Below are 141,430 nucleotides of genomic sequence, written 5' to 3' on the forward strand. Positions count from 1 at the left end.
CCATATTTCATGCATTTCACATGTCTAGACGTGAATTAAAAAATAATTTGGACAATATTTGACATATTTTGAAATTTGTCAAAAATCTGTCTTTTTTCCTGACCTTATGTGAAAACTAAGAAAATCTGAAAAGTACGAAAAAAATCAAACCAATTTTTTTTCACTTTTTTTCCCATAGTTCATGCATTTCACATGTCTAGACGTGAAATAAAAAATAATTTGGACAATATCTAACAGATTTTTAAATTTGTTAAAAAATCTGTCTCTCATCCTGACCGCGAAAACTAAGAAAATCTGAAAAGTATGAAAAAAATCAGACCAATTTTTTTTCACTTTTTTTCCCATAGTTCATGCATTTCACATGTGAAATAAAAAATAATTTGGACAATATCTGACATATTTTGAAATTTGTCAAAAATCTGTCTTTTTTCCTGACCCCGGACCTTATGTGAAAACTAAGAAAATCTGAAAAGTATGAAAAAAATCAGACCAATTTTTTTTCACTTTTTTTCCCATAGTTCATGCATTTCACATGTCTAGACGTGAAATAAAAAATAATTTGGACAATATCTAACAGATTTTTAAATTTGTTAAAAAATCTGTCTCTCATCCTGACCGCGAAAACTAAGAAAATCTGAAAAGTACGAAAAAAATCAGACCAATTTTTTTTTCACTTTTTTTCCCATAGTTCATGCATTTCACATGTCTAGACGTGAAATAAAAAATAATTTGGACAATATCTAACAGATTTTTAAATATGTTAAAAAATCTGTCTCTCATCCTGACCGCGAAAACTAAGAAAATCTGAAAAGTACGAAAAAATTCAGACCAATTTTTTTTCACTTTTTTTCCCATAGTTCATGCATTTCACATGTCTAGACGTGAATTAAAAAATAATTTGGACAATATTTGACATATTTTGAAATTTGTCAAAAATCTGTCTTTTTTCCTGACCTTATGTGAAAACTAAGAAAATCTGAAAAGTACGAAAAAAATCAAACCAATTTTTTTTCACTTTTTTTCCCATAGTTCATGCATTTCACATGTCTAGACGTGAAATAAAAAATAATTTGGACAATATCTAACAGATTTTTAAATTTGTTAAAAAATCTGTCTCTCATCCTGACCGCGAAAACTAAGAAAATCTGAAAAGTACGAAAAAATTCAGACCAATTTTTTTTCACTTTTTTTCCCATAGTTCATGCATTTCACATGTCTAGACGTGAAATAAAAAATAATTTGGACAATATCTGACATATTTTGAAATTTGTCAAAAATCTGTCTTTTTTCCTGACCGCGAAAACTAAGAAAATCTGAAAAGTACGAAAAAAATCAGACCAATTTTTTTTCACTTTTTTTCCAATAGTTCATGCATTTCACATGTCTAGACGTGAAATAAAAAATAATTTGGAGAATATCTAACAGATTTTTAAATTTGTTAAAAAATCTGTCTCTCATCCTGACCGCGAAAACTAAGAAAATCTGAAAAGTACGAAAAAATTCAGACCAATTTTTTTTCACTTTTTTTCCCATATTTCATGCATTTCACATGTCTAGACGTGAATTAAAAAATAATTTGGACAATATTTGACATATTTTGAAATTTTTCAAAAATCTGTCTTTTTTCCTGACCCCGGACCTTATGTGAAAACTAAGAAAATCTGAAAAGTACGAAAAAAATCAAACCAATTTTTTTTCACTTTTTTTCCCATAGTTCATGCATTTCACATGTCTAGACGTGAAATAAAAAATAATTTGGACAATATCTGACATATTTTGAAATTTGTGAAAAATCTGTCTTTTTTCCTGACCCCGGACCTTATGTGAAAACTAAGAAAATCTGAAAAGTATGAAAAAAATCAGACCAATTTTTTTTCACTTTTTTTCCCATAGTTCATGCATTTCACATGTGAAATAAAAAATAATTTGGACAATATCTGACATATTTTGAAATTTGTCAAAAATCTGTCTTTTTTCCTGACCCCGGACCTTATGTGAAAACTAAGAAAATCTGAAAAGTATGAAAAAAATCAGACCAATTTTTTTTCACTTTTTTCCCCATAGTTCATGCATTTCACATGTCTAGACGTGAAATAAAAAATAATTTGGACAATATCTAACAGATTTTTAAATTTGTTAAAAAATCTGTCTCTCATCCTGACCGCGAAAACTAAGAAAATCTGAAAAGTACGAAAAAAATCAGACCAATTTTTTTTTCACTTTTTTTCCCATAGTTCATGCATTTCACATGTCTAGACGTGAAATAAAAAATAATTTGGACAATATCTAACAGATTTTTAAATATGTTAAAAAATCTGTCTCTCATCCTGACCGCGAAAACTAAGAAAATCTGAAAAGTACGAAAAAAATCAGACCAATTTTTTTTCACTTTTTTTCCCCATATTTCATGCATTTCACATGTCTAGACGTGAAATAAAAAATAATTTGGACAATATCTGACATATTTTGAAATTTGTCAAAAATCTGTCTTTTTTCCTGACCCCGGACCTTATGTGAAAACTAAGAAAATCTGAAAAGTATGAAAAAAATCAGACCAATTTTTTTTCACTTTTTTTCCCATAGTTCATGCATTTCACATGTGAAATAAAAAATAATTTGGACAATATCTGACATATTTTGAAATTTGTGAAAAATCTGTCTTTTTTTCCTGACCCCGGACCTTATGTGAAAACTAAGAAAATCTGAAAAGTATGAAAAAAATCAGACCAATTTTTTTTCACTTTTTTCCCCATAGTTCATGCATTTCACATGTCTAGACGTGAAATAAAAAATAATTTGGACAATATCTAACAGATTTTTAAATTTGTTAAAAAATCTGTCTCTCATCCTGACCGCGAAAACTAAGAAAATCTGAAAAGTACGAAAAAAATCAGACCAATTTTTTTTGACTTTTTTTCCCATATTTCATGCATTTCACATGTCTAGACGTGAATTAAAAAATAATTTGGACAATATTTGACATATTTTGAAATTTGTCAAAAATCTGTCTTTTTTCCTGACCCCGGACCTTATGTGAAAACTAAGAAAATCTGAAAAGTACGAAAAAAATCAAACCAATTTTTTTTCACTTTTTTTCCCATAGTTCATGCATTTCACATGTCTAGACGTGAAATAAAAAATAATTTGGACAATATCTGACATATTTTGAAATTTGTGAAAAATCTGTCTTTTTTCCTGACCCCGGACCTTATGTGAAAACTAAGAAAATCTGAAAAGTATAAAAAAAATCAGACCAATTTTTTTTCACTTTTTTTCCCATAGTTCATGCATTTCACATGTGAAATAAAAAATAATTTGGACAATATCTGACATATTTTGAAATTTGTCAAAAATCTGTCTTTTTTCCTGACCCCGGACCTTATGTGAAAACTAAGAAAATCTGAAAAGTATGAAAAAAATCAGACCAATTTTTTTTCACTTTTTTTCCCATAGTTCATGCATTTCACATGTCTAGACGTGAAATAAAAAATAATTTGGACAATATCTAACAGATTTTTAAATTTGTTAAAAAATCTGTCTCTCATCCTGACCGCGAAAACTAAGAAAATCTGAAAAGTACGAAAAAAATCAGACCAATTTTTTTTTCACTTTTTTTCCCATAGTTCATGCATTTCACATGTCTAGACGTGAAATAAAAAATAATTTGGACAATATCTAACAGATTTTTAAATATGTTAAAAAATCTGTCTCTCATCCTGACCGCGAAAACTAAGAAAATCTGAAAAGTACGAAAAAAATCAAACCAATTTTTTTTCACATTTTTTCCCATAGTTCATGCATTTCACATGTCTAGACGTGAAATAAAAAATAATTTGGACAATATCTGACATATTTTGAAATTTGTCAAAAATCTGTCTTTTTTCCTGACCGCGAAAACTAAGAAAATCTGAAAAGTACGAAAAAAATCAGACCAATTTTTTTTCACTTTTTTTCCCCATATTTCATGCATTTCACATGTCTAGACGTGAAATAAAAAATAATTTGGACAATATCTGACATATTTTGAAATTTGTGAAAAATCTGTCTTTTTTTCCTGACCCCGGACCTTATGTGAAAACTAAGAAAATCTGAAAAGTATGAAAAAAATCAGACCAATTTTTTTTCACTTTTTTCCCCATAGTTCATGCATTTCACATGTCTAGACGTGAAATAAAAAATAATTTGGACAATATCTAACAGATTTTTAAATTTGTTAAAAAATCTGTCTCTCATCCTGACCGCGAAAACTAAGAAAATCTGAAAAGTACGAAAAAAATCAGACCAATTTTTTTTCACTTTTTTTCCCATAGTTCATGCATTTCACATGTCTAGACGTGAAATAAAAAATAATTTGGACAATATCTAACAGATTTTTAAATTTGTTAAAAAATCTGTCTCTCATCCTGACCGTGAAAACTAAGAAAATCTGAAAAGTACGAAAAAAATCAGACCAATTTTTTTTGACTTTTTTTCCCATATTTCATGCATTTCACATGTCTAGACGTGAATTAAAAAATAATTTGGACAATATTTGACATATTTTGAAATTTGTCAAAAATCTGTCTTTTTTCCTGACCCCGGACCTTATGTGAAAACTAAGAAAATCTGAAAAGTACGAAAAAAATCAAACCAATTTTTTTTCACTTTTTTTCCCATAGTTCATGCATTTCACATGTCTAGACGTGAAATAAAAAATAATTTGGACAATATCTGACATATTTTGAAATTTGTGAAAAATCTGTCTTTTTTCCTGACCCCCGGACCTTATGTGAAAACTAAGAAAATCTGAAAAGTATAAAAAAAATCAGACCAATTTTTTTTCACTTTTTTTCCCATAGTTCATGCATTTCACATGTGAAATAAAAAATAATTTGGACAATATTTGACATATTTTGAAATTTGTCAAAAATCTGTCTTTTTTCCTGACCTTATGTGAAAACTAAGAAAATCTGAAAAGTACGAAAAAAATCAAACCAATTTTTTTTCACTTTTTTTCCCCATAGTTCATGCATTTCACATGTCTAGACGTGAAATAAAAAATAATTTGGACAATATCTGACATATTTTGAAATTTGTCAAAAATCTGTCTTTTTTCCTGACCGCGAAAACTAAGAAAATCTGAAAAGTACGAAAAAAATCAGACTAATTTTTTTTCACTTTTTTTCCCATAGTTCATGCATTTCACATGTCTAGACGTGAAATAAAAAATAATTTGGAGAATATCTAACAGATTTTTAAATTTGTTAAAAAATCTGTCTCTCATCCTGACCGCGAAAACTAAGAAAATCTGAAAAGTACGAAAAAATTCAGACCAATTTTTTTTCACTTTTTTTCCCATATTTCATGCATTTCACATGTCTAGACGTGAATTAAAAAATAATTTGGACAATATTTGACATATTTTGAAATTTTTCAAAAATCTGTCTTTTTTCCTGACCCCGGACCTTATGTGAAAACTAAGAAAATCTGAAAAGTACGAAAAAAATCAAACCAATTTTTTTTCACTTTTTTTCCCATAGTTCATGCATTTCACATGTCTAGACGTGAAATAAAAAATAATTTGGACAATATCTGACATATTTTGAAATTTGTCAAAAATCTGTCTTTTTTCCTGACCGCGAAAACTAAGAAAATCTGAAAAGTAGGAAAAAAATCAGACCAATTTTTTTTCACTTTTTTTCCCATAGTTCATGCATTTCACATGTCTAGACGTGAAATAAAAAATAATTTGGACAATATCTGACATATTTTGAAATTTGTGAAAAATCTGTCTTTTTTCCTGACCCCGGACCTTATGTTTGACATTCTGTAGAAAATATTACAGATTCACGCCCCCCAGGTATTGATTCGAATGGCATTATACATGTGGATGAGTCTGAGAATGTTTTCTGCAGGGTAACATACAATACTACTACCATAGATCAAGCTGTGTCATGCAATAGCATGACTTATGCTTATAGTTCTATTCCAACGTTGATTTCTACCCAACGTATAGTAAAAAGAAAAGACAAATTTAAAACTAGAAACCTAACAAATATTCTTTCCATACCTCAGCATATTCCTCAAAAGCCAGAGGCATTTTCAGCTAACATGGGTTTACTAAATATAGGTGCACTTACTACCAAAACCTTTGCAATCAATGATTTTATTAGTGAAAAAAAATTGGATTTTCTGTTTCTTGTTGAAACCTGGCTGACTTCAGACAGCGAAGCTGTTCTTGTTGAGACTTGTCCCCCAAATTATAATTTCTTCCACTCAATTAGACAAGGCAAACGAGGTGGTGGAATTGCCTCCATTCTCTCAAACAAATATAGTTGCACACGAGTCAACTTTGGCGAATTCGCTTCCTTTGAGTATATTGCCCTCACTCTGAAGGCTGACCCAGCTGTACTTCTATTAACCTTATACCGCCCTCCTAAACTATGGACTGGCTTTCTCGACCAGTTTTCTGAACTTATGTCGCTCATCATCACTAGCTATGATCGGATAATTGTAAATGGCGACTTCAATATTCATGTCAATAAGACAACTGATGCTAAAGCCAGTAAGTTCCTTAATGTGTTGGACAGTTTAGAGCTAAAGCAGCATGTTACAGGACCCACCCACAACCTTGGCAACACCCTCGATCTAGTCATTTCCAGAGGGATAGAAGTCACAGACTTATCAGTAAATGATATAAATATGTCTGATCATCATTGTGTATCTTTTAATATTGTACTACATACTCCAAAAATTCATCCCGAAATTGCAATCAAATCGCGACTCTTGGACATTAGAGCAGAACAGCAGTTCATAGCTCTTATAGACTCCATAAATTTAGATATTTTACATCATCCCATTGATCAAATGGTAGAGGCTCTCAATCGTGAATTAGGCGCTCTGCTTGACAGAGTGGCACCCTTAAAGACTAAAAAAAGGCCCTGTAGCAAACTGACACCTTGGATGAACGAAAATATCCATGATCTAAAAAGATCATGTAGGAAAGCTGAGAGAACATGGAGAAAAACTAAGTTACAGGTTCACCGTGCCATTCTAAAAGAAAAAATTGCAAATTATAATAGAGCTATTCGGAATGAGAGGAGGAACCACTTCTCTAAGGTAATTGCTGAAAACAGTGGAAACTCTAGGGTGTTGTTCTCTACCATTGATAGGCTATTGCATCAAACACCTTTTGATACACTCAGTCAGGCATCCTCTCTAAGATGCGAAGAATTTGCAGACTTCTTCAAAAACAAAGTCATTTCTATAAGGGAGGCTATTGGTAACACAAGTAATATGTTTGATAGTACACCCAAAAACAGCCCCCCAAAATTAAGGTCCTTTAGCACTATTACTCAATCTGAGCTTGGTAAAATTATAACTCAAACCGGCTCCTCAACATGTGTTTTAGATCCAATCCCTACTACATTCCTCAAAAAAGTATATGATGGCTTAGCTCCCTTTTTTCTCAAGGTAATAAATACCTCATTAGAAACAGGTATATTTCCAACTGCTTTTAAAACCGCTGTTGTGAAACCTTTACTTAAAAAGTCAAATCTTGACCATACCAATCTGAGCAACTACAGGCCTATATCAAATCTATCGTTTTTGAGCAAAGTACTTGAAAAAGTTGTTTGTAATCAGTTAAATACCTTCCTCAACGAAAACAGTATCCTTGAAAAATTCCAATCAGGTTTTAGATCAAATCACAGCACAGAAACGGCTCTAGTAAAAATAGTCAATGATCTCAGACTAGCTACCGACTCAAACAAAGTCTCAATCCTTATTCTTCTGGATTTGAGTGCGGCATTTGACACCATTGATCATAGCATCCTAATTCACCGCCTTGCGAAGTGGGTGGGTCTCTCTGATAATGCTCTAAACTGGTTTCAAACCTACATTACTGGCAGAGATTTTTATATCAGTCTAGGAGATCATGTATCTGAAAAACATGACTTGCCTTTTGGTGTGGCCCAGGGGAGCTGCCTTGGTCCCCTGCTATTTTCTCTATATATGCTTCCATTGGGAAACGTCATAAGTCAACATAATGTAAACTTCCACAGCTACGCAGATGATACCCAATTGTATCTTTCTGTTGAGCCAACTAACCCAGATGGCCTTTGCTCCCTCACTGCATGCCTAACCTCCATTAATCAGTGGATGAGCAAAAACTTTTTGAAACTAAATGATGACAAAACAGAGGTACTTCTGGTTGGACCAAAACTAAAGCGAGATATTATTCTTAGTAATCTGGGGAACTTGGCACACCAGGTCAAACCAAAAGTAACAAGCCTCGGTGTCATCTTAGATGCAGAGTTCAGTTTTAAGCCCCATATCAGTAAAGTTACTCAGACAGCCTATTTCCACTTGAGAAACATTGCCAAAGTGCGGCCCTTTTTAACTCAACAAGATGCAGAAAAACTAATTCACGCCTTTATCACTAGCAGGTTAGACTACTGCAATGCACTTTTCACTGGTCTTCCCAAAAAACATCTAAAGAAATTGGCACTCATACAGAACTCTGCGGCTAGACTTTTAACTAAGACTAAGAAGAGAGAACACATCACCCCTGTGTTGGCTGAACTGCACTGGCTCCCTATTTCCTATAGAATTGATTTTAAGGTTATGTTAATTACTTACAAAGCTCTGAATGGCATAGCACCTTCATATATCTCTGAGCTTTTAATATCTTATCAACCACAAAGGAAACTTAGATCATCCAATTCTAATCTTTTAATCGTACCCAAAGTGCTCCACAAACAAAGTGGAGAAGCTGCGTTTATCCATTATGCCCCCAAACTATGGAACACCCTGCCTCTGTACATCAAGCAGGCGAGTTCAGTAAATATTTTTAAAAAAGATCTGAAAACATACCTGTACAGGAAAGCCTTTAGTTAACTCATCTTATCCTGTAGACTACATTTTCAGATTATTCTACATCTGCTACTATTGGAGGGCGCAGCCAGCCAGAAGCAGATGGGCTCCCCCTATTAAGTCAGGTTCTGCTCAAGGTTTCTTCCTGGAATATGGGAGTTTTTCCTTGCCACAGTTGCCATATGGCGTGCTTGTGGGGGGTAAGAGGGTTAAGGCTGCCAGTCTTATGACGTCATTTTCTATATTTTTGATATGTTGCTGAGCATATCATAAACAGCAAAGAAAAGTGATTGATAATGACTGACTGACTACTATTGTGTTACATGCTTCAAATGTAAAGCACTTTGAGCTGCATTCTGTGTATGAAAGGTGCTATACAAATAAAGCTTTATTATTATTATTATTATTATTATTATGTGAAAACTAAGAAAATCTGAAAAGTATGAAAAAAATCAGACCAATTTTTTTTCACTTTTTTTCCCATAGTTCATGCATTTCACATGTGAAATAAAAAATAATTTGGACAATATCTGACATATTTTGAAATTTGTCAAAAATCTGTCTTTTTTCCTGACCCCGGACCTTATGTGAAAACTAAGAAAATCTGAAAAGTATGAAAAAAATCAGACCAATTTTTTTTCACTTTTTTTCCCATAGTTCATGCATTTCACATGTCTAGACGTGAAATAAAAAATAATTTGGACAATATCTAACAGATTTTTAAATTTGTTAAAAAATCTGTCTCTCATCCTGACCGCGAAAACTAAGAAAATCTGAAAAGTACGAAAAAAATCAGACCAATTTTTTTCACTTTTTTTCCCATAGTTCATGCATTTCACATGTCTAGACGTGAAATAAAAAATAATTTGGACAATATCTGACATATTTTGAAATTTGTCAAAAATCTGTCTTTTTTCCTGACCGCGAAAACTAAGAAAATCTGAAAAGTACGAAAAAAATCAGACCAATTTTTTTCACTTTTTTCCCCATAGTTCATGCATTTCACATGTCTAGACGTGAAATAAAAAATAATTTGGACAATATCTGACATATTTTGAAATTTGTCAAAAATCTGTCTTTTTTCCTGACCCCGGACCTTATGTGAAAACTAAGAAAATCTGAAAAGTACGAAAAAAATCAGACTAATTTTTTTTCACTTTTTTTCCCCATATTTCATGCATTTCACATGTCTAGACGTGAATTAAAAAATAATTTGGACAATATTTGACAGATTTTTAAATTTGTTAAAAAATCTGTCTTTTTTCCTGACCCCGGACCTTATGTGAAAACTAAGAAAATCTGAAAAGTATGAAAAAAATCAGACCAATTTTTTTTCACTTTTTTTCCCATAGTTCATGCATTTCACATGTCTAGACGTGAAATAAAAAATAATTTGGACAATATCTAACAGATTTTTAAATTTGTTAAAAAATCTGTCTCTCATCCTGACCGCGAAAACTAAGAAAATCAGAAAAGTAGGAAAAAAATCAGACCAATTTTTTTTTCACTTTTTTTCCCATAGTTCATGCATTTCACATGTCTAGACGTGAAATAAAAAATAATTTGGACAATATCTAACAGATTTTTAAATTTGTTAAAAAATCTGTCTCTCATCCTGACTGCGAAAACTAAGAAAATCTGAAAAGTACGAAAAAATTCAGACCAATTTTTTTTCACTTTTTTTCCCATATTTCATGCATTTCACATGTCTAGACGTGAAATAAAAAATAATTTGGACAATATCTGACAGATTTTGAAATTTGTCAAAAATCTGTCTTTTTTCCTGACCCCGGACCTTATGTGAAAACTAAGAAAATCTGAAAAGTACGAAAAAAATCAAACCAATTTTTTTTCACTTTTTTTCCCATAGTTCATGCATTTCACATGTCTAGACGTGAAATAAAAAATAATTTGGACAATATCTGACATATTTTGAAATTTGTGAAAAATCTGTCTTTTTTCCTGACCCCGGACCTTATGTGAAAACTAAGAAAATCTGAAAAGTATGAAAAAAATCAGACCAATTTTTTTTCACTTTTTTTCCCATAGTTCATGCATTTCACATGTGAAATAAAAAATAATTTGGACAATATCTGACATATTTTGAAATTTGTCAAAAATCTGTCTTTTTTCCTGACCCCGGACCTTATGTGAAAACTAAGAAAATCTGAAAAGTATGAAAAAAATCAGACCAATTTTTTTTCACTTTTTTCCCCATAGTTCATGCATTTCACATGTCTAGACGTGAAATAAAAAATAATTTGGACAATATCTGACAGATTTTTAAATTTGTTAAAAAATCTGTCTCTCATCCTGACCGCGAAAACTAAGAAAATCTGAAAAGTACGAAAAAAATCAGACCAATTTTTTTTCACTTTTTTTCCCATAGTTCATGCATTTCACATGTCTAGACGTGAATTAAAAAATAATTTGGACAATATTTGACATATTTTGAAATTTGTGAAAAATCTGTCTTTTTTCCTGACCCCGGACCTTATGTGAAAACTAAGAAAATCTGAAAAGTACGAAAAAATCAGACCAATTTTTTTTCACTTTTTTTCCCATAGTTCATGCATTTCACATGTGAAATAAAAAATAATTTGGACAATATCTGACATATTTTGAAATTTGTCAAAAATCTGTCTTTTTTCCTGACCCCGGACCTTATGTGAAAACTAAGAAAATCTGAAAAGTACGAAAAAAATCAAACCAATTTTTTTTCACTTTTTTTCCCATAGTTCATGCATTTCACATGTCTAGACGTGAAATAAAAAATAATTTGGACAATATCTGACATATTTTGAAATTTGTCAAAAATCTGTCTTTTTTCCTGACAGCGAAAACTAAGAAAATCTGAAAAGTAGGAAAAAAATCAGACCAATTTTTTTTCACTTTTTTTCCCCATAGTTCATGCATTTCACATGTCTAGACGTGAAATAAAAAATAATTTGGACAATATCTAACAGATTTTTAAATTTGTTAAAAAATCTGTCTCTCATCCTGACTGCGAAAACTAAGAAAATCTGAAAAGTACGAAAAAAATCAGACCAATTTTTTTTCACTTTTTTTCCCATAGTTCATGCATTTCACATGTCTAGACGTGAAATAAAAAATAATTTGGACAATATCTAACAGATTTTTAAATTTGTTAAAAAATCTGTCTCTCATCCTGACCGCGAAAACTAAGAAAATCTGAAAAGTACGAAAAAATTCAGACCAATTTTTTTTCACTTTTTTCCCATATTTCATGCATTTCACATGTCTAGACGTGAAATAAAAAATAATTTGGACAATATTTGACATATTTTGAAATTTGTCAAAAATCTGTCTTTTTTCCTGACCCCGGACCTTATGTGAAAACTAAGAAAATCTGAAAAGTACGAAAAAAATCAAACCAATTTTTTTTCACTTTTTTTCCCATAGTTCATGCATTTCACATGTCTAGACGTGAAATAAAAAATAATTTGGACAATATCTGACATATTTTGAAATTTGTGAAAAATCTGTCTTTTTTCTTGACCCCGGACCTTATGTGAAAACTAAGAAAATCTGAAAAGTACGAAAAAATCAGACCAATTTTTTTTCACTTTTTTTCCCATAGTTCATGCATTTCACATGTGAAATAAAAAATAATTTGGACAATATCTGACATATTTTGAAATTTGTCAAAAATCTGTCTTTTTTCCTGACCCCGGACCTTATGTGAAAACTAAGAAAATCTGAAAAGTATGAAAAAAATCAAACCAATTTTTTTTCACTTTTTTTCCCATAGTTCATGCATTTCACATGTCTAGACGTGAAATAAAAAATAATTTGGACAATATCTGACAGATTTTTAAATTTGTTAAAAAATCTGTCTCTCATCCTGACCGCGAAAACTAAGAAAATCTGAAAAGTACGAAAAAATTCAGACCAATTTTTTTTCACTTTTTTTCCCATATTTCATGCATTTCACATGTCTAGACGTGAATTAAAAAATAATTTGGACAATATCTGACATATTTTGAAATTTGTCAAAAATCTGTCTTTTTTCCTGACCCCGGACCTTATGTGAAAACTAAGAAAATCTGAAAAGTACGAAAAAAATCAGACCAATTTTTTTTCACTTTTTTTCCCATAGTTCATGCATTTCACATGTCTAGACGTGAATTAAAAAATAATTTGGACAATATTTGACAGATTTTGAAATTTGTCAAAAATCTGTCTTTTTTCCTGATCCCGGACCTTATGTGAAAACTAAGAAAATCTGAAAAGTACGAAAAAAATCAGACCAATTTTTTTTCACTTTTTTTCCCATAGTTCATGCATTTCACATGTCTAGACGTGAAATAAAAAATAATTTGGACAATATCTAACAGATTTTTAAATTTGTTAAAAAATCTGTCTCTCATCCTGACCGCGAAAACTAAGAAAATCTGAAAAGTACGAAAAAATTCAGACCAATTTTTTTTCACTTTTTTTCGCATATTTCATGCATTTCACATGTCTAGACGTGAACTAAAAAATAATTTGGACAATATCTGACATATTTTGAAATTTGTCAAAAATCTGTCTTTTTTCCTGACCCCGGACCTCATGTGAAAACTAAGAAAATCTGAAAAGTACGAAAAAAATCAGACCAATTTTTTTTCACTTTTTTTCCCATAGTTCATGCATTTCACATGTCTAGACGTGAAATAAAAAATAATTTGGACAATATCTAACAGATTTTTAAATTTGTTAAAAAATATGTCTCTCATCCTGACCGCGAAAACTAAGAAAATCTGAAAAGTACGAAAAAAATCAGACCAATTTTTTTTCACTTTTTTTCCCATAGTTCATGCATTTCACATGTCTAGACGTGAAATAAAAAATAATTTGGACAATATCTAACAGATTTTTAAATTTGTTAAAAAATCTGTCTCTCATCCTGACCGCGAAAACTAAGAAAATCTGAAAAGAAGGAAAAAAATCAGACCAATTTTTTTTCACTTTTTTTCCCATAGTTCATGCATTTCACATGTCTAGACGTGAACTAAAAAATAATTTGGACAATATCTGACATATTTTGAAATTTGTCAAAAATCTGTCTTTTTTCCTGACCCCGGACCTCATGTGAAAACTAAGAAAATCTGAAAAGTACGAAAAAAATCAGACCAATTTTTTTTCACTTTTTTTCCCATAGTTCATGCATTTCACATGTCTAGACGTGAAATAAAAAATAATTTGGACAATATCTAACAGATTTTTAAATTTGTTAAAAAATATGTCTCTCATCCTGACCGCGAAAACTAAGAAAATCTGAAAAGTACGAAAAAAATCAGACCAATTTTTTTTCACTTTTTTTCCCATAGTTCATGCATTTCACATGTCTAGACGTGAAATAAAAAATAATTTGGACAATATCTAACAGATTTTTAAATTTGTTAAAAAATCTGTCTCTCATCCTGACCGCGAAAACTAAGAAAATCTGAAAAGAAGGAAAAAAATCAGACCAATTTTTTTTCACTTTTTTTCCCATAGTTCATGCATTTCACATGTCTAGACGTGAATTAAAAAATAATTTGGACAATATTTGACAGATTTTGAAATTTGTCAAAAATCTGTCTTTTTTCCTGACCCCGGACCTTATGTGAAAACTAAGAAAATCTGAAAAGTACGAAAAAAATCAGACCAATTTTTTTCAGTTTTTTTCCCCATAGTTCATGCATTTCACATGTCTAGACGTGAAATAAAAAATAATTTGGACAATATCTGACATATTTTGAAATTTGTCAAAAATCTGTCTTTTTTCCTGACCCCGGACCTTATGTGAAAACTAAGAAAATCTGAAAAGTATGAAAAAAAATCAGACCAATTTTTTTTCACTTTTTTTCCCATAGTTCATGCATTTCACATGTCTAGACGTGAAATAAAAAATAATTTGGACAATATCTAACAGATTTTTAAATTTGTTAAAAAATCTGTCTCTCATCCTGACCGCGAAAACTAAGAAAATCTGAAAAGTACGAAAAAAATCAGACCAATTTTTTTTTCACTTTTTTTCCCATAGTTCATGCATTTCACATGTCTAGACGTGAAATAAAAAATAATTTGGACAATATCTAACAGATTTTTAAATTTGTTAAAAAATCTGTCTCTCATCCTGACCGCGAAAACTAAGAAAATCTGAAAAGTACGAAAAAATTCAGACCAATTTTTTTTCACTTTTTTTCGCATATTTCATGCATTTCACATGTCTAGACGTGAAATAAAAAATAATTTGGACAATATCTGACAGATTTTTAAATTTGTTAAAAAATCTGTCTCTCATCCTGACCGCGAAAACTAAGAAAATCTGAAAAGTACGAAAAAATTCAGACCAATTTTTTTTCACTTTTTTTCCCATATTTCATGCATTTCACATGTCTAGACGTGAATTAAAAAATAATTTGGACAATATTTGACATATTTTGAAATTTGTCAAAAATCTGTCTTTTTTCCTGATCCCGGACCTTATGTGAAAACTAAGAAAATCTGAAAAGTACGAAAAAAATCAAACCAATTTTGTTCACTTTTTTTCCCATAGTTCATGCATTTCACATGTCTAGACGTGAACTAAAAAATAATTTGGACAATATCTGACATATTTTGAAATTTGTCAAAAATCTGTCTTTTTTCCTGACCCCGGACCTTATGTGAAAACTAAGAAAATCTGAAAAGTATGAAAAAAATCAGACCAATTTTTTTTCACTTTTTTTCCCATAGTTCATGCATTTCACATGTGAAATAAAAAACAATTTGGACAATATCTGACATATTTTGAAATTTGTCAAAAATCTGTCTTTTTTCCTGACCCCGGACCTTATGTGAAAACTAGTATGAAAAGTATGAAAAAAATCAGACCAATTTTTTTTCACTTTTTTTCCCATAGTTCATGCATTTCACATGTGAAATAAAAAAACAATTTGGACAATATCTGACATATTTTGAAATTTGTCAAAAATCTGTCTTTTTTCCTGACCCCGGACCTTATGTGAAAACTAAGAAAATCTGAAAAGTATGAAAAAAATCAGACCAATTTTTTTTCACTTTTTTTCCCATAGTTCATGCATTTCACATGTCTAGACGTGAAATAAAAAATAATTTGGACAATATCTAACAGATTTTTAAATTTGTTAAAAAATCTGTCTCTCATCCTGACCGCGAAAACTAAGAAAATCTGAAAAGAACGAAAAAAATCAGACCAATTTTTTTTCACATAGTTCATGCATTTCACATGTGAAATAAAAAATAATTTGGACAATATCTGACATATTTTGAAATTTGTCAAAAATCTGTCTTTTTTCCTGACCGCGAAAACTAAGAAAATCTGAAAAGTATGAAAAAAATCAGACCAATTTTTTTTCACTTTTTTCCCCATAGTTCATGCATTTCACATGTGAAATAAAAAATAATTTGGACAATATCTGACATATTTTGAAATTTGTCAAAAATCTGTCTTTTTTCCTGACCCCGGACCTTATGTGAAAACTAAGAAAATTTGAAAAGTATGAAAAAAATCAGACCAATTTTTTTCACTTTTTTCCCATAGTTCATGCATTTCACATGTCTAGACGTGAAATAAAAAATAATTTGGACAATATCTAACAGATTTTTAAATTTGTTAAAAAATCTGTCTCTCATCCTGACCGTGAAAACTAAGAAAATCTGAAAAGTACGAAAAAAATCAGACCAATTTTTTTTCACTTTTTTTCCCATAGTTCATGCATTTCACATGTCTAGACGTGAATTAAAAAATAATTTGGACAATATCTGACATATTTTGAAATTTGTCAAAAATCTGTCTTTTTTCCTGACCCCGGACCTTATGTGAAAACTAAGATAATCTGAAAAGTACGAAAAAATCAGACCAATTTTTTTTCACTTTTTTCCCATAGTTCATGCATTTCACATGTCTAGAAGTGAAATAAAAAATAATTTGGACAATATCTGACAGATTTTGAAATTTGTCAAAAAATCTGTCTCTCGTCCTGACCGCGAAAACTGAGAAAATCTGAAAAGTACGGAAAAAATCAGACCAATTTATTTTTTCCACTTTTTTTGCCGTAGTTCATGCATTTCACATGTCTAGATGTGAAATAAAAATAATTTGGACAATAATTGACAGATTTTTAAATTTGTTTTGTCTCTCATCCTGACCGCGAAAACTAAGACAAACTAGAAGTACGAAAAAAATCTATAATCACAGGAAGTAGGCTCATATCTCAGCAACGATTTCATATATAGAAACCAAACTTGGTGTATGGACCTATGAGCGAATCCTGAGGACTCTAGAAATCTGGGGTATTTCTGTATGTATTCTGATGTGTTCATCTGTGTTACTTTTGTGTTACTTTTGTGTGTAGTAGTTTTGTGTGTAGAGACGTGGAGAGGTGCATGCCTTTGTTTCACTCCCTAGTTTTAATCTTTAGGCGCATGTGTGGCTACACATAGGATTTACCATCAGGAAGGTCAGACTGCCATATTGCATACAGTTGTTCATGGCCTTATTGATAGCATGGACAGAATAAGATATCACCTTGTTATTCTGTTTTCAGGGCTAGTACTTTTCCATCTTCCTATTATTTTTGAGCTATGGCTGGTACCTTCCACGTTGGCATGATTTACGTAGATATGTTTTTAGTATAACAGGCTTTGTCTCAGGTTTGGACTTTGAGACGGATCGAGGAAGCGACTCGGGGAGCATCTTATGCCAAGACGCTCAACAGCAGCCCGCTTCTACTAACTACCACACCTGTTAGACTCTGTGCAGTTTTACTGTTTGAGACTTAGCCTGTGCTCGGTTAGTGAGTGTTGTACCATCTACAATAAATTCTTTTGATCACCGATCCTGATCCAGCCGTCAAGCTTTATTGACCATCTTCAATACAGACATCAGAACTAAAACACAACGCAAAACGATCGTGAATCCAACAGGACACACAATAAATTTGGTGACCTTCAACCACTAGGAGGGTGCTAGAGATACAGGAAGTAGGCTCATATATCAGCAACGCTTTCATGTATCAAAACCAAACTTGGTATATGTACTTGGGACCCCACGGTGAGGACGCACAATACATTTGGTGTACTTTGACCACTAGGGGCGCTATAACAAGACTTTCTTGTATCAACACCAAACTTGGCACGTGGACTCATGAACACATCTTGAGGACCTACAATAAATTTAGTGACGTTTGAACACTAGGGGCGCTATAATTAACAAAACTTTTTACTTATCAAAACCAAACTTGGTATGTGGACCCAGTTTCCCTCCCTCCTCAACACCAAACAAGCAAAAAGGTGGACAGTACAGACAACATAGAACACAAAAGAATAGGGGGGATGGATGATTGTCACAGGAGTTTGTTAAGTGCAGTGATTGCTGAGGGTACAAAACTTTTCTTAAAGTGCGCTTTTTTCCAGTCCAGGGCTCTGTATCTGCAGCCAGATGGGAGTAGGGTGAAGAAATGGTTCAGGGGATGGTCAGGGCTGCTTACTATGGTGCGTAAAAGGCGTCTGGTGGCTGTGTCATTTGCATCAGTGAGGCTGGGGGTGGGAAGCTGTATTATCTTGGATGCTAAGTGTGAGATTTTAATGAGTTTGTTCTTGCTGGTGACATTTAGTATGGTGAAGAAACAGGGGGAGCAGTAGAGTAGAAGGGGTTGGATGATGATTTTGTAGAGTAGCAGGAGATGGGGGGCAACATACAGTGATCTTAGTTTGCGTATTGCATACAGTCTCTGTTGTGCACGTGTCTTTTTTTTTTTTTTTTTTTTTTTTTTTTTGGCTTCTTTTTTTTTAATTTTTTTTTTTTTTTTATTTGCAAACATAATTGACATTACAGAAAATGCAACACTACGACATGCACATGAATACTACATACGACAAACAGACGTACATTACATAAACACATACTGTAACTTAACAAGACATCACATTGACTTGGCTTCCACAAACATAACACAACATAACATTAATAACAGAAAGGCTAAGGATGATTTGCGTCCAGGATGATTACAGATATGATTATCAGGGATGAAATTGATGACCGGAATGAAAAGAAGGGGGGATGGGGGGGGGTGCGGATGGTAGCTCTAAGAGTGTGAATGAGGTGGTGTTGGGATGGGGGTGGGGATGGGGGGTGAGGGGTAGTGAGTATGTGAGGATGTATGTGTGTGTGTGTGTGTGCGCATATGTATAAGGCTGGTTTGCTGTTGGGCCAGGAGGAGAGAAGCTGGAACATAGAGAGGGAGAGAGGGAGGGTTTCAGAGGAGAGGAGTTGTAATTATTCTATTAATGATAAGTATAATAATAGGAATAACTGATTGCCTGGTTGATTGCCTGACTGATTGCCAACCTGGGCACCCATTAATGGCCACAGTTCCACCCAGCCCCTGCAGTTATACTGCGACGAGCTGACAGAGGGGAGGACCTGCGTGCCACCCATCGCCCCAGGCCCCCAGCATATGCACACATCCCCCACTACCACGACCAACCACACCTCGCCCCCAGACCTTCACCCAACACGCCACTCTTGACCTAAATATGTACAGTATGTGAATGGCTAGGTTGAGGGGTCTATCTAGAGTGTAGCATTAAAAGAAGTGGGCATGCATGGTGAATATCTGTCAGGATTTCCCCATGCACACCACACTTACCCTGTGTAAGATGTATGCCTCAACAATGTGTGCATTAAAATAAGTGAGGCATGCAGATAGACACCTGATGAGGCATCTACCTGCACTCCACTCTTACCCTAGCCTGTTTTGTAGTTTTTGTTTATGTATGTCACCTAACATGTAGTGCGATTAAAAGAGAGTAAAGCGTGCTCTGTGCTTCCAGGACAAGGCGTGTGCATGAGCGTATGAGGAGGGTGCACACCGGGGGCCCAGGGCCAATAGATAACCCACAGGACCCAACCAATGCCAAAACCACACAGCGACCCGCCAGGACTGAGTCTCCCAAGCCATCCAATGGGGCCCCGGCAGAATAACGATGGGAGAGGCAGAGAGAAAGAGTGAAATTAGTAAAGTTATCAGAGAATGTAAATAAAAGGGGGAGGGAAAGAAGGGGATGCTATTTATATTACTAATAATAATAATAATAATAATAATAATAATAATAATAATAACAATAACAATAACAACTAGAAAAGCATTTCCTGAAGGAAATACAGTGCATGAAAATGCAAAAATATGATGTAAAATATCATACAGAGTAAAAACAAACTATATTGGTTGCTAGGTAGATGAGGTTTAATATAGTTGGAATGACTGAACAGTTAAATAAGTGGATAGTTTAAATGGTTAAATTATTTAGGTAGATAGTTGACGATAACTGACACTTGGAATGGCTCTAATGTTTGCAAGTAGTTATGCTAACTATGTTAACAAAGATAATAATGTTAACCAAGTATGCTAACTAGCATGCTAACAATGTTAAAATGCTAAGTATGCGAACCATGTGACTTAGCTAACTTAGCTAATCATTTTTAGCAGTTATGCTAACTATGCTAACTAGCATGCTAACATGCTAAATATGTTAACCATGTTACTTAGCTGACTTAGCTAATCATTTTAAGCAGTTTTGCTAAAAATGCTAACTAGCATGCTAACATGCTAGCATGCTAACTATGCTAACCATATGACTTAGCTAACTTAGGTAATCATTTTAAGCAGTTTTGTTAAAAATGCTAACTAGCATGCTAACATGCTAGCATGCTAACTATGCTAACCATATGACTTAGCTAACTTAGCTAATCATTTTAAGCAGTTTTGCTAAAAATGCTAACTAGCATGCTAGCATGCTAACTATGCTAACCATGTGACTTAGCTAACTTAGCTAATCATTTTTTGCAGTTTTGCTAAAAATGCTAACTAGCATGCTAACATGCTAGCATGCTAACTATGCTAACCATGTTACTTAGCTAACTTAGCTAACTAGCTACAGTGGGTAGGAATCATAGTTGATGACAAGTAACAGTTACAATGGCTGAACAGTTAAAAAGTTCAGTAGTTTAAAGGGTTGAATTGTTTAACAGTGAAATATTGTAGTGAGGACTTTTATTTTGAAACAGTTTTTGGCAGAGGAAGCAGTTGAACAGGATGTGTAGTCTTAATAGGGCCAGTTTGTATGCTTAAAGCCTGAGACTGGCAGTTGGTCCAGGTGGCCCGAACACCTGCCATAGGATTCTAATTGCTTAACGGCTCTATTGTGATGTCATCAGCCCATGTTAAGTCTATGGAGAAATTTTGACTAGTTTTTAATTAATAGTTTAAAAAGTATAAAAGTTACAAAGCTGAAAAATACATAGCACCCATGTCCCAAGTAAGACCTACGTAACATAGTTTGAATGAAGTTTCTACGTTAAACGGTTGAAGCTGCATTAAATGCGTTAGAAGAAGAAGAAGAATAAGAAGCCTAGGAAGAACAGTACAGTGCATTTTCATGCACTGTAATAATAGTTCCAGCTACCCTCCCCTGCCTAGTGTTCGATGATATGTGTATCTGTTGATGAAGTGTGTTATGATCGTGTGGAGATGGAACTCAGGCAAAGAGGGTCAGGACTGTAAGTAGGTGATAAAGGGGTACCAAGGAGAGGTTGTATCCTGAGTATTGATTAAGTTTGTAGTTGATAGGTTTTCTAATGATATATAGTCTGTTAACAAGTTTTTCCAATGAGTGATGTGAGCATTTTTCTTAGATTTCCAGTTCATGAGGATTGTTTTCTTGGCGATAGTCAGCGCTACCAGCAGTGTTTTATTGCAGGAGTTGCTTAAATTGACTGTGGATGTATCACCAAGTATGCATAAGGAAGGGGATGCTGGGATGTGACAGCCAAAGATGGAAGAGAGAGATTTTGTGACACTCACCCAGAAGTGGTTGATTGGAGTGCAATGCCAAACCGCATGAATGTATGTATCTGGGTTATTTTGTGTGCAGTGAGTGCAAAGATCCGAGCCAAACCCCATTTTTGCCAATTTATGTGCAGTGAAGTTGAGGTAGATGTTTTTGCACATTTTGGTCCAGAAGTCGGCACCGGGAGTAATTGATAAGTCTGATTCCCATTTGTGATATGGCAGGCCAATTGTTTTTTCTGAACGAGATATAATTTTGTAAATTTGGGAGAGTATTTTTTTGGGAGAGGGAATATTAAGCAGCTCTGAGATTGGTGGGGGAATGTCAAGGTTAGCTGTCTGGATGTTAATTTTTCCTAGGATAGATGATTTAATTTGCAGGTATTGTAAGAAGTGTTTACTCTCGATGCCGTGCTTCTGGACCAAACAGGAAAATGAGGCCAGATTATTGTCTTGAAGAATGTGTTGAAGGTGAGTGATGCCCTTTCCCATCCATGTGTGAAAGTTAAGTGTTTTTTTATTGACGGTGAAATCTGGGTTATTCCAAATCGGGGTGCGAATTGATGGTGCTATAGGTGAATCAGTGATGTGGTAGAATCTCCACCAGGCTGTCAGAGTAGCTGAAATTGTTGGGGCTTTGAAGGATGGATGTTTTTTGACCGACTGACTGCAGAAAGGGAGATCTGAGATTTTAATTTCTTTACAGATTGTTTGTTCTAGGTCTAACCAGGTGTTGTCTGAGGGGGTGGGGTGTAGCCATTTGTGGATGAAGTGGAGCTGGTTGGCCAGGGCATAGTGCTGGAAGTGTGGGGCCTCTAGTCCTCCCATTGCTTTTGGTTTTTGGAGAGTGGCGAGTTTGATCCTTGGGGTCTTATCTTTCCAGTAGAATTTAGTGATTAATGAATCGAGAGACTTAAACCAGAGGGTGGTGGGCTGGGTTGGAATCATAGAGAATAGATAGTTTATTTTGGGCAGTATTGTCATTTTGATTACTGAGATTCTGCCCATGATGGATAATGGGAGGTTCTTCCAGCGTTGAAGGTCATCATCTATTGAAGTGAGTAGAGGGGAATAATTTAGGCTAAATAAGTCTGACAGCCTGGGGGAGACTTTTATCCCTAAGTAAGTGATATAGTTAGTGCAGAGTGGGATAGGTGAAGAGTTGGCTGTCACATCCCAGCTGTTGGGATGTAATGGGAGAACTGCAGATTTATTCCAATTGATTGAGTATTCAGAAATTTTAGAGAATGTGTCAATGAGTTTGATGGTTTCTTCTACTGATGTTGTGGGGTCTTGAAGAAAGAGAAGAATGTCGTCAGCATAAAGGCTGATTTTGTGATGCATATATGGAGTCTGGACACCTTTGATGAGGGGGTTCTGACGGATGGCAGCTGCTAGGGGTTCAATGAAGATTGTAAATAGTGAGGGGGAGAGTGGGCACCCCTGTCTAGTTCCCCGGTGAAGAGTGAAACTTTGTGATGTTAGTCCATTGGTGATTACTGTGGCTGAAGGAGAGGTATATAGAAGTTTAATCCAGTTAATGAACGACTCCCCGAAGCCAAACCTCCCTAATGTGGAAAACAGGAAATTCCAGTTCACCCTATCAAAAGCTTTTTCTGCGTCCAGAGTTGCTATGATGGTATTATCTTGAAAATTTGTAGAGTGATACATTATATTTAACAGTCTGCGGGTGTTGGTGGATGAAATTCTACCTTTAATGAAGCCTGTTTGGTCTGGGTGGATAATGGATGGGGTGACCTCTGCTAATCTGTGTGCTAGCATTTTTGCGATTATCTTATTGTCCACATTGAGGAGAGAAATTGGTCGGTAGCTGGATGGCAATGTTGGGTCCTTATTGGGCTTGAGGAGCAGTGAAATTGAGGCTGTGGTGGAACTAGTTGGAAGACGTCCTTTCTGTTTTGATTCATTAATCATTCTGATGAAAAGTGGAGCTAAGATGGTCCAAAATTGTTTGTAGAACTCAGCAGGAAAGCCATCCGGACCTGGTGCTTTATTATCGGGCATCTGTTTCAGAGCATCAAACAGTTCTTGTTGAGTTATAGGTGATTCTAGGTTTTTTATTTCGGTCTCATTGAGTTGTGGTAATTCGATGCTGTTTAGGAAAGAGTCTATGAATTCCTGGTTGGGGTTTATTTCTGAAGAATATAGTTTATTGTAAAACTGGTAAAAAACATGATTTATTTCTTCAGGTGAGCTGGTTAGCTTCCCTGCTGAGTTCTTTATGACCGGGATTGTTGATTTTTCTTTGTTACGTTGGATTTGATTTGCTAAGTATTTACCTGATTTATTGCTATGGTGGAAGTTTTCCTGCCTTAGACGGTGAATCATAAATTGAGTGTGTTTATTGAGTATTTCATTGAGTTTGAATTTATGTTTCCTAAGTTTTGCCTGTGTTTCTTCAGTTGGGTTGCTTGCATTGGTTTCTTCTAACTGTTTAATTTTATTGTTGAGTTCTACTTCCTGTTCTTTTTCCTTCTTTTTTTTGTATACTGAATATGAGATGATTCTTCCTCTGAGTACTGCTTTTCCTGTTTCCCACAGAAGGGAAGGAGATGATTCAGGGGAGCCGTTCATTTCTAGAAAGAATGCCCACTCTCTCCCAACAAAACTGATGAAATTTGGGTCTTGTAAGAGGGATGTATTAAAACGCCATTTGCTAATTGGTCGCTGTTGGTTCGTTATGTTCCATTTCATTGTAACTGGGGCATGATCGCTAATGACTATGGGATGAATAGTTGAATCAGAGATATTTTTCATTATAGAGTTGCTGGTTAGAAAATAATCAATACGGGAATAGGAGTGGTGGACCGGAGAGAAAAAAGAGTAGCATTTGGAGTCTGGGTGCTGAAGCCGCCAACAATCGCCAAGGCCAGAATCGTCGCTCATGAACTGTTTTATTGTTTTTGTGGATTGCCAGATTCGTTTGCTTTTAGAGTGATCAGATCTGTCAAATGTGGGGTCTAACACTGTATTAAAGTCGCCTGCAATTATGATGGGACAGCCAGATAGAGTTGAGATGGAGGTGAAGAGGTTCTGAAAGAAAACTGGGTTGTCTGTATTAGGGCCATAAACATTAACAATTGTTACAGGGGTATTGTGAATTGAGATGTTTATGATGACAAAACGTCCTTCTGGGTCTGTGATGGTGGCGTTATGGATGAATGAGATTCTTTTGTTAATCAGAATGCAAACTCCCCTTTGTTTTGTATTGTAATGAGATGAGAAAATGTGATTGAATTGTCTTGATTTGATGCGGGTGTAGTCTAATTCTGAGAGATGAGTTTCTTGTAGGAGACATATGTCAGCTTTTAAACTATCCAAATGATTTAAGATTTTGAGCCTCTTTGCCTGAGATCCAATCCCACGGATGTTCCAGGTCAGGAATGTAAGTGGTACCATGTTGTGATTGTACAGTTATGAAAATGTTTGATAAGGTGGGTATTGTGTGTGTGAGAGTGTGTGCAGGTGTCAGTTAGATAGGAGAGGGGGAAGGGGGGGTGGAGGAATAGGTGTGTAATGTGGTGTGCGAATGAGATGTAAAGGGTAGGGGCTGAGAAGAATATAGAGCATAAAGAGGTAGGAATTTGGTTCTGGTTGGAGTGGTGACAGCATGAACATTTCCTGTTTAGCATTGAAAACATACAGATCATAATTTGACTTAAGCCTATAGATATAATAAACAAAAACAGACAGGACACACAAGCAAACATGTATAGACAAAACACCATGAATAACATTAAACATTGAGAGAGCAAAAGAGAATGGGTGGGTAGGGGGAGCAAAAGGAATGAAACATAAGAAGAGAGAAGAGAGAGGTGATCCAAGCATCAGTAGGCAGTGGGTTAGAGAGAGTTGAGGGTGACAATGTTATAATCAAGATGTATGTTGGCATGAGGTATGATGTGCTATAGCCAGGTGGTGATATTGGGGTTGCGATACAGAGTTCCATTGACATACAGTTTATCGACTGACAGTGCTGCTCGTTTGCCCTCTTGCCTGAGTTGTTTCATTATGGGCAAGAGGGCTCTTCTTCTTTCCTGTATTACTTGTGGGAATTGGTCGTTTAGTCCGAATGAAGTGCCTTTCAGTTCTTTCCCTTTGCTTTTGATGAGTTCTTTGTGTTTGAAGTGTTCGAACTTGGCGATAATTGGAGGAGGTTTTTTATTGTCTTTGGAAGTGAGACGGTGTACACGGTGGAAGGTAATCTTGTCAACTGTTTCTGGCGGTAGTTTGAGAGATGACTGCAAGAATTCTTTAACTGCTTTCTCTGGGTCGTCGGGTGTATCTTTAGAAGTTGGCAGGGGAATTCCGGAAAAAATGAGGTTATCGCGCATGCTGCGGCACTGGAGGTCTAGGATTGTTTCTTTCATGATCCGATTTTCGCTGGTGAGTTGATTAACATGGTTGGATAAGTTTGTAATATTTCCTTTGAGTTCACGGTTTTCTAATGCGAGTGTGTCGATCTGTGATTGGGAAAATTCGAGGCTGGCTTTTAAGTCCTTAATATCTGCGTGCAGATGTTCCAGTATTGCAAGTTTGTTGTTTATGGATTGTAGTAAACTGACCTCGATGGATGTAGAAGTAGCGCAAGCGGTAGGTGATTCTGGTTCAGTCTCTGTTGAGTAGTCACGAGTGCGTTTCTTGCTGGGTTCAGATGACATAACGTCCAGAATGAAGAGGTTGCCGTTGGAAAAGGTGGAGAGTATAATCCGGTTTTTGATGAGAGTTGTAGAGAGGTAGTGGTTGTTTTTAGTAGAAGAAAAATAAAGTTTTGTATTTCTGTTTACAAGCGTCAGTGTTCAGTGCGCTGCCATTTTGGATCTCACCCAAAGTCTGTTGTGCACGTTTCTGTGTGATGGTGACATGTTCATTGAAGTTAAGCTTATTGTCAATGGTGAGACCAAGATATTTGAAAGTGCTGACCTGTGCAACTGGTTGGCCATGGATGGTGATGTGAGTGAGTCCAGGGGGTGATTTTGATGCATGAATGAGCAGTTATTTTGTCTTGTCAATGTTAAGTTGAGGTAATCATCAGAGCACCATATTGCAAAATCTGTGATGGACTGGTGGTAAGCTGTTATGGAACTGTTGTCTGTAAGTAGTCCTACTATGGCTGTGTCATCTGCATATTTGTAGTAAGTGGTGTTGGGTAGTGAACTCTGGCAGTCATTTGTGTAAAGTGTGTACAGGAAGGGACTGAGTACGCAACCTTGGGGGGTTCCAGTGTTGGTGATGATGGTTGATGATGATGTTGTCCCTATTTTCACTGTCTGTGGCCGGTTGCTGAGAAAATTGTTTATCCAGTGGATGAGGGGAGGGGTGACATTCAGGTGCTGTAGTTTCTTGATGAGTTAATGGCGCTGGATTGTATTGAATGCGGAGCTGAAGTCAACAAACAGAACTGAGGCACAGTTATGGGGAGTCTGGAGGTGGTGAAGGAGGGAGTGGAGAAGGCATGCCACTGCGTCCTCTGTCCCCCTTTTCAGCCGGTATGCAAATTGGTATGGGTCCAGTTGTGTGCTGACAGTAGGTAAGATGAGTTGTAGTATGATTTTCTCCATGCATTTCATGATTATTGGGGTGAGTGCGACTGGCCGGAAGTGGTTAGACTCTGAGGAGCGTGGCTTCTTTGGTACAGGTGTGATGGTTGATGTTTTCCAGAGGGTCGGTATTGTTGCTGTCCTGTAGGATTCCCAGAAGATGGAGTGGAAGATGGGGGAGAGCTCCATTGCGCAGCACCTTTGCCAGGATGCCGTCTGGCCCTGGTGCCTTGCCAACTTTGCACCTGGCCAGCTGCTGCTGCACATCCTCCTCTGTGAAGGGCGGGTGGTGAGGTTCATGGGAGGGGAGGGTTCTGAGAAGTTCCTTACAGGTGGGGGTGTGGTCATGGATGTCAAACCGGTTGAAGAAACTGTTCAGGGTGTTCACAAGATGAAGAGGGTCCGAACTTGGTTGGTGATGGTGGTTATGTTCTTAACCTGTAAGTTTCTTGATTCTCTGGAATGCTTGTTTTGTGTTCATGTTGCTAAACTCTTGCTCCAGTTTGTTTTTATATTGCATTTTGGCTCTGATGATGTCATTCTTTATTTGTCTGTTGAGTATTTTGAGAGTGTCCCAGTCCTTATTCCTGAATGCTGTCCGTTTTTCTTGAAGTGCATGTTTTATGTGGGGGGTAATCCAGGGTTTGGAGTTGGGGTATCTTCTGACAGTTCTGGTGGGGATGGTGGTGTGGATACAGAACTTGATGTAGTCAGTGATGGTGGATACCCTCTCGTCCAGGGTGCCCTGAAAAATACCCGTCTGTGCAGGCTAGAGAGCCCTGTAATTGCTCAATAGCGTCCTCTGACCAGAGGGTGACGCTGTGGGTTGTTGGTTTGATCCGTTTCAGTTCTGGTTTGTACTGCGGGAGGAGGAAGATGACGTTGTGGTCAGAGAAACCGAGTGGCGGGAAGGCACGTGCGGTAAAGGCATCAGCAACATTGCCGTAGCACAAGTCCAGAGTGTTCTCCTTCCTCGTTGGAACATCCACGAACTGGTGGAAGGATGGCAGAACATCGCTGAGTCTGCAGTTGTTAAAATCACCCAGGATAAACGCCGGAGCCTCCGGGTAGGTAGCTAGCATGGTGTTAGCGTTGTCGGCTACTAGCTCTGCTACTACCCTAGCGTTGGCATTATAGGGGCATTATAATTAGCAACACTTTCTCATATTGACACCAAACTTGGTACGTGGACTTTTGACCACATCCTGAAGACGCACAGTAAATGTAGTGATGTTTGACTATTAGGGACCATATTAACCAATGGATTTTCAATGGGACAGATACAATGACAGAACTTTGAGTTTGGAGAAATCGGAAGCAGAAGACAGATACAATGACAGAAATTTGAGTTCTGAGAAATGGAAAGCAGAGGTCAGATACAATTAAAGTACTTGGAGTTTAAAGAAATGGAAAGCAAAGTACAGATACAATGACAGAACTTTGAAAGCAGAGGACAGATACAAAGAAAGAACTTGAAGTTTGGAGAAATGGAAAGAAGAGGACAGATACAGTACAATGAAAGAATTTGAAGTTTGGAGAACTGGAAAGCAGAGTACATATACAATGACAGAACTTTGAAAGCAGAGAACAGATATAATGAAATAACTTGAAGTTTGGAGGAATGGAAAGCAGAGGACAGATACAATGAAAGAATGAGTTTGGAGAAACATTTGTGCTCAGGTGTCTATGATCTGTTGATCCAGCACTGACTAGGGACGCCATAATTCAGTATCCTGATGGCTTGTGGATAGAAACTGTCACAATGTCTTATGTAACAACCATAAATTCCATGACAACTCATGCTTATTTGCTTGGCCTCCTCATTGCTGCTTGCAGCTATATTTATTATAGTGTTCATATTATAGCGACTTGAAATAAGATTGTTTTATAATGAAAACTGAAAAGCACTTACCATGAAATTTCTCGACCTTGATTTCGCCAGCTTCTCGATATTTTATCGTTGCCAAATTAATGTCTTTGCAGTCCACAGCAGCAATAAGTTGTTATTTATTGCCATCTAGTGGTGAAATGAAAATCCAAGTAGCCTATTTTACATGGGATTTCCAACAAGTACAGTAGCGTTAACATAATTGTGCACCACTGCAGAAGACGACGTTGTGTTTTTGATGTGTTTGTGGACTAAATTCACAGTAAAAGTGCAAGGATACAAAGACAGAACCGACTGATGTCTTATTTGTTTTAACTTTACATGTCACCTTTTTGGTAAGTAGTATACGTAAAACTATTCAAAACTATTTTCTTTGCAGCAGGCTAAGCTAGAACTAGTGCTAGTGGAGAAACATGGATAATTAGCATTAACAGAAGTTCAAAGTCTTTCAATGTAACGTTACATGATCACAAATTTATTTCATACTGCTTGTACAATCAAGATATCGTTTGAAAGCTGTATTCCCGTTGTGTTGGTAGGGCTGTTGATTTCAAAACTAAAATGATATATAGCAGAGATATGAAAGCAGTTATGGATGATGGCATTTGATCGCGGCTGCTAGCTGCTTGATAGGGAACTGCAAAGAGCTTCAAAAGCGCATTTTTTTGCGGGGGGACACGCATACTTTGAACACATCCTACAAGTTTCCAGCATCTTGTTGACCGGGTTGTCCACCCAGGTTGTGATCCTCAGACATCATATATTTCATTTTTATATGACAACTTTTTACAGCAGCCCAGGTCTGATTTCCTAAAAAACAGGTGGTTTGCCCCCTGGGTATTAAGAGGCAGTTCTTAATTGGCTTTCCTCCTATCTTACTGGAAGATCACTTTCTGTCGCTATGGTCTTGGTCTTCTGCTTTTCAATCTGTACATGCTCCCACTTGGGCCTTGGAAATCCAGAGTTCTCGCAAGAGCACAATGGAAATGTCTCTGTGAGACACTGGCAATGTGCAATGACACACGTTACTTTTCCCCCTTGAATCCCGGGAAACCAGCTAAACTGATGAAGACAGTGCTGCAACGTTGGAGGACAGTAAACATTGTTCGTAGTGTTATCCGATTGCGTCGAAGTCCGAAATCATTCAGAGTAAACATGTCTAGTGTTATCCAATTGCGTGCAGTGAGATTTTTAAATGCATGCTTGTTGCCGCCCCTCGAGTTGGGCCATTACATTGTTCGTGGCCAGACCCTTAATCTTTCTAGTTTACCAGGGTCTGGATTTTCCAGGCTACTTGGGCCTATCATTCAGAAGTACAATATTTCTTTTCATATGCAGATGACACACAATCTCTGTTTCTTCCAATAATCCTAGTCCAGTGAATGGCCTCAACCAATGCAATTTCTGATATTAAAGGTTGTATCAGCGAAGGCGAGGTAACGTCACTTCTGTTGATGTTCAAACAAAACAGAGACCTGGCTCGCTACTCCATACAGAATTCTTTTAGTAGGTCTTAAAGTCTTGAGACATCAGTTTCATTCATTGCTAACTCCTCTGTCTATAAAACCGTGTGAGAATGTCAGAAATGTAGGCGTGATCTTATATGCTGATCTTAACTTTCAGAAGCACATATCTAATATTTCCAAGACTGTATTTTATCATCTTAGAAAAATATCTAAGGTTAGATGCTTTTTAACTCAAGCAGACTCTGAAAAGCTGGTTCATGCTTTTATATCTAATCGATTAGACTATTGTAACACACTTTTTGCTGGACTAACAAAACAGACTCAGACCTACGTAAACAAATTCCAGCTTATCCAAAATGCCGCAGCCAGAGTACTAACCAGAACACAAAGATATCATCACATCACTCTAGTATTAAAATCACTCCATTGGCACCCAAAGCAATACATTGATTTTAAATACTTCTGATTATTTTTTAAAATCATTGATGGGTGTTAGCTTCCTTCTACATTTCTGACATAGATCCCTAATATCCTCATGTAAAGGGCTCCTTGCAATACCCAGAATTAATTCACATTCAGCCTCTAGTCACTATGCCCCCACTCTTTGGAATTCCCTGCCTCCTGAACTAAGGACTGCTCTAAGGAGCGATGTCATATGTTTTTAGGCCAAATCATTTTTTGTCAAACATCACCTCACCATCCGCTAGCTGCACCTCACCATCCGCTAGTTGCCTGAATTAATTCACATTCAGCCTCTAGTCACTATGCCCCCACTCTTTGGAATTCCCTGCCTCCTGAACTAAGGACTGCTCTAAGGAGCGATGTCATATGTTTTTAGGCCAAATCATTTTTTGTCAAACATCACCTCACCATCCGCTAGCTGCCTGTGTCCTGAATACACTGTAAAAAAAACACAATCTCTCTCTGTGGACAACACAGGCTCCAAAAACAGCCACAAAACTTGGGCAAACCTTGCCCATAAAAACATAACAAACCCTTCCAGCAAATCACCGACGAGATGCGCGTTTAGGAGAGTTTCAATTGCACGGGAGGGAGGGGGAGGAAGTAGCGAGCTAGCTTTCTGTTTTGTTTGAACATCAACAGAAGTGACATTACCAAGCATTGCTTAGAACGCCTTTAAAATCAGACTAAAAACATATTTAGTCTCAAGCTTTTAATTAGGCTTTTAAGGCTATTTAAGTAATTTAATTGTTTATTATTTTTAATTATTGTTATTATTTTTACTTTGTGTTATTTATTATTATTGATCTCAAGACTACCAAAGCCTCCTGTAGGGAAACATTCTGCAACATACAGAAAGTTCTCTTTCAGGTGCAGGTCATGGGTTTTCCAACTCAATGGTGTTTTAAGCCCCCAACGTTGTCTTCCAGGCAGCGCTGCCACAGACAATTTAAAGGCACCCTAAACTTAGCCCATGCCTAACCCTAGCACCTTCCAGGCAGCGCTGCCTTGAAGACAACGTTGGGGGCTTAAAACACCAATAAACTTTTCCAACATGGTGACCCAAAACATACAGCTAGAAGAAGCCAAGAATGGCTAGGGAAAAAAACGTGGAATATTCTTAAGTGGCCTTAGATACCTGATCTGAATCCTATCAAACATCAAAAAGATGAAACATGCAGTCTGCAGAAGTTACCCTACAAACTCAGACCTCTGGAGCAGTTTGCTCAGGAGGAGTGGGCCAAACTACCTGTTGACAGATTCAGAAGTCTCATTGGGAACTACAGAAAACTGTTGGCAGTGATTGATAAATAGTCAGTTTCAAAGTTTTTCTGGAAGGGCACTAACAAAATGGCCAAACTGTATGTGTAAGATTCCCAAAATTTAAGATTCCCACATTTTAAAACAAGAGCTGAGATCAACTTACCCTTTAAGCCTTTATTAATGTACATTACTGTGCATATTTTATTGCCTTTAACACTTTATCTACAGTGAAGCATTACAAAAAGGTAGCCTCTTCTCAAATATGGACACTATTTAATATACAAAAGTTCTTCTTCAAACATCAGAATACAGAAAACCAATAAACTCTGATGTTCTTGAACAGTCACCAGCTATTCAAGAAGAGAATGAGTAGGGTAGTTTCCTTTTTAAAATAAATGAAAATATGTCTATTTTTTCTTGCTCTCTTGATGATGCACAACCAGTGCATTCTATCAATGCCCTTACAAAATACAGTTGGGGAAACATATGTACAATTTTGATAAAATTGCTTTGTTGGTGATATCTCAAAAGAAAGAAATGTGTAAGTATAAAAAATATAAATTAAAATGATCATATTTCACATGTGAATGACAAACACAGCAGCTCAATAACAGATTTTCAGAATGGCAAACAGGAGTCAAAACTTACAGGATAGACCCCTTCTGGGCACTGGACCACAACAAAAACACACTGACAAAACCACAAATTACAACAACTAGGCGTAGAGTTAATACAGTGCAGGTACAGATAGGTTAAAACATTTTAAAGCTGAGAGGTTGCTCAAAGCAACAAAGAGAGGACACCAGGGCAGTCGAGTTTACAGATTATTTAGACCAGCATAACTATTGTATTCCTATTTATTGTCATAGTTGGATGATGTGGCAGTGTACAACTTTGTTATTGTTTATCTTGCTGCTCAAATGTAAATTGACAATGAGACCCAAATCAATAGCTGAATGCAAACAAAACTGCTACAAGAAAGTAAGCATCGGAAAAGTCTTGATGTAAGGGGCTGGGTCATTTACAGATCAAGAAGGCTCGGGGAAACATTCAAAAAAGATGAGACACTCAAACGTCTCTTATGCAACGAAGATATAGCCTAGGTTACCCTGGTTCTCTGCTGGTGCTGACTGTTTAGAGCATGGCTCTAGTAAAATAAATCGATTTGAACCTGATTTGGTTATTTTAGAAATGCTAACTTTGCCACTTTTCAGCATCCAAAAAAAAAAATATATTTTAACAGTTTGACAAGGAGGGTTGTGGCCCTGTTTCCCTAGCAATGTCAGCAAGCTGAGAATGCAGACCAGGCTGCTGTTTTAAACTCAAATGACAGCACTATCAGGTGTCATTGGCAAAAAGGGGACGCTGTAGGGTCGAAACCTTTGAATACATCTTTGAGAGAAGCAGCATCCTGCTCTGAAGTGTCTAGTTGTGCTGGACTGTTGCCACCAAAGGGGCTGCCTGAGCCAGGTTTGTTGACCTGCTTAACCATTTGGAAGAGAGACGTGGACACAGGTAAGTTATGGACACCAGACAGCTGCTGCTCAAGCCCAGTAGCTGTACTCACAGACGTGGACCCTCCTGAATTGGGGGAGGGTGAGGGCTTGGGTCGTGGACGGTTATAACTGTTGTAACGGTCAGTGGTTGGCTCATTAGCACCCCTTTCATTTTCAGGATGATCCAGGGCAGACTTGCGCACAAAGAGAGGCTCTTTGGGTTTGGCCTTGACTACCATATCAGGAGCAATAGGTTTGGATTCAGTTGAGATTGCAGAATTTGCCACCTGCCCTGAACTCTCTAAACTATCTGCAGTTCTGGGGTCATATAAACTGATACTGCTAAGCACATTGCTGCTGGTGCCAGTAACTCCTGCACCACCCCTGCCCACCCCACCTGCAGACAGAAGCCGTGGATCATATGGTGCAATAGGGGGGGCTGAGGGAGTGGGTGGGCTAGGGCTAGAAGAGTGAGAGGTTTGAGATCCAGTCGATTCTGAAGGAGATTTCAAGGCAGATTTCTGGTGCTGTAGCCTGGGATCTGCTTGGACCTTGCGGGCCATACGTGGGTCCATTGGTTTTTCAGGTTGTATGGGGTGAGCAGATGCAGTTCCTGTTTGAGCCGTGGAGACAACAGCAGCAGGACTATTCTGAGAAGGACCAGAAGAAGAATTAACAGTCTTGAGAATGCGAGACAACAACTCAAAGTCTGGAAGGGAGGAAGAAGACTGGTTGTCTTCTATGGGAGCAGGAGGAGCAGGAAGAGCAGGTGGAGCTGTGTGAAGCTGCTGCTGAGCACGTGAGATTCGGGGATCCAGGGTAACCACAGGAGGGATGCCAGGAGGGAGCGGAAGAAAGTCCTGCTTGGGGATGGGCACAGGAATGAGGTCCTCAGGGTTCCACAACACAGCCTTGGCGAAATTAGGGATGTGAAAGCTTAGGTCTTTTTTGATGTGGCTAAACTGCTGCAACTGAGAACGTGGGTCACGCAGGGTCATGCCCATGAGAGGGTCTAGAGGAATGGGGACAGGTTTGTCCCGCAGAATCCTCTCCCCCTCCTCCTCCTCAGCTTGTGGTGTTACAGGGCCAGGTGGCTTGTATACAAGAACTGTGTCAGATTTGTGACATAGCACAGTGCTGCGTGCCAGGCGCGGGTCAACAGGAGCAGAAGAGGAGGAAGATAGCAAGGCACTTGGATTTGGATCAGAGGCTTGCGCTGACTCTGTGCTTCGGGACAGGCGTGGGTCACGAGCTAGCCGTGGGTCAGCTGGACGAGCTGCTTTGGACAGCCGTGGGTCAAAGGGAGGACACTCAGGTTTGCTGCAGCTCTGGGTCTGTTGTCGCAGTGTTTTGATTATTGAAGAAACACTGCTGCCTCCATCCTCATCTTCACTGGAGTACCAATTTGCAGAGTCACCTGAAAGCACCAAATAATTAAGTAAATAAAAAGAATAGACTCAATGGACAGCAACTATGGTTATGCATTAAACACAGCGACAAAAACAACCCTTTTTTTGCTCACAAGTGGTACAGATTGGATAAGTGTCAAAACCATTTGAAATCAGATTGAATCTCTGCCTATATTTGTTTTACATACAACCCCATGTGACTGGATTGTAACTTTACGGATATTTCCTACTTGATGAAACTGGCCCCCAATTAGATGTCACAATTTTTCAAAAACTTCTTCATTGGTCACTATAAATTGCTTTTCATTTGATTTTCAAAGAATACAACATTCACAGATATTTTAAGTAATAGTTTACAGTTAAATAGATGAAACGTATATTATGCCACAAATCTATAACTGCAAAAGAGAGAAAACACAATGAAGTAACACAGTTAAAGTCAGTATGGTCCTCTGGGGAAAAATGTTGCCCATCCCAGAAGTACACCTACTACTACATGGCCCGGTCAGAAAAAGATAATTTTTTTGTTGGACCACCTTCGGCTTTAATTACAGGTCCCATCTTGCATGCCACTTCACAACATGTACTTCCATCCAGGATGGCATTCATTTTTCGTCAACAAGGGCAACAGGAAAAGTCAAGTCATTGCTTAATGTATACTCTAGCACATTTCAAAGACTTTCAATGGGTTTAACGTCACTCTGTGTTAACCAACTTAATTGTGAAAACGATTCCTCATGCTCCCTGAACCACTTTACCGTTGGAAAGCACTGTTTTTCCTGCATGACGTTGTGCAATCCAAATATGGACACTTCCTTTGTATCCGCAACCAATGTGTGTGTTCAAGACATATGCAAATGAGCTATACACTAATCGAATATGCCCAAAATACACCCAAAAGTAACTTTTTTGTATTACAAGTTTCTTTTGAAATGAATTTGAATATGCACATGAGCTTGAGCTTTACACTTATTGAATATGTCCTAATATGCATAGGCAGAAACACCATTCATATGTATGATTTATATCGGCCCAATCTTCATTCAATCATCCTGCTGCTTTAAGACTGGCCTCCAACCTGAAAACTCTAACCTGATAACCCCCGCCGGTATAGACCCTTTTGAACATTCTATTTGGGCCCCAATCTACTTCCTCTGCATTAAGATAACATATGGAATGTTAAAAAGGAAGTCTTGTGGGGCCAACTATGATGCTGATAATGGAACTCTCTTGAAAGGGTCCATAGTCTTGAATCTACACCTCCCCACCACGACAAAGTAGCAACGGGGAGTGTTTTTAAAAAAAATAAATAAATAATAAAAAAAATGTAATGTTTTTTTTTTTTTTTTTTTAAATCCAGCCTGGATCCTCAACCCCTTCTCTGTGGCTCTAGCCCCCCTATTAGTGGGGCTGTTAAGCTCTTAAGCGTTGCTAGGTTACGGGGACGCTGGCGAGACACGCCGCTCCGTCTGGCATCATGTTTTTGTTTGTTTTTATGTAATGTCATGTTTATTTTTTGTATTGGTTTGTCTAGTTAAATGTTTTCCCTATTTATTTACGCTATTTTTGATAGTTTTCGTGTTATTTTTAGTCCTTTTTACTGCTTCTAAGTCAGCTGATGTCGTTGACATTTGTCCATTGGGAGCTTGCTATGGCTAGCTTTTGCCCTAGCTTGGCATCGGACATCCTTCCATCTATCCGTGAGCGGTGCAGCACTTCACTGTCTGGTCGAGGGGATCTCTCGGGACAGCTGGACGGTCCTAGGCTACTCTGCGAAAGATCTGCCGTGCCCGCCGAGCTGTTGCTGACCTGCGAGCCGCCATGCCAACTGCAGACTCTGACATCCTTCCATCCATCCGTGAACAGTGCACTTCACTGTCTGGTCGAGGGGATCTCTCAGGACAGCTGGACCTAGGCTAGCTACTCTGCGAAAGATCTGCCGTGGCCGCCGAGCTGTTGCTGACCTGCGAGCTGCCTTGCCAACTGCAGACTAACGTTAACGGTGAAGAGCTGCAATCTCACGGAGCAACAAACGGTCGCTGTTAAGTCCACCGAATTGCGGATCTACACGATCGCCCAGTACTTTGGACTGTGCTCCAGTCATCTCCAGACTGCGGTCTACAAGGCCTAGCTTCTAACGTTAACGTTATCTCTAGACTGCCAGTGAATTCACCGGGTTGGTCAGTTGCTAAAGAACTTGCATGGCATTGCATCGGTTGTGAAGACACAGCTCTGTGCGCAGTTTTCACGGATCATCATTGCCCTTGGACATTTTCAGCTGGTTTGGAAATTGGACTAATTTTAACATCACTTTTCCCCCTTTTTAAATATATTTTCTTTTTTTTTATTTGTTTATTTGTTTTGTTGTCTGTCTTGTATGTATTGGTGTCACGGGTACGCTGGCGACTACGCCGCTCCGTCCGGCATTTTTTGTATTTGTTATTTTTTAAATGTATTTGTCATGTCTTGATGTCATGGGTACTACGCCACTCCATCCGGCATCGTTTGTCTTGTTGTTATGTGTCTTGTTTGTGGAGCGCTTTGGGTTGCACTATGTGCATGTTAAATGCGCTTTAAAAATAAATCTGACTTGACTTGAATTAAATAATAGATATCGCCATGAGACTTTCTCAGTTGATTACTCATGTTAAGCTAAGAAAAAAGTTTATTTATATTTTAATGTTTAAATATGCAAATTAGGCCTTCTCATTAAAAATGCGCTAATTTGCATACATTTTAAAAAACAAAATCAGATTGTCTGATAAAGCCAGGCTCAAAATATTTTTTTCCATTTTGTTGTCATATGAGATGGTAAAAGAATTACTGAGGGGTTTATGGACATCTACTTCTATTATCCTGTAATTCACCTGTACCACTGTGATATGAAATTTATTGGCCCGAAATTAGAAATGGGTGTATCTTGCGATAGGATCTAAATGCGATAGAAATGTAAACTAAATATGTTTTTCCATGTTTCTGGGCATGAGGAACTCATCTATAGCATTGATAGCACTCTAAGAGGTCAACATCATTAAGTGCAGTGAAGATCACTGGCAAAACATTCTGATATCCTGCATATATATAGCAGGGTATTCGGGGGGGAAACGATTTCCCCTTCCTTCGTTTGTGAAAATAATTCTGTTGACAACAATGATAAAAACAGCAGGGGAAGGGTGACATGAACACTTCGAGCAAACAGGTGGCCAATCAGAGATTCGAAACAAATGAGAGACCAACATGTCACAATGCAAAAACACCGGTTTCCCTATTTACATACTGCAACTGCGAAACTGGAGTTTCCAAATCGTTTTTGTGGTTTTCATGTAAATGAGAGGCCAAACCACGTTGAAATATCTGCGTTTTCCCTTCGTGTGAACGGGATCTTATTTTCCCACAGTTCTGGGGTAAAGGGTGGGGCAATGGGTGTGGCCTGGGTGTGGTTTCAGAAGTTCCGGCACTTGGGAACCTAAAAGGTTGTGTGCTGCTCTCTCTCTCACTTTCTCCTTTGACTGTCCAACAGTACAGAGCGATAAACAGCAGACTCAGTTCTTCAATTGCACCATTGAATCTTTTCTTGAAGTCCATTTAAAAATCATTTGCTAACCTCAGAGGAAATGTGAATTGCCTTTGGAACTGGAAGCCATTTCTGTTATATAGGCATTCACAATGTGTTACTGCACTGGGTCCTTCCACTGGTTCTGCACTGCTTGCATTTCATGCTTTCACTGGCTGTGATACAACATCTGCATTCTGTGGCCGTGGTAAAAAGACTGCCTGGGATACATGCCGTGTATATCCAGAAGTTGCAGAGGCTTTCCATGAATTGTTGCATATGCCACAAGAGTTAAGTGATCTTTCCTTGTCTCAACTAGAATGTTTTGTGGTGCTGATCTATGACCGAACAAGTGCATGCTTAGAGGTCAATGAGGCAAGGAAACAACTTTTTATCCAGAGGTCAAGATCCCTGGAATACATCCCCCCTACACAAGCTGCTTTGAAGCAACACATCAAAAGAGCAATGCAGGCTAACATATGGAACCTTGCCTTGGTTTCTAGCCCTTCCAGTCCTTCAGACTGGGGATGGATTGAGTTGGACAACACTCCTTGAGGCATCACAGGCATGCTATGAGCTTGTGCACTGTGGTTGTAAAAAGAGTTGTACCGGGCACTGTAAATGCAAAAAGGCAGCATTAATTTGCACAGCACTCTGCACATGTGCTGGTGACTGCAGTGACTGAAGCTATTTTGTATGCCTTTTTCTTACCCCAAAAAGGCAGCATTAATTTGCACAGCACTCTGCACATGTGCTGGTGACTGCAGTGACTGAAGCTATTTTGTATGCCTTTTTCTTACCCCCAAAAGCTAAGGCCTCTACAACAACTTTCACTGTACTATTTTAGAATGCTGATATGTTACCTGTTCAATGTTACATTGGGGATTTGTGATAGGAGTTCAAGTTGTGAGTTTCTGATAGGAGCTCAAGTTCAAGTAGGGCTACATTTTGTCATGTCCATATTTATATGGAATTGTTTGGTGAACTGATACATTTTGTACTTGGATTTGCCCAATCATTGGATCTTTTGCCACTTAATGTGGCAACTTAATTGGATCTTTCGCCACTGCACTTAACGATGTTGACCTCTTAGAGTGCTACCAATGCTATAGATGAGTTCCTCATGCCCAGAAACATGAAAAACATATTTAGTTTACATTTCTATCACATTTTGATCCTAAGATACACCCATTTCTATTTTCGGGCCTAAAAATGTCACATCACAGTGGTAGAGGTGAATTACATGATAATAGAAATAGATGTCCATAAACCCCTCAGTAATTCTTTTCCCATCTCATATGACAACACAATGAAAAAAATTTGAGCCTGGCTTTATCAGACAATCTGATTTTGTTTTTTAAAATGTAGACAAATTAGCACATGTTTAATGAGATACGGCCTAATTTGCATATTTAAACATTAAAATATAAAAAACTTTCAATACATTTTTTTCTTAGCTCAACATGAGTAATCAACTGAGAAAGTTTCAAGGTGATATCTATTATTTACATTTTTAACCCCATTCACCTGTAGTGTCACAACATACAGTATTACAGAGGTCAATGACCTCTATCTGACCTCAGAGGTCAAACTGAGAATGCCTCCAGATCTAAAATTAAAGCTTAGGTCATCAAGAACAAACCCTGAAAGTTTCATGCTTCTTTCATAAAAAGCAAGATCGTTGAGCTTAACAGCCCCACTATATATCAGTACCTGGTTTGTTCTTTGCTTAGTTCTCCCCCTCTGGGTCATATTCATCTGATAAATCAGGCAACTGTGAGTTTGTACAGCTAGTACCACGACAGTCTCCGCAAATGTCAGTGCAAGGGAGTCCATGTTTTTTGCATGTGCATCTCTTTGTGCTGCAGTCTTTCTTGCAACTACAGCGGACTGCATCTAATATTTCTGGTGGTGACGCAGGCTGACCGGTCATTATTGGCATAAATCTCTCATCCAAAACATGCCACTCCCAGTCTTTTGGGTCCATACGTTCACTTCCACCTTTCCACTCCATCATTTGGTAAAAGACCCGAAGACTATGGAACTTTGCAGCTGTTGACGTTGGAGGGAGAGATTGAGGTTCCACTGGAGATGAGTTCTGAGTTACCAACATAGTCTTTATCGCAGGAAAAAAATAGCGAGCAGCCTGATAACCAAATTAAATGCTCTGTGGGCCGGATGAAAGTGCTTGGCGGGCCGCATCCGGCCCGCAGTCAGCCCACCCCTGGACTAGCCTGACGCATAATTTCTTCACTGAGATTTTTGGGGGGTCTTTGAATTCAGCCCTCTGTGTGTTCATCTTCACTGGGCTGTCTACTGACATTATTGATTATAACTGACTATGACATTATAACTTTTTTCTATCATGTGACAAAATCCTGAGGCAGTAACCAAATCCATGAATGTGACAACACTCCAGGTTTTATTAGCCTACCTTGGAGATATTAGGCTATGTTTTTGGTGCGGTTTTGTTAGTGTATCTATCTGTATGGACGAGGCCAAGTAAGCGGCAGATATCCCGAGTCAAGTCTACCATGAAAAAAAAAAAAGCCAAAGATGTATAGCCTCACAAACAACTCTCAACCTACTCTCCATTTCACCCATATAATGCCCAACAATCATTGGCTAATTGGAAGAGCCCACTACAATAGGGACACACATTTGACCTCAAATTTTATGGGTGGGATCATTTTTGGCTGGCAACCAGGCCACCTTGAAACATGCCCCATAATCAAATCTAAATGGTGTTACTAGACTAAAATTCTGAAAACTTGAATCTGGTTTCTGGGAAACTTTACATGCAACATAAAAACAGAAAATATTTGCACCATCAAAAACCATCAATCTTAAGCTTTTACTGTAAGTTGAATTTGTTTCTTTATGTTGTTTTTAATATTAGGCTGCATTAGAATTCTAACACTATTTAAATTACATCAGTAGATGAGAATGTTTGCCTGACTGCCTTGTCTGTGTGGAAATATTTTAAAAGCCCGCCAAATGAGACATTTTGTGAGATTAACGACTTTGGACAACACTGGCAGACTATAGGTCGTTTGTCTTGGCAGTCTGCTATAACCAAGGTATCCAAGCATTATTTTTACTGACAGGCATGGTTTGACATATTGTTGTCTGTACTGTAATTCTAATATGAGATAAGACTGTATTCTGGCAGACCTTCTATGTCTTTCTGAGCTCCAACTTCCGCCAACCTCCTGGCCTTTTCCTCATCCTCCTGTTGCTTCTGATGGATCCTCATAAACAACACACGTTGAGCCGGTGGAAGGAAGTCAGGTACTGTCAGGCTGGATATCTGGCTGTCTGCAGATCCATTGGAGGAAGAGTCACCACTGCCAGTGGTACTCTGAGTCCTAGAGGCTTGATCAAGTATTCCTTCTCCAGCACATTCTTCAATTTTTCTAAAGCCAGGGTATTCTTTACCTGTCAGTACAATAGATTATATTCACCACAGTTTACTCATAATCACACAAAAAATGTTCTTTCCCAACAAAAGGTATACAAGTATTACAGTCTTTACAGTTCCTTTGGTGCACTTCTCAAATCATCATTAACGTTAGCACATCATTAAAGATGCTCTAAGTGATGTAACTAAGCTACAAAATAACAAATACACAGAATACCCCTAGAGTCAGTGAGGGCAGGGGCAGAGGTTGACTCACAGGCAGACCACAGAGCTTTGGACTTGGTTTAGACTACCAGAAAGGGGAAGAAAACTGATACGGTCAATTTGGCGGATAGTCATTTTGAGGGAAAACTATAATCATACTCATAATGATTCTCAACTTTTTACTGCATTGTCATGAACAAAGGAAAGGCAAAAAAGGTGTTTCTTTGTTGAACAAATTGGGATGCAATGTGAGCCTTGAATTGGATGCCATGCAGGAATTTGCTAGGATCTCAAAACCGGATTATAAACATGCTTTGCCACAAAAACAGACAAAAACGTGGGGTAAGTCCAGCAATATGAAGTTATTATTTTGCTGTCACTTTGTTTGTTTTATAACCCAGAAGGATGTCAAATGATAGCTATGAGTCTCCTCTTTCATCTGACATGCGTGGCATATCTATCCGATCACGGGTCCGCAAGTAATTCAAACGAGAGTAATGGGTGTGCAGCGTTGGTTTGTGTACATGACGTTATTATTATGCAGTCACTTCGTCTGTTTATATAAGCTAGAAGTCACTTAGTCTGTTTATATAAGCCACAATGGATAGCCCTGTGTCTCCTCTTTCATCTGATATGCTTGCCATATCTATGCGATCACGGGTTCGCGAGTAATTCAAACGAGAGTAATGGGTGCGCAGGTGAACGCAGAGAAGTATAGACTGTAAATATGATGCAATTTGATTTAATTTCATGATTTTTTAAAATGTTAATACTTGATCGTACAGACAAGTGTGTAGTCTCTTTGGAAAGTCCCACTTCTGCTCTGTCATGCAATAAAGGTTTCATCTCGCTGCGATGAACAGATCCGGAGCAATTTAACAGAGAAGGGTGTGTTTTTTGACGCACTTTGCGTCAATCGGGTTCTAAGGGTTAATGTTAAAGGAAAATTTATCTTTAGCGTGGTGGTCATGAGAGCTCAACACATCAAAGACCAAAGAGCTGATCCTGGACTTTAGGAGGAAGCGGCAGATGGACCCACCGCCACCCCTCATAGAAGGGACTAGTGTCGAGAGGGTCCACACCTTCAAATTCCACTCCATCCGACATCTTTTGTCTTGTGTGTCAATGTCTTGTATGTGGAGCGCTTTGGGTTGCACTCTGTGCATACAAAAATGCGCTACAAAAATAGGTGGTCTATTGACATAAAGGTGGCTTGACATAAGCGGTGTCTCTAGCGTAACAATGACAATGGATGAACTGGAATCACAGTACAGCAGGTCTTTCCAAAAAAGTGTAATAGAACTGGCAAAATTATTCTTTACAGATTATGAGAACTGGTTCAGCACTTATAATGGCATAAGTAATTGATTGTACTGTACATAAGCAATTGCATGGATGTATGGAAGCACTTGTTCATTCGAAGCATTGATAAATTGCTGTTGGGCACAAGTAACTAGATGATTCTGATCTGAAAAATGCACCAAAGTGACTAAGGGAAACTTTAAGATAGATCAAGGCCACAACACTTCTAACAACACTAACAAGTTAACAACATGTATGGATAATAAAAAAGTACCATTGTCTCCACTTTCCATTCCCAGTTGTTGATGAAAGAAACCATCATAGAAATTGCCTCCAGTAGGTGCAGGCATTTGATGAGTCATCCCCTGATGAGGTGATCCCTCCCCAGGTCCAAAACTGGATATCACAGATGGCACTCCTTGGTTGGGATTACCTCCTGAGGACATGTCCACAGGGCCAGGTGGGATCATTCCACTTGGATTTGGCCCTATATGTCCAGTTGGTGGAGGAGCTGAGAATCGAGGTAGTGGACCTACCTGGGTTACACCCGAAGGGCCAGAGGGGACACCTGCGCTAGGGCCTTGACCCCTGAAACAATAACGAAAAATCACAACATGATTATGGTCATTTATTTAGCAGATGTCTTTAATCTAGGGGTGTGAGATGTCAACAATCATGGTAACATAGAAGGTATGCAACTTTATTCTGTCAAAAAATGCTCAGATGTTATTGTACCATTTACTATCTTGTAATTAGGTTTGGGAATAAAACGGTCCATTTATGCAGATATCAAGCGCCTCCTAATGGTTTTCTAGCATCGACACAAATAATTAATTGCCTTGCAGCCAGTGACTACTCACACAGGCTCCAGTTTCTACCAGAATCTCCTACTCAAAGTGGAATGTTGTGCTCCAGAGCGTTTACTGGAGATGGATCCATGGAGCCCATACACATTGTGCTGTACATGTTTGGGCCAGAATCGGAGGGGGGATCAGACACTAAGGAAGAACCAATCCCTCAAAGATTGGAATAAAATGTTTCTGAGTGTCAATTATTGTTATTTTGTATATTTTCTCTACTGTCATAATCGTAGCACTTCAGCTTAGACACAATGTTATCTTAACCTTACCCCTTTAGAGCTCACTAACAGTATAACTTTATTATAATCTATCATCCATAAAAATGTACAAATTATTATGCTGTCCAAGAACCTGGAGGGCTAGAGGTCTGCGCGGGACTGATTTTTCAGTCCCGTGCCCGCCCGCTCCCGCAATATTCTGTCCCGCTCCCGCCCGCTCACGCATTAATGTGTCATTTTTAGTCCCGCTCCTGCCCACATCTGTAACATGATGTCCCGCTCCCGCCCGCTAAAGCCCGCATGCAGGAGAGTAAACATAAGGAGACACATTTACGAGTAGGCCAGGCTCACACCTCTGCTGTTGATCTTGGAATTTCATTTTGTTTCAGGAAATTAGAATAAGGATTTAATGTGAGGAAGAAAGGATGGCGTGTTTGCAGTTGTCATTTATTTGTCACGGCACATCACCCTCACAGCCAGGTAGCACTGCTATGCATTACTTTCCAAAATAACCCAACAGATCTGGATAAAAGTGAATTTTTATCACACAAGAAATGTCCAAAGAGTTTACTAACCACCACTCCTCCCTCAGCTGGTCTTTCAACTCTAACCTGACATGAATTCCTAGAGAACCATCAGTCGACAATGAGTATATTCTCAACCACTACTGCTGATATAGTCTGTTACTGCTGATATAGTCTGTTACTAAGGCAACTTAATTTAACGGTTTTTACTGTAGCTCACAGGAAAATTTTCAAAATCTGAAAGGTCTCTTACTTTGTTAACCAACTTATTCTCAAGCCAGAGCTAACGGGTGTTGTTCGGTCCTCGCTCTCACTCATACGTTATAGTTGTCCATATAGTTGTACTTTTTAGTTAGGGGGAAACACCCAGAAATCCATTGGGTTTTCTAATGTTAAGGATAATTACACACAATACACATGTGTGAACAGCTTTTGTCAACGGAACATGGACACGCCCACCATAATAAAATAAGAAAAGCTGTGAACGCATCAAAAACGGGGTACAGACAAAATGGAGACATATTTATGTAACCACAACAACCACAATATGTGGCAGGGACTGAAGATAACAGACTACGGAGGACAATTGTTCACCTCGGCTGATGTGAATCTTAATTGGTGAATTAGTGATGAAAGCATCAACACTGTCAATACAGCTAGTGCTGCAGTCGGCTTAAACAAACAACTGTGCTACAGTAACATGCAAACCGACCAGTGATGACCATCTAACTCTGTCTATTCTTAGCATGACAAGCTTGCACATCCTTAAAACTAGAATTACGTTATTATCGTAGACAATAGACATCACACACCCCCCTATTTCAATTCCAACTAATTTACACAACATTAAGGTAGAAACCTTTATCAGGTTATCAACAGGAATGGCTTTTTAAAAATGGTGTTTAGTTATTTAAAAAATGTGGCATCACTGCTAGAAACAAGAGACAATGAAGGCAGACCTGACACCAAGTTTCTGAGCCAGCTGTCCTGTGGGCTGCACAACAATCTCAAATAAAGATGGAATCTTCTTCCCTGTAGCTCCTTGACAAGGTTGTGGTTGGCCCAAGGGTGGCTGAGGTGGTGTGCTAGAATTTGGAGGCCCTTGAAATGGGTTACTGTCTGGACAAGGAGGTGGAGGTCCAGGGCAGGGGCCAGTTCCAGAAGCCAAAAGAGTTCCTTGTGGGGCATTATGAGGCATATTGGTCGAAGACGGTCCAGTCAACCCAAAGTCCACAGGGCCAGCACAATCAGCAGAGACTGGTCTTGGTGGTGTTGGGAGAAGGCCCACCCCTGGTGGGGGTTTTGGTAAAGGGTTAATACCCTGCTTCTTCAGCTCCTCTACCTCTTTTTCATCCTCAGCACCAGCCTCAGCATCTTCTGCTAGCATCTTCAGAAAATCAAAAGAGAGAACCTATGAATAATGAATAGGTAATGTGATGATCTGATGTTTTCTTAACATGATTATAGAAAATCACCTTGTCCAACAACTCTTGAGTATCTTCTGTCAAGGGCTTGTGAGAAAACATACATTCATCTCCATTCACACAATTTCCGGTGGTATGAAACAGCTTGCAAGGAAAGTCACGTGCTAATAAGTTAAGGACCTTACAAACACTGACTTTTTAATCACAATAAGTGTCACTGTAACAATACGGTTGTTAAAGTCGTGATGCAATAATGTGCCGACAATTCTGTTTCCGGGTCCAACTAAGCCCAGAACTGCTCATTTTTGCCATAGACCTCTCCGGAATAAGTCCCGCCTTCGAAACAGCCGTGTCCACCCAACTTCCGGGCGTCGAATGTCTATGGGAAATAACATGGCGTTTCGAAATATCATACCTGTCAAACATCTGTAGGTGGCAAAGTAGAAAAAAATGGTGGGCCGATTGGCCTACACACACGATCTGCCCAAGGTTTCTTCCTTGGTAAGGGAGTTTTTCCTTGCCCCTGTTGCTCTTGGGTGCTCCTTGTTGGTGCCCCCCCCTCCCCCAATTCCAATCCTCCCCCACCTTTCTTATGCAGCCCTTGCCACTTAATCTACTAAACCCCTCTTCTACTGCACTTTTTACCCCCCCACTTTGCACAAATAGGCTGACTTCCAGTAACTATATGCATGTGACAATAAACTTCCTTGTATCCTTGTATCCACACTTCTGCCATCTAGTTTCCACTGGATTTTTTGATTGTCGGTGCCGTTAAAGTAGAAATATATCAGTAAGAAGCACTAAGCTAACGCTTCAGATGCCGCGACTCCCCCAGTCAAGGTTGCATAGCAACGGCAATGTTTCATAGTTTGTCTTCACCGAAATGGAGTTCGTGGCACCAGAGCCTGTCTACGGAGGTGGCACTAACCCTGCGTGAAATCATCATGTTTAATAGGTTGTTAATACATTCTGAAAATGTTACTGTTCTGATCAAGGTCATGCAAAATAAAGCTATCGACTCAATACAACTCTGCCTCTGATTCCTAGTCTGCTTATCATTATCTGTTTTTCATGAAAAAAAAAATCTCGTCATGTCTTTAGTGTCTTTGTCTTTTTCAAATATCTCAATAACAGCCAACAAACTCGCACAGTCAAACCAAAAGTTAAGTCGTGTTGAAAAGAGGCTGAACCTTGCAAACAATTTACATTTATAGACCACTGAAATCACACATTAATCACACTTGAAAATGACCATCACGTTAGGTTGTGACTGGTTGTAGGCAAGATCTAACGCCCTCCTCCGCCCACGTACATCGGAACTAGCTCTCGGTTAGCATTAATAATCGTTTACTACTTTAACGGCATCGACAATCAAAAAATCCAGTGGAAACTAGATGGCAGAAGTGTGTAGGCAAATCGGCCCACCAGCTTTTTCTACTTTGTTACCTACAGAGTTTGACAGGTATGATATTTCGAAACGCCTTGTTATTTCCCATAGACATATGACGACCGGGTGTTGGTGGATATGGATGTTTCGGAGGCGGGACTTATTCTGGAGAGGTCTATAGAGAGACAGTTCCTGCTGTTCAGAGTAATCTACAATAAAAATGGACATTCTACTTCTCACCTCTGCCTCAACCTCATGTTTCATGGAGGTCTGGCCTTGATTATATCATCTGACTGCACAGCTACACTAATAACTATTAGAGTTAAGCGACTTTTTAAACCCTCACTTAAAAAGTGGTGGTGGTGAAGATTGTGAAAACAGGTTGGCTGTGCTAGTAAACTTTTTGGACGAAGAGTGGTTGGACCCGGAAAAAACTTGTGGCTTTAGACTTAACATCTGGATAATAATAATCATAATAATAATAACCATCATCATAATGATCATGAGATAAAAAAATCACAAGAGAAAGGATATCATGCATATATGGGCAGTTCTCTGCCCTGGCGCAGAAACCAGTGATGTAAAACTTGCAGAGCTCTTTCCTTTTGGGTAGTTCAATGTCATGGCTGAAGTTGCAGTGTTCACCCTGTCAATAAAAAGGAAGATTCATGGATGATTAAATGGAACAAATTTAGCTTAATAACGTACTGGTTAAAGATACAGAACAGGGTATTTTATTTTGTTCTCTGATATTAACATAGAAAGTATGCAACGTTGATAACATATGTATTTGGGCTGGGGAATATACAGGCTATTTTAGAAGATATCTAGTGCCCCCTTATGTGAGTGACTACTCACAACACACTCCAGCTTCTACCTGGATCTCCTTCAAAGTAGTAACATTGCTCTAGAGCCCTACTAGAGTGATAGACCCATGGAGCCGGAATTGGAGAAGGAATCAGATATTGAGGTAGAACCAGGCCCTCAAAGATTAGAATTAAATTGAGTGTCAAGTATTTTTATTTTGTATATTGTTACTAAATATCTCTACTGTCATAATCATTGCACTTCAGCCTGGACAAAAAGTGAGCATAACACCATACCTCTTTAAAGGCTCACTAACAGTATAAGTCACAAACCCATTGCCAACCAGCCAACCATAATCAGTGACGCAAGCTTGACTCTCTTTCAGTGTCAGTTACAGTGCATGAAAATGCACTGTACTGTTCTTCCTAGGCATTTTATTATTATTACAGTGCATGAAAATGCACTGTACTGTTCTTCCAAGGCTTTTTACAGTGCATGAAAATGCACTGTACTGTTCTTCCTAGGCTTCTTATTAGAGTGCATGAAAATGCACTGTACTGTTCTTCCAAGGCTTTTTACAGTGCATGAAAATGCACTGTACTGTTCTTCCAAGGCATTTTATTACAGTGCATGAAAATGCACTGTACTGTTCTTCTTAGGCTTCTTCTTCTTACTATTACAGTGCATTTTACTGTTCTTCCTAGGCAACTTATTACAGTGCATGAAAATGCACTGTACTGTTCTTACAAGGCAACATCAACAACAACTTATTATTCCGCTTACCACTTTTTCCGTACGCAATTTCTCTTAATAATAATAATAATAATAAAGCTTTATTTGTATAGCACCTTTCATACACAGAATGCAGCTCAAAGTGCTTTACATTTGAAGCATGTAACACAATAAGTCAGTCAGTCATTATCAATCACTTTTCTTTGCTGTTTATGTTATACTCAGCAACATATCAAAAATATAGAAAATGACGTCATAAGACTGGCAGCCTTAACCCTCTTACCCCCCACAAGCACGCCATATGGCAACTGTGGCAAGGAAAAACTCCCATATTCCAGGAAGAAACCTTGAGCAGAACCTGACTTAATAGGGGGAGCCCATCTGCTTCTGGCTGGCTGCGCCCTCCAATAGTAGCAGATGTAGAATAATCTGAAAATGTAGTCTACAGGATAAGATGAGTTAACTAAAAGCTTTCCTGTACAGGTATGTTTTCAGATCTTTTTAAAAAATATTTACTGAACTCGCCTGCTTGATGTACAGAGGCAGGGTGTTCCATAGTTTGGGGGCATAATAGATAAACGCAGCTTCTCCACTTTGTTTGTGGAGCACTTTGGGTACGATTAAAAGATTAGAATTGGATGATCTAAGTTTCCTTTGTGGTTGATAAGATATTAAAAGCTCAGAGATATATGAAGGTGCTATGCCATTCAGAGCTTTGTAAGTAATTAACATAACCTTAAAATCAATTCTATAGGAAATAGGGAGCCAGTGCAGTTCAGCCAACACAGGGGTGATGTGTTCTCTCTTCTTAGTCTTAGTTAAAAGTCTAGCCGCAGAGTTCTGTATGAGTGCCAATTTCTTTAGATGTTTTTTGGGAAGACCAGTGAAAAGTGCATTGCAGTAGTCTAACCTGCTAGTGATAAAGGCGTGAATTAGTTTTTCTGCATCTTGTTGAGTTAAAAAGGGCCGCACTTTGGCAATGTCTTGAACAGTTTAACTTAGAAACTTCGTTCAAACTTTGTAAAGTAGGTGTTCAAACGGACCAAGCTGCTATGTCTTTTCAACTTTTCAAACTATTAAAGAAAAACTTTTTAAAAATCCCCATAGACTTAACATTGCCGATTATGACATCATAATACGGCCATTAAGCAATTAGAATCCTATGGCAGGTGTTCAGGCCACCTGCAGCCTCAGGCTTTAAGCATACAATCTGGGTCAATTAAGACTACACATCCTATTTAACTGTTTCCTCTGCCCAAAACTGTTTCAAAATAAAAGTCCTCACTACAATAAGCCACTGTTAAACAATGTAACCCATTAAACTACTGAACTTTTTACATTCAACTTTTAAACAGTCTACTTTTAAACTAGTATTAAACTATCTATTAAACTAGCTGTCTATCAACAACTTTTAACTTGTCATCAACTATGTCAACACTTGTCATCAACTATGACTCCTACCCACTGTAGCTAGTTAGCATAGTTAACATTGCTAACATTGTTAACATTTTTAGTAAAACTGCTAAAAATGATTAGCTAGGTTAGCTAAGTCACATGGTTAGCATAGTTAACATGCTAGTTAGCATAGTTGGCATAACTACTAAAAATGATAAGCTAGGTTAGCTAAGTCACATGGTTAACATAGTTAGCATGTTAGCATTGCTAACATAGTTAGCATGTTTAGCAAAACTGCTAGAAAATGTTAGTCAAGTTAGCTAAGTAGCATGGTTAGCATAGTTAGCATGTTTTGCAAAACTGCTAGAAAACGTTAGCTAAGTAGCATGGTTAGCATATTTAAAAATCTTAGCATAACTGCTAGCAAACATTAGAGCCATTCTAACTTTCAGTTATCGTCAAATATCTACCTATACACAGCCATTAAACTATTTGAATATAAACATTCATTAAACTTCCAGTCTGTCAACAACTTTTAAACTATTTACCTTAAACTTTTAAACAGTCTACTTTTAAACTATCATTAAACTATCTATTAAACTAGCTGTCTATCAACAACTTTTAAACTATCTACTGTCTATCAACAACTTTTAAACTATCTACATTCAGCTTTTAAACAGTCTACTTTTAAACTATCAACTTTTATTAAGCTATGCAACCACCATGTCTATCCTAGCATCACCATAGTAACCATCTCTGTATTATCTGTTTTAACTATACATGATATTCACAACTTCACAACTTTAGCATTTTCATGCACTGGTAATTCCTTGGAATTGCATTTCTAGTTCTTATTACAGTGCATGAAAATGCACTGTACTGTTCTTCCTAGGCTTCTTATTCTTCTGATTCTTCTTCTAACGCGTTTAATGCAGCTTCAACCGTTTAACGTAGAAACTTTATTCAAACTGCGTTGCGTAGGTCTTACTTAGGACATGGGTGCTATGTATTTTTCAGCTTTGTAACTTTTATACTTTTTAAACTATTAATTAAAAACTGTTCAAAATTTCCCCATAGACTTAACATGGGCTGATGACATCACAATAGAGCAGTTAAGCAATTAGAATCCTATGCCAGGTGGTCAGGCCACCTGGATCAACTGCCAGTCTCAAGCTGTAAGCATACAAACTGGCTCTATTAAGACTACACATCCTGTTCAACTGCTTCCTCTCCCAAAAACGGTTTCAAAATAAAAGTCCTCACTACAATATTTCACTGTTAAACAATTTAACCCTTTAAACTACTGAACTTTTTAACTGTTCAGCCATTGTAACTGTTACTTGTCATCAACTATGACTCCTACCAACTGTAGCTAGTTAACATGATTAGCATGTTAGCATTGTTAGCATTTTTTAGCAAAACTGCTAAAAGTTATTAGCTAAGTTACCTAAGTAATATGGTTAGCATAGTTAACATTGCTAACATTGTTAGCATTTTAACAAAACTGCTAAAAATGATTAGCTAAGTAACATGGTTAGCATGTTAACATTGTTAGCATGCTAAATAGCATAGTTAGCATACCTGCTAAAAATGATTAGCTAGGTTAGCTAAGTCACATGGTTAGCATAGTTAACATTGTTAGCATGCTAATTAATATAGTTAGCTTAACTACTAAAAATGATTAGCTAGGTTAGCTAAGTCTGATAACTGCTATAAATTATTAGCTAAGTCACATAGTTATTAGCATTGTTAACATAGCTAAATTAACTAAGTTAAGTAACTTGGTTAGCATTATTATATTTGTTAACATAGTTAGCATACTACTAGCAAACGTTAGAGCCATTCCAACTGTCAGTTATCATCAACTATCTACCTAAATAATTTAACCATTTAAACTATCCACCTATTTAACTGTTCAGTCATTCAAACTATATTAAACCTCATCTACCTAGCAACCGATATAGTTTGTTTTTACTCTGTATGATATTTTACATCATATTTTTTTTTTCATTTTCATGCACTATATTTCCTTCAGGAAATGCTTTTCTAGTTTAGTTTGCTGTACTGTTGTATACACTATCTGAATTAGTTCATATGGAAGAATATCACAATCAAATGTTTTGTATGTGTACATCATGTTTTGAAATTGTAGAAAATTATTTGTAACTGTAAAAATGACCTGTACAAGTAATTGTCAATATTACAATTATACCCTACACTTAGATATCTATTCTACGGGTACAGATCAGTTTTACAGCTACAAATCATCCTACAGTTACAAATATTTTACCATTACAAAAATATTCTACAAGTATAATCAATTTTCTACGCACAAAAAGTTGTCCTACAGTTACAAATCTTTTCTGCAGGTGCACAGACTTTTGCACCACCTTATATGTATTGTGTGTGTATCAGGATTTGTAACTGTAAAACTGATGTGATTTAACAAAAAAAATAACACGAACGATTAACAAAGTATTACTCTTTTGCCTACTTAGACTCTGCATAATGAAAATGCTTTGAATGTTCCTCTTCTTCTTTGGTAGCATAACTGATCTACAGAGCACAAAAAGGGGCAAAATGTGCATGCTGAAGGGCAAAGGGAATATTAAAATGTTTTACACTGGCTTTTTTTGGGTTATGTATTGGTAGACACCCCTGATAGCTTTTCTGCTTTTCCGCTTTTCTGACAGTGTCACCACAAAGTGAAGTAGACTTAGGCTATGCTTTGACGCTGTTGTGCCTGTCAGATAAACCTCCTTCGGTTTCAGCCAATCAAACAACAATGTTTCTTTTACTGTCGCCCTGGTCGTTGGAAAGGTCCAAATAGCACAGAGGAGTTCGCTAAAATATTGGTGGGGACAATTTTGTCATCTCATGGGTGTGGTTTGGGCGTAACGTGCAATAAACCAATCAGAGTGTCGTCTCACATTCCCTTTAACCTGTTGAGGAGTACGGTCACAAATATGTGATCAGATGCAGCTGGGCCCCTGGGAGTACGATAACAAATATGTGATTAGAACATTTTCGAAAAAGGTTCTATAACATGACGCAACAATTACCCTCAGGGACTTTTCTGCCATTAAACAATTTTAAGAACACTGAAACTATAGAACGTTCGCGTAGAATTCTAGAAGGAGCCAGGAAAATAATTCACTCTCTGGGGAACGGCATTGTCTTAAAGAATTCACTACTCAACAGGTTAACAACAGGTGCGCTTGTTCCATGGCGGATTGCTATTATGATGGCGGATTTTTCAGGCACAGCCAGGAGCGGTTCACAGCAAGGACTGTTCAGTTAAGAACAGTTTGCTATTGATTTTTCTTTTTGACAAAATGTAAATACAGAAATGTCACAAAGACACTTTCCGATGTTTTGGGCTCACTCTAACTGAATCACTATGAATGCATGGTGATATTTTTGCAATGTTCTTCTGTCAGATAAGCTCTCCTCTCCCGTGCTGCTGCTTGGGCATTTGGGTTAAATGGCATGCAGTTCAACATCACGTCTCCTTAAAGGGGTCATAGAATGCAAAACCGAGTTTACTTTGTCATAGATGAATAGCGATAGTTCAGTGGGTGAAATGGACATACAGAGAACTTCAAAACCCCACCGACACCTCCTTCCTATGCAAATCTCACAATTCAAAACTCCCGCCATAAAACGGGCGAATCCCAACGAAGCTGTGAGTTTACGCAAACTCGCAGGTGGTACCTTATTTGGCTCTGGCCTGTACATTTGTCACGCCTCAAAATTTACATACAGACCAGCCCACTGGTGCTCTGAGCCCAGGAACGTGAATGGAGAGCGAAGATGAGACAAACACTAGTTTAGCTGCCTGCTGTTTACTTCCACAGGAATTATAAAGCAGACAGTTTTTCAAGGATATCGAAAATGAGCCACGGTCGTAAATGCGGTGTTCTAGGCTGAAACTTAGGCTACAAAGAAAGCTGAGACTTTCCATAGTCTTCCCAAGGATTCAAAAGTTCGAGGGGCATGGATAATGTTTTTTTACCAGAAGATCCCTGCAAAGTTCGACACTCCGTTATTAATTTGCAAAACATTTCACCGAAGGCAGTTTTCAAAACCTTGGACAGTTAAGCAGGATTTGCTAAGTTGCTGTTACTGAAACGAGGGGCTGTTCCGACCGTAAGTTGATCACAACCGCATGCTGTATTATTTTGTCGAAGCAGTTATTAGCCATGCTAACGTGTATCTAGCAAGTAGAATGTGTGATTTAGTTCATTGGCAAGGCTATTTAATTTTCCTGTGTGTCATTCGGATAAAACCTGTGTTGTCATGTTAACCTACATTTTACTATGCATGTTTGTCGAGATCTCTGACAGGTTATGTTCTCAGCAAGATAGCTAACTGAAGCTGAGTAACACGATAGTTTGGTTGCTAAGCTGTAGATAAACCCATACCCATATAACACATACGTTTTTGACGTCAGAAGTGGAAACAACTTCACGTTATCAATTCAAATGATATCTAGTCGATATGTTGAAAACCGTGTTGTCTAGATACAATGGATTTATTTGCACGTTCTTATTTTAGAACATTACAAGAACGGCAACATGACAAACGCAGCATGCCAAACAGATGCTCCAAGTGTGGCATTTTGCGGGGCTTAGAATATTAGCAAATGCTTTTGCTGTGAGTTAACAGCTTGGTGTGTGCATGCAAAATTCACTTTCACTTGTGTTAAAACATTTCTGTTGTTTGGTTTAGGTTTTATCTTGCAGCCATGCACTTCAATGAGAATGCTGAGTCCCCACAACGGAAGACAGCCAAGGACTGCCAAACGATTTGTAAGTTTAATAAAATATATATTTTTAATACAAACAACAAATCAAAATGTGCAACAGTATAGGCACTAAAAAGAACTTATTGATTCACACACAACAGGCTGTCTTAGACCTGATGCTACTGGTGTCGAAATCATCATCATCAGTACTGTAAACAAAGTACAATTGAACATTGTACTTTGTTTACAGTACTGATGATGATGCCATACAATTTGTTTATTGTACAGTATGCAGCCTACAATGCACTGTTACAGTATCCAATATAAGTCCTCTTTCTTGTCCTCTTCGAGATCATCAAAGACCCTCTTCCTTATTGGGATGCCGTCCAGCGGATTCCTGTGCCCCAGGACTTGTGTGCTCAGCTTGACAGACCTTCCATGGAGGATGCTATTGCTGAACATGTGTCACGGTTCAGTTGAAAAGGGGTCTGAATCTAAAGTACTGCCCTGAAGTATCCGGAAGCTCCCTCCATATGCGTAGCACCACACACGAGGGGATCATGACACGGACGCTTCTTCTAAGGAAACCCCAGCTCCTGCTCACAAAAGACCTGTAGGCCAAGTCACTTCATTGCCTGCAACGAGAACCGGGTGGAAAAGCAATTATTTTTTTACTATTAATTTTTTTTATATTTTACATCAGAGTATCACTGGACGATTGTTGGAAAAAAAAATAAAGTTAATCATTTTGTGGTGTTGATCAAACTGTGTTTTAGCAATATGCTGAACCAATAATGAATGTGTATCGGTTAAAAATATTTTATTTATATACTGTAACTGCTAACACTTGTATCAGATTGTCCTCACCTTTCCATTCCTCTGATTCTCCATGGCCATGGCCATGGTCAGCTCTGTAAATATTCATTGCATTTTGCAAAGAATATAGAGGCACAACGGATCGAGGCCATGATGGTCATTCAGGTCAGCTCCTCAGGAACCTGGGTCATTCTTTTAATAACCTGTAAAAACAAACATAATTTCCCTGCTGTTATTTCGTAGTTTTGAATGAGCAGGTAGCACAAAGTAGCAAATGTCTCCAGTTTTAGTTACCAGAGTTGTAAGATCACATATTAGGCTACTACATGGAAAGAAGGTAATAATCTCAATCAGATGTCAGCAGGATAGTTACACGATTACATTAGACCTACTGACTGTACCTACTGTATTTTAAACAGTGATATTTATAGGATTTTTTATTATTGTACTCTACTCCATTGTACTGTGTAAATTTCGTTGATCTCGTTTCACTTCAGCCATAGGCTACAAACTGCACAGAGCTCCTGCCCAGCTAACTGGACGTCCCGTTGTAAGATCATACATTACTACATGGAAAGAAGAAAAATCTCGATAATCAGATGACTTAATCAGCAGGATAGTAGTTACACGAGTACATTAGACCTACTGACACAAACATAATATTTTCATTGACGCGAGCAGTGGGCTACTCGTTTCACTTCAGCCATAACGTTATAGCCTACGAACTGCACAGAGCTCCTGCCCAGCTAACTGGACGTCCTGTTGTAAGATTGCATATTACCACTACAATAATGTATGTAACTCCTAATCAGATGACCTATTCAGCAGGAGAATATACTTACTGACTAAAACGAGTACTTTCCTTGCAAGCAGCACTCCTTTCACTACAGCATAGCCTGAACTGCCAACGACTGGCTACAAACTTTTCAGCTAGCTTCTAACTGGACATCTTGACAAAAATTGCACAAGGGTACAAGTTGTAAAACATTTGTTTGTGTGCAAATGAATAACTTCTGTTGCTTACAATGCTAAAAACGAACCTAATACAATGTTTAGCTTAGTCTACCACACTAACGTGCAAATATTACAGGTAGCTAACTGGGCTACGTGTGGCAAACTCAAGTAAATGACAAAACTTACCACTCTGAAGTAGTCATTTCCAATCTACGGGCGACTGGTTGCTCCTCTATTTCAGATTCTTCCTCTGATTCAGGTTCAAATATGCTGTTCAACACCTATGTCTCCATAGTATTTCCACCTTGGCTGTTTCAGTGAGTGCTGTCGGCCATGTTTGCGTCTTTGCTCCGGAGCTTCGCTCGTTGTAAACCAACCAATCAGCACGCAGGTTATTTAAATATTCATGAGCATACCATAAAAGGAAGAAAACCTCTCGTTTCATTCTAGGGCTTTTAACCAGGCTTGCATTAGGGCGCATAGAACAGCACATATGCCATTTTCAGCCCAACCAATGTTACACACCCTATTCAGAGACCTTAAGGACCAGCACAAAATACCCTATATCATCATTCTATCACCCCTTTAAGTCCTCTAATATTTCCTCATTTATGTCATCAACACATCCATGATTCATGGAAATGTCGTGTACGCTAGATTTATGCTTATTTTCCCACATTTTCATGGACACCACAATGATCCCTCGTATTTTTCCTTGTAATTATGTATGATTTGCAGAAATGAGAACTGCTGCGTCCGACCGTGTATATGAGAGGAGCAAAGTGTATGTGCTTTAAGCACACGCTACATTATGGCCAAGCAGGTGTGCTTATCATCAGGCAACTCAACAATGAGAGACAATTTCCTCTATATGAGTCTTCACACCAAGTTCACCTACTATAACTTCCCAACTCTGTACAGTGTCCCATTAACTGCATGACAGTAGGCTATTTACAATATTTTCTGTAAAGTTTGTAAACATGTTATCAAAATCAACTTAATGCACGCACAACATTTGTTTGAGCAGGAGAGAGCATAACAATGCACGGACGCAGCAATTACAGAAATTGTAGGCTTGCTACTTTCTTTTATCATCTATGGTTGCTGGTTATCAGCACACAATAAACTGATTTAAGCTAATACACTAACTTCAAGGCCATCATGGATATAAAACGTTTTTGAAAACAACGAAAGGATGGAGGAAGCAAAGGATGGAGGCAGCAAAGCTAGGAGTTATTTCAGGTAGGCAAAATTGTGGTGCTTGTCAAAACATTAGCGTTACAGCTGGAATAATGATTATAGGCTGATGTTAAAGCTAACACGATGTTTAAAGCCATAAACAACTGTAAATTGGGACAGAAATAAAGGTAACTTTAGCCTTTATAGGGCTGTATAAAGTTGTCCAAATGAATAGGTTGTTATTAGGCGTTGTTGTAAAGATATTGCATGTGGATGTTGTATATAGGCTACTTTTTAGGTGACCAACACACAAACGAAACCGGGAAACGGACAAATATTATCAATGCTTTGAATGTTTCAGTGCGTGCACAGGGGTGTCTGTAGATGGGTGTACATATATTCATTCATTCCTGCCAGCGCCCCTGTGGACATGCATGCGCCCTTAAAATAGCATCTGAATAACCGCCACTGACTTTAGACTAGGTTTTTCAGTGTCAGTGGCGGAATTGTTTTCTGTATCTGCAAAATAGCACCAGGGAACGTTTGCGCTGGAACATGCCTCCTCTTTTCGCTGAACAGCCCCCAGGAGCGCAAGTTCATTTCCTAATTTAACGACCTGCGTCTGTGGAGGGAAAATTCCGCTGTGCGTTCAATGCAAAATAGGAATGATTCAAACGCCAGTGTATAAAGTCAATTGCGCTACGTGCAAGATAGAGCCCTTAGTGTCATTTTGTGCTACCTCAAAGCGAAATATTTCATATTTCGCATATATCAATTGAAATCGCTAAGCTAAGAACAAAAAGAAAATATTACAAAAATAAAAAAACTATAAACACTCCCTCGGATTTGGTCTCATCACCAGCAATCTTATGTCTAAATGCTGAGATCCGTCATTTACTCTAAGTGCATGAAGTTAGTCTGCATGGAAACAACACTACCTTGTTGAAATTTACGCACTACGTGATTTCAGTGCACTGACAGAAGTATGTAGAATAACACATGGTGCTGGTTTCTACAGTTTGTACTACTTTGGTAGCTTTCAATTGCTCTCGAAGTCAGACTATCAGTGGAGATCTAGATAGGATGTCCATTTGGTTCAAAGGAATCAGGAATTACTTAGCAGCCTAAATGTGTGTGGGAGGGGACAGAACACGTGTAGAATAGTGCTGCAAATGATGGTACACCAGTGATTTTCTATCACGCCACGTTCACACTTGCGTATCAAACCGTAGGTGGCGTACCATTTGTTCGAAAATGTGTACCGTGTAATTCCTAACCTTAACACAGATGATTCCAAAGGGCTCACTTACTTTTTCTTGCTACTATACTGTATATCACAAATTCGACAAGTGTAGCCCAGATGTAGGTCAGAGAAATAAGGGGAATAAAATTACGTACCCATGTGCAGCGGCCCTCTATATAGTATTTGCAAATTGCTTTCCCCTTCTTCTCTTGGCCATGCTTATCTTGGTCAGCACGTCGTGGTCCTCCTCCACTATCCTGCAGAAACAATCGATCATATTATAAGAGGAAATCTTAATGCAACATTAATTAAGCACTTTCAAGAAAAAAGGAAAAATATTTATTTGATTCATGTAACTGTGCAAAATCTCAAAACTACTGTTGTTTGACAACTCAATTCCCAGGATTCATAGGAGTAGATGTCTTAGATGGGTCTGAGAAATTCAGAAATATGCCTTTGATCTTACATTTTTATTGATGTTTACGCTCTCGTCCATGAATCATTTACCTAAGTTATATAAATTCATGGTGACAAATGTTGTTAAAATTCAGTTGACATCATCTGCAAGATATTAGGCTACTCTTCAGGTTATTTCATTAGCATCTATTAAAAAATAAATAAAATAAGATCGACTGGAACAAGTATGCACGCCTTATTTTTGTTCTACAGGTCAATTATTCTGAGCTTTGTCTACAGCATCTATAAATGGTAAAGTAGTCTGTCCATGATCCTAAAGCCAAGGTGCTTGGAACTTAAAGGCAGTGGTAAAATATCAGAACATTATTAAATTGGCTGAGAAAATAAATGGTGACCCTTCCCATGTGTTGAATGAGGAGTTTCAACTCATCCAGTTGGCATTAGTAGTAGGGTTGTGCCGATGGGCGATATCATCCAGGCACTAATTCCTGCTGTAACATAGGCTAAAACATAAACAGTCTTTCCCTGGAAATGAAATTGAGCCTACTTTAAAGGCTGTCAGCCAAACAGTTATCACTTATTAGTCTACTGTCTTGCAAAAAGACTTCTTCCTGATTGTGACGTGAATGTGTAATTGTCTTTTTGTACATATCTCGCAGTAGGCCTATAGCCTATATTGAACGTGAAATATGTAGCCTAATGTTTAAGCAGAAAATAGTCCTAATGAATTATTATTGTTACGACTAGGACATTCTAGCGCTCTAATATTTTAGCGAGGCTACAGCACTGAAGCGCCAAATGCATCCTTCTCCTCTGTGTTAAAATAAACCATTTCTATTGTTAGGTATAGGATCAGAAGGTAGCCTATCCGTCTTTCACGGTAAGGCTTGTATTTCATGCATTTAGCAAAAGCCCTTACAGCAGTGGAGTGGTAATTGGGATTTGTTATTTGTAAAAGTTTTTTACTTCGCCCTCCTATAGCCTGGACTGTGCGATCGCAGCCCCTTACTTTCACTTTCTGCCGCCCTCATAGTCGTCATGGCCAGTAGCCTATAATATGGGATGCGTAGCGTACTACTGAAGATTTTAGATGAGTGACCACGATAGTAGTCTTAAGCAGCTTTTTTTGCTAGGCCCAGCGAAGGCTGGCAATGTGGAATATTCCACTGGTTGGTGCATATGCAAATGTTCAGATTGATTGTCTATCCGATTTTCTTGGAACAGATCTTCCATACAACTTCGGTAACCTGGTCAGTATGTCTCTTAGCTGTCCACTTTCATCAGGCCATATAGCCTATATATTTTTTTTTTTTTATGTAGAAAATCATAAATTTATTTCTGTACAAACATGGCAATTAGTGTTTACATGATATAGATTTATATGGACTGATTTCCCTTAGGATGCAGACAATGTGCCTCAAAGCTTCTATACCTTCAGTCTAGTGGGACTACATGCCCACCTAGTTTATAATTTACGTGGTGATATTAAATAGATATATTAGTATATTATTACATTTCCAGCCTGTTATGACATTTTCAAAGGATTTTTTAACTCGCCCAATAATGTAACAACCAACCAATGACCTTATTCCTTTTTTTGGCAAAAAGTTACTACATTATCCACTTCATTACATTAGAAAGACATAATGCAAGGAATAACAGCCACCGAGGTGTCCCTATATACGGAATTAATGGAAAAGACAGAGGCTAAGAACTCCCACCAAGTTATTATATCGGGACACATCGAAGGCAGTTATCCCGCTTATACCCCGGTTACAACTCATGTATGTAGGCAATAGTCATGCATTTACCGCACACAAAGGGAAAATGTGGCTTCAAATTAATCAGAAGCTGACTTGATCAGCTTGTTGTACTACTTTCTTCAGTTACTGATAGTAATAGCGGTGTGTTGTTAGCTTGGTTACAGCGGATTTCATTTTTGTGAAGCCTGCTTCCTAGATCAACCGTTGTTTACTATAGTTGTTATAATTACCATTCAAATAAGCATTGAAAGGTTAACACACTTTTTACCAGATCTACTTCATAGGTGTCCTAATTTACAGAATAAATAGCCACTTTTAATAGCCATCAGAAAAAAAGTAGTTATTGTCTGCAGGGGATAATGGCCATTATTATGTCATTGGCTGTTACAAGCCTTCACTTAACATGCTAGCTGTTCTACTTACTTGCTAATTGTCAAATGTTATTCACTAATCAATCATGGATCATGACGTGAAAATCCACGTTTGGGAGATGATTAAAGGATTTTTTACAATGACTTCACTTGTTGGCCTGTGCAAGCCTCAGGGAACTCAAGGGCAGTGTATTTGCTTACTCCAATGTCCATATCCCCAATGTTTTCTTCATCATTTCCCTGATCACTTCCACGACCTCTTCCTCTATTTCTTCCTCTGCCACGGTTTATGCCACGTCCTCCTTTACTTCTACCACGCCCTCTTCCACCTTTACCACCTATATCAAGAGTTGTAGAATATTCATCAAAAACATACAAAATACATTTACATACAGTAAAAATAGTTTACAAACAGTAAAATATGTGAAAAATAAGTTTACAAACAGTAAAATATGTGAAGTCCAACCATAATATGTTAATGTCGTAGAAGAGTGCAATTAAAGACTAAAAGATAAACACTGTTTATCTCTCCAAAACTAGGGTACATCTTAAAAAACTGAAATAGCTAGGCTATGTACCTCCCACTTTGAGAGATGGGAACACTTTCCCTATTATTTCCCTTCCAAAGTAATCTGTCAGTAATTCACATAATTATGAGATAACAATGAGATCAAGAATGTACACAGGTTAAACACTTATCGCAAAGTCATTGCGTTGGTGTGATAAGAAGAACGAAGAATGGATTCAGTTCACAAAACTGATCTAATTTTTCTCTGTATTGACAATAATGTAGCCAGCTTCAAAGGGTGGATTGCCTTTAAATGAATAGAGTACAGTTTAAAGGGGTGCTTCACGATTTTGGGCATAGGACCTCAAGTCCAAGTTTGTTCCAAGTGTGATATTTATCAGTGGAGACCGTTTTCAACATGTTTCATCCAGTCCTTCTAGTTGCAGAGTTTGCATGTGCTAGGCTAGCGCAAGTCATCAGTATGTGTTAGCCTGCCAGTAAAAACAATCTTACCCACTCCAAGGTACACCCTAGGCAAATAAATAATAATGCCAGACTATTATTGTAAATGTCTGTGTTGATAGTTTTATTTCTAACATTATTCTATCCTTGCATTTCAATGATGGCATTACATTTTGAGGGACTAATGCAGCAGCAGCGGAATTTTACTTGCCCCAGTTAGTAGTACTGCGCCTAAAAGTAAACAGAGAAGCGCACTCCAATCAGGATACCTAGTAATTAGAGCCTGACCGATTTATAGGAGGGCCGATAATATCGGCCGATATTAGGCATTTTCCAAACTATCGGTATCGGCATTTATAATGGCCGATAAATGAATATTTTAAAAATAAAATAAAAACGGACGAAACACCCTTCAACCATGTCATGAGTGTTGGCGTTGTATAGTTTGTCCACCAGAGGGCACTCTACACCGTCCCTGCTGGCAACACTCGTGTATAACGCGCCACACATCCCGCAACCTGCTGATCCAGGCAGAGTCGGGCAGAGAGAACCAGTTATCCGCGAGTGAGATCATCAATGAAGTGTGTTCATGGTGATTTGGTCACGAGACATACATTGCTTGAATAACAATTAAGGCGAGACACGGCAGGTGAAAACATCGTTTTTTCATGCACTGGTCAATTTCGAGATTTTGAGCTAGTATGTTACCTTAGCATGTATTCTATCACACTACTACAACAAAAAAGTCCGATTTACACATTTAGGTGTTTATTTCATTATATTGTGTCTACTCGCGCCTGTATATTTCTCCTAAATTCAGCAAAAGTTAGCATTCTAACCTTGCATGCACTCCCGCGACCGTGGTCCAAAACATAACATGTGTACTACCGTTGGAAAGCTCTGTTTTGCCTGTATCACGCTATGTGATCCATATATGGACACTTCCTTTGTATCAGCAACCAATCGCGAAAGTTCAAAGGCGAGTCTAGGCTGAGAACGGAATCTCATTGGCTGTCTTTCAAGGCTGTTTTCTCAAAATGAGTTTCCACTCTGAGCTCAAAAACTCCACTTCAGAAGCACGTACATACACCAAACTTTCTGGATTTATGCCTAACTATATGTCGAAGATTTCTACAGAGGGGTTTGTTGATATATTATTCCTAGCCTGACTTAGATGACATTTTATGCCTAAAAACATGGAAAAAGGCTATTTTTTAGGGCTAGTGACATAATTTTCTGATTTACAGGATAACAAAAGTAGATATTCATAAATCCCTCTGTAAATGTTTTCCCATCTAATATCTGAACACAATGAAAACATAATTTTGAACTTGGCTGTATCCAATGCTCAGGTTTCGTGCCTTAAAATGTATGCAAATTAGCGCATATTTAATTAGATAATGCCTAATTTGCATATGTAAACATTAAATTACAGCAAACTTGTAATACATTTTTATCTCATATTAATGTAAGTAATCAACTGGGGAAGTTTCATAGTGATATCTGCTTGTTAAAAATGTTACCCTATTCACCTGTAGTGTCTCGCCTTAAAAGAACATCCCCATCAGTTCTCTTAACTCAAATAAGCATGACAAAATTTGTGAAAACAATGTCCAGTTTTGCTGCTGTTAAATAAGCCGAGAGTGAAGCGGAATTAGCTAGTAATTACGTTACGTTGTTACAGTGTGGTTGACTGTCTGTCCTTTTAACTTTTGACAATGTGACTGAAGATGTATTTCTTTAATAGCGTGACAGTTATAGCAGTGAGACGTACCATCTCTCCCCGGCCTGTTATTTTGAAAGCGTATGTTTTACAATTTGCAGTATGACGTTATCCATTGTTAAATTATGGCTCATCATAGACTAGCTAACCACAAAGCTAGCTAATGCCATGAATATCAGTGGAAGACCGCTAACGTTAACATTAATGAGCTTGGAAACCACAACAAACTTATTCTGCCTAAATAAAGTAATGATTACTGTATTTTTAACTAGTATATCTGTAGTTACAGTCCCTGCATTGTAAAATGTAAGTTAGACGTGCGAGGAGTGAACATTTAGACATAGAGAGAAAGTATCAAACGTAGCTTGTGCAAAACGTAGTTTGTGCATAAAAGTTAGCTTTTCTTTTACACGTGTGTGAAATCCAATGACGCCAAGTGTGCGTTTCAGACTGTCGTTCAGCCGCAGCATTAACGAGTTACATAATGGATTTAGACCACTAAATAGTAGGTTTTAGAAGGCAGGCAGCAACTGATGATTGAAATTGGTTTGATGTAGCTTATGGAAATAATTTTAAAAGTGCAGGTAAAGGGATAAGCAAGCTGACATTGTAATTATAAGGTAGCTTATAAGGCAATAGGTACTAATTATTACACACGCACACTCAAACATTTAGGAGTGACCTTTATCTTGTTTAATGATAATACAAATGATGATGATAGTAATAATGTCATCATTGGGGGCCAAGCAGCAAAGGCACCCATTGTGTTTGTTAGTTTTCTTATTATTATTCCTCTGGCATGGGAGTCTATGGCAGCCCATATAACCGTCTGGTGAAAAGTTGTGAAATTTGGCACACTAATTAGGCACAGTCCCATGATTAATTTAACCAGAGGTTCAAGTCAGCACCTCGAGCACTCTAGCGCCACCAACAGGCCAAAGTTGGACGTGCGTTCATGCAAGTAACTTTTGACCCATTGGCCCGATTGTCAAATATGAGGTATCGTTAGAATCTTTGGACCAAGCCGAGTTCAACGTTGAATGACGTCATTTTACGCCATGATGGATTTTCCGCCATATTGGATTTAATCACCTAAAAGTTTTCACAGGTCACAAAGTTTGTCCGATTGACACCAAACTTTACACACATAATCTTCCGTCCAAAGCTCAAAAAAGTTATCCCTTTTTGTCTTCAAATCTAAAACCGTTTGCCCGTAACAGCCAATCAAAACTGGCGGCGAAGCCACCAAACAGGAAGTGAAGTGATATCTCAGCAAAGCTTTCACGTATCAAAACCAAACTCGGTACATGGGGTCAGGACCAAATAAGGAGGAGGCTCAATAAATATAATGACTTTTGACCTATAGGTGGCGCTATAATTAGCTAAATTACCTTTTGGCCTGTAACGGGTGTTGTGTTTGGAATTAAAACTTACTAATGGTGATTTTTAATTCTGTGGGAGATCCTAAGTCCGACAGATGTGAATTTGTGACGTCAACGTAATTGATTTGGCCGCCATATTGGATTTAATCAAAAACAGCTAAAAGTTTTCACAGGTCACAAAGTTTGTCCAATTGACACCAAACTTGACACACATAATCTTCAGTCCAAGCCTCAACGCCTTTATCTATCAAAACCAAACTTGGTACATGGACTCAGGACCCGATCCTGAGGACCCACAATACATTTGGTATACTTTGACCACTAGGGGCGCTATAATTAGGAAGACTTTTACGTATCGACACCAAACTTGATACGTTGATTCATAAACACATCCTATGGACCCACAATAAATTTGGTGACATTTGACCACTAGGGGCTCTATGATTAGCAACACTTTCACCTATCACAACCAAACTTGGTATGTGGACTTGGGACTACATCCTGAGGATGCACAATTAATTTGGTGTGCTTTCACCACTAGGGGTGCTATAATTATCAACACTTTCACCGATTTAAACCAAACTTGGTATGTGGACTTGAGGACACACAATAAATTCGGTGACCTTCGAATCCAGTCCAGTCCAATCCAATTCAATCCAATCAAGTCCAGTCCAGTCCAATCCAATCCCAACTCCTGCTCAACTGCTTGGCCCCCTCATTGCTGCTTGCAGCTATATTTATTTTTTGTAATTATTAAGTCTTAGTTCAAAGTTATATTTATGAAGCTTACCAAGTCTTTTAATACTGGTAACTTTGATTTGGTTGTTGTTGTTGTGTTTTTGTTCAAAAGACTAGGTTTAATATCTTAAGTTTCTATTTTTATACATTTTATTTATCAGAACTTTAATATATTTCGATGTTCCTCTATTCCACTGTGACAATATTATTTAAAAATAAACAAGTTTGTTTTTAAAATGCATTATCATATTATTTTAGTCAATACTCATAAATAACTAATATTCGGGAAATCTGTTAATGTTTTGTTGAAAAACATATATATATATATATATATATCGGCCGATATATCGGAATATCGGATTTTTAAATCAACAAATATTTGTCGTAAATATCGGAATCGGCCTTCAAAATCCTTTATCGGTCGGGCTCTACTAGTAATAGCCTAGGTAATATCAGTCCGCTGCTGCCGTTACTTACAGCGGGGAAAATAAGTATTGAACATGTTAACATTTTTTTCAGTAAGTATACTTCCAGTGAGGCATTTGCATGAAATTATCACCAGACATTAGTATTAACTTAGGTAATGCACACATATAAATATAATGTCCATAAGTAGAGTTATGAGTAAACAAGTGGAATGCCACAGGAAAAAAAGTATTGAACACGCCTACTGAAAATGTTTAAATACTTTGTGGAAAAACCTTTATTTGTAATGAGAGCTTCAAGGCATTTCCTGTATGACAAAACTAATCAGTCACAGTATTCAGGTGTGATTTTGGCCCATTCTTTTAAACAGATAGTCTTTTAATATGGAAGATTCCAGGGGTCCCTCTTGTAAATCCTGATCTTTAGTTAACTTCCAAAACTGTTCAATTGGATTAAAGTCAGGGCCTTGATTTCCTTTCTCTGAAACCAGTTGAGAGTTCTTTGCTGAATGCTTTGGATCACTGTCCTGCTGGAAGGTCTAGCCATGTCTCATCCTCATCGTCCTGGTGGATGGCAAGATTCTCCCAGAAAAAAATGGCTTCATTCATCATTTCTTCAACTGTATGAAGTCTGCCAGTACCATGAGATGAAAAACAGGCCCACACCGTGATGCCTCCACCTCCAAACCACACTGTTGGTGTGGTATTTTTAGGGTGATGCACAGTGCCATTTCTCCTCCAAATATGGTGTGTAGAGTAGGACATCCAAAAAGTTCAATTTTGCTCTCGCCTGACCAGAATACATTCTCTCAGTATTTCATAGGCTTGTCCAAATGTTGTATAGCAAACTTTCAACGAGCTTCAACATGTTTTTCTTCAGTAATAGATTCATGTGGGGTGAGCGTGCATAGAGGCCATGGTGGTGGAGTGCATTACCTATGATTTTCTCTGTAACAATTGTACCTGTTGCCTCCAAGTCTTTCTGGAGCTTTCTCCGAGTGGTCCTTGGCTCTTAGGCTACTCTTCTGACTATCCTTCTGACTTCCTGGTCAGAAATCTTGTGAGAAGATCCTGGCCGATTGATGATGCAGTGATGTTCCTTCCACTTGCAGATAATGGTTCTAACACTGCTTACTGGATGATTCTGAAGTTTTGAAATGCATCTGTAACCAATTCCATTGATATGTTTTCCAACAATAATGTTGCAAAGGTCTTGGAAGAGCTCTTTGCTTTCACCCATCATGAAATGTTTCTTGTGTGACACCTTGGTAACGAAAAACCTTTTTATAGCCCATCAATATGTTCTAATTGTTTTTATATAACAGTTCTACTACCAACTAATCAAGTTTAAATACATACAATTTTGTTTTCTAACGTGGATCTTGCCTTCCCCAAAAGATAGTTACTACTAAACTACCACATTCTACTTTCATCTGGCCCACAACACTGTGGGGAAAAAACAAACAAATACTACAAATACTGTGCCACGTTATTTTCTGCAAACCTTAAAGGAGAATTTTGGCCATTTTTCACATAGTTCTCGGATTTTCGAGGTCACCGAGTACTGTCGGTATGGAAAACAATCTGTCCTACCTAGCTCGAGTTGCTGCAGTCAACAGCTAGAGCTGCCAGGCAGCTACAGTGTTACACTCTGGGGCATGTTCATGAGCCCCCATGTCCATGCCTCCAGAGTGTAGCACTGAGTCCATCCAACAGAGGGCACCATCTAAAAAAGACCTATGCACATCACTCTTCAAACTTCAAATGACAGGTTTTAAGATAGCACTTGGGAAATCTAAATATACCAGAGAAAAAGAGGACTGAATTTCAAGGGTGGAAAATAGGAAACTTCACAGTATTTTGTGACTAGTCTCAGTTCAAAAATAATATGTTTAATACATCACAAAAGTATTGCTGTTTTCAACACATTTTTGAACATTTTGTACTTTTTTTTGTACACACTCATTATCTCAAGTTCTACATGCAGCACAATGATCATTCAGGCCAAGCTATAAATTCATCTCCAGGGTTTTTATTGACTTCATTAAGTTCGCTTTTATATACAGAACAAAATGTCCTGTATAATTCTATAGATGTTGATGCCCAACTGGTGCCTTCTGCAGATGAGCATGTTGAGGTGAGAGAGAGACAGGCGGAGGGAGAGCTGCCAGAATCACAGCGCCAGACCCTGTTTTATCACTGCAAGAAAAAATAATAATACAATATAAATAAATGCAAAATTAACTAATAATAACTAAATGTTCTCATGACTTAATTGTGTAATGGATTACGGTAAACTGTTGCTTCAAGCTATTAAATTGAGCAAGCACTATAATTTAAATGGCTACCAGATACAGTAATTTCAGAATTTCAGAGGATTTCAATCCAACATTGGCATTCCAACAGGTATATCATTACTATGCATTTCTGATCCTTCTAGTGTAACTTCAAACATGGTCCTCAGCAACATGCTAACCTGTATTATAATCGTTACAAATAGGCTACTCTAATATATTGATGAACAAAACACACATAATTTAATATTATTATACATTACTGTCCCCAAGCAAGCACACAGTGGGGTGTCAAGCTAGCTCTGCTATGTTGTTTTACACTGTAGTGTTCAGCTACATGCAAGCCTATTACAGGGATTGCTAATAAGCTACACTAATATGCTAAGGACAAATACTGAAATTATTATTACTATGCATTACTTCATGCACATGACGTGAATCAATATGTATTTAAGTCACTTACACACCGACGTCAGCATGAATTCCAAACTCCAACACATCCAACCACCCAGTCCATGCTAGCGGCCATAGGGCTAGCATTGCTGAGATAATCCTCCTTATCCTCCTCACGGTCTTTTCTGAAAAGCTCCTCATGAATTTCAACCATAGTCTGGCTTCTTCTTGTCATGATGACCACAGGCAATGTAGACCAGCTACAGACTGTATATTGCTCTAACAAAGTCACTACGAATGCAGCAGACCATGTCACCTGCACGGTATCCGAGCTACTGTACTAAAAAATGGCTTCCGAGCAGATGTGGAAATTGTTTCGGAATCCTGAGTTAAGCACCAGTCATGCAAACTCAATTACACAACCAAACATGACAAATGACCCACCTACGTTTTTGTTAGAATAAGTACTATTTGTTAGGAAAGGTGTCAATCACTTCTGGGATGCCTGACAAGAACTAGGAAGTGATATGATGGGACACATTTGAACATGATGTAGTGCTGATACCATAGGTGCAAAACTGTCACTCATGCCAAATAGTTGGTTGACAGCCAGTACAAACCACAGAATCTAGGAGAGGACATCTTCAGCTTTGTATTCATGTACAACTTTACGTGAAGACACATTATGTGGTCGTGAAAAATTAGAGAACATTAGCTTGTGTTTACATATGCTTACGGTTACCATTTTCCTCTACCTAGTGAGCAAGAAAAATAAACAACTTTATAGGCATCCACTTCAAGCTGGAACTTGTGATTCAGATGTTTGGAAGGTAATTTAATTTCCTGTGACAAAATCTAAGGTTATATATTACATCTTAAACATGTTTAAAGGGCTAAGTTTTGGGAGTTTTCATAAAGTTAACTTTGAAAGTCACAACTGGCCTTGCAGCGGGCCCACTAGGGGGCGCTTCTGCAGTAACAGGTTAATAGAAATTTGGTTATGAAGCATGCATAATGAATTGTAGCTTTGTGCACGAGGGGAAAAAATGAAAATGTAGCTACAAGCAGCAATGAGGGGGCCAAGCAGTCCAGCAGGCCGGAGTTGCCACGGCAACTCGATGCTATCAGAAACATGACTGTAAGCACTCACAGCAAGTTTCATGTCAAGCAACCAAAGACTGCCTCCTAAGGCGACTTCTTGTTCGATTTTAGCTGTGATGGGCGAACACTTACAATTAATGTCATAACTATTTTGAGGCTTAGTCTGAAGATCATCAGACCTGCACTTTCTGAATACATTATTTTCAGTGCAGCAAAGCTGTACATTTATTGAACAAATTATTTAATTACATAATTTCCAGGGAAGCCTGGGAGTGAATGGGGCAGTGATCTGGCCTCAAAGCTGGGCAGGTAAAGTCAAAAGGCAAGCTGCTGCTTAAATTCTCACTTGCCAGTAGATTAGATTAGATTCAACTTTGTCATTTAGTAGAGTACAGGTACAGAGCCATGGAAATGCAGTTGACATGCATTTCAGTGCAAATTTAGTGCAAAGAAGCATTAAATACCAAGTGCAGGTAGAGTATGGTTGTGTATACAATAGAGTAATATAATAGAGTACCGAAGTCTGACGTAGCGTTTCCATGACGGCAGAATCACTGGGTCTAAACAAACTTTCGAAGTGGCTTAAATAGCATTGAATGTAGACATGTGGCATCATTTCTAGCTAATAAATTGTTTTAAATGTAGGCTATAGCCATTTAAACGTGCTTTACCTGCTAGGCAGCAGCTTACCCACATAACACGCATTCCCTGGCAGGTGTAATATAAAGAAACAAAATTCCAGTGGATATTTCACGTCTTCTCAAAGACTGGCGGCTGTGAAAAGTGACGTTTTTTGCTTAAAAAATAAAGCCAAAATACGTCCGTGAATTTAAGGATTTTAACCGCATGCTGTGAAGTTACATGCAGATCTCTTTTATGGAGGAAACCCATGCTAAAATAAAACTCTGTAGTCACAAATTTGATCGTGTTGGTATGAATATATGTTGTAGTATGTGATTACTATGCATGACTAAATGCAGAGGCCAAATTTCCCTCACGGGTTTCCCTCACTTATACTTAAATTACCTATCAATACTGTTTAGTCTAAACTAGAGCTTGGGATAACCTTATCTAACCTAACCTTGCTGCTCTCTTACTTTGAATGAATGGAGCGTACCTGTCTGACAATTCAATGCTAAACAACTCTTACCACGTCCACGGTCTTTAGACTTTCTATACTGGTTCATCTCTTTAGAGTAATCTTCAAAATCATCTTCTCCCATGTTATCAAAGTCATCATCTGCAAACTGAACAAAACAGAAATATTTGTTAGAAAATACACGTCTTGAAATTCAGTCATTTATTTATTATACTAATTCATAAAATCATAAAAATGAGGGTGTAACAATGTGATGGTAATTTTGATACCACAGATGAATAGAGACCCAGTCAGACCAATAGTATGAAAAATCAGGAACAGAGTTTATTTACAATGATGTGCATCAAGGGAGAGACAGCATGACTTCACCTAAAGATCCATCAGCTGCTCTAACTAGACAATGAATGGATTAGGGTTTAAGTATCCTTCCAGGCTGACGGGAGATGGCGTTGGTCATCCCATCTCACGTGGACTACACTGAATCAGACTCTGATTAGTGGCAACCTGGCAATCCGGAGCAGATAGCTACTGACGCAGCCATGCAGAACAGTGAAACAGTGCAAAGTCATAATATTCCCGCTTATCTCTAAATACAGTCACACATTGATATATACACAGGGACAGTACAGATATCATACAGTCATTGCATAGACTCATATTTTTAGTATCAAAGTGACCCACTAATGAGAATTGCAGAAGATTAATATTGGACATAATGCTCTATTCCACTTTCTCTCAAATGTGAGAGACGTGACTCATTAAGCATCAACACATGCATGCTTATTTTTGCACCAACATTTTCTCCACATGAAATTTCTCTCTTGCCCTCCTAAGCTGTAGATGGCGGCATGCAGCCTTGTTGAAGTCCACCTTACATTTGATTGTTTACACCATAGATATACAGTGGGTCCCGGTTAAGTTTGGACGGGTTCCTTCATGAATCACGCACCCCATTTTCTCAGAAGAAATGGCACAAACTGCAGTTGACACAAACAACCACAAGGTGTCACTTGGGAGTTCTGCCACTACTATTTTTGATGCGACTTGACTTACTGCTTCCATGACGCAGCGGGGGCACGGGAACTTAAATTGATCACGGTAGTTTAAGCTTACACTTGACAAAACATTCTAATATGAAAATGTAGATGCAATTGTTGTAAAATTGTGCAGCTCCTTTAAGAAAGCACCGTGCGCAGGGATGGAGAGAGAGAAAGCGAGAGGGGATATGTGTGTTAGAACTCAGATGCGTGTGGAAAAAGTATGTGCTGTTGAGACTGGAGCGAGTCATATTCAAAATAATGCAAAAAATAAATCCGCAGATAAAACCAATTATCCTCATTGCAACCTCAGCATGCCTGCTTGCCGACGTTCAAACGAAAAAGATATCAAGGCACCTTTTGCGTTTGAATGTAGCACAAAAAATGTTTAAACAGCTGGACAAATGATTTAGCTAATTGATTATAGCCTGTACACCAGCAATTGTTGAACATTTACCTGTACAAGTACATTGACAGTAGCCCAGCCTAACAGCATGTTGTAGGCCTACTGTAAACATTTCACTTAAATTGCAACCGCAATATGCCTGCTTGCCGACGTTCAAACGACAACGAAAAAGATATCAAAGCAACAAGAGGGTTGAGTCTGAATGACACTGAGTTTTAGACACTGAGTTTTTGAAGTTAAGAAATATTTTCGTATAAAAAAATGGTCATTCTTCAATCTCCTTCTTAACGTCCTTAACGTCCCAAAACAACGATCAATGATCATCAAATTTCTCTCTCATATTGCTCCTCATAACCATCTATAAAAAAAGTGTTTTTTCTTTTCTTTTTGAGCACGTCCGAATACCAGGACATAACGCACTGGACCTTATAATAGGCTCGAGATATAATTCCAAAGGGGGCAGATAGGGGCCACTGCACTTAAAACTTAAAAAGATGAAGCTTCCCAAACTTTGAAATTGCGATCAGTGACTGGCATCGGGTGAACGAAGCTTTTCGAAGTTGAACAGGCTATTAAAAACTATTTGCGCACCTCCATGTCACAGGAGAGACTGGGCTCTCCCTTCTATGAAAAAGACGTTAGGCCAGTTTGCAGGTAGCCTATGATTTCATTGCTGAGTTTGCGGCAAAGCAAGAAAATGTTTTTTTTCCTGAGTCAGGATATGGCGAGTCAGTGTCATTTATTTGTCCAATGTTAGCCTATAGATACAGACCAGTACATCAATAGTTTGAATGTCGTGTGTGTTTCTGCTCATTGACAAATACCATTCAGCACAATGATTCATGCCCAATTAATTCCCCCTGTTAAAGTGTTCGCCTTTGTTACACTATTTGGTTTCGTGATGTAGCCTATGATAAACACCATATGGCCAAATATGTGACTCAGCTAATGTTATAGGCTATACAATTGAATTTCCCCTCTTAAAGACAAGCTGGTGTAGCTTATTAGACTAGGCTACTATTAAAATACACCGACGGTAGCCTTGGCTATGTGTAAAGTAAGCTATCGCATGATTTCATGCACGTAAGTGAAAAGGGCCTTGCATCTGTCAAGTTCGCACAGGGCCTCACACCCCCTTGCGACGTCCCTGCAGCTCCTCCTAAGACAGCGAGGAAAAAGATAAAATACGCGATCAACCCGGGAAAAGTTGACAGGTTTGTTTCGGTCCCGGTGATTATTTGTGAAATTGTGCAAACAACAGCCTTTTCAAGGCATTTCAAGGAAGGAGTCATAGCATGCAATCTCCCAAATTGACCCAGTAGCCTAAGGCATCAATAAATTGTTGGGACTGGGGAGGGTAATGCGTTTGGAGGGTCATAGAAAAATTTCTTGCTGGCGAGGGAGGGTCATGTCTTTTTTGACTAACGCTCCCAAAACTCCTCCGGTAGCCCCTTAAATAAATAACGAACAGTCCCTAATTGATTAATAGCCTGTAGGCCTACACAGCAATTGTTGAACATTGACCTGTACAGGACATTGACAGTAGCCCAGCCTAACAAGCAAATGTTGCAAAAGACATCAAAAGACGCAATTAATAAGAAATCAATAATGTAATCTGCATCGCTTTATTTAACAAACTGCAAGCAACGAGAGGATTGAGTTCGCTGTGAGGCCAAACCCAAGAGCAGAGCCTATCTGTTAAGGCAGTCGATAGGCTATATGGTAACGAGCTGTGTGTGCCTGGAAAGACGATAGATGACGGCTCTGGTCATCCCATACCCTCCCCCCACTTCCTGTAGCCTACCATTATGAAGGCCTGTGGGGAGTAGCCTAAAACGACTCGTTGCCGTTTTAGGACATTAAGCTTTTTCACGTTAAGCCCCCCTCCCCCATCCCCTTCTTTCACAAGCAGTGGGGGAGCACGGGGCACAAAGTAACACTTTTTGGCTTTGGCTAAATATTTCTAAAATCATTTGAGTTTCACTAGTCACGTTTTAACAAGCAACACTTGTTATTGAACTAATAACAGACGTGTGTCGAAAATTGACTTTATTTTCCATACGGAGAAATAACATATGCAGAGTCTAACCAAGGTCAATCTTGGCAAAAAAAGCCCTCAAACCTGAAAACACAAAACAGGCAAAAGTGCAAAACATCACAAAACTAACTAAACTAACACACGCATATTTTTGTATTGCAATCATTGCAGCCTACAGTTGTAACAGCGCGTTACAACTAACCCCGCTGGGTCACGTTTCTTTTAAGATAAGATAGCTCCTATGTGTTGACTACATGTTTTTAAAACGGTGTTCGTTTTTGGCCTACAAGACGATTATTAGTCAGTGAGCTGCACCCACAACTCAGTAATCGAAAGACAAGTAGCCTACCACCTATTTACTTTGATGCCTTCAAAAGACGTTTTGCTGTAGATCTACGTGAAAACACGTCCATACGGACTGAACATTTGTGGAACACCGTCTCATAGTAATGTGGTTAACTGACCAATATGTCCCGATCAACCATCTGCAACTAGGAAAAAAGTTCATGTTACATTTAACCCAGCGTTACTTTGTGCCCCGCGCTCCCCTGCAGCTTTCTGAAGCTGTAGGCCTAACAACACCACCTTGACGTGAAAAAGCTTAATGTAGCTTATGTCCCAAAACGGCAACAAGTCGTTTTACTCCGCGTATGCGCTCATTATAAAGAACGTTTAACGTGTCACAAAAACAGCTATCAATTAATCACCAAACGTCTTCTTTATATGGTTCTGCTCCTGCCTAGATTCGAACTCAGAACTGCCTGAAAGTTGCAGACCTGTTCTGGAAATATGTGCATTAACCCACTCGACCGTCAGACAACGCTATCTGCTTCGAGTAGGCCTAGGCCTATGGTTGCTGTGGCACAGTCTTGAGTGACCGAATTTGTTTTCCTTTGTCATATGAATGCTGTCATTTTGTTAACATTACTGTTAAGGAGATGCTGTAGGCAAAGGCTATATTTCAACCTCGCTAGTGTAGTTAAAAACAATCAGAACTATTCACGAGGTTTCTGGGCAGCATATTTATGTTCTGTTAGCAAGCAAACTTCTCATGACTGCCGACAAAGTAGCCTACTGCCAGCTGACGAAGCTCTCATTTTAAAACATTACTGAGAGACAGGCAGGCACTGTACAATCAAAAAATCTTGCCACTGAATCCAAAACTATGTTTAACATTATGTACAAAGCTTATAGGCTACAGTGGACAAGCATGTTGCAGGGGCTGCTAAAAACACAGAGAAACAAACTGAAAACTCGGCCAATCACAGCCCTTGCTGGTCCGGTTCGACCGCAGAACGCCACAGCGGACTATGCTGCCCCCAAGCGGCTGCAGTTGTACTTACATTTCACCCAGCTGCGTGAATCACCTTGATGGTGAATGAAGTGTCAATTCTTAACTGGGACCCACTGTACATAATAAAGGCTAGATGTCTTATGGCGAAGTCTCTAACGGCATCACCGGCCGCCATCTTGTCACAGGCAAGCTATCTGGTGGGCTCTGTGGTACCTGGTGTAAGGTGAGTGATCTGCACGAACACAAATACTCTTATCTCGCTGAAATCTTGACGGATTTACAAACGGTTTGGTTTCTTACAAACATTATTAACGTAGCTATAATCTGGACTTGACTTACACACGTGAGTTCCTCAGTGTTCGGTTTATTAAACTTTACTTTTACCACATACATCCGCTGTATATATCTCTTCTACTAAAGGCAGAACAATGCCCCCAGGCTATTACAATGACACCTTCAGGTCACTACCGGTCATTACAGTATTCACCATTAAAACACAATGTTATGAGTTAGCGAGCTGACTGTGACAAGATGGCCGCGAGGTGCGGATGTCGACCTCCATTGGCCAGCAGCGCGGACGAGACATCTAAGCTTTATTATATATATCTATGGTTTACACACCTGCTTCGACTTTTAGCATCAATCTACTAGTTGTCACTGTCGTAGTAGTGGCAGAACTTTGGTAGCAAAGGAGTGGTAGATAACCTAAGAACGATCAGACAGGATGCGCTTTGCCACTTATAAAATGCAAGGTGCACTATGTTTTCATAAACATAGGCGCTTTTCCGCTTGGAGTTGAACTTTTTTCAATTCGAGGCGCTCAAGGCACTTCCGCAAAAACGCAAGACACGGCAAGTGCAAAAAACACCAAACGCTCTGGGCGCATAAGCAGCATGCAGAACACTTACTGCCAATTCGAAACAACATAAAAAAACGTGTCCTGTCTGATCTTTCCCTCAGAAAATATACACTCACTCCCCCATTGGTAAGCTCATTGATGTCTAATGAATTTGGGGCAACTATCTTATTTCACATTACTTATTAGCTTACCTCCGCAGTAAAACTATTTCAGCTGGAAGTTTTAATACGCAACTGTGGACTTGATTGCTGTGTAAATAGTTTGAGTTCAGCTGACACTGGCGCTGCCATCTGACTGTGATTATCCAGAACCATACAATGACAAACCACCTAATCAGTAACAAAGTTAGATCTGTGTGAATATATGCTATTTTAAAAGGCCATCAACCAACAACATATTTAAAAGGTAGTAGGCCTATCTAATGTTGGGAACTGCAAGAAAACAAGTTCAGACAATTCCTTACTTTGACCTCGGAAGTGTGTGTGTGTTGTTTATTAAAATGGTAGAAAAACTGAATCAAAAACGCTGTCCATCAACAAACAGTAGGCTTTTTCTGACTACGTAGTTACAGGAACTTATTTATAGGAACAGTCCACTTCTAAATCAGTTCTACTAACTACTCTCCCCCAAAACCTTTTTTTCATTTGTATTCGCACTGGCCAAGTGGCCATACAGTGGGTACTACATTCAATTGTCTGGCTTCACGCATGATTCTCACATGACCTCACGTGTGAATCACATGTCTTTTATTTATATTTCCCCAGTGAAGCTGCAATGACCCAAGTATGGCCCATAAATTTAGCCTACGCAACGTTTGTTTCCACAATATTACCCCCTGATGAGCTTTCAGTGGTTAAGGCGGAAATGGGAATCTGGGCGGGCATTTTGATGCTACATCATGTCCAGCCCACCACAGGAGATTGCAAATCTGACTGATCAAAAGCAGCAATAGCAGAGACAGCACATTATGACAATCACAAAGTCTCCAGTCATTTAACGCCTGCTAGAGTTGACTGAAGCTCGGAATGCAATGGTTGCCATTATAGGCTATCCTAAAATCCAGCGATAAAACAAAGCATGAACTTATTAGCGTCCGTCCTATCTGTCCTATATGTACGGCGGGGAAAATAAGTATTGAACACGTCAATATTTTTTTCAGTAAGTATACTTCCAGGCTATTCGCATGAAATTTTCACCGGACATTAATATTAACTTAGGTAATCCACACATATATAAAAATCCAAACATTAATGTCTAAAAGTTATGAGTAAAAAAGTAGAATGGCACGGGGAAAAAGTATTGAACACGCTAAGAAAAAGCAGTACACAAAGGTAAGAAATGGCAAGGAACAAACTGGAATCTATAAGTAGTTAGAGAAATGATCCCTCCTATCTGTGCAAATTGATATAAGCTGGGTTAGTACATACTGGTGGGCTATAAAAAGGTTTTTTGTTACCAAGGTGTCAAACAAGAAACATTTCATAATGGGTAAAAGCAAATAGCTCTCCCAAGACCTTTGCAATCTTATTGTTGCAAAACATATCAATGGAACTGGTTACAGATGCACATCAAGACTTCCGAAGCATCCAGCAAGCAGTATTGGAGCCATTATCTGAAAGTGGAAGGAACATCACTGCATCATCACTGGCCATGCACAGGATCTCCTTGCAAGATTTCTGACCAGGAAGTCAGAAGGATAGTCAGAAGAGTAGCCAAAGAGCCAAGGACCACTCGGAGAAAGCTCCAGAAGGACTTGGTACAGTTGTTAGAGAGAAAATCATAGGTAATGCACTCCACCGCCATGGCCTCTATGCACGCTCATCTTGCATGACTCTATTGCTGAAGAAAAAGATATCAAAGCTCGTTGAAAGTTTGCTACACAACATTTGGACAATCCTATGAAATACTGAGAGAATGTATTCTGGTCAGGCGAGAGCAAAATTGAACTTTTTGGATGGTATACTACACACCATATTTGGAGGAGAAATGGCACTGTGCATCACCCTAAAAATACCCTACCAATAGTGAGGTTTGGAGGTGGTGGCACCAGGATGATGAGGATGAGACATGGCTAGACCTTCCAGCAGGACAATGATCCAAACCATTCAGCAAAGGAAACTCTCAGTTGGTTTCAGAGAAAGGAAATCAAGGCCCTGACTTCAATTGAACAGTTTTGGAAGTTAACTAAAGATCAGGATTCACAAGGACCCCTGGAATCTTCAATATTAAAGGAGTATCTGTTGAAAAGAATGGGCCAGAATCACACCAGAATACTGTAACTAGTTAGTTTCGTCATACAGGAAATGCCTTGAAGCTGTCATTACGAATAAAGGCTTTTCCACAAAGTATTTAAGAAATTTCAGCAGGCGTGTTCAATACTTTTTTCCTGTATCATTCCACTTTATTACACATAACTCTACCTATGGACTTTAATGTTTGGATTTTTTTATATGGGTGGATTGTCTGAGTTAATACTAATGTCTGGTGAATGCAAGTAGCCTCATTGGAAGTATACTTACTGAAAAACATGTTGACGTGTTCAATACTTATTTTCCCCGCTGTATATCTTCTGATTTTAAAGGAACCGTATGTAAGAAAAATATTTCAATTAATCATAAAATGGCCCTGATATGTCACTAGACATTAAGAAATCATGTTCATTTCAAATACTTATATCACTGACAACAGTAGTGCGGCCAGGATATTGTCATTTACAAAGTGAAGTTGCAGCCCTCAACTGATGTTGATGTTGTGTTTTGGCCTGATGCGCCACCCTCCACCTATCTACTAATCACAAAGTCAGTAGTGTTTCGCCATCAGGGTTGGCAACCTCGATCAGGGGGGAGGGGGAAGGGATACACCGCTCTTCCGTATTTTGAAAGTGATTGCAGTACCAGTTTTGGCCACAATCTTACATATGGTTCCTTTAATGTTTACAGATATTTAGGCGATATTTGTAACATTTATTTGGCCTGTTATAAAATTGTGTATTGAACAATTTAAACACATTGTGAAACCTAAACCCCAAAGTTGGAGACATGCATATAGACATTGCTGCAAATGTCTGCAAAAAAACGGATTACTCTGGAATGGCTAACTGTACAGGGTACAGCTATACACCTTTGTGTTCGGTAAGGTCTGCTGTTTATTCTGATATATGGTTGGTCATGTGTTGAGGGAAAGTTGGTGAAGTATTCCACCGAGATGAATGGGTAGGGAGACGGGCGCTAGGGCTGGGACAACGCATCGACGTAATCGATGACATCGACGCAAAAAATACGTCGACGCAAAATATGAGCGTCGATTCGTCAAGCATAACGTGTGCTGCTAAATATTTTTAATCTTACACCTTCAGTGTTTTCCATACGTTGACTAATCTGTGGCTGGGCACCACGAAATCAAAACCGGCCACCACACGTTGATGTTCTGTTGTAGGCCTACTATTTAAATTAAAGATAAGATAAAATAATTTAATTTCGTGTGATACATGTGATGTCTGTGTGATGATGAGTATGCTACTTCGCGAGTAGCCTAGTTCAGCAAAGAATGGGTGAATTTGGACGCACTCTCTTTTTTGGCATTGTGCTGTCACTTTCTTCACTGCGTAAAATACTAAATTAATTTGCCCTGTGAATGCTAAGCTTAATTTGCCAGGCCATAGGCTAAATAAAAATCGCTAGTCGGACGTAACACAGAATATTGAAAAAAGGGGCCACCAAGGCCACTGTAGCCTGTGAACCTCCGATTTTCAAAGGCATCACGGCCAATGCAGGGGGAAACTCTTCTCTTCTCTTCTCGGGGAGCAGTGAGGGGTCAGCCTTGCCTACTGGTCGGGTTTCGAACTGGCAACCCTCCGGTTACAAGTCAGAAGTGCTAACCAGTAGGCCATCTGCCCCTAGACATAGACAATGGTTACCAGAGGTTTTCCTGAGCCCATATAATGACAGGTCTGGAGTTGATGCAGTGCCTTCTGAGGTCCAAAAGACCACGGCCATCCAATCTGTTTTTCAGCTCTTTCCATTGTTTGCAAAGATTTCTCTGGATTCTCTGAACCCTTAAAGGTGTACGTTTTTGAACATTCTAACATAAGATTCCGTTCCACAACAAGTGAAGGTTGTAAAATTCTATGTTGAAGTACCGAAAGTGTGACGTTGTGTTTCCATGACTGCAGAATCACTGGATCTAAACAAACTTTCGAAGTGGCTTAAATAGCATTGAATTTAGACATGCGGCATCATTTCTAGCTAATAAAAATAAATATAGCCATTTAAACATGTTTTACTTGCTAGTAACTAGTAACTAGTACTCGTCCAGTGTATAACTGGCGCTCCTGTGGCAAAAGGAGGTTGCATAGTGCTCTGTCACCGGTAAGCTCATGCACAGCATCTTTGAGATCATCACTACATGAGGCGTGAATTGTAAGCCTATATTATGGGGCTACTAACTATCTCAGTTTTCCCAGTTGGTCGAAAATGTTCTTTACTTCATAGTGCACATCATTTCGGGACCTCCAGTTTAAGCACAACTGGCATAAAGGATACATCGCAGCTGCCTTCAAAAACTACTGTTTGGGTAGTTGAAAGGTATCTTAGGAGGTATGAAAAGAGAGTTTGATCAGTTTGGAAGAGTACTTGTTGCCTTCTGGCCTGCACAGACAGTTGCTGCACGCAAACAAAATGTAAGTTGCCAGGTTCCAGTGGCAGCTTTATTGAAATTCTACAGAATTTGTGAATTGTGCATGAAGAACATGTTTCATACATGATCAGGCAACTTGGGTACCTTCAGAGAAACATACAATCGTAAGTTAGAGGGAAATGGGAGATGGACGCTACAACTATAACTCGCAATCAATAAAAACATTGCAAACATGAGTTTCTCAAACTATGGACCATGCAAAGAAAACTACTGGTCTGTGGAGGCTTCACTGCTGAAGTCAAATTATGTTTGGTACTTCCATCACCCGCTTGATGACTTGTGGCACAACTGAATAGAATCATTGAACCACAGACCGAAAAGAAAACACAATCAGTTAATATACTTGCTAATTTGGCATCAAGCATAGAAGAACACAGCTTAGCTTACCAGTGCATGATGCTGGAAAACTTATTCATGCACATTTTAACCGTTCAAATAAGAAATACTTACTGTTCACTCGCAATTAGAATAGACAGTTTTACATAAGAAAAGCAGTCCTCTGATGAGCATGTTTTCATTAAAAATTGTTTGTAAAAATCAAAGCATTTTTCAAATGTATTTAGGAAGTAAAGTCCTACCCTGTATTGCATCTACCCACACACACATTCATTAATTAGCTGATCTACCTATCTGGAGAATTGGGCTAATTAGAGTCAGCTGGAGCAGTCACAAATGGTGATAGGACTTCCACTTTCTGACTGTACGTACACACCGCCACCGACTTGAGCTTCCAAAGAAGCTCGGGTCGCCCTGTCAAGGACGCTTCAATCAAAAAGAGGCCAGCCACTTTGATGGTTCATTCAATAATCATACAGTGGCTCGGCATCTGGGCCATTCCACTGCCCCATTCACTGCCAGACGCCGGGCTTCCCTGGAAATTACAATTTTTGAGCGTTTGTCCAATAAACGTCCAGCTTTGCTGCGCTGAGAGATTGACAGTCCAGTGAAGCTGAGCTTTTATGGGTTTTTAAATTGAACAAAATCACGATAGACTAATCGTAAACTAAGTAGCCATGAAGTTCAACACGTTCAGGCATGCTCTAGTTGGAATAGTAATGTTACTGTAGTATTTGACAAAACATTTCGTAATATTTTAGAGGAGGCGCAGCTTCCCTTGTAGTCTTCGAGCAGTCACCTCTGATGGCAAACCGCATGACCATCGAATTTGGAGAAGAGGGGGCGGGGGAGACAACATTCTCCAACATTTTGAATTTGGACTTCAGTAGTTAGAAACAATAAAGCATCCAACACAGGACATCATACTAACCTCCAAATCGTCTCCATATGTGCCTTCATCATCGTTGTCTGCACCCATCTTTGCCCGTCCTCTTCCTCTGCTTCCTCCACCACCTCGCCCACCGCGACCCCTCATACCACCCCGCCCACGACCTCTCTGGTTTTTGAGTCTGCCTTTCCCGCCTGTCAAGAGAACACAGAACCCCAAATAATTAGCCAAATGTATATAATTTTGGGCATGACATGTCAAAATCAGTCCAGACAATTAAAAAAATGAAGACATGCTTTATTGAGTATCCTACAGTAAATGTACAGTTAATCATCTTTCAAATAATGTTGGTACAACCAAACAAGAGATAAGGGTACAATGTTTCAGGTAGTCTGTTAAGCTTGACAGAAACTCTAATCATAATTAACCGTGTAATTTATAATAAATGGAGATGAATGCATAGCAACCAGATACTTCCTTATATTAATTGTGATGGTGAGCCATTAACCCTTAGAACCCAAATGACACAAAGTGCGTCAAAAAACACACCCTTTCTTCTCTGTTACATTGCTCCAGAACTGTTCATCGCAGCGAGATGAAACCTTTATTGCATGACAGGGCAGAAGTGGGGCTTTCCAACGAGACTACACACTTGTCTGTACGATCAAGTATGAAAATAAAAAAAATCATGAAATTAAATCAAATTGCATCATATTTACAGTTTATACTTCTCTGCGTTCACCTGCACACCCATTACTCAGGTCAAGTCAGGTACAACCTCGGGTCAAGTCAGGTCAGATCAGTTCGTGTCACAGATATGGAGCGCAGAAAGGTCATTTTTCATCACTAAATAAAAAATGGCATTTATTTCCGTAAATCACACAGCACATATTTCTGTAAATTGCTCAGCCCCAGAGTATCCCTCCAACATGGCAATTATATTGCCCGATTCAGGACAGTCTGCCCTACACACACATGAAATGCATGTAGAGCTGTGAGCTTGCTGTGGTGAGATACATGTCGAAATATAAGAATTTTTACAATACACTTTTTATATTTTAATTCTTTAAAAATCAAAATAAAATCAATGCTAGTATTAATACATGAAATGATGATCTGGATAGCCTAGACTCTCCTGAAAAAAACAATATATAATATGTGTGTGTGGCACTTACAATGACCAGAATAAATCCTTATGAATAAAGGTAGTGAAAATGCCCTAAAAACAGCTTAGGGTTCTAAGGGTTAAGCTAGAGAATTTTACAATTTATGCAGAAACATACTACTACCCCTAGTGATCCAACAGAAATTGACCGTAAAATTTTCACCACCTGTCATGTGTCCTCAATTTCTAACGAACTTTTTGGTAAAACCAACATCAGCCATCAGATTTTGAATATCTCTGTTCAAGAACCAATTCCACAATTTTAATGTCAATGTGATGGCATCTTTCAGGGTCATCAAACAGCACCCATTAAGAGGCATATCTTACTATTATCTTGTATGAGTAATATGTATTTTTCAGAGTAGGTTTCTATCAGACTCAGGGCTTAAATTTCACTGCGGGATTGCGGGTATTGCGCATAATTTGTTCAAGTCCCGCAACTCTAGCCATCATAATGCGAGAAATTCCCGCATACACTTTTACAGCCTGTCTGATGACGTTAATATAGCCTAATCATTAAGTGGCGTGAATGCGGTATTGACCGGACTGATCAACTACCGAGTTGAACTGAACATAGCCTCATGCAGACGCACACACACACGGAGAGAGAGAGAGACAGAGAGAGAGAGAGAGAGAGAGAGAGAACCACTTTGCGCTTACGCAAATAGGCTACGCTACCATGGCAAACTTTTACATCTGGAAAGAGCTCCTTGGTAACTATCCTGCTAGCTCAGGTCACGTCAACACTTGATCCCAGAAAGATTGTCTTCGACATGTTAGTTTTTTGAACATTTATTGTATCTAATGACATAGAAAACATAATGATTTGCATACACATACCGCACTATGCACAACTTTTATTCACTAGCGACTACAGCCTAAAACCGTCAGGTTGAAGGGGGGCTAATTACTCCATAGAATTACTCTCAGGTATTTTCTTAAAGTGACAGGCACTGAATTACACCTACTCATCACCAATGTGCACTCAATTGGACCTACACACCACATTAAAGATATGCCTAAGTGTTATAGGTTAAACATCAATATGAGGCATTCAAATTACTAAATATGTTTAGCTACTATAGTAATTACTAGTAAAATGTTATACTTTAAAAAATGCATTATTAAATAAATACACTCTATATGAATTCAAAAATATATGATAGAAACATATCACATAAGCTATCATTTTCAGTGTGTGTTTGTGTGTGTGGAGAGAGTCAAGCAGAATCTAGGATGTCCACTGTTGTGAATGATCCCACTACAGTATATATTACTGATGACGTCAGGGTGGTGGGGGTCCCAAAATCAAACACTTTTTTTTTTAAAGTATCGAAGTATTGAAATCGCAATTCTTGACTTGGTATCAGAATCGACCCCCCCTCCCCCCCAAATTGTGTAAATCCCCCCTACATGAATAACCTAAGGGGGGAATTCCCCCCCATTTTGAAAAATTAATTTTAAGCCCTGAGACTACAAGTAGGGATCGACCAATTATCGGCCTGGCCAATTATTAGGGCCGATATTTAGCATTTTTATAATAATCGGTATCGGTCATTTTTTCCACCGATAAGCCGATATTGAAATGGATAAAAAATGAAACGCACTATTTTGTCTGTAAAGCGTCTCTCACTCCCTGCATTTGCTACTCTGTGGTCAAGAGCATTGTCCCGCCCACTACACCGTCTGATTTGTTAGTTAGCACGAATGCAGCCAATCAGGATCGAAGACTGAACACAGACAAAGTTTAGGATTCTCACTGAGGCAGAGTGCAGACTGGGCTGTAGCCTACGGAGCTATTTTTCGAAGGTAAGGAAGGTAGCCTACATTGCTGAAGTTGCAGTGAATCACAATCATCTACAGCAAAGTTACAAAAACACCACGTTGTAAGCTATTGTCTCTTTGATCCGGATCAATACGTAAAGCACCCACTTCCTTCATTTAGCGAATTCCCGATTGATGCACGTTACTGATGCTGTTTACTAGTTAGCCCACAAACTCGGGTGCTGCGCGTCGGGAGTTCTCTGCCTCCGCCTCGTTCGTTAATTGTAACGGGAGACGTCGGCGGACATAGTAGCCTACAGACAAGTCATAAATTATGCGATAGTGAACGTCAAAAAGTCTAATAGCTGCTTTTTGAAACGGACTGTCAGAAAAGACTATGCACCCAGGGCCAACCGTAATTTAATCCGACCTGGACAAAATCGCGTCATGAGCTGGCTATTAACGTGCCTTTTAGGCTCTCAATAGTGTAGCTTAGCCTTATAGCCTACACATGGACACAAATTGCATGCTTAAATAGCCTAACAACTATTTTAAAACTGTTTTGTTAAACTATTCAAGCGTAACACTTGCCATCACGCATGCACCTCTCCCTCTCTCGTGCACTCACACACACGATGGCAAAGCATCCTCTTTGTGACAGGTCCCTTAACAAGCACATAGCCCATTGTGCAGGCTTACTGTACTCTGAAAATAATTGCTATCACTCAGCTATTGGATTAACATGATACACAGGATTTACACTTGCAAAGTGATGCAAGTTGATAGACAATTGTGTATCAAAAGAAGAAAGAAAAGTTTGCATAATTAAATGATTTTTAATTAAATGTTTGCAGCATATAGCCTTTACTATCTACCCCCCTTTTTGACAACTGACATATCGATTTTACATATCGGTTATCGGCCTCCTGTTTTGGTAATAATTGATATCGGTATCGGCCCTGAAAAAAACATATCGGTCGATCCCTAACTACAAGTGAAGCAATACTTCGCCAAAAAACAAATTACAATTTCTTTTGAAAATCGAAGTGGCAAAGTGGATTGTTTCACTTGCATATATATCTTTTTCCATTACACTAAATGATATTAGAGATTAAAACCTAGCGGCTCGTGGTTTTCTGTAACTGGCTGATAGGCCTACAGCACGTCTCCTCCGACATTCCCAACAGTTAATCAAACAATCCAAAAGTGAATTACCGGTAGGCCTAAATCCCGAAGCAAACGGAAAATCTCCAAACAAAATGCAGTCTCACGATAAAACTTGTTATTGTTTATAAATGTGTCTTTGTTATTTTATGAAGAGGCATCTGGCTGTTTTGTTTATGTTTGTCTTACTTTCATTAATTTGACTGCTAAAAACGCCATTTTAACGCAGTTTTTGGAGGGACAGAAATACCAACAGAGAAAGCAGTGTTCATCTTCTGTCTGAACATTGTCTACCTGCAATAGGCTATCACTTTACTGATTGACACTACCCCACATGGAGAATTGTCGCAGGTAAACAATGGAGAGAACCTATAATATATAATTACTATAGGCTTACAACAGTCTAATTTTGTGTGTCAATTCAAAGACCTGTTATTTCCATTTTTGGATTAGAGCCTCTGTGCTGTTTTCATGGACAGCAAGGATCCGCTTTGTTCGTTGTTTTAAATAACGTTGTTTATTGCTTCTACACACATAATCTCCAGACGCGCACATACATTGAATGAGCGCTGACACCACTACCCCCTAATTGCATGTCTCTTTATTTGATAAGACTAAATTAAGAATATTAATATTTTCTATTCAGGAAATTGTTTAGTTTCTTTTTCTTTCGGTCCGCAGTTCCTTAATAGGCTACCATTCAATTGTGCCACAAAATATCTGCGGAATAGCAATCTCCTCGTCGAGGAGGCCCTAAGCCTGCAGATCATAGACAGAGAAAGCATGCTCTGGGAACAGAACACAGTTGCCTGTCTAGTGTAGCCATGGGTCTGTCTACAAGGTAAATGACAAGTGTCTTAGTGCGCTTCGGGGGTGGGGTGCGGTCGCACCCCCACTTCCAACGTCAATAGGTCATGAGGCCAGTGGTTACCCCATACCATAAAATGTCTCATTTTCCGACGCAACACAAAACCTCTTGCCTATTCGTCTGGGCCTTTCTATAGTTTCAGTAAGGGCTGTATCATGAGACAAACAGTAAGAACAGAATAGGTTGCTCTATTTCACTAAACCCACTGTCCAAACCCCCTGTGCCTACCTACAGTGGGTCCCAGTTAAAAATTGACACTTCATTCACGATCATGGTGAATGGTGAAATGTAAGTACAACTGCAGCCGCTTGGGGGCAGCATAGTCCGCTGTGGAGTTCCACGGTCGAACCAGACGGCGCATTCGACAGCAAGGGCTGTGATTGGCCGAGTTTTCAGTGCGTTTCTCTGTGTTTTTAGCAGCCCCTGCAACATGCTAGTCCACTGTAGCCTAAGCCTTGTACATAATGTTAAACATAGTTTTGGATTCAGTGGCAAGATTTCTTGATTGTACAGTGTCTGTCTCTCAGTAATGTTTTAAAATGAGAGCTTCGTCAGCTGGCAGTAGGCTACTTTGTCGGTAGTCATGAGAAGTTCGCTTGCTAACAGAACATAAATATGCTGCCCAGAAACCTTGTGAATAGTTCTGATTTTTTTTACTACACTAACGAGGTTGAAATATAGACTTTGCCTACAGCATCTCCTTAACAGTAATGTTAACAAAATGACAGCATTCATATGACAAAGAAAAACGAATTCGGTCACTCAAGACTGTGCCACAGCAACCAGTGTAGGCTACAGTCCTACCCAATAGGCCTACTCGAAGCAGATAGCGTTGTCTGACGGTCGAGTGGGTTAATGCACGTATTTCCAGAACAGGTCTGCAACTCTCAGGTAGTTCTGAGTTCGAATCTAGGCAGGGGCAGAGCCATATAAAGGCCTAGGCCTATTGTTATAATTTTTTGCAAGGTGTTGCTCCTGGCAATACTTGTTTATAATACGTTTGGTGATTAATTGATAGCTGTTTTTGGGACACGTTAAACGTTCTTTATAATGAGCGCATCCGGGGAGTAAAACGACTGTTACGCGCTGTTACAACTGTAGGCTACATTGATTGCAATACAAAAATATGCGCGTGTTAGTTTAGTTAGTTTTGTGATGTTTTGCACTTTTGCCTCATGTGTTTTCAGGTTTGAGGGCTTTTTTGGCAAGATTGACCTTGGTTAGACTCTGCATATGTTATTTCTCCGTATGGAAAATAAAGTCAATTTTCGACACACGTCTGTTATTAGTTAAATAACAAGTGTTGCTTGTTAAAACATGTGACTAGTGAAACTCAAATGATTTTAGAAATATTTAGCCAAAGCCAAAAAGAGAAGGAGAGACGCCGGTGCAGCTCAGACGTCTTCTTAATTTTCTTTATTCTTTAGTAAAAGGTGCAGAACATTATTAAACTTTGACTAACGTTTCGATGTTCGTTAGTCAAAAACATCGACACATCGAAATGTTAGTCAAAGTTTAATAATGTTCTGCAGCTTTTACTGAAGAATAAAGAAAATTAAGAAGACATCTGAGCTGCACCGGCGTCTCTCCTCTCTAAAATATCTGTCCTGGCCTGGTTGCAACGGATTGTGGCCAAACGACAGAAGCGCGGAGAACCCTCCTTTGTCTTCCAAAAAGTGTTACTTTGTGCCCCGCGCTCCCCCACTGCTTGTGAAAGAAGGGGATGGGGGAGGGGGGCTTAACGTGAAAAAGCTTAATGTCACAAAACGGAAACGAGTCGTTTTAGGCTACAGGCCTTCATAATGGTAGGCTACAGGAAGTGGGGGGAGGGTATGGGATGACCAGAGCCGTCATCTATCGTCTTTCCAGGCACACAGCTCGTTATAAAGCCTATCGACTGCCTTAACAGATAGGCTTTGCTCTTGGGTTTGGCCTTACAGCGAACTCAATGCTCTTGTTGCTTGCAGTTTGTTAAATAAAGCGATGCAGATTACATTATTTATTTCTGATTAATTGCGTCTTTTGATGTATGTTGCAACATTTGCTTGTTAGGCTGGGCTACTGTCAATGTCCTGTACAGGTCAATGTTCAACAATTGCTGGTGTAGGCCTAGGCTATTAATTAATTAGGGACTGTTCGTTATTTATTTAAATAAGGGGCTACCGGAGGAGTTTTGGGAGCGTTAGTCAAAAATGACGTGACCCTCCCTCGCCAGCAAGACTTTTTTCTATGACCCTCCAAAGTGATTGAGAAAAAACGCATGATCCTCCCCAGTCCCAACAATGTATTGATGCCTTAGGCTACTGGGTCAATTTGGGAGCTTGCATGCTACGACTCCTTCCTTGAAATGCCTTGAAAAGGCTGTCGTTTGCACAATTTCACAAATAATCACCGGGACCGAAACAAACCTGTCAACTTTTCCCGGGTTTATCGCGTATTTTAACTTTTTCCTCGCTGTCTTAGGAGGAGCTGCAGGGCCGTCGCAAGGGGATGCGAGGCCCTGTGCGAACTTGACAGATGCAAGGCCCTTTTCACTTACGTGCATGAAATCATGCGATAGCTTACTTTACACATAGCCAAGGCTACCGTCGGTGTATTTTAATAGTAGCCTAGTCTAATAAGCTACACCAGCTTGCCTTTAAGAGGGGAAATTCAATTGTATAGCCTATAACATTAGCTGAGTCACATATTTGGCCATATGGTGTTTATCATAGGCTACATCACGAAACCAAATAGTGTAACAAAGGCGAACACTTTAACAGGGGGAATTCATTGGGCATGAATCATTGTGCTGAACGGTATTTGTCAATGAGCAGAAACACACGACATTCAAACTACTGATAAGATGTACTGGTCTGTATCTATAGGCTAACATTGGACAAATAAATGACACTGACTCGCCATATCCTGACTCAGGAAAAAAAACATTTTCTTGCTTTGCCGCAAACTCAGCAATGAAATCATAGGCCAGTTTGCAGGTAGCCTAACGTCTTTTTCATAGAAGGGAGAGCCCAGTCTCTCCTGTGACATGGAGGTGCGCAAATAGTTTTTAATAGCCTGTTCAACTTCGAAAAGCTTCGTTCACCCGATGCCAGTCACTGATCGCAATTTCAAAGTTCGGAAAGCTTCATCTTTTTAAGTTTTAAGTGCAGTGGCCCATATCTGCCCCCTTTGGAATTATATCTCGAGCCTATTATAAGGTCCAGTGCGTTATGTCCTGGGATTCGGATGTGCTCAAAAAGAAAAGAAAAAACACTTTTTTATAGATGGTTATGAGGCGCAATGTGAGAGAGAAATTTGATGATCATTGATCGTTGTTTTGGGACGTTAAGCCTTTTCCATAGGCGTCAGTGAAGGAGATTGAAGAATGACCATTTTTTTTTTATACGAAAATATTTCTTAACTACAAAAACTCAGTGTCTAAAAACTCAGTGTCATTCAGACTCAACCCTCTTGTTGTTTTATTATCTTTTTCGTTGTCGTTTGAACGTTGGCAAGCAGGCATGTTGCGGTTGCAATTTAAGTGAAATTTCTACAGTAGGCCTACAACATGCTGTTAGGCTGGGCTACTGTCAATGTACTTGTACAGGTAAATGTTCAACAATTGCTGGTGTACAGGTTATATAATCAATTAGCTAAATCATTTGTCCAGCTGTTTAAACATTTTTTCGTGCTACATTCAAACGCAAAAGGTGCTTTGATATATTTTTCGTTTGAACGTCGGCAAGCAGTCATGCTTTGGTTGCAATGAATGAGGATAATTGCTTTTTTTTTGCATTATTTTGAATATGACTCGCTCCAGTCTCAACAGCACGTACTTTTCCCACACGCTTAGTTCTAACACACATAGGCCAATCCCCTCTCGCTTTCTCTCTCTCCATCCCTGCACACGGTGCTTTCTTAAAGGAGCTGCACCATTTTACAACAATTGCATCTACATTTTCATATTAGAATGTTTTGTCAAGTGTAAGCTTAAACTACCGTGATCAATTGAAGTTCCCGTGCCCCCGCTGCGTCATGGAAGCAGTAAGTCAGTCGCATCAAAAATAGTAGTGGCACCCAAGTGACACCTTGTGGTTGTTTGTGTCAACTGCAGTTTGTGCCATTTCTGCTGAGAAAATGGGGATCGTGATTCATGAAGGAACCCGTCCAAACTTAACGGGGACCCACTGTACATCGCGCGGATACCTAACATTTCATTCGTTGCCTTCATATTTTTTGCCTTATTCGAAACAATTCTTGTAGGTATCCATTACTCTGCTACCACCAGGAATAATCGTCACTTACACGCGCGCTCTCTATCTCCCTCTCTCCTAGCATTTTTGTCGGAAGATCCTGCTTGAGTTCAAGTCGAATTTTCAGTGGTGTAGTGGGGAGTCACACTCGCACTTCCATATACATCGGTGTGTAAGGCCAAGGCCCAATTGTTACCAGCTTTCGTGAACATGAAACTGAATTAAAAAAAAACAATTAAATGACTTGGATTAGCTTAAAAATGTAATGTCTTCACCCAAACTACACTTTTCCACCAAAGTCTATGAATATGGTCTGTAGCTTTTGATTTTGTTGTATCATAAACAGACAAACCATAATGTAGAGTAGCCTATGTAATCTAGCCTAGTCTAATAACATGCGGCATGGCTTCATTCATTACCACATGTAAACCATGGCAATAACAATAGCACACGAAGGATTCACACGCATTCAACACACTGTGGGCAGTGTAGCTCAATTTGATGGGGCGTAATATCAATGTCATTGCAAATTATTAAAATGCAGAGGTGCACAGTCAATAAAACAAAACAAAAAAATAACAGAAAGAACATTGGGCAGGCAAGTTTTGAAAAGTTTGTTTGGATGAAAGTAGCTGCACCAATCGTAAGTTTTTCCTAAAGTTTTTCAGGTTCAGCGTTGGGTCATTAATTATGGTTAAATAGCCTATCACTTATATTGGAGCTCCCTCGATAAAAATCACTCTTATTACTCACACATGCTTATCGTGTCATTTTGACCACTGGATTAGCCTACCTGCTTTCTGCAAAACACAAACGAAGGAATTGCAACAGTGGGCAATGAAGATGCTTGCTAGATTCCGATACAGGCAGTTGTATATTCTATGGTTTTCTAGGCACTTTCTAGCTACTTTCGGGTAACGTGGAACGACGAGCTGCATAGTTTTTTAATACCTTGACACATGGTGGAGTGCTACACCATGACGGTCATTCCTGTAACAAATTTTATGACAAAGAGGCCTAATTGGAGACTGTGTGATGCATTGTTATCACTGGTAACAACGCTTGTTTTGCTAATAAATGCATATTAAAATGCTCAAAACAATGCTCCAAGAAGTGGGGGGACGGCGTTCCCCCTGGTCCAACGCCCACTACACAAGTGAACGAATTGAAATGCGTGTGTCTCACGCATTGGGCGCCCTGGTTATGCCTATCTATATCTTCATATAGCCAATCTATACAAAATATCAGAAAATGGTTTTGCATTAGGCTTATAGCCTAGCAGATAGGGCTGGGCGATATATCGGTATTACGACTATGACCGATATATTTTTGAAAACGATATGTAGTTGAGACAATATCGTAATACCGGTATTATGTCAAATAATGGGCCATTTTATCAAAGCCACTTGCTCTTCTGTGTTCAGACCATTCAGATAGCCGCAGCTCTGCTCAACTGCACCCCCTGCGTGTGCACGTTCTCCCTCGCAGCACTACAAACTTTCAAACATGACGGACACCGAGTCAGATTTTGTTTACCTTGATCAGAGGTTGGTGCTGATGCCTATTCCGTCGGCACATAAACGGCTAGAAATCAAAATTCCACTGGAGCTCCAAGCGGTTTTGTACACGCAGATTTAAGTTACAACACTGTTTAGCAACTACAGCTCTTCGACTCACGGTAAAATGTCATTTTTGGTACATAGCCTAGCTAATTTAAATACACTTGCGTTTAGCGACAGTCGCAGATCTAAAGTCCTCAGGGAGACAACCTAAACGCTGATTTTATTAAGAGGATATGCACGCGACTCGCGAGCAGTTAGGGCATCATTTTTTATGATTCCTGAAACCCCAATTCAATCGTGCATAGGGATTTTTCTTACGAACCGGAACATGCAAAAATGAACGCATACAAAACGACGGTAGCGTCTATCACACTCTTGATGAGTGACTCAGTTACATTGTTTAAGTAGACTAATTGTTTAAAACTATTTTTGTTGTTGATAGCAACATGTCTAGGCCATCATATTTGCTTGTCATCTAGGCCCTATCAAACCCTTACAGGTAAAAAAAACTGCATTGTGTGACAAAACTGCAGGTTTTTTCAATATTGTTGTGCCCAAAATAGCCTATTGCATTGTGCAGTACAATGTAGGCCTGCGTTGTCAGTCAGGGTCAACTTTTGGTCTTTTGTTATTTGCACAGCTTTATCAGAGCAACTGTAGCCTATGCCTATTGTAGGCCTATGTTATTGTTTACACTTTTTTGCACAGCTCTGTTAGAGCAGTCTGAAATTAATATAATTAAAACTGGCTGTGTTGTCATATGTTGTGTTGAGTGAATATATGAAGCACTTCGCTCTTTCTGTTTGAAATATCAATATCGTATCGATAGCGTATATCGCCAATCAGCCCCAAAATATCGGGATATCAGTTTTGGTCCATATCGCCCAGCCCTACTAGCAGATAATAAAACTACCAAATTAATTAAACAAGAAAACGGCATGTGTCTTTCTTTCCTCCGATTGGAATTAATGAAACTACTGTGCAAAGTGGAAAGGGAAAAAAGTGTGAGATTTCGCCAAATTTGGTTTTACTCATTTTGAGTAGGCCTAAACTGTTCGCCAAAGGCCATCATCTCTGGCCCCAGCTTGATAAAAAGAGTAAGCTCTCATTTAGCCTAGTCTACTGTATGACTTCAACGAGGTGATCTTTAGTATTGTTCTGTAGCTTACAGCAGTGTTTCCCAAACTTTTTTTTCTGGGGACCCACTTTTTAAAAGTGACAGACTATCGCGACCCAACGTTAATTTTTTTTTTTGGGGGGGGGGCATAGTGCAACCCTAGCGGCTCCCCCTGAAACTACCGGTAGGCTACCTGCAGCCTATGACGCAAATGTAATAGCCTTATGTCCTGGTCTATGGATGTCTGCTTAGTTGTTGACAGCACATTTGTTTACAATTTCAAATTATACTGTTTAGATTTTAACAGGCCAAGTTGAAGAGTTGTTGTCCATTATTGTTCATGCAAATATAGGCTGATTCATGTCCCCTTGCATTTTGTAACTGTGAGATCCATGGTAGGCCCCGACAGAAATATTATATTATTTCATTTTGCGAGTGAGATATCCACGCTCTGGCATCCCCTCTGCGACGTGTTCGCCCCCCCCCCCCAGTTTCAGAGCTATTCTAAATGCAAAAATGCATAGAGGGAGTTATGACAAAACCGTGACTGTTAACAAACTAGATCCTAATAGAAAGCTGTTAGCTTTCCTAAGCTATATAAGGTATAAGCTAGGCCTATTACACAACATAAATTGTCACTAGGCTATGCTGGCGACTCAAATAAAATCTCCTTTGGGAACCAATGGCTTACAGCATCAATCACACTGCCGCTGAATGCAGTCCGCTGCCCTGTTTACCAGCAATGCTACAGCGGACCAGTGTTCATTTCATTGACAAAGACGAAAAATATTCGTCAACAAACCTTTTTCACAGATGAAAACTAAATAAAAAGTCAGATATGATGACGAAGACTATGACAAAATATAACTGACACTTAAGTCAACAAATATAAACGAGACGAAAATGTTAGGGAGGGACAAATGGAGAAGAGATCCAATCAAAACTACTCTTTTTGTCGGACAAGTTGGGAAGAAATCCAATCAGAGCGAATCTTTGAGGGTAGGTGTATCTATGCAGAAGCAGCAGAGCCATTTAAAAAGCCGCGGCAAATGCAGGCATAACAGCTAAAGAAACGCAGCAGCAAGTTGCATAGTAGGAGAACAAAGACGAGTTTGCAGAACTTCGCACAGTTTCGAGGACGTTTTCACAACAGTTAGATTGTTTACATTAATATGCACAGACTTAGTTACACAGCTGTGACTGATTTCAGCTGTCTTCGCTCATTAATCACATTTCATAGTGACATTTGACCCAGTGCAGTCTGGCTATTGTGACTGAAGCAGGCAGACCAGAAAGCACTGCTTTGAATGAAACATTTAGCCTACGTTTTAAAAAGAACACCCAGACCAGTACTGTTGACAGGAGCATCAATCTACTATTTCTGAATCTGCAGTAAGGAATTTCTGTTGTTTACCGTAGCAGTTCTCACGTCTGAAATGCTAGCTACCAGCCTTGTCAAAGGTAACTTAGCTAACGTTTTGCTGAGCCTACCTTAACTAACAGACAAACTCCCTTAATAAATTGACTACATGTGTTGCAGCTTGAAACAAAATGTCTTCAAAAGTATGTTGAAGGTGGTTACATTTATTTCCATTCCAATAACTTCACAAACTACATTTCCGTTTGCACTTGTAGGCTTGTTCTCTCATTTTCCTACTGTACTGTTTTGAACTTCTCTATTTCCTATCCTGGACTGCCATCTACTGGATAGAAAAGGCAACAACCTAGTAATTATGTTAATTAAAATCTACAACATGTTTGAATGGCCAAAAAAGGAAAAATCATAGGGGGTATTCCAAATGTTACTTTGGCGTTAGGGTAGCCTACGCTGCACATGTCATAGACAGTGACTGGTAACTTCAGTCATTTGCATTTATCATGCTAAAAATCTGACACCAGGCACTACACTGATGCCTGAGCCAAAGAGAAAATTATAATAAAAGAGAGAGATGTTGAACTTTAGTCTATAATGTTGGTTTGGCTCTTCATTGATTCGCTCATCTGCCAAACTTGTTTTTAAGATGTTCATAGCAAAAATGGATGCATTTGATTCATTTGGATTAATTAATCACAGAGTATGTACGGTCAGTGTTTTTGACATTATAATAATAATAATAATAATAATAATAATAATAAGCTTTATTTGTATAGCACCTTTCATACACAGAATGCAGCTCAAACATAGGTACACCTGGAATTTTTTGAGACCTAAGTGTGTGGGCCCTGGTTGAATTGACGTGGAATGACCCTACAAATTGGACTGGAAGTGCAACACTGAGGCTGTTTAAAAGAGCTGGCTCTGTGCTTGGAAGTACACTTGAACCCCTAGATTTGGTTGTTGAGAGAAGGATGTTGCAAAAGCTCCTTAACATTATGGACAACATCTCACATCCACTGAACGAACTACTGGTCAGACAACAGAGTGTTTTCAGCAGGCGGTTGCTTCAATTTAGCTGTAACAAGGACCGTTATAGGAAATCATTCCTGCCCACTGCCAACTATTTTATAACAACTGTCCTTTGTGTCGTGAGAAGAAAATCTTATGCTGAGAGATAATGCACAGTTTGCAACCTCTTCAACGGAGACCATATCCAATTGTATTTATTTTTTAACTTGTATGTATGTATGTATGTATGTATGTATATGTGTGATATATGTTTATATTATTAATTGCTGCTGTAGCACCATCATTTACCTTTGGGGATGAATAAAGTAATCTATCTATCTATCTATCTATCTATCTATCTATCTAAATGCATGAAATACAAGCCTTAAGACGGATAGGCTACTTTCTGATCCTATAACTAATGAAAGAAATGGTTCATTTTAACACGGAGGAGAAGGACACATTTGGCGCTTCAGTGCTGTAGCCTTGCAAAAATATTAGAGGCTACATACGGTGGGCAGTGCTTCGACTTGGCCAGCTTCACTCGCGGTCCGTGCGTGGGATCACGCGGTATCACGCGACTTTAATTTGTATTTTCCCAGTGAGACGCTGCAACAACCCAAACAACCGGTAGATGGCTCAAGTGAGCAGGGTGTCTCGTAAAAAGAAATGGAGCCTGGAAAACCCTACACAGACTTCACTACAGACTTTAGCAGACTGGTTTAGAAATAATTTAATAGCCAGAAATATGCCTGCCCTGCCCTAATAAAGAAATATTTGGTTAACTGCGAGTGAATCCCGCTTGCAGCCGTAGAAAAAACGCAGGACAAATTAAACATTCTGGTTTTCTCCGAGTGCAACGATGATAGACAGACATCATTTGGACAAAATATAGAGCATATTGACCTCCGTTGCTCAGCCAAATGCCTTCCTGTTACGTCCTGTTATCACGGAGTTACAGGCGATAAACGATTTTTGATGGTCACAAGTTTACTTCATTAGCGGTTTATTTTTTTGATTATTAAAGAGTGTTTTTTATTTAAAGGTTTGCCTTTGTGCTTATTCAGTAGAGCATTTAGTGCTCTTCCCAATCCCAGACGTTCACATTGCATGTTTGTTTGTAATGGATGCAACCGCGAGATAGGCTACGTGTTTGACGGCAATGAGTTGTTAACAGACATGAACCAAGACATATAGCCCAGCAGCAATCTAGGGACTGTTCGTTATTTATTGACGGGGCCACCGGAGGAATTTTGAGTGCTTCAGTCAAAAGTTGCATGACCCTCCCTTGCCTGCTAGAAATTGTTCAATGACCCTCCGACAGAATTGTTAAAAAAGACATGACCCTCCCCTGCCAATTGTCGCTGTCTTCCGCCCGCGCTGCTTTGCGCCACAGCCACACACTGTGATAACGTTCTTAAATCAATATTTCCCGTGAGCTTGCATGCTACCAGTCCTTCCTTTTGAAATGTGTTGCGCCTGTTTGCACAATTACACAAATAATCATATGTGATTAATAATATGACAAATAATCCCTGTGCACGGGGACCGAAACAATGCATGCCAACTTTTTCCGTGTTTCTCACATATTTTAACTTTCCCCCGCTGTCTTGCCGTTTTAATGTTTTCCCGTAGAATATCCCATATTTTAATACTCTCATAACAGCCCTGCCATCGGGCCCGTCTCTGTGTTGCCCTGTTGCTACCCCTTGCCCTTCCAACGAAACAGATGTCTTCAAATCATCGTTTTCCTTGCTTGAAGGCGAACTTAGAGTGATGTTAACCTATTTAAGTTTAACGGCGTGATTGTCGTGAGAGCACGATTCATTGGCGCTTGCATGTTCGGCCTTATGTCTATGTGCGCACCTGAGGCTACTCAGCTACTAGAGAAAGAATTTCCCCTGTTTGTATGTTCACTCCAAGTTGGCCTACCATAACTTACCAACTCTGCACTGTAGACCCTAACTGGCTATTTATATTTTTCTGTGAAATAAGCAAATGTATTATTTGTTACATTGTTACATAACACATTTGACAAAGGACAGATGTATGTTATAGTGACAAAATATTAACTTTCAGTGTTTTACGATGTCTGTCATGGGGAAGTTTTTTTCCCCATGCATTTATTCTAGGCTACTGTCAGTGACTGCCGTGAGAGAAGCGGGGTCTGTGATGTGTTGCGTTAATGTATTTTCAATTGGGCATGCCGTGCCGTGTCGTCCACAGCTCAGTTCTGACAAAGCCGAATTTACTCCTTTTGAAACAATGAGTGCGCGCGTTTGTATGGTTATATTGCTTGACAGGGGGGATCCCAAGCAGCTTTCAGCCATAAGGCTACTTTGAGAACATTTCCTAATTCACCCGACACTAATATTCAAAATGTTGAAAACTATTTCGGCATAGCCTATTAACTGACCACCCGATTCACGTTGACTGGGGGGCAGAGGGGGCCATCAGACATTTGTGCCCAGTTAATCCGGCCCTGCCCCCAACAAATCACACCTTCCCACCAGCTGTGACAGCTTAAAAGAAGTCAAGAGGACTCACAGACCTATTCACAAACCGGTTTTGTGGCATTTCGCCTGTTTTGAAATCCTATGCGGCTACAGGAGCTTCCAATCGTGAGGAAGCAATTTTGCATTGTAGGCATAACTAACATGCAATAACGCCACCAACAACAACCAAAACTAGGCTACTCATTGTCAACATGTAAATTAAATGTAACATTATTGTGAATCAAATTAAAATGTTCTCTTTTGCAAATGTAGGCATAGGCATAGTAACAGATTAATTTAATAATGCTACAAACATACATCAATCCGTATGTTTCATTAGGTTACTAGGCTATTTGTTTTGCCTTACTCTTGATTCATTTAGGCTAGGCCTTTTTATTCAGTTATTCAGTTATTCTGTCCTTGTGTAGCGCACGCATTCTCAGACCTGTCACCTGCCACTCATCGTAAGGGAGGTGTTTGGAATCATTCCCGCGTTACAATCATCAGCCAATCAAGATGGTCACTTCAGTCAAGCTCGTGCATGAGTAATAACGTCATCCATAGCAACGAAGACTCACTCACTCTTAGACTGTTAGTCAAAGATTCTAGAGCGCTCAGCTCCAGAATCTGTTCAGGAGTTGTCATTTTACCTTACTAAGCCTAGCCTAGGTCTGAAAGGCTTTGTGAATAACTTAATAAGAGAAACTCCTATAGCTAAAATCTTTTATTGCTATTTAGGAGTAGCCTACTCCTAGTGTTAAGATAAAAGGCTTTGTGAATATGGCCCCTGGTGTCTAACCCAATGCATAGCCCATTTACACAAAATAATGGTCGAATATTAGGCTACTGATGATCATTGTTATTTAAGAAAGTTATTTAACCTACTTACTGTAGGCTGCGCAAACCACAGGCCTTTATTTTGGGCAAGCCTGCAGTCGAGACGGGCCTTCTGTTGAAGAATTTTATATAAAGCCTGCACTAACAGTAATCCTCCTGCCCCCCAATACCACAGCTGTGGATCCAATGTGTGTCTCAATTGTCCCCCGCTGACCACCTCACACATTTCTCTAGATTTTGCAACGACCTTACATGACACAATGCCATAAAATGCCAGTGTTTAGGACACCGAATAATGTTTGTAATGATACCAGTTAGGCCTACGTTCAACAGTAACATAAGAGTAATGAGCTATTCATTGTCGAAGGTGCATGGTGAAGTGAAATTCTTACTTTGGAAAACAAACATTTGCCGATATCATTGGATAGGGACTATGCCTACTTGTTTATTTTTTACGTAGCCTACAATGGCCCGTTCAGACAAAGCCAAAATTACTCATTTTTAAACATTTGTATGGTTATATTGCTTGATTTAAATCCCAGAGAGTAGGCTAGGCTACTGCACCCCACAGTGATGGGCCTAGCGGTCTTACGCGTTCAGTGTGGGGTATAAACAAGCTGAGAATTTAGCGGTGTCACGTCTGCCTGTCACAGACGTGGGGGGTTGAAGCTTGGGATACAGTTACTACAGTAACGGTATTTTATTTTACTTTTTATGGAATATATTTTTTTCAATTTTATAAAGGCTTTGTTTGAATGCTGTTGGAACAAATAGTAGTCAGGGAGGCAACTTTCTGTTGCAATATTCTGTGTTCTGGACTGCAGGTAACTTATTAAGCCAGTGGTTCTCAAACTTTTTCTTTCATTCCCCACTTTGATCAAGGAGGCATTGACTGATGATAGTGGAGATAACGTGTTATCCCGAGGCCTTTGCAAGTCAGCATTTCCGACGGTAGTCTACCCTATTAAAAATATAAGTTTTCGATGTCCCAAACGGAGAGCCATACTTTATTGTTTTAACAATCTCTATGCTACTCACCAAAATGTAGGCATGGGAACATGATTAAGTATCCAACTGTCGTGTGTTAAATTATTGTGATTACGAGCCAGTGGTTTTCAAACATTATGCGTGACTCGGACATCTATGCAACAGACTCATATCGTCCTCGCATTCGCAAAATGAGGACATACAGACTGCTCAGATAACAGGTGTACCTCCAGTTATGCACGGTTTTAGTCAAGTCATTTAAATGTGCTGGTGAAACAGTTGTGTACTCTGGGCACAGTTCTTCCAGAGCTTCGTGCCAAATAATGTAATAAGCGTTGAGTCTTTAGTCGTGAGATGTTTGTGTGAATGAAACGAAGCGTATAGGCCATAGTGTGACATGCGTAAACCAATGGTGTAGAGATGACGCCACAGGGTTTTATTTAAGAGAGCCTACGTTTGTATGTAGGCAATTTATATTCACAATACTTAGGCCTACTAAAATAAATAGTATTTTATTTGTATTGGTTGTTTAGAGTAAAAAAAAATCGGTCGGTCTTGACGTAAGTTTACAACCGGCAAGTCGGTCAGACTAAAAGGGGGAAAAAATAAATATTTGGGTCGGTTCTAAATTGACAGGGTCGGTCGGGTTACGGCAAACGAAAATATGTTTAAGGATGGCCTGGCAGTATTTTTTTTGCGCGTCTGCAGAAGTCAGCCAAATATGAATGTAATTCTGCGGCATAAAGCAGATGTATTTGTTTATTGTACAGAAGAAAAAAAAATGACATGTCAAGCAGTCAATTGACTACATTGCAGTCAAGAAGTAGGGCAAATTAATTTACGAAACCAAAACGTGGGTCATAGTTGTCTAAGCCTCTATTGCGTAGCCTGTTAAAAACGTCGCCAGATAGTATTAAATCGGCAACAACATTGTTTTCTGCAGAAGCCTACCCAAGGCTACAGATTAATTCTGAACAGTTATTTCTCTACTGGCTCAATTATCACACCACTGTTTTGATTTGCGTAGCTGCGTTACCCCCAACACTGATATGTGACAGCAAATTTCGATTTCGATTTTCGTTACCCCCGTGTAGTCAAGCCTTAAGACATACCCAAGTAGCCTAAATCGAGGTAATGTTTAATTATGCATGATTTATTTTGTTATTGAATTCGTAGGCTGGGATTACTCTCGGCAAGTCTCCTGCTTTTTCAGAAGGGGCGGCAGGCAGAGCGATGTACAGTGGCAGAGCGACGCAAAGTGGCTGAAAGTGGTACTAAAGCTTCACGCAGCTTCACGCCTCGTAATGCGCGACTGAAGTGGTCATTTGAAAGCGATGCCCACTGTATCTTACATCAATGTTCAATGTAGGCTATAGGCCTACTGGAAGACATATACAAAAAGACAATTACACATTCACGCCACAATCAGGAATTATTTGAATAAGACAATAGACTGATAAGTCTTTTATTTTACAAAACGGTAGGCTAATAAGTGATAACTGTTTGGCCAACAGTCTTTAAAGTAGGCTCAATTTAATTTCCAGGGAAAGGTTTTTTATGTTTTAGCCTATGTTACAGCAGGAATTAGTGCCTGGCATGTAAGGGCGTTGGCATCACAATGGTTGCTTCCCATCGTGATGTCTGTCAATGATTATATCGTCCATCGGCACAACCCTAGTTGGCAAGTGCAAGTAGACACATATTGCGTACATAGTGACCCTGTAAATCTTGTTTGATCACATCGTAATATTATTGCAAATGCAATTAATCATTTGGCTCTATTCCAGTCTTACTTAAAAAACACTCCAATTAACATTGTTTTGGTCCGCAACGAAAATGTACTGTTATCATAAGATTTCTCCTTTAATTATATATGATTTAATTATGTTTATTGACAAATTGTCAAATTAATCAATAATCAAAAGGTTGATCATGTTTACATTCATAATTTAAATGTCCCTATGAATAACTTAATAAATACTTCAAAAGTGTGTGCGTGTGAGTCCTTACCTCTGCCTCCACGGTTGCCCACACCTCCTGTGCAGACTGTGCTGTTCCCCTCTTTAGCTTTGCGATACTGGTTGAGCTCCTTGGTAAAGTCATCGTATTCATCCTCGACCATTTCTTCATCCTCTTCACCCTCATAGTTTTCTTCTTCATATTCATCGTAGTCTCCATAGCCCTGCTTCTCCATCTTTATGTAACTGCCCTTTTTAGGCATAGGAACCCCGTGGCCAGAAGGAGGGGCAGATGCATAACCTCCATGAGACTGAAAACAATTAAGATGCAACTATAAATTAAAGAGATACATTAACCCTTAGAACTCCAGCCATTTTTGCATTACTATGTTTTAATGACTTTATAGAGGTCTCAGGAAAGTGCAATACTGACTATATTATATCCTTTTTTTCAGCATAACCTAAGCAAAATGATTATTAAAGTATTGTCATTTCATTTTAACCAACTATGAAATGACTTGCATACAAACATCCCATAGTCATTTCAGTTTACTTCCTGGTTGGTTTGATGGTCATAGTCAGTTTTTTTTTTCTTACATACAATACAGGGCCTATATTTGATTGCGGGTATTGCGCATAATTTGTTCAAGTCCCGCAACTCTAGCTATCATAATGCGGAAATTCCCGCATACACTTTTACAGCCTGTCTAAAGACGTTAATCTAATCATGAAGTGGCGTGAATGCGGTGCTATTGACCGGACGGATCAACTACCGAGTTGAATTGAACATAGCCTCATGAAGACGCAGACACACGCACACACACACAGAGAGAGAGAGAGAGAGAGAGAGAGAGAACCACTTTGCGCTTACGCAAATAGGCTACGCAACCATGGCAAACTTTTACATCTGGAGAGAGCTCATTGGTAACTATCCTGCTAGCTCAGATCACGTCTGCCAGTAATGCTCACTAAAATCATTAGTGAACATTGCAAAACAATTGATCCCAGAAAGATTGTCTTCGACTTGTTAGTTTTTTGAACATTTATTTTATCCAATGACATAGAAGACATAATGAATTGCATCCACATATCCTTACGCTCTATGCGCAACTTTTATTCACTAGCCTAAAACCGTCAGGATGAAGGCTAATTACTCACGTATTTCTTAAAGTGACAGACACTCAATTACACCTACACATCACCAATGTGCACTCAATTAGACCTACACACCACATTAAAGATATGCCTAAGTGTAATAGTTTAAAAATCAATATGAAGCATTCAAATTACTAAATATGTTTAGCTACTAGAACTTACTAGTAAAATACTATACATTATTAACTAAATACACTCTATATGAATTTAAAAAGATATGAAATAGAAACATATCACATAAGCCATCATTTTCAGTGTGTGTTGAGAGAGTAAAGCAGAATCTAGGATGGCCACTGTTGTGAATGATCCCACTCTTATATTCAATATTACTGATGACGTCAAGGTGGTGGGGGCCCCCAAATCAAGTACATTTTTAAGAAAGTATCGAAATCGCAATTTTTGACTTGGTATCAGAATCAACCCCTCTATATGAATAATAACCTAAGGGGGGAATTCCCCCCATTTTGAAAAATGTTAAGCCCTGCAATAACTACCAAGCAACTACCTCAATTACCCAAGCAACACTGTATCAACCACTTTGTAAGCACTAGTAATTCCTTGGAATTGCATCACTTGTTGTTATTGTTATTTTTCCCTGTTCATCTCCTGTTTTCATTCTTGTACTCCTACTACTCAACATCATTGTAAATGAGGGCTTAGCTTTCAATGATTCCTCGAGCTTAAATAAATTAAATCAAACTATCTGCTAACAGAATAAATATACATTAAATATGTTAGCCTGGGTGCCAGCCGAACTTAGCCCCGCCCACAACATTTGAGGTCGGGAAGTTCGGTCTGGCATTGCTCCGTTGTGGAGCAGCTATGCTCGAAGCAGAACTGTTAGGACCAATCAAATTGGGCTTTACGGTGATGGACAGGTGAGCAACAGTGCCTCGTCCATCACGTCATCTGAGCACGCTTAGGTTGATTTTGTCTGCAACAAAAACGTTGTGGCTAGAAGGAAATAGAAGGCTTCTAAGACTCCATATAGAAAAAGGTTTCACTTTCATTACATGCAATTGTGACATGTTCTCTCGTTTGTTTAATCTCTGATTGGCCACCTGTTTGCTCGAAGGGTTTGCGACACCAGTCCCCAGCTGTTTATAACATGTTAGCATCGGTGTTCAATTATTTTTAAAAACGAAGGAGGGGAAATTTCCGTTTTTCCTAATAGCCTACCCTGCTACGTATTTAGTTGTCTTAGATTTCGCTATCGGGTGTTGTAGGAGATACTTTTACAAAAGACCAGAACACAATGTTAAGGCATTTGTGGAGAAGAAGGATGGTTTGTGTGTTTTACCTCCAGCTCACGGTAAGCTATTTCGTTGCTCTGATTGGTTAAGGTCTATCCAATTGAGTTCAAATTCAAGTTGAAGTTTATTTATATAGCACATTATCATACAAAATGTCACTCAATGTGCTTAAAAGAAACAAAAAGAAAAGATTAACAGTAATAATAATAGTAATTAATACAATACAATTATAAAATAGATCCAGGGGGAAATAAGACTGAATGAATAGGAGGTAAAATAATGATAATAAAAACAATAATAAACAACAACAAAAAAAAACACTCTAGTGGAAAATCTAATATCTATTGGAAGCTGATTCCAGCGCTGTGTGGCATCATAGCTAAATGCCATTTCTCCTTGCTTGGTTATAACCCTGGCGACTATTAATTGACAAGCTCCAGTAGATCTAAGCTCTCTACCATGTGTATATTGAGGAAGCATTTCAGAAAAATATTTGGTGCCAAGTCCATTCAGTGACTTATACATGGATTTCTATGCAACGTCACGAAAACATGCGTGCGCAACCGAGAGGCAGAAAGCACCATAGAACAGCATAGAGCAATGCAAAAGAGCAAAAGAATAAAATGAGTTTTTGTGCTGAAAACTGCACCAATTCGAAATCACGATGGTTAGAGAATGTTAAATATGTTCAATATCCCTAACGGAATGCATGTCTCCGCCAAAAATGACAAAATACGATGTTATATTAATAATGCAAATGAACGGCAAACTTTGACATATCTAATGAGATATTATTATTGAGACAACAGGGGTATACAAAAAAATCCGATTGTAGCTTACAGCAGCCGACTATTTAGGTTAAGTTTATAACGTTGTGGACGGCCATCAAGCGTCTTCTGCCCCACGGCTGCACGCGCATCTAGTTTTGTTAGTAAACGGGAAACCCGTGTATATGATAGGAGTAGAACCTTGAAATCAATTCTGAAATTAACTGGGAGCCAATGTAAAGATTTAAGAATGGGTATAATATGATCTCTCTTTTTAGTCTTAGAGTGCAGAGGCATTCCCCCCCTGTATCGGTTGAAACACACCCCATAATTACATCCCAATGGAGCAATATCAGACTCATCTTCTGACTAGAATCTGAGTATGATGCGTCAGGCTACTGAAATGTATGAAACATATAATACATTAACATTATATTAACAATTTAATAATACATTAACTTAAATTGACTAAATGTGTTATATGTATGAAACTTAATAAGTAAGACAGTCATAGCCATTATATTCTCAGCAAAACATTTGAAATGAGATTTGAGATATGAAAATGACATCCCTCCAACAGATATTATTTATTTATTTTAAGTATGTTGCACGTGCATTTCTCTGGAAAACCTTGAGTATCATTATGAATATAAATCTCAGTTTTACCCAGTACTTACAGAGGCAGTGTACTGCGGGCTATAGTCTCGATATTTTCTCTTCTCGTTAGTGCTGTAGTCAGAATCATCGCTGTAGTCAGAACGGTCATCACTAGAGGAAGCATGTCGCTATAATGCACAAACACAACGTAATTGCATTGGAAAATCCCGTAATCGAATCAAGAGGACATTTTATGTGGAATTGAAAAATCCAATGTGATTAATGATGAAATGGTAAACAAACTAAACTCTTACTTTGTGCTTAGATGACTTCCGCCTTTTTTTTGCCCTTCTTTTCTCCTTATCACGCTCCTTTTCTTTCCTTCTCTTCCTTTTGCGGCGATGAGTTTTATCATCATCTGAACCACTGGCCTGATGGTCCTTGTTGTGGTGAGGTTTTCCCAATGCTTCAGACCCTTCTCTCTGAGGAGAGTCTGGCTCTGCCCCATCATCCTCTAGTTCACCCTCCTCCAGCTCACCCTCCTCACGTCTGTACAACACAATATCAGCTTATCATTACATTGGTGTTAAAACATCAACCTGTTTCAGATTAGCAATATGCATTTCAGGCAAAATATTATTTGATAATCATAGGTCATGGCTCTTTAAAGCATATTCTTTCTGGTTGTAAAACCTGACCCAAGGTTGGTACACCTGGAGACATAATCAGGTTTTAAAATTACTGGCAGGTTTGTTTGAGAACAATAGAGATGAGATTAATTCCATGCAGGCAAATGACAGGGACTGTAGAATTTCATTTGTGTGTGAGGTGCAGAAAAGTGGCCATCGGGAAAGAAAAAAGGATGTTTTACAGGACAGTGTCATTCAATGCAACAGAGAAGTGTCATACAGTACAACTGTTATACTGCGATAAAACTGCTAGGAGAATGAATCAGTAGACTTATTTCCTCTTAAATATGCATGAAGAATCATAATTGGTTTATAAGAAAGGTACATAAATTCCTTTTAGAACAAAAAAATATTATGCTGTTAAAACTTATTTTATGTGCATTTTTTTCATGGTCTTTGAATCTTTCAGTAGAGTTGAGCTAAACCTATATCACTAAAAATTCCTTCCATATATTTTCTTAAAATAATCAGTTTCGCTGAATGACACAGACACTGAATTTTTTGTCATCCGTTTCTATAAACAGCCTTAAAAATGTAACAAAACAAACAAAAAATGTATAATTAAGTGACATTTTAGTGTACATGATCAGATCAAGGAAACATTTTGTTTTTGCCTGGTTGAAACGCCTCATTCATATTTCAACTGAGCCCTGGCACCAGGTATTATGAAGCTGTGTGTAAAAGTGTAGTATTCGATGAGTATTTTACACAGTTATTTGTAAAGGTATGTCCACGCGTTTTGCTCAATGTCTTATGGAGACTCCACCTAGACATTTTTGGTTACCCAAAATACTCATACTAACAATAAAAGGCTTACTGTATATCAGCGGTCCCCAACCACCGGGCCGCAGGACATTCTTAACCGGGCCGCCTACGACATGAGTTTTAAAAAAATGCATGCGAACTAAACTAAATTTAATTCGCAATAATGTTGCGTTTTTACATGGCATAGGTCTATATGCAGTTGTTTGATTGCACGCATGTTTGCATTTTGCAAGGTCTATTTTCTTACGTCTGTCTGTCCCGCCTTCAACACTTTTACATATTTCCTTCAGCGCTGCGCAGCCTCAGGTCAGCTCACTTCACTTGATCAGTTCTTGGCGAACGGTAGGGTCACACGAAGTTAGCTAAACTGCTAGAATGAGCAACAAAAAACAAGCATCTTTAGCAGGTCACTGGCCAGAGTGTTTGAGTTGCGAGAGCCGCTGCAGAGATTTCTTACAGAAAAAAAGTCACCGTTAGCTGCACATTTTAGTGATGAGGACTGGGTGTCAAAACTCGCTTAGGCTACCTGTGTGACATATGCGGGTTGCTTAATGACCTCAACCTTTCACTCCAGGGGAGGATGACGACTGTCTTTAAACTGGCAGATAAAGTCGTTGCATTTAAAGCAAGCTTGATTTGTGGGGACGACGAGTGGACCGGGGTGTATTTGATATGTTCCAAACAGTAGTGGGGGTTTTGGGAGAGACTGAGGCAGGGCCCTTTCTCTCGCAGCTGGTGCGCGATCACCTTGTTGCGCTTTCAAATGAGTTTGAGCGTTACTTCCCATCCTCCAAAGATCCACGGCAAACCAATGAGTGGGTCCGCAACCCATTTGTCAATATCCCGAATAGTAACTTGTCAGCGCAGGAGGAAGAGCAGTTGATCGAAATTGCAAATGACGGTGGTCTTAAGAGTGTGTAGAAGGAAACCTCTCTGGCGGGTTTTTGGATCAAAACCAAAGCAGAATATCCCGAGATAGCCGTAAAAGCGCTGAAAACGTTTCCCACCACGTATCTATGCGAGGCCGGGTTTTCGGCAATGACTGCAACTATAAGACCAAATTGCGCAATCGACTGGACATTGCGACTTGTTGCTTGCAGTTTGTTAAATAAAGCGATGCAGATTACATTATTTATTTCTGATTAATTGCGTCTTTTGATGTATTTTGCAACATTTGCTTGTTAGGCTGGGCTACTGTCAATGTCCTGTACAGGTCAATGTTCAACAATTGCTGGTGTAGGCCTAGGCTATTAATCAATTAGGGACTGTTCGTTATTTATTTAATTAAGGGGCTACCGGAGGAGTTTTGGGAGCGTGTCAAAAAATACGTGACCCTCCCTCGCCAGCAAGAATTTTTTCTATGACCCTCCAAAGTGATTGAGAAAAAACGCATGACCCTCCCCAGTCCCAACAATTTATTGATGCCTTAGGCTACTGGGTCGATTTGGGAGCTTGCATGCTACGACTCCTTCCTTGAAATGCCTTGAAAAGGCTGTCGTTTGCACAATTTCACAAATAATCACCGGGACCGAAACAAACCTGTCAACTTTTCCCGGGTTTATCGCGTATTTTAACTTTTTCCTCGCTGTCTTAGGAGGAGCTACAGGGCCGTCGCAAGGGGATGCGAGGCCCTGTGTGAACTTGCAAGGCCCTTTTCACTTACGTGCATGAAATCATGCGATAGCTTACTTTACACATAGCCAAGGCTACCGTCTGTGTATTTTAATAATAGCCTAGTCTAATAAGCTACACCAGCTTGTCTTTAAGAGGGGAAATTCAATTGTATAGCCTATAACATTAGCTGAGTCACATATTTGGCCATATGGTGTTTATCATAGGCTACATCACGAAACCAAATAGTGTAACAAAGGCGAACACTTTAACAGGGGGAATTAATTGGGCATGAATCATTGTGCTGAACGGTATTTGTCAATGAGCAGAAACACACACGACATTCAAACTATTGATAAGATGTACTGGTCTGTATCTATAGGCTAACATTGGACAAATAAATGACACTGACTCGCCATATCCTGACTCAGGAAAAAAAACATTTTCTTGCTTTGCCGCAAACTCAGCAATGAAATCATAGGCCAGTTTGCAGGTAGCCTAACGTCTTTTTCATAGAAGGGAGAGCCCAGTCTCTCCTGTGACATGGAGGTGCGCAAATAGTTTTTAATAGCCTGTTCAACTTCGAAAAGCTTCGTTCACCCGATGCCAGTCACTGATCGCAATTTAAAATTTCGGAAAGCTTCATCTTTTTAAGTTTTAAGTGCAGTGGCCCCTATCTGCCCCCTTTGGAATTATATCTGGAGCCTATTATAAGGTCCAGTGCGTTATGTCCTGGGATTCGGATGTGCTCAAAAAGAAAAGAAAAAACACTTTTTTATAGATGGTTATGAGGAGCAATGTGAGAGAGAAATTTGATGATCATTGATCGTTGTTTTGGGACGTTAAGCCTTTTCCATAGGCGTCAGTGAAGGAGATTGAAGAATGACCATTTTTTTATACGAAAATATTTATTAACTACAAAAACTCAGTGTCTAAAAACTCAGTGTCATTCAGACTCAACCCTCTTGTTGTTTTATTATCTTTTTCGTTGTCGTTTGAACGTTGGCAAGCAGGCATGTTGCGGTTGCAATTTAAGTGAAATTTCTACAGTAGGCCTACAACATGCTGTTAGGCTGGGCTACTGTCAATGTACTTGTACAGGTAAATGTTCAACAATTGCTGGTGTACAGGTTATATAATCAATTAGCTAAATCATTTGTCCAGCTTCGTGCTACATTCAAACGCAAAAGGTGCTTTGATATATTTTTCGTTTAAACGTCGGCAAGCAGGCATGCTTTGGTTGCAATGAATGAGGATAATTGCTTTTTTTTGCATTATTTTGAATATGACTCGCTCCAGTCTCAACAGCACGTACTTTTTCCACACGCTAAGTTCTAACACACATAGGCCTATCCCCTCTCGCTTTCTCTCTCTCCATCCCTGCACACGGCGCTTTCTTAAAGGAGCTGCACCATTTTACAACAATTGCATCTACATTTTCATATTAGAATGTTTTGTCAAGTGTAAGCTTAAACTACCGTGATCAATTTAAGTTCCCGTGCCCCCGCTGCGTCATGGAAGCAGTAAGTCAGTCGCATCAAAAATAGTAGTGGCACCCAAGTGACATCTTGTGGTTGTTTGTGTCAACTGCAGTTTGTGCCATTTCTGCTGAGAAAATGGGGTGCGTGATTCATGAAGGAACCCCCACTGTATGTACTTCCGCCCTAAATTTGATTTAGGTCTCGCACGTAGTCTGGCCCAACCCACATTATACGGCTCGCGTGTAGCCAAGCCATTCAGCGAACAGTTCAGTGATGACCCGGAACTTGCCTGCCGAGTTGCTTGTAGTCCAGCAAAGCTTGTAGTTCAACAGCATAGCAACAATGGCGATGAAGGAAGAGACGCTAGAAGCTATCCGCAAAGTTGTCTCAACTCTCAAGGGCATCACGCAATTAAAGCAGGAACAAGAGGCTTGTCTTGTCAAAGGACGTCGTATAACTCTCCTTCCAACTGGCTTTGGGAAAAGTTTGATTTATCAGATGGTGATAACTAAACCTAAACGCACAAGTGTACTAAATGCATCAGTACTTATCATGTTTTCAAATAAACGTTTGTTGCTCGTTATTCTCCCCCTACTCTCAAATTACCTTTACAAAATCAATGCGGCAATGTTAGGCCTACTTAAGGAATGTAATGTTAGCTACTAGCTAGCCTACCGAGCGGGGCTCAAGGCGAGGCGGTGTGTCTTGACGTGAGCTAGGCGGTTACCGAGCGGGGCTCAAGCCAAGGCTGCTGTGATTGTGCTTGACTGGGACTAGCGGTTACCGAGCTGGGCTCAAGGTAAACCGCTCCGTGTTTGTGTTTGACAGACTGAAGCTAGCCTGTGGCCGAGCTGGGCTCAAGGCGAGACTACCGTGCTTGTGGACAGTAACGTTAGCCAGTCACCGAGCGTGGCTCAAGGTGAGGCTGCGTTGTTTTATGCCGCAACAACTGTTACTTTAACCGAGCAAGCTCCAGGTTAAATAACACGTAGGTCGTCAGTACAATCCAACTTATCCGAGAGTGTAGTCTGAACAGCCTGTGGAGGACGAAGTAAGCTCCGTAGCTCCGACGAAGTCACCGGGCTGCGTAGAACAACAATCGTCTGATAAGCGGCGAGAAGAGATAAGAGGAAAACTGGCGTGTGACAAGAGCTGATATAATCTCGGTGACGTGACGCTTTTGGTATACAACTCTCGGTCTGTGGCTGGCTCAACAGAGATATATCCACTACGAAGACACTGCCCTGGCGGTCAGGTAGCCTACAAACTAGCCAGCGGTCTGTTTACTACTGAGAGCAGAAGTGGGAAGCGTAAGAGCCTGAACTGGAAGCGGAAGTGGTAAGCGTAAGAGCCTGAACTCCAGCACACAGCATACGTCATTACCAAACGTTGCTGATTGGTTAAGGGAACTCCATGATTTTAAACCTCAAAATAAGTATCTGCCCATTACGGAGACAGATTATTATTACATTGTGCCAGACTGTATGACGAAGAGAAACGTAGTCACAGGCGGTAAGGACCAGCAGATGCGCAGACCCACCATTTAAAAAGTGCTGCAATAGATTATCACCAATGAGAGAGCGCAACATCAAACGCCTTACCATCATGTAGCCATCCTTCAGTGGAGATGTGTGCTAACGATGGTAGGCTAAATGCTCTAGAAAGCAACACATATTTAAAAAAAAAAAAGAATCTACAACAAAGTAGGCTACTTTTAAGTATTGAGTATTTAGTATTAAGTATTTTGAGTTACAACCTGTTGTTTTTGCACAGAGATTTGTTAAATATTTGGCTCAATGTTGGAGAATTTCAAATGATTGGCTTTGCTGAATATTTAAAAAGCTGAATTGTGTCTGTCATTGAGTTTTTATAAGTGAAGACAAGTAAAAAAAAAACTCGAAACAACTAAAATTAAACCCAAATAATTTGAGAAAAAATAAAACGGAATTTGGAAAATAATAAAAATGGATTTCATAGGGCCCTATCAGATCAAGTGAGCATGCTAGCTAATGGAGACGTTAAGTGCCTGTTACTTTAAGAAGAATGAAGTAATTAGCATTCAATCACTCGGTTTTAGGCTAGTGAAAAACAGTTGGGCATAGTGCATACGGATATGTGGATGCAATTCATGATGTTAGATATGTCATTAGATAAAATAAATGTTCTAAAAACTAACAAGTCAAACATCTTTCTGGGATGCATTAAAACATCTCGACACCGCTTTAACTTGGTACGAAGTTCTGGAAGAACTGTGCCCAGACCTTTTCCCATCCCTTCTCCCCTCTAGTCTAACGGTGACCATGTCAACTGACCTCAAGGAGACCACTAAAGTTTTGGTGGAGGAGACTCAAACAATTGAGGACTTGCTACAGTTTGAACCTCAAATCAAAATGGTTTCTTTTAAATTGAATTTTCAAAGTGAGCCACCACCACCACCCAATATAAGTGGATAAGTGCGCGCTCACGGCTCCCTCAAATAGACCCCGCCACCGATCACAGATTCACGGTTTGTGCCCACTGAGAGCTTAAAGTCTTACCTTTCAAACGAGCCATAGTGTCCATTGCTATAACATAGAATATGCTGTGGCTCTACAAAAATTGTCAACAATGATCTAGATTGCTGGCACTCTAGGCCAAAGCTTCCGAAAACAGCGCGGCATTCAAAGTTTTAACTTAACTAACACTCACAACATTTTGAGTTTTCTATTTGTGAGACATATATTCTGAAGTGAAATCTCATAATGCTTAGAACAACAAAAAATGATATAGGCTTACATTTGTTGGAAAAGGCTACAAAGTAATCTTAAAAGAGTGTAAATATTCATTAGCCCACAGTTCAACAAAGTAAGTGAACATAAAACATGGAACAGACAGTGTGTCTTTAAAAACATAGCTATGCACAGGAAGTTTGCAAGCCTGGGAATACCCATACGAACTTTCGGCAAATTTGGGATTTGTTCGGCAGGTCCGTTTGGCCAAGAGACCATTGAAGCCAATTTCCAATGTCCCTAAAACACAGGCACGCAAATATAATCGCTAATCCGGCACGGATATGGCACGGATATTTCTTTAGAATTGAGTAAACAATTGCATTAAAAACTTTAGTTTACAAGATTACTACACTTTTGAAACTATTTGGTAAGAGTTTAATGCACCATTTTAAGTTTAATTTCACTGCTAGTTACGCCCCTACTGGAAGTCGTAAGTCAATTAACCTTTTCCAGACCCACTCTCTTGAGAAGGGTCTGGTGTCAACGAGGCTAGAACAGACATTCCACAAATGCTACTGGGAAAATGGTTTGACGACTGATGAAATATAGATTGAATTGCTTTGAAAGAACCCACAACATTGTATGCTGTAAAAAGGGCACCATGAAAGCATCATCCTAGTGCTGAAATACAATGAATCTCAACAGTCTCATGGACAAAACAGCTAGCATTCATTAACAGAAAAATTCCATTCTCGTGTTTATATGTCCCATTGTGTTTACCTAATTATGACTTACGTTCAGATCACATTATTTAACCAAATTAATGAAGAAAACCAGGTAGACCTAATTCCACAGGTACGCTAATTCTTGTCACTGTAGGACAGCATGTGACTCATGACCCTGGTTTGTTAGGCCTACCTGGTAAGCACTTTACCACTTTATGGACAGCAAGTCACAGCATGTGAATTACGCAAATTTGAGCTGTTACTTAAGCCACCAAATATTACATAAAGCAATTGTTCTCAACAGGAGGAAGAGGAGGAGGAGATGGGAGGAGGAAGGGGGGGTCCTCAGGGAGCAGCAAGCAGGGCCATGAGATTATATGAAATTATTTCAGACAATGAGCCTAATTTATCAACTAAAATACACATTGTAAAGAGAGCTCATGAATAGGTTTGTTTAAATAAATACAACAATAGCATTTAGACTATAACGTAAGGGAATGGAACAAATGGAAATGGCTGATTCTTAAGAATTGCTGAAATGGTTAAGCAGTTCTTTAAATGTTTTAATGGGGTCTAATGGAGCTTGACTAACAGCATTGGACTTCTGAGATGAAGTCATAAAATTGAAGGGTTGGGGGAAATTTACATGGAGACAGGGGGGTCTTGAGGGCAAAAAAGTTAAAATCCCCCAAAAGTTGATTTCGTAGCAACAATTAGCCGCCTCACGTGGTAGATTACTTGCATTCTCAGAATATTATCTTTAACGATATTCTTCCTTCGTTGATAAGGGCTGAGGCTAGGCTACCTAACTCTACGTTTATGCGTGGAAAGTGCCACGGCAATTAACCAACGCCAACCTTCTTGATACAGCTATGAAATTATGTATTACATTAACTTGTCACAATGTTAACGCCATTTTGTTGTTACATTAGTCAAGATTCGGCTTAGAAATGGTGAAGGGGGGAAATCAAACTAAAGTTTATTATCATTTAAAACACCCCATTGATAGAAGCTAAACTGAAACTAGCACACATATAACGGTAATGAGGTGTTTGCCTTTTGTTTCACTGCCAAGATTGGACATAGCAAGTGTAGCTCTACCCGTTAACGTTACTAAAGAGCAACGTTAACACCGCAATTCTCATCCATGCTCACCAGTTACCAGGAAGAGCGTACAGCACTTTTTATTCAAGCTGACTTGGTGAAGATTAAGGTTTATATAGTTACAGTTGCGTGCGATGTTCCGTGTATTAATGAGATGGTGGTTCGCAGTTAACTTGGCTAAGTTGATCACTTAGCTAACGTTGACTGGTCATGGCTAACTTTAATGGTGTCTGCTAGCCTGTAGCAAGATGGATCCTAACGTTAACTTATATATCGATATGGCAATTAGTTAACATCTAACGTTAGGCCATTTGAAGTTCTCAAGTAGAGGCATAAAGTTACTCAGTGTGGATCAGATACGTTTAAATGGTCACCCCTTTCACAAATTACCTCATTTCAACGTCCCATAAACTATGATAGTTGATGGTAATAATCTGAAAATATTCTGAGCTCATGTTTGTCTTTCCGTGCTGTGCAACGTTTCAAGATGGCGTTCGTTACCTCTGTACTTGTTCCCCAGAAAAGGCGACTTTAATCCCTTTTGTAAGAAAAAAAAATGAAAACAAAACCCAGGCTTTTTATTTCTAAAAAGCACGTGGGAAAGTAATTGTTGGATAGAAATATGATTGTAGAATTACTCGACCTTTCGTCAGTGAGGCTGTTGTGTTCGTGGTTGGTTGTTGTTGGGGAGTTTGGATGGACAGTCATGCTTTCCACAGCCATTTCCTCTAACGTTACACCTAAGTTACATTAAAGGCTAAAATCGAGGCAGGATTCTACTTGATCATGCGTAACTTGACTTTGCTCTAGATGATGAATGATTTAAGGAAGAGCTTCAGATAACAGTCAGTTCCCTACTAATACTTTAGAAGAGAAATTAGTTGAATTGGTTCCAGTTCTCCGTCCTATGCGCTGTAATTGAAACTCGATGACTTAAAATGGCGGCTATGGCGCCCCGTCGAGAATGGGAGGAGCACGTGAAAAACGGCGACATTGCGTCATTTTCGCTACCTCCCCCGGAAGTAATTTTGTAATTTTACTGTCTCGTGTTCATCTTCTTGTTTTGTGAAATCATTATGGGCTGATCCCGTTCGAGATTCACAAAGATTCAATTCACCTTTAGCCTAAATAAGTCATTTTGCAGTGCTGTTCAAAATCGCAATTCACATTCACTCACAGGCACATCAAAATGTTGATTAGCCTACAGGCAAGGCACAGCGGTATTATGAAGATATATAAAAGTATTTTGATTCGCATAACATGGTAAGACTACATTAAGGAGAATATCAGTAACATGGTAAGACTACATTAAGGAGAATATCAATAATAAACAATAATGTCAAATTAATCAACAGCCTAATAGAAATAAAACAATATTGACACTTTACTTGACGGGTGAGTTCATAACACATTCATAGCAGCTGCCATAAACTGCACATAAAGCATTCATGACTGTTTCATGAGACATGGCTCAACATTCATACCAAACATTTCATGAATGTGGAAGACAGAATGACGACAACTTGTCAAAATAAAAGTCCAACATCAGATTGTTGTATCAGATTGTATTGAAACACATTGATTTTGCCAATCCATTCATGGGGTTGAAATAGGTAGTGCATACCAAAATGTTGCAACATACAAATTCATGTCCAGCATGACCAGAGATTTTTTTTCTTTGCCATTGTTTGGCCCTACCATGGTTAACAGATCACAACCATTTCTCTTCCTTATGACCTCAACTCCCTGCACCCGCATTTAACATGCGGAGAGTTAGTCAAGGTAGGGACTGATCTCTGAAATATTAGTGAATAGAAAGGCCCCATGTGTTTACCAGTCATGGTTAACAGATGACCACCATTTAATAAAATTTCCCCCCCTCTTACACATTGCCCACCTCACTATGGGCCAGGAACGGCAGTCCCTCCTTAACTCCCTCCACCCCCTGCACCAGCCCTCAACGTGCAGCGAACAGAGGAACTTTGTAAGTCATGTTTCTATTTAAATTTAATCTCCTTAATACCTATCTCATATATTGTATTGTGTAAGCATACTTAGCTTTGGATGCTACGTACTATAAAACATAAACATATGTCTGTTTGATTACAGGTGCAGTGAGGAAAAACATGGTGACACGGTCAGCCAGGACGTGGGGGTCACCAAGCACGCAATTAGGTGTTTCAACTGGCGGCGGATCGGGCAACGAGCAGGGGCGGAGTGGCAATCGGGACGGTCAGGAGTTATCCCGGTCGGCCGGCCAAGGTGCGGGCCGGCCCATAGAGGGCCTATAGAGCTTTTCACGCGGCCGTGAGTCGTACATGAGAAATGCATTAAGAATTTTCCGCGAAAATCTCTGAGATCTACACTTTAAGAACTTTAAGAAGTCCAACCCATTTTTAAACCACTCACTCACTGTCTATATGTCGTTCATGGTTACCCTGCACACTCATCTCTCCCATGCTGATTTTTGTGTTGGCTAGCCTTAATTTTTTTTAATCTTAATTCATTTTTGTCTTATTCAGGCATTACAGAACTTTCATGGTCACAAATAAAAAAAATGACAATTTCATTTGTTTGTTAGTTCTTAAATTAATGCAGGCCTAGGCTAGGATGGAGCAAAGCCTCCTGGGGAATGTGTTTCTGGTTTATCCAATGAACCGATTGCAGGTCAAATCTATTTACAGAAATGTAGGGGGATAAATGAGCGGCCCCTCGTCTAATGGTATGACCCTACAAGCGATCAATTTCGAGGAAAACTACAGGATTTTCCCGGTGGATTTTAGTGCCCCACTCCGCCCCTGGCAACGAGGAGACGTGTTCCGCCTCCATCCACACAAATGGAGTAATAGGAGAAATAAGCATTAAACAATATTTTTATTGAACTTCTCGTCATTCACCAGTTATTCATTTTCTGATTTCTGATTCATTTTTCTGGGTTAGGCCCTCCCAGGAATTAATTTAGAAACCTTTTGGTCAGTTGAGACCCCTTTGGGCACACAGGTTCATAACACTGAGACTGGAGACATGGTTCTATAAAAAGAACATTTTATTGACACATGACAACCGGTCCATTATGGACTGCACAGAGACAATACAAACAGGAATGCAACCACAAGAGACTAATCATATACAGGATACACACACATACAAGCAGGTTGCACACAAATATTGCACAAGGCCCTATAGGCCTACTATTACTGCATACAGGACCAGGAACAGGGCATTAGGACAAGGGGTAGGATCCAGGCACAACACACCACAGGTGAGCACAACACACACTTGATGCACAGCAATTACAAAGGACAGTGAAGGGAAACCACCACCTGGGAATCAGCTTGCCACCCGCTTTGGCCCAACAGCTCCTGGAGGTCAGGCTGCATGGGCGCAACCACCTGGTCAGCTTTAATGTCACGACCTGCACAGGGAGGGCGTTGCATTTGCTCACAAACACTCAAGACGAGGACAAACACGGTGCAAACATAAAACAAGCAGCAGTAGAAGACAGGGTGACAGCATCAGGTGACGTGGGCGCAGCAAGCTTGAAGATGGTCAACCACAAGTTCCGGGTTAGCTGAAGTACCGTTGTCCCCTGCGGGTGGAGGGGCACGGCCACAGTTCTACACTGGCAAACTAGCAGCCCTAGCAGCCGTGGCAGCCGTTTGGGGCAGCCGTGGCCCACTGGTTAGCACTCTGGACTTGTAACCGGAGGGTTGCCGGTTCGAGCCCCGACCAGTGGGCCGCGGCTGAAGTGCCCTTGAGCAAGGCCTAACCCCTCACTGCTCCCCGAGCGCCGCCGTTGAAGCAGGCAGCTCACTGCGCCAGAATTAGTGTGTGCTTCACCTCACTGTGTGCTGTTTGTGTTTCACTAATTCACCGATTGGGTTAAATGCAGAGACCAAATTTCCCTCACGGGATCAAAAAAGTACATATACTTATACTTAGCAGGGAATTAGGGATGCTAGCAGACAATGGGGCACAAAAAAAACATTAACAAACACTCGGGGTGAGGTTGCCTATTTGAATTGGATATAAGGCTGCCATAAGCAGAGGCTCAAATCAGAGCAAATAACTCACCGCTGAACCACGAGACAAACGTACTACAACGCAAAAGAGGGAGAGTAGATGTAGTGCAAATAATGTGCTGAAGTAACATCATACAGATTTAAATAATCTCTTACCTCAGAATTGTTCCTCAATCACCCAACAGGACAGCACCAGCCCAAACACCTATTTAACAGTCATTCCAACTACATCAGTGGTCCCCAAACTTTTTCTTCCGAGGGCCAGCTCACTATGCCTGGCTCTAAGAGAGGGCCAGAGACTCGGAGTATATCAACCATAAATAGCTTAGTGCTGTGAACAGCAGTCTACCTTAGTTGAATATTCCATTACATTTAATCATAGGCTACTGCAATTTAATACCATTGCTAGCTGTGTTTATGTTGCCACCATGCCATATCAGTGTAAAATGTAGCTCAAATGAAATAATACTAATAAAAAGACTCATGTTGTGAACAAGCAACATCCTACAAATAATTTAAAGTTATCAAACTATGAGCGTTTTATGAAATGCTGGCAAACACATCTGAAATGACCACCATTCTAACTTTCACTCACCTAATGAGAACTTTGAACTCTGTATGAACATTTGAATGTGTGAATAAAAAATAGAAATAATTATCCCAGAAAGTCCCAGAAATATGACTTGAATAGAAGTTAGTTATTAACGAATAATTGATAAACTTTTAGAATACTTTGAGCACTGATTCAGTCAGCATAGGCCTCTTACATTGTTTGCAGGTAGGCCTACATTTCATTCCGTTTTCGATGGCAAACGCGAAACAGCGCCAAAACAACCACCAGTGGACAAAAAGAGTATTACATGTGTACTGTTAAGACTCGCCGTAGAGAATGAATGGGGAAATTACGGAGGTTATAGTTTGACGATGTCGTACTCCCGTGCGGGCCAGATGCTATATACCACGGACATGTTTTAGGGGGCCACCTAAAATGAGTTGGCGGGCCGTAGTTTGGGGACCACTGAACTACATTAAACCTCATCTACCTAGTTCAAACCTCATCATGTTGGTTGCCAATTAGCACATCATCTGTTTTAACAATATATTTCACACCATATGTTTTGCATTTTCATGCACTGGTAATTCCCTGGAATTGCGTTTTCTAGTTACAGTGCATGAAAATGCACTGTACTGTTCTTCCTAGGCTTCTTCTTATTACAGTGCATGAAAATGCACTGTAGGCTACTGTTCTTCCTAGGCTTATCCTCTTCTTATTCTTCCGCTAACGCATTTAATGCAGCTTCAACCGTTTAACGTAGAAACTTCATTCAAACTATGTTATGTAGGTCTTACTTAGGACATGGGGGCTTTGTATTTTTCATCTTTGTAACTTTTATACTTTTTAAACTATTAATTAAAAACTATTCAAAATTTCCCCATAGACTTAACATGGGCTGATGACATCATAATAGTGCACTTAAGCAATTAGAATCCTAGGCCAGGTGTTCCGGCCACCTGCATCAACTGTCAGTTTCTCAGGCTTTAAGCATACAGTCTCATTCTCTTAAAGGTGCGATTTGTAGGATTGTTACTGAACGTTCTGTAGGCCAAAATCAAAACACTGGTGAACGTTCTCAAGACTACCAGACGTGAGCCTCTTCTGGGTTGCCAGATGTAATGAAGACTTAGCTAACGTTAGTTGACCTGCAGCTGCTTTAACGTTTCTCCAACCATGACCCAGCTACACATTACGGAAACAGTCAAAACAAAAAATACCCCTCTAACCTACGTAACATATTTAGCTGAAGTTAGCGATGCAGATGAAGTTTAGCATAGGCTACCTGTTGTGGAGAAATATGGCCAGCTCTGCGTCAGACTTGATATTCTTCGTTTCACGAAGACGTCACCATCTCAGGAAGCTCCTCCGATGTCCACTTATTTTGTTTCTTGTTTTAATTTTGGAAATTTGCCTGCCTCTCGTAGGCGTTCATGACTACAACTGCAGCTGTTGACAGTTGGCCTTTGCTAATTTGGCAACCCAAATAGGAGGGCGCGCTAGACCATTATTAATACGCTATTCTAGAATTAATCGTTCAAAACATAAACGAAAATTCCAAGAGATTCCGCCCCGTAACTCTTTTTTTTCATTGGTTTTACAGGGTTTTACAGGTTAGAGTAATGTTGTCAAATAAGCCATTACTTCAATTCATCGTGTTTCCTTACTCTCTGACAACATATGGTGATCATTTTTGGAATGGTTACAGTTTATTTTCCATTATTTCCTACATACTGGTCCTTTAATAAGACTACACATCTTGTTCAACTGTTTCCTCTGTCCACAACATAATTGCATTACATGCAATGGACTATTATCGCTGTTCTTCTTATTACAGTGCATGAAAATGCACTGTACTGTTATTCCAAGGCTTTTTACAGTGCATGAAAATGCACTGTACTGTTCTTCCTAGGCTTCTTATTAGAGTGCATGAAAATGCACTCTATTGTTATCCGAATTATTCTTAATTACAGTGCATGAAAATGCACTGTACTGTTCTTCCTAGGCTTCTTCTTATTACAGTGCATGAAAATGCACTGTACTGTTATTCCAAGGCTTTTTACAGTGCATGAAAATGCACTGTACTGTTATTCCAAGGCATTTTATTATTATTACAGTGCATGAAAATGCACTATACTGTTCTTCCAAGGCATTTTATTACAGTGCATGAAAATGCACTGTACTGTTCTTCCTAGGCTTCTTATTCATATTACAGTGCATGAAAATACACTGTACTGTTCTTCCTAGGCTTCTTATTACAGTGCATGAAAATGCACTGTACTGTTCTTCCTAGGCTTCTTATTACAGTGCATGAAAATGCACTGTACTGTTATTCCAAGGCATTTTATTACAGTGCATGAAAATGCACTGTACTGTTATTCCAAGGCTTCTTCTTATTACAGTGCATGAAAATGCACTGTACTGTTCTTCCTAGGCTTCTTATTACAGTGCATGGAAATGCACTGTACTGTTCTTCCTAGGCTTCTTATTAGAGTGCATGAAAATGCACTCTATTGTTATCCGAATTATTCTTAATTACAGTGCATGAAAATGCACTGTACTGTTATTCCAAGGCTTTTTACAGTGCATGAAAATGCACTGTACTGTTCTTCCTAGGCTTCTTCTTATTACAGTGCATGAAAATGCACTGTACTGTTCTTCCTAGGCTTCTTATTACAGTGCATGAAAATGCACTCTATTGTTATCCGAATTATTCTTAATTACAGTGCATGAAAATGCACTGTACTGTTATTCCAAGGCTTTTTACAGTGCATGAAAATGCACTGTACTGTTCTTCCTAGGCTTCTTCTTATTACAGTGCATGAAAATGCACTGTACTGTTATTCCAAGGCTTTTTACAGTGCATGAAAATGCACTGTACTGTTATTCCAAGGCATTTTATTATTATTACAGTGCATGAAAATGCACTATACTGTTCTTCCAAGGCATTTTATTACAGTGCATGAAAATGCACTGTACTGTTCTTCCTAGGCTTCTTATTCATATTACAGTGCATGAAAATACACTGTACTGTTCTTCCTAGGCTTCTTATTACAGTGCATGAAAATGCACTGTACTGTTCTTCCTAGGCTTCTTATTACAGTGCATGAAAATGCACTGTACTGTTATTCCAAGGCATTTTATTACAGTGCATGAAAATGCACTGTACTGTTATTCCAAGGCTTCTTCTTATTACAGTGCATGAAAATGCACTGTACTGTTCTTCCTAGGCTTCTTATTACAGTGCATGGAAATGCACTGTACTGTTCTTCCTAGGCTTCTTATTAGAGTGCATGAAAATGCACTCTATTGTTATCCGAATTATTCTTAATTACAGTGCATGAAAATGCACTGTACTGTTATTCCAAGGCTTTTTACAGTGCATGAAAATGCACTGTACTGTTCTTCCTAGGCTTCTTCTTATTACAGTGCATGAAAATGCACTGTACTGTTCTTCCTAGGCTTCTTATTACAGTGCATGAAAATGCACTGTACTGTTCTTCCTAGGCTTCTTATTATTATGCTTCTTCTTATTACAGTGCATGAAAATGCACTGTACTGTTATTCCAAGGCATTTTATTACAGTGCATGAAAATGCACTGTACTGTTCTTCCTAGGCTTCTTATTACAGTGGATGAAAATGCACTGTACTGTTATTCCAAGGCATTTTATTACAGTGCATGAAAATGCACTGTACTGTTATTCCAAGGCATTTTATTATTATTACAGTGCATGAAAATGCACTGTACTGTTCTTCCTAGGCATTTTCTTCTTCTTCTTCTTCTTCTTCTTCTTCTAACGCAGTTAATGCAGCTTCAGCCGTTTAACGTAGAAACTTCATTCAAACTATGTTACGTAGGTCTTACTTAGGACATGTGGGCTATGTATTTTTCATCTTTGTAACTTTTATACTTTTTAAACTATTAATTAAAAACTACTCAAAATTTCCCCATAGACTTAACATGGGCTGATGACATCACAATAGCGCCGTTAAGCAATTAGAATCCTATGGCAGGTGTTCAGGCCACCTGGACCAACTGCCAGTCTCAGGCTTTAAGCATACAAACTGGCCCTATTAAGACTACACATCCTGTTCAACTGCTTCCTCTGCCAAAAACTGTTTCAAAATAAAAGTCCTCACTATAATATTTTACTGTTAAACAATTTAACCCTTTAAACTACTGAACTTTTTAACTGTTCAGCCATTGTAACTGTTACTTGTCATCAACTATGACTCCTACCCACTGTAGCTAGTTAGCTAAGTTAGCTAAGTCATATGGTTAGCATAGTTAGCATGCTAGCATGTTAGCATGCTAGTTAGCATTTTTAGCAAAACTGCTTAAAATGATTAGCTAAGTTAGCTAAGTCATATGGTTAGCATAGTTAGCATGCTAGCATGTTAGCATGCTAGTTAGCAATTTTAGCAAAACTGCTAAAAATGATTAGCTATGATAACTAAGTAACGTGGTTAGCATAGTTAGCATGCTAGCGCTAGCATGTTAGCATGCTAGTTAGCATTTTTAGCAAAACTACTAAAAACAATTAGCTAAGTTAGCTAAGTAACATGGTTAGCATAGTTAGCATGCTAACATGGTAGCATGCTAGTTAGCATAGTAACTTTGTTAACATTATTATCTTTGTTAACATAGTTAGCATAACTGCTAGCAAACATTAGAGCCATTCCAACTGTCAGTTATCGTCAACTATCTACCTAAATAATTTAACCATTTAAACTATCCACCTATTTAACTGTTCAGTCATTCCAACTATATTAAACCTCATCTACTTAGCAACCAATATAGTTTGTTTTTACTCTGTATGATATTTTACATCATATTTTTGCATTTTCATGCACTGTATTTCCTTCAGGAAATGCTTTTCTAGTTCTTATTCTTCTTCTTCTAACGCACTTAATGCAGCTTCAACCGTTTAACGTAGAAACTTCATTCAAACTATGTTACGTAGGTCTTACTTAGGACATGGGTGCTATGTATTTTTCAGCTTTGTAACTTTTATACTTTTTAAACTATTAATTAAAAACTATCAAAATTTCCCCATTGACTTAACATTATGATTATGACATCACAATACGACCGTTAAGCAATTAGAATCCTATGGCAGGTGTTCGGGCCACCTGGACCAACTGCCAGTCTCAGGCTTTAAGCATACAAACTGGCCCTATTAAGACTACACATCCTGTTCAACTGCTTCCTCTGCCAAAAACTGTTTCAAAATAAAAGTCCTCACTATAATATTTTACTGTTAAACAATTTAACCCTTTAAACTACTGAACTTTTTAACTGTTTAGCCATTGTAACTGTTACTTGTCATCAACTATGACTCCTACCCACTGTAGCTAGTTAGCTAAGTTAGCTAAGTCACATGGTTACCATAGTTAGCATGCTAACATGTTAGCATGCTAGTTAGCATTTTTTTTTAGCAAAACTGCTAAAAAAGATTAGCTAAGTTAGCTAAGTAACGTGGTTAGCATAGTTAGCATGCTAGCGCTAGCATGTTAGCATGCTAGTTAGCATTTTTAGCAAAATTGCTAAAAACGATTAGCTAAGTAACATGGTTAGCATAGTTAGAATGCTAGTTAGCATAGTAACTTTGTTAACATTATTATCTTTGTTAACATAGTTAGCATAACTGCTAGCAAACATTAGAGCTATTCCAACTGTCAGTTATCGTCAACTATCTACCTAAATAATTTAACCATTTAAACTATCCACCTATTTAACTGTTCAGTCATTCCAACTATATTAAACCTCATCTACTTAGCAACCAATATAGTTTGTTTTTACTCTGTATGATATTTTACATCATATTTTTGCATTTTCATGCACTGTATTTCCTTCAGGAAATGCTTTTCTAGTTATTATTCTTCTTCTAACGCACTTAATGCAGCTTCAACCGTTTAACGTAGAAACTTCATTCAAACTATGTTACGTAGGTCTTACTTAGGACATGGGTGCTATGTATTTTTCATCTTTGTAACTTTTATACTTTTTAAACTATTAATTAAAAACTAATCAAAATTTCCCCATAGACTTAACATGGGCTGATGACATCACAATAGAGCCGTTAAGCAATTAGAATCCTATGGCAGGTGTTCGGGCCACCTGGACCAACTGCCAGTCTCAGGCTTTAAGCATACAAACTGGCCCTATTAAGACTACACATCCTGTTCAACTGCTTCCTCTGCCAAAAACTGTTTCAAAATAAAAGTCCTCACTACAATATTTCACTGTTAAACAATTTAACCCTTTAAACTTACTGAACTTTTTAACTGTTCAGCCATTGTAACTGTTACTTGTCATCAACTATGACTCCTACCCACTGTAGCTAGTTAGCTAAGTTAGCTAAGTAACATGGTTAGCATAGTTAGCATGCTAGCATGCTAGTTAGCATTTTTAGCAAAACTGCAAAAAATGATTAGCTAAGTTAGCTAAGTCACATGGTTAGCATAGTTAGCATGCTAGCATGTTAGCATGCTAGTTAGCATTTTTAGCAAAACTGCAAAAAATGATTAGCTAAGTTAGCTAAGTCACATGGTTAGCATAGTTAGCATGCTAGCATGTTAGCATGCTAGTTAGCATTTTTAGCAAAACTGCTTAAAATGATTAGCTAAGTTAGCTAAGTCACATGGTTAGCATACTTAACATTGTTAGCATGTTAGTTAGCATAGTAACTTGGTTAACATGATTATCTTTGTTAACATAGTTAGCATAACTGCTAGCAAACATTAGAGCCATTCCAACTGTCAGTTATCGTCAACTATCTACCTAAATAATTTAACCATTTAAACTATACACCTATTTAACTGTTCAGTCATTCCAACTATATTAAACCTCATCTACCTAGCAACCAATATAGTTTGTTTTTACTCTGTATGATATTTTACATCATATTTTTGCATTTTCATGCACTGTATTTCCTTCAGGAAATGCTTTTCTAGTTATTATTCTTCTTCTAACGCAGCTAATGCAGCTTCAACCGTTTAACGTAGAAACTTCATTCAAACATTGACGCGTAGGTCTTAATTAGGACATGTGGGCTTTGTATTTTTCATCTTTGTAACTTTTATACTTTTTAAACTATTAATTAAAAACTATCAAAATTTCCCCATTAGGCATAACATTGCCCTTTATGACATCACAGCAATTAGAATCCTATGGCAGGTGTTCAGGCCACCTGGACCAACTGCCAGTCTCAGGCTTTAAGCATACAAACTGGCCCTATTAAGACTACACATCCTGTTCAACTGCTTCCTCTGCCAAAAACTGTTTCAAAATAAAAGTCCTCACTACAATATTTCACTGTTAAACAATTCAACCCTTTAAACTACTGAACTTTTTAACTGTTCAGCCATTGTAACTGTTACTTGTCATCAACTATGACTCCTACCCACTGTAGCTAGTTAGCTAAGTTAGCTAAGTCACATGGTTAGCATAGTTAGCATGCTAGCATGTTAGCATGCTAGCAAGCGGCAACATTCTAATCTGAACAATGAAGCCTACCCGGAAGTTCGAAAAACTGCAATACATCGAAAATCCGCTAGGGACTGGTCCCAAAAGCGAGCAAATGTCCATAGACTCCCATGTTAAAATGTCCGTTTTCACAGCGTAAATACATGTTTTTAAAGCCTGGTCCCATGGACTTTTATTGTACTTTTCGGTAGTTTCCCAGTGCCTGACAACTGTGAGAGGGCTTGATTGACGGCTGACGTCGAGGCATACAGCAGCAGACGTTGCCAGCTGAGTGGAAACCCTGAAACTTTGACGTCTCATTATACACAAAGTTACCACATCCTTTCTGAACATCTTTATTCAAAAAGCTGACATAAAATGGTTTGCTAAGCTATTAATTGAAGCCTACTAACCGACACTTTCAGAAGACTTCGTTCCAGTTTTTTCAGGTAAGTGACATTCATTCCACTACTATTTCACGTAGCACTAGATGTTAGCATTATTTAGCATCGAGTGGGCACCGAGTGGGCTACGTTAGCGTCATATCGCCTCAAATAAGTTAATGTCGAAAATGATGACCGAATGGCAGAAGCACACACATACATTTAGTTAACTTGAATAAAGTTAACGTTAGTGAAAACCATTGTGCTCCCGTTATGAGTTAGCTTAACGTTGGTCATACTAGGCAGGTGTGAGTCAATGAACAGACAGCTCTAAAGTTAACGTTAGTTCACAAACATACTGGGGCAACAAAGCATGTTCTCGTCAAAAAACCTTTTGTAAATACGCTCTGTGGGAATGCTTAGTCCATTGACAATTTATACAGTCTTTGGGTTGTCACGTTTAAGATAAAAAATAAAAAAAACTTCAGCCGAGGCATTAAAAGGCTTGTTGTCGGCTAGCTGAGGCAAAATTGTGAACCGCTATGAACCATTGACCGTATACTTTGAACATGGAGCTGTGATAACAAGCGATAGTTATAACTGACGTTTGAAACTCTTATTGATGCCATTTATTTGTTAAACACAAATTTGAACGAACACTTCTTGTCTATGCAAAGTTTCCCTGTAGGTAATCCAGACAGCCTGGGTGCTGGAGAAGGCTCTGGACTCCTAACTTCAATTCTCGTCTGTGCAGTCGACACTCAGAAGCATCACTTCAGCACTGATTCCATGGTACTTTGACATTTTTCATACATTTAATTGGAGCAACCTACTGGTTGTATATTCCAGACATCGTTACCATATACTGAACAAACATGAATGCATTTCAGACATTTAGAGTGGCCTTTTATTTTGAGCAGTCCAGGGCACATCTGTGCAATAACTATCAAAATAATTTATCATTAGCATCTTTTGATAAGTCACACACGGAAAGTAGTTGCATTATGCCTTCAAATCAGCCGGTTTTGGTTGGATACAGATTGCATAATTAAACAATATGGCACCAGTGGCTGGCTATTGTTTGACTGGACCTTGGCCTAACTGTTAATAACTACCTCAATAGGGTGTAGATATGAGCTTACACTGTTTCACTGAAAACACAAAAATACAAGAAATATTTATTCTACATTACTTTAAATACACCACATTTGTTTTTGCTTATTGCCCGCATAAACAGGGCATGTGCAATAGTTGAATACGCGTGTCCTGTCCCCATTCAGCTAAGTGTTCTGTGAGTTTGTTGTTCATTATAAATATTGGGAGTGAGTCTGCAAATCTTACTTCGTTGTTGTCATATATTGCCTCCACAGTCTATGATTACCACATAAAAAAATATTTTTTTAGCTTAATTTGTGAGCACTTGTTCATAGTTTACAGTAAGTTCAAGGATGTGACATATACCAATATTTCTGTTTTCAGATCTGGAACATTTTGAAATCCTACCAGATGGGGCAGAAATCATTGAGCAGTGGCAGCTTCTGATTTCAAGGACTTTGTTCACTTTTATTTACAGCATTTGCATCTGTATCTTTAAAGTGATCTAATATGTATTGACTATGTACTAGCTTAGTACATATTAGTTTTTGTTATTTTAGTTTCACAAATTCAGTGGTTACCTGTAATGCTCAAGATATACAAGTAAAAAATCACCTTTACTTCTGCATCTGGGTCTTCAATTCAACCTACTGACTGAAGCTGACGGATTTGTATAAATGTTTTTGAAAGCACAGGCAAATTGGTTTGGCATGAGTTTTAATGTAATTCACAGTTCAGAAAAGTTCCATAAACATTTCCAAGTGCAAGTTCAGTGCCATCAACAGTAAGTTTGCTTTCTGATATTTAAAGAACAGAAATGGGTTTGGCATAAGTAAAGGGTAGGTGTAACAGTCCATCAATAGACATAAAGTGAAATGTACTGTATAGTCTCAATGGGTTCAATATCACCACACCCCAGCCAAACCACTTCACCTGGACCTCTAGTCCCAGGTTAGAGCCCATGGACCTCCTTGCCGCCTCCTCCCCATGGCGAACTGCCAAAATAGAAAGGTAAACTTTTCATTAGTACCTATATATCTTACAAGATAATACAATAATGCAAACCAACACTACTTGTTGTAATCAACAAAAGTACAGTTATTGTACAATGCTGTAGTACTATTGTGCGATTTGAAATGGGTCTTCAGTGACAAACTACACTAATATTGGCATTGTTATGCCAAACACCGGACACTGTAACTGGATTTAACGTTTTGATAATAGCCTGACAAGAAGGGGAAATAAGGCAAGCTAACCGAACATGAACGCTGGATCGTGAAATGGCCACCGATGAGAAATTTCAATGTCATCTTAGACCAAGCTACCACTGACAACTTTAGAGCAATATAGCGATTTCAAAACGTGATATTAAGAGTTAATCTAAATGAATTCATGATGTACAAGTTAACTAATACCCTACTACGATTTTGTTATCAATTCACACCACACGTTGACAGAATACAGCGAGCTGGCTGATGTTATCGTAAATTAATTAACGTTACAATGATGGCTGCCACTGAGGATATGAGATGCTAACGTTAATCACAAAACAATAAAGGCAAAGATACATTTTTGTCAGTATCAGTTGCTGAACCTGTAACGCTAAACTGCTAAATTACTCTACGTTATTTTACCGTAACTTCAGCAAGGGAGGGATAGCTAACGTTAGTTTATTTTACCTAGAATCTGCAATCTCAACTTTTCAACCGTTCACCCGAATACCTTTCAGCATACAAAAGTGTCTGAACATGGCATTAAGAAACATACATGAACTTCACGTTAGCAGATCAAACTTACCAGCAAATTATGTTACAGCAACGTCTGTGCCAGTCCATCTTGTAGGCCTAACGTTACAGATAGCTTAGCTGAGGCTGCTCGGCTGACGACGAGGCGGGTTCACCGGCTTGCTCAGGAGGTGGGCGGGGTTAGGATTTCCCAAGGTTTTCCAAGATGGCGCCGCCCATACCCCCCATAAACGGCTTCATAACCGTTCTTCAGGAAATCTATGGGTGACGTCACAGACGCTTTGTCCATATTTTTACAGTCTATGCATGCTAGTTAGCATTTTTAGCAAAACTGCTTAAAATGATTAGCTAAGTTAGCTAAGTCATATGGTTAGCATAGTTAGCATGCTAACATGTTAGCATGCTAACATGTTAGCATGCTAATTAACATGTTTAGCAAAACTGCTTAAAATGATTAGCTAAGTTAGCTAAGTCATATGGTTAGCATAGTTAGCATGCTAGCATGCTAGTTAGCATTTTTAACAAAACTGCTTAAAATGATTAGATAAGTTAGCTAAGTCATATGGTTAGCATAGTTAGCATGCTAACATGTTAGAATGCTAGTTAGCATTTTTAGCAAAACTGCTTAAAATGATTAGCTAAGTTAGCTAAGTCATATGGTTAGCATAGTTAGCATGCTAGCATGCTAGTTAGCATTTTTAGCAAAACTGCTTAAAATGATTAGCTAAGTTAGCTAAGTCATATGGTTAGCATGCTAGCATGCTAGTTAGCATTTTTAACAAAACTGCTTAAAATGATTAGCTAAGGTAGCTAAGTCATATGGTTAGCATAGTTAGCATGCTAACATGTTAGCATGCTAGTTAGCATTTTTAGCAAAACTGCTTAAAATGATTAGCTAAGTTAGCTAAGTAACATGATTAGCATACTTAACATTTTAACATTGTTAGCATGCTAGTTAGCATTGTAACTTGGTTAACATTGTTATCTTTGTTAACATAGTTAGCATAACTGCTAGCAAACATTAGAGCCATTCCAACTGTCAGTTATCGTCAACTATCTACCTAAATAATTTAACCATTTAAACTATCCACCTATTTAACTGTTCAGTCATTTCAACTATATTAAACCTCATCTACTTAGCAACCAATATAGTTTGTTTTTACTCTGTATGATATTTTACATCATATTTTTGCATTTTCATGCACTGTATTTCCTTCAGGAAATGCTTTTCTAGTTACAGTGCATGAAAATGCACTGTACTGTTATTCCAAGGCATTTTATTATTACAGTGCATGGAAATGCACTGTACTGTTCTTCCTAGGCTTCTTCTTCTTATTATTCTTCTTCTAACGCACTTAATGCAGCTTCAACCGTTTAACGTAGAAACTTCATTCAAACTATGTTACGTAGGTCTTACTTATGACATGTGGGCTTTGTATTTTTCACCTTTGTAACTTTTATACTTTTTAAACTATTAATTAAAAACGAATCAAAATTTCCCCATTGACTTAACATTATGATTATGACATCACAATACGGCAGTTAAGCAATTAGAATCCTATGGCAGGTGTTCGGGCCACCTGGACCAACTGCCAGTCTCAGGCTTTAAGCATACAAACTGGCCCTATTAAGACTACACATCCTGTTCAACTGCTTCCTCTGCCAAAAACTGTTTCAAAATAAAAGTCCTCACTACAATATTTCACTGTTAAACAATTTAACCCTTTAAACTACTGAACTTTTTAACTGTTCAGCCATTAAACTGTTACTTGTCATCAACTATGACTCCTACCCACTGTAGCTAGTTAGCTAAGTTAGCTAAGTAACATGGTTAGCATAGTTAGCATGCTAGTATGTTAGCATGTTAGTTAGCATTTTTAGCAAAACTGCTAAAAATGATTAGCTAAGTTAGCTAAGTCACATGGTTAGCATAGTTGACATGCTAGTTAGCATTTTTAACAAAACTGCTTAAAATGATAAGCTAAGTTAGCTAAGTCTCATGGTTAGCATAGTTAGCATGCTAGTTAGCATTTTTAGCAAAACTACTAAAAACGATTAGCTATGTTAGCTAAGTAATGTGGTTAGCATAGTTAGCACGCTAACATATTAGCATGTTAGTTAGCATTTTTAGCATAACTGCTAAAAATGATTAGCTAAGTTAGCTAAGTAACGTGCTAACATGCTAGTTAGCATTTTTAGCAAAACTGCTAAAAATGATTAGCTAAGTTAGCTAAGTAACGTGGTTAGCATAGTAACTTTGTTAATATTATTATCTTTGTTAACATAGTTAGCATAACTGCTAGCAAACATTAGAGCCATTCCAACTGTCAGTTATCGTCAACTATATACCTAAATAATTTAACCATTTAAACTATCCACCTATTTAACTGTTCAGTCATTCCAACTATATTAAACCTCATCTACTTAGCAACCAATATAGTTTGTTTTTACTCTGTATGATATTTTACATCATATTTTTGCATTTTCATGCACTGTATTTCCTTCAGGAAATGCTTTTCTAGTTATTATTACAGTGCATGAAAATGCACTGTACTGTTATTCCAAGGCATTTTATTATTACAGTGCATGAAAATGCACTGTACTGTTCTTCCTAGGCTTCTTCTTCTTATTACAGTGCATGAAAATGCACTGTACTGTTCTTCCTAGGCTTCTTCTTATTCTTCTAACGCATTTAATGCAGCTTCAACCGTTTAACGTAGAAACTTCATTCAAACTATGTTACGTAGGTCTTACTTAGGACATGGGTGCTATGTATTTTTCAACTTTGTAACTTTTATACTTTTTAAACTATTAATTAAAAACTAATCAAAATTTCCCCATTGACTTAACATTATGATTATGACATCACAATACGGCCGTTAAGCAATTAGAATCCTATGGCAGGTGTTCGGGCCACCTGGACCAACTGCCAGTCTCAGGCTTTAAGCATACAAACTGGCCCTATTAAGACTACACATCCTGTTCAACTGCTTCCTCTGCCAAAAACTGTTTCAAAATAAAAGTCCTCTCTATAATATTTTACTGTTAAACAATTTAACCCTTTAAACTACTAACTGTTCGGCCATTGTAACTGTTACTTGTCATCAACTATGACTCCTACCCACTGTAGCTAGTTAGCTAAGTTAGCTAAGTCACGTGGTTAGCATAATTAGCATGCTAGCATGTTAGCATGCTAGTTAGCATTTTTAGCAAAACTGCTAAAAATGATTAGCTAAGTTAGCTAAGTAACGTGGTTAGCATAGTAACTTTGTTAATATTATTATCTTTGTTAACATAGTTAGCATAACTGCTAGCAAACATTAGAGCCATTCCAACTGTCAGTTATCGTCAACTATATACCTAAATAATTTAACCATTTAAACTATCCACCTATTTAACTGTTCAGTCATTCCAACTATATTAAACCTCATCTACTTAGCAACCAATATAGTTTGTTTTTACTCTGTATGATATTTTACATCATATTTTTGCATTTTCATGCACTGTATTTCCTTCAGGAAATGCTTTTCTAGTTATTATTACAGTGCATGAAAATGCACTGTACTGTTATTCCAAGGCATTTTATTATTACAGTGCATGAAAATGCACTGTACTGTTCTTCCTAGGCTTCTTCTTCTTATTACAGTGCATGAAAATGCACTGTACTGTTCTTCCTAGGCTTCTTCTTATTCTTCTTCTAACGCATTTAATGCAGCTTCAACCGTTTAACGTAGAAACTTCATTCAAACTATGTTACGTAGGTCTTACTTAGGACATGGGTGCTATGTATTTTTCAACTTTGTAACTTTTATACTTTTTAAACTATTAATTAAAAACTAATCAAAATTTCCCCATTGACTTAACATTATGATTATGACATCACAATACGGCCGTTAAGCAATTAGAATCCTATGGCAGGTGTTCGGGCCACCTGGACCAACTGCCAGTCTCAGGCTTTAAGCATACAAACTGGCCCTATTAAGACTACACATCCTGTTCAACTGCTTCCTCTGCCAAAAACTGTTTCAAAATAAAAGTCCTCACTACAATATTTCACTGATAAACAATTCAACCCTTTAAACTACTGAACTGTTTAACTGTTCAGCCATTGTAACTGTTACTTGTCATCAACTATGACTCCTACCCACTGTAGCTAGTTAGCTAAGTTAGCTAAGTAACATGGTTAGCATAGTTAGCATGCTAGCATGTTAGCATGCTAGTTAGCATTTTTAGCAAAACTGCTTAAAATGATTAGCTAAGTTAGCTAAGTCACATGGTTAGCATAGTTAGCATGCTAGCATGTTAGCATGCTAGTTAGCATTTTTAGCAAAACTGCTTAAAATGATTAGCTAAGTTAGCTAAGTCACATGGTTAGCATAATTAGCATGCTAGCATGTTAGCATGCTAGTTAGCATTTTTAGCAAAACTGCTTAAAATGATTAGCTAAGTTAGCTAAGTCACATGGTTAGCATAGTTAGCATGCTAGCATGTTAGCATGCTAGTTAGCATTTTTAGCAAAACTGCTAAAAACGATTAGCTAAGTCAGCCAAGTAACGTGGTTAGCATAGTTAGCATGCTAACATGCTAGTTAACATTTTTAGCAAAACCGCTAAAAACGATTAGCTAAGTCAGCTAAGTAACGTGGTTAGCATAGTTAGCATGCTAGCGCTAGCATGTTAGCATGCTAGTTAGCATTTTTAGCAAAACTACTAAAAACGATTAGCTAAGTAACATGATTAGCATAGTTAGCATGCTAGCATGTTAGCATGCTAGTTAGCATAGTTACTTTGTTAACATTATTATCTTTGTTAACATAGTTAGCATAACTGCTAGCAAACATTAGAGCCATTCCAACTGTCAGTTATCGTCAACTATCTACCTAAATAATTTAACCATTTAACCATTTAAACTATCCACCTATTCAGTCATTCCAACTATATTAAACCTCATCTACTTAGCAACCAATATAGTTTGTTTTTACTCTGTATGATATTTTAAATCATATTTTTGCATTTTCATGCACTATATTTCCTTCAGGAAATGCTTTTCTAGTTCTTCTTCTTCTTCTTCTTCTAACGCACTTAATGCAGCTTCAACCGTTTAACGTAGAAACTTCATTCAAACTATGTTACGTAGGTCTTACTTAGGACATGGGTGCTATGTATTTTTCAGCTTTGTAACTTTTATACTTTTTAAACTATTAATTAAAAACTACTCAAAATTTCCCCATTGACTTAACATTGGGCCTTTATGACATCACAGCAATTAGAATCCTATGGCAGGTGTTCGGGCCACCTGGACCAACTGCCAGTCTCAGGCTTTAAGCATACAAACTGGCCCTATTAAGACTACACATCCTGTTCAACTGCTTCCTCTGCCAAAATCTGTTTCAAATTAAAAGTCCTCACTACAATATTTTACTGTTAAACAATTTAACCCTTTAAACTACTGAACTTTTTAACTGTTCAGCCATTGTAACTGTTACTTGTCATCAACTATGACTCCTACCCACTGTAGCTAGTTAGCTAAGTTAGCTAAGTAACATGGTTAGCATAGTTAGCATGTTAGCATGCTAGTTAGCATTTTTAGCAAAACTGCTAAAAATGATTAGCTAAGTTAGCTAAGTAGCATGGTTAGCATAGTTAGCATTTTTAGCAAAACTGCTAAAAAATGATTAGCTAAGTAACATGGTTAGCATAGTTAGCATGTTAGCATGCTAGTTAGCATAACTGCTAAAAATGATTAGCTAAGTTAGCTAAGTAACATGGTTAACATAGTTAGCATGTTAGCATGCTAGTTAGCATAACTACTAAATATGAAAACATCAGCTAAGTTAACTAAGTTAAGTAACTTGGTTAACATTATTATCTTATAACTGCTAGCAAACATTAGAGCCATTCCAACTGTCAGTTATCATCAATTATCTACCTAAATAATTTAACCATTTAAATTATCCACCTATTTAACCGTTCAAATTATCCACCTATTTAACCGTTCAATCATTCCAACTATATTAAACCTTATCTACCTAGCAACCAATATAGTTTGTTTTTACTCTGTATGATATTTTACATCATATTTTTTGCATTTTCATGCACTGTATTTCCTTCAAGAAATGCTTTTCTAGTTACAGTGCATGAAAATGCACTGTACTGTTATTCCAAGGCATTTTATTATTATTACAGTGCATGAAAATGCACTGTACTGTTCTTCCTAGGCTTCTTATTACAGTGCATGAAAATGCACTGTACTGTTCTTCCTAGGCTTCTTCTTATTACAGTGCATGAAAATGCACTGTACTGTTCTTCCTAGGCTTCTTCTTCTTCTTCTTCTTCTTCTTCTAACGCATTTAATGCAGCTTCAACCGTTTAACGTAGAAACTTCATTCAAACTATGTTACGTAGGTCTTACTTAGGACATGGGTGCTATGTATTTTTCAACTTTGTAACTTTTATACTTTTTAAACTATTAATTAAAAACTAATCAAAATTTCCCCATTGACTTAACATTATGATTATGACATCACAATACGGCCGTTAAGCAATTAGAATCCTATGGCAGGTGTTCGGGCCACCTGGACCAACTGCCAGTCTCAGGCTTTAAGCATACAAACTGGCCCTATTAAGACTACACATCCTGTTCAACTGCTTCCTCTGCCAAAAACTGTTTCAAAATAAAAGTCCTCACTACAATATTTCACTGTTAAACAATTCAACCCTTTAAACTACTGAACTTTTTAACTGTTCAGCCATTGTAACTGTTACTTGTCATCAACTATGACTCCTACCCACTGTAGCTAGTTAGCTAAGTTAGCTAAGTAACATGGTTAGCATAGTTAGCATGCTAGCATGTTAGCATGCTAGTTAGCATTTTTAACAAAACTGCTTAAAATGATTAGCTAAGTTGGCTAAGTCACATGGTTAGCATAGTTAGCATGATAGCATGTTAGCATGCTAGCATGTTAGCATGCTAGTTAGCATTTTAAGCAAAACTGCTAAAAATGATTAGCTAAGTTAGCTAAGTCATATGGTTAGCATAGTTAGCATGTAAGCATGTTAGCATGCTAGTTAGCATTTTTAGCAAAACTGCTAAAAATGATTAGCTAAGTTAGCTAAGTCACATGGTTAGCATAGTTAGCATGCTAGCATGTTAGCATGCTAGTTAGCATTTATAGCAAAACTGCTTAAAATGATTAGCTAAGTTAGCTAAGTCACATGGTTAGCATGCTAGCATGTTAGCATGTTAGTTAGCATTTTTAGCAAAACTGCTTAAAATGATGAGCTAAGTCAGCTAAGTAACATGGTTAACATTGTTAGCATGTTAGTTAGCATAGTTAGCATAACTGCTAAGTTAGCTAAGTCACATGGTTAGCATACTTAGCATTTTAACATTGTTAGCATGCTAGTTAGCATAGTAACTTGGTTAGCATTATTATCTTTGTTAATATAGTTAGCATAACTGCTAGCAAACATTAGAGCCATTCCAAGTGTCAGTTATCGTCAACTATCTACCTAAATAATTTAACCATTTAAACTATCCACTTATTTAACTGTTCAGTCATTCCAACTATATTAAACCTCATCTACCTAGCAACCAATATAGTTTGTTTTTACTCTGTATGATATTTTACATCATATTTTTGCATTTTCATGCACTGTATTTCCTTCAGGAAATGCTTTTCTAGTTCTTCTTCTTCTTCTAACGCATTTAATGCAGCTTCAACTGTTTAACGTAGAAACTTCATTCAAACTATGTTACGTAGGTCTTACTTAGGACATGTGGGCTATGTATTTTTCATCTTTGTAACTTTTATACTTTTTAAACTATTAATTAAAAACTACTCAAAATTTCCCCATAGACTTAACATGGGCTGATGACATCACAATAGCGCCGTTAAGCAATTAGAATCCTATGGCAGGTGTTCAGGCCACCTGGACCAACTGCCAGTCTCAGGCTTTAAGCATACAAACTGGCCCTATTAAGACTACACATCCTGTTCAACTGCTTCCTCTGCCAAAAACTGTTTCAAAATAAAAGTCCTCACTATAATATTTTACTGTTAAACAATTTAACCCTTTAAACTACTGAACTTTTTAACTGTTCAGCCATTGTAACTGTTACTTGTCATCAACTATGACTCCTACCCACTGTAGCTAGTTAGCTAAGTTAGCTAAGTCACATGGTTAGCATAGTTAGCATGCTAGCATGTTAGCATGCTAGTTAGCATTTTTAACAAAACTGCTTAAAATGATTAGCTAAGTTAGCTAAGTCACATGGTTAGCATAGTTAGCATGCTAGCATGTTAGCATGCTAGTTAGCATTTTTAGCAAAACTGCTAAAAACGATTAGCTAAGTCAGCTAAGTAACGTGGTTAGCATAGTTAGCATGCTAGCGCTAGCATGTTAGCATGCTAGTTAGCATTTTTAGCAAAACTACTAAAAACGATTAGCTAAGTAACATGGTTAGCATAGTTAGCATGCTAGCATGTTAGCATGCTAGTTAGCATAGTAACT

The 141,430-nt window shown here is 38.6% G+C and overlaps 1 protein-coding gene and 3 long non-coding RNA genes across 4 annotated transcripts; 1 reads left to right on the forward strand and 3 right to left on the reverse strand.

The window, feature by feature from the left end:
• Nucleotides 1-32,512: 32,512 nt before the first annotated feature.
• Nucleotides 32,513-118,618, reverse strand: zc3h4 (zinc finger CCCH-type containing 4). Its single transcript, XM_042063076.1, has 14 exons — nucleotides 118,294-118,618; nucleotides 108,879-109,113; nucleotides 108,645-108,752; nucleotides 104,845-105,103; nucleotides 84,297-84,448; nucleotides 72,752-72,848; nucleotides 62,777-62,913; nucleotides 60,180-60,281; nucleotides 48,686-48,797; nucleotides 46,816-46,925; nucleotides 46,300-46,727; nucleotides 44,013-44,326; nucleotides 41,986-42,249; nucleotides 32,513-35,266 (listed from the first exon to the last, which is right to left on the reverse strand). The coding sequence occupies exons 1-14, from the start codon at nucleotides 118,371-118,373 to the stop codon at nucleotides 33,699-33,701; spliced, it is 3,966 nt and encodes a 1,321-aa protein (XP_041919010.1). The 5' UTR covers nucleotides 118,374-118,618; the 3' UTR covers nucleotides 32,513-33,698.
• Nucleotides 69,684-72,198, reverse strand: LOC121683438. Its single transcript, XR_006022792.1, has 2 exons — nucleotides 70,571-72,198; nucleotides 69,684-70,012 (listed from the first exon to the last, which is right to left on the reverse strand). It is a non-coding gene; the product is annotated as an uncharacterized LOC121683438 (long non-coding RNA).
• A 767-nt stretch (nucleotides 118,619-119,385) lies between the features above and the next one.
• LOC121684133 lies at nucleotides 119,386-120,122 on the forward strand. The gene is made up of 3 exons (XR_006023046.1): nucleotides 119,386-119,432; nucleotides 119,563-119,634; nucleotides 119,760-120,122. It is a non-coding gene; the product is annotated as an uncharacterized LOC121684133 (long non-coding RNA).
• An 11,750-nt stretch (nucleotides 120,123-131,872) lies between these two features.
• Nucleotides 131,873-133,147, reverse strand: LOC121683980. Its single transcript, XR_006022983.1, has 2 exons — nucleotides 132,970-133,147; nucleotides 131,873-132,167 (listed from the first exon to the last, which is right to left on the reverse strand). It is a non-coding gene; the product is annotated as an uncharacterized LOC121683980 (long non-coding RNA).
• Between the last annotated feature and the right edge of the window lie 8,283 nt (nucleotides 133,148-141,430).

The sequence above is a fragment of the Alosa sapidissima genome, chromosome 15 (genome assembly GCF_018492685.1).
Source record: "Alosa sapidissima isolate fAloSap1 chromosome 15, fAloSap1.pri, whole genome shotgun sequence".
Classification (NCBI taxonomy): Eukaryota; Metazoa; Chordata; class Actinopteri; order Clupeiformes; family Clupeidae; genus Alosa; species Alosa sapidissima.

What these genes read in the sequence shown, in the direction of transcription:
- zc3h4 (XM_042063076.1), bottom strand. Translation starts at nt 118,373, where the DNA reads ATGGCTGTGGAAAGCATGACTGTCCATCCAAACTCCCCAACAACAACC. An exon ending in TAGAGGGCCGCTGCACATGG is followed by an intron (nt 48,798 to 60,179) that starts GTACGTAATTTT and finishes TTTTATTGACAG; the next exon opens with GGTGAACACTGCAACTTCAG. An exon ending in GAACTGCCCATATATGCATG is followed by an intron (nt 46,926 to 48,685) that starts ATATCCTTTCTC and finishes ACTTATTAGCAC; the next exon opens with GTGACTTTCCTTGCAAGCTG.